The following is a 121,896-nucleotide window of genomic DNA, read 5'->3' as shown; positions in this document are numbered from 1 at the left end:
AATCATTAATAAGAGAATCATACAAATTAGCTCTTCCAAAATTATCTTCACCGACATCACGTATCATGTCCTCTAAATGGTCACTCATCTATTCTTCCACATAATCCGTTCCTCGTGACGTGGTAGGCTGGTCCAGTACTTCTCCATGCCAAGTCCAAACGGTATAAGTCCTCATTATGCTGTACATGAATAGATGGTCATGCACATGCCTAAGTCTTGCCGTATTTGATTAAGACAACAAACACAAGGACAAAAATATGTCCCGTTGACAGACTTAGCATTTTGTTCAACGTATTGCAAGAACTTCGAAACACCCTTATCATATTCTTCACTGATGCGACATTCATTCATCCAGCTTCGATCCATACTATGTTCGTAAAATCATCAGTTGAAGTTTTTTAACTCTCACAAGGTTAGGCCCTACCCATTCAAAAAATTAATTTTCATAATTTGCTAAGACACGTGCATTGAAGTCTACATCATAAAATTGATAAGATTTCGGTAGCATTTCGCATTGGTCTCCGAAATACACGAAATAAGAGTAGTCAACGATTACCACAATCAAATATGCATCCAAAGAACAACACAAATACTGAACCGAAATTTTATCAATCTTATCCATAAACTCCATCTGACATGTTATTGCAAATTATGAAAATTAATTTTCTCAAACTGTCCAATCGGACAATTCAAAATTTAACACAAACGATTAAAAGATTAATCGTTTGTGTTAAATTTCAAACGGGAACTAAGTGTCACTCAATGATTTGATACTTATATACTAACATATCACAATTATAATAACACAACTAATACATGCATATTCAAAAGCCAATAACACATGCATACCTTAGAGTAAAAAACATGCATACACAAAACCCAATAACATGCATACAAAAATTTATCAACCAACAAGCTAACCTGAAAGTAGATTCCAAATGAAAGGGAGAGAAATCGAGGAGGGAACGACCTAAAACGTAGCCCAAAAACAGTCAAAGAAGTCGCCCAGGAACACGCAAGAGACTGCACCAAAACGCACCGAAAACGATTTTTAATCGGTTTAAATCAAAGATATTTCATCACAAGGCAATGTAATTGGATTGAAAGTAAATTTAAAAGGTCCAAAAGAGAGAAAACGCACCTGGAAAAGCAATGTCGCAGAGAGAGTTCGTGGGGAAGACGATGAACAGTGAGCGGAACTGCTCGCGGGTTCGCGTTTTAGTACTAATACTATTAGACGTCTGGTACTCTGGGGCCCCGACGTCTATAATATTCTAGACGTCTAGGTCATCACTAATATGACATCTTTGGGATTTAAAATTGATATTCGCGGGGGGTTTTAGACGTCCGTGGAAGGGCTTGGACGTCTATAAACCCTAAACCCTATAATATTATAGACGTTTGGGGCCCTCCAAGATAGAGGTCTAATAGGTTGACAGGGGAGTTGAAGAGTTCATTTCTCTAGCCTTTTAAACGTCCGTTAGAAGGGTCGGACGTCTATAATATTATAGACGTCGAGACCCCTCTAGGACGAACGTCTTCACACTCACTTATTTACATTTATGCCACCGGTCAATTATTTACGTTGGGGATTTGGTGGACTGACGTCTATTGGGTGACGTTAAAGGCCAATTCTGTACTAGTGGTAACATCATCTGCTCACGTATAACGCATTATACTATCATCGCTAATAATTTTATTCACAAACACACAAACACAAACACAAACACGTATAAGGTAAGCTACCAATAAAACAATCATAACAAAAATATGCATATATATATATATACTAATTATATCCACCATAATCAAACACACAACAAGATGCATACATAATAATTATATCAACCACAATTAAACACCACATAAAAATAATAACAACAGGATCCCTAAGCCTTTAAACACAACAAATCAATCATATTTGATTGTCGTTTCTCGATACTTCATCCTCATCCTAATCCTCGATCATCACACAACTAAATCAATAGTTTATCCTTTTAGTAGCACCTATGCTAACTACACCACCTGATACCATTACTACCAACATAGTATCCCTTGATGCTCCATCATCACAATAATCATTAACATGTGTACCTCCATCAAAATTAACCCCATCATGATCACCACCACCATGAGCCTCGTTAAATACAATAACATCGTAGTGGAAAGAATCAATCACACTCTTGTACCCTACCTCACCGATTATAGTCGTTCCAATAACCCAATCTACAGCCTCCTCTACAAATATGTTCGAGAAAAGGATAAGGAAACCACTATCACCCTCACACAAGGAAGATTCAATACCCCGAACAACCAATACTTATATTCAAATAAAAACCAAGATTTACTAGGTACGACAAGTAGACCTATCCTCCACTCTCATGCTCAACAACCACATACTCAGGTACAACACTCACTCATAATCCAATCTCAACCACAAGTCAAACTTGACCCTGAACACATTGTCTGACTATCAACACATTCCACAACTCTTCAAGCTTGGTCCATGTTCATTCTTCATCATAATGCATTATTTCCAATAAAAATACTCTAGGAGGATAATCGAGTATCATAAGTAATAATCGATTATTCTTGAAACACACATGTACATAAAATTCCTGGTGATAATTGATTATCACTTAAGATAATCGATTGTCTCAATGGTTCTACCTAGCAAATCACCAGAATTCATCACGAAAGAAGGGATAATGGATCATTATCCTAGATAATCGATTTATTCCTGCAAATAATCACAGTTCTAAACCGAAACCTACGGCCCAATGCCCCATGTATCAATCCCAAATCATGTGAAAACATGCTTAAGACATCATAGATTCACACTCATATCCAAAAAATATATAAAAAGAATAATCCAAAACCCATCATCATGTAGATTTCAACCCAAACAACCCCAAAACTCTACACATGTTTATCATATCATATTTATATCATATGTTTGCATGATAAAACCCCACTATCAAACCCTACACAATATGTCATAAACCTACATTCATATGGAAAACCCAACACAATATGGAAAACCCTATCTCCATGCATACACAACCCTTTCCCAACAAGAACCATGGATAACCAAACCTATAATCTTGCACTCATGAATCAAAATCAGAATTACCCAGTCAAGATAATCAATAATTCATGATATACAACAAACATAACAAAGGTAAGTTTCCCCATACCTTAGTCAATCCTAAAGTTTTATCTACAACTCCAAAACACCACCAATCCTAAGGCACTAAGGGTTTTCTGTTGCTCTTTCTCTTTTCTCCCAAACGTCTCTCTCTTATGCTTCTCCCTTTGATTTAGAGTTTCTAGGGTTTCTAAAGACAATCTCACCCCTCTCTCTATATCTTAGTATTTATAAATCAACCCAACTTTATCTCTAATATCTCCTCACTTATAATAATATATTTTAAATATCAAATATATCTAAATCTTTAATTCTCTTCTATCTCCCTTATCTAGCCTTTTATTTTATTTTATTTTATTTAATTCAAACTCTTTTACTTCTACACCTCCTTATTTAATTTCTTCCCCAATTAAATAAAGGTAAAAGACCATTTTGAACCTAAGCAAAAAAAAAACAATTAAACCAAAGGATTCCCTTAACTCTTTTTCTCTGTAGATTTGAACCCACACTCATTCAAGCATAAATCAACCTTCCATTAACAAGCCAACACATCACATTAATAATATCACACACACAAATCACCCAATTATCACATATCAATCATGTGTTGTACTTTGTTAATAATAACATGAAATAATTAACATAACAATTAGAATTCTAAGACACACCTAAGCTTCCTACCAATTACTAGACAATAACATTCAAAACTTGTAAACCACTTAATTCCCCATTTTGTACATTTTTCTCGGGTCTTACAGTCCCTGTGTGATGGTGATCAGCCTCGAGTTGCACATTTTTTGCCAATGACTCAAGCTCCCTTGTTCAAACCAACGTACTTGAAAAGTAAAGAGTGTTCGATTGGTCCTTTTGCTTTGTTTTTCGGTTAGGGAGACTACCATGTGTTTAATGTGTTTAATCTATTAGGGTAAATCATGCATACAGTGGACAATGAATATGTATTAGTTGTAATATATCTAGTTGGGGAAACCTATAACAAAGTTGAATTTAATTTTTTTAATCACCTACTTAAAGTTATCAGCATGTCCCAACAAATTTGTTTTTGTTTTTTTCTTTCATTAAAACTAGTTTCCCTCACCAAGATTTATTTTAATATGCATGTCATACACTACAAAAAAAAGGGCATTACCGAAGGCCATAATCCCTCGGAAACAGCCAGAAACCGTCAAAAAAGAACATTTACAGACGGCTTACCGACGGTCAAAGAGCCGTCGGTAAATCCCTTGTCGCTAACATTTACCGACGGCTTTTGCCCTTCGGTAATTATCGAGGACCAAAAGCCTTTGGTAATTACAGAGGGCCAAAAGCCTTCGGTAATTACCGAGGGCCAAAAGCCTTCGGTATTTACCGAGGGCCACAAGCCTTCGGTAATTACCGAGGGCCAAAAGCCTTCGGTAATTACCTGAGATGGGTATTTACCGAGGGGCAAAAGCCTTCGGTAAGTTGCAGGAAAAAATAACAGATTATTGTATTTCTTATGAAACTAACCACGTAAGCAGACCTGCATAACAGTTTCAAGCACAAACAGACCTGCATAACAGTTTTCAAGTACATACAGATCTGCATGATGTGCATCTCAAAGATGCAATCACTAATCAATATCCATAGAACATCCATTAAGAAATAGAACATGCATTAATCCATAGAACATGTAATTTATAGTTAAAACATAAAACAATGTAACATATTGATGTTCTAACATCCAAAGTCATACAGTTGATCTAACATCGAAATCATCTAAATTCCAAATGTTTCTAATATCCAAATGTTTCTATAACAAGTAAAAACAAAATCAAACTAATAATGTACATAGTCTTCATCGAAATGATCTTCATCATCCTACTCTTCTATTGATAGCTGGACTGGTGTGGGTTGGACTGATGAGGATTGGAGTGATGAGGGTTGGATTGATGTGGGCTGCTCAGAGGCAGCGGGTGACAAGGAGGGTGGTGGCTGGGTGGGAGGGATATTGAATTCATTCTGTGAAGTTTCAGGCAACACTCTCATGACCAGGGCCTTAAAGTTTGTAAACTCTGCTCTCAGATCAGTGATTTCCTGGTCACGTTGTTGCAGCGCCTGCGTGAGGCGGAGAACGACCTCGTCAGGAGTAGTGGTGGAAGAAAAAGGTTGGTGCTTAAGAGTACCTCCTCTGGATGTTGTATAGTTTGCAGCAAGTTGTCCTGCACCGTACACTCGTCCCTTTTTCTTCCCACCAATGATGTCGACCCGGCACTGTGTCCTACGGATGTCATCTTCTGCATTACTCGCATCATCCGGTGTAGGAGCTGACTCATGTTCAGATCTAACCTGTGAAAGTCTCGTAGAAAATTCTTCTTGTTGAAACATTAAAAGCAATGTTAGGGAATGATAGAATAACTTAAATGAAAAATTAGTGATAGTAATAGTGTTAATTGCTTACATGAGTCTTCCGATATCTTTCATCAACGAATTGATTAGTGCCATTCCTTACATGAGTTTGTGCAAAGACCTCATCAACATGGACCGCCCGTCCCAAAGCTTGTGCCTGTAACAAAATTTAGAATTCGAAGTGTACATATGAAATAGAATTAGAAGTGTACATATGAAAGAAAAAGTTATGTAATGAAATTATACCATACGAATGGCATGCTCATGAATGGTGATCGACCCACCAGTATGCAGGGTGCCACCCCTTTCAGATGCTTTGTTCCTCTGAGCTTTGGCACACTTATTGCGAAACTCTATTGAATTCCAATGAGCCAGTAAAGAGTTCCAAATTTGTTCACCCAGCCAGTAAGGGCGCTGTCCTGCATTGCGAGCATCTCTAAACATCTCTGACAGTCGATGAGATGCTTTCATGTGGAAATTTTTGTGTATCTGTGTTTCATGTTCAGATTTCCACTGCACCTTCATCTGTAACATTAAAGAGAACAAACATTGATTACAGAACATACTAAAATAAGAGGGACAATTAGTGTAATGGATTGTTCACCTAAAAGCGCTCCCAGAATGGCTTTCTGTCGTCATCAGGTATTGCTCCCCAAGTAGGCCATGGACTTAAAAACTGTTGCTTAATTGAACGTGTGATGGCCTAGGAAGCAACCCTAGATGGAATAAACCTGCATAATAAAAGTCCTTTGAATTACACTAGGGTTTAAACATCAAATTATATCAAGAGATTAAAATCTTACCCTTTACCATACGGCTCAATCCATGGTCGATCAGCTAGGGGCGGGTCAAGACCTTCACCATCAGCACTTGAATCTGGATCAGCAGATGGTGTGACAGTCTCAGAGGGCGGTATACAAGATGAGGAAGGTATAGAAGTAGGGTCAGGGAGAGGAGTGGGGGTAATATCCACAGGGGAAGGAGTGGGGGTTATAATCACAGCAGGAGGAAGAGGGCCTGCTGGAAGGGTAGTAGAAGGGTATGTGATGGACAAATTTATGATCACCAAAATATGATGTCACAAACTTGTTTCACAATCGGCAAGTATGACCGAATCGTTCAAGTAATAAACTTGGTAAGACCAAGTATCGTTCTCCCAAAGGACTCATGGCCTAGTTTAGTTGTGTGGTTTGTTGATTAGCTAAGACTTGAGAACGAAATAATTGGAGTTTAATATGCAAAACAGAAAATAAACATGTATGCATGAGTTTTGATCAATGGCAAAAGCAAAAGACAAGCACTTTCAATGAAATATATGGATGAATATGTTGTTGGGGGTCAATTTCATCTTATCCACTCTCATATATTTTAGGAATTCAACATTCAAATCATCATTGTTAATGCCACTCTCTAAAGTACCTTTCAAGAAGGCTTCTCCCTAATTACGAGTTCATACAATTCCTAGCATTCCTAATAATTAGTTCATCAAGTGCAGGAGCTTAATGACAACCAATATAATATTGGGAGAGATTCCCCGGATCTAGACTTCCCCGTACGTTCCCGTATCGACAAAATCAATAATCATGCATTGAATGAGTTAAACAAAGCAAGCATTAAGCAAAGAGGAAAAACCCTAACTAATGATGAAAGAAAGCATAAATCTTAGATTAAGATGCAAGCACAAATTCCATATATGAGAGCTTCAAAAGATTACATTGATTCCCCACAAACATACAAGGTTTAGTTCACCATATTCATGGTGAACCTAGATGAACAATAATGAAAGAATGAAGGATAAAACCCTAGAAAGGTGAAGAGGTAGCCTGAGCATCCAAGATCCTCCTTCAAAGGGGTGGAAGAGAGAGTGTTTGCTTCGTCTTTGCCAAAGATACAAACCCTAGGACGTCCTAAAGCTTATATACTATTCTAAAATTACAGAAAATCTAGGCCCAAGCCCATAAGTGTGCCGCTCAGCGGTGAGTGCATGTCTCGTTTCTTCCCCTCAGCGGCCATTTTGCCCCTCAGCGGACCTCCCGTGACTTCCTGAGTGCCGCTCAGCGGTAAACTGCCGCTGAGCGGTGACTTCGGCTTCTCCTTTTGCACTCTTTGATTTCTTTTCTGATTTCATCTCTCTCCTTCTTCACTTATTTCACTAAATTCACCTTAAAACCTGCACAAAAACACTGAAATCAAGCATAAACCTATCCAGCTCTCTTATTTCTGAAAATATGGATAAAAGCATGATTTCAAGCTAGTTTCTAGGTATAAAGGTTGCTTTTAGTGTCAATTTTAAGCATGAAAATAACAGTTTTTCAACTGTTATCACAACCCAAAACTTAGAACTTTGCTTGTCCTCAAGCAAACAAGATGTAACTCAATCTTCAACGAATTCATATGATGGTTCACTCATTCAAAAATCCTCTTTTTTCAAGATAAGTAACAACTTCACTCAAACTTATGACCAAGAGTTCAATCAAGATGTGCACATGCTTTAGTGTTCACAAAGTCATTTAAATTCCAACAAATGCTATTTTTCATGAATGATCAATCAATTAAGCATGGATGTTCATGTGCTTATGGAATATTTCCTCACTAGGTAAAGTGTTTCACTCAACACACAAGTGTATAAGAGGTAAAGTGTTTCACTCATTCACTCCACTATCACAATGTCACATGAATCAACTTTGCCTTTCATTTTACCACAATCAAAAACATTCACAAGCATGCATCATCACAAGGACTTTTCAATGGCTTATAATGTGGCTGGGCTAACAAGAAAATTGGTTTTTTCTGGATCACAAAATCCTTGAGTTAAGAGAATCATAACAACACAATCATTCTTATTCATTCCCAACTTTCTTTTGCATTGAGCTTTACTTTTTCTTTTCTTTTCTTTTTCTTTTTCTTTGCATATTCATATTCTTAATTCTTAGCTCTTAGCTCAATGCTTTTCCTTTTTCATGCTTTCCCAACGACCCCAAACTTGAACATTTAACAATACCACACAAGATTTTCTACTTAACTCAAGGTAAAGCTTTTCAACAAGGGTTTTCAATTTATGTTCGAGGCTAAGGGTTCAAAGGATAGAACACAAAGTGTTCTCTTTTAGTGGGCTAACTTTATGAATTTGGCCAATAAAAAGGGTTCCAACACGGCCTTGATCATATGATGCAAAACAAGCAATTGATTCAATCATAGAAAACCTGGGCAAAATCATTCATGTTTCCAAAGTAATAGGATTCAATCAATAACAATTCTGGAGCTCAAAACCTCACATATAAGCTCATTCACATTTGACATACACATCCTGCTTAATTTCACAATCACAATCATAATATCTTGTATTTGTTCACAAAGCTTGTGAATCACCTGTATAAGCATTTTATGTGCACATCTATCTCAACATCAATCAATCACTAATCATCATCAAGCATTACTTATCACACAATCACAGTTAATAGCAAACCATCATAACAAACCAGGTTTCCAATAGAGTACATCAAACCCTAATCTAAAAACATAAAATACTTACAAGATACTGGGTTGCCTCCCAGTAAGCGCTTGTTTAACGTCACGAGCCTGACCCAAACTTTCAAGGATCAACCAACAACATCATTGTGGAAAATTGTTGCACTTCTCCCCTTAGATAGGGCTTGAGACGTTGACCATTTACCACCCAACTTCTCTGTGGATCATCAGCAGATGGATTAAATATTTCAATTGCTCCATGCGGATGCACTTCTTTTATCACAAATGGTCCTGTCCATTTTGACTTCAGCTTCCCAGGAAATATCTTCAATCTTGAATTGAACAATAGTACCTGTTGTCCTGGATTAAAAACTCTATTCACCAACTTCCTGTCATGATAAAATTTAATCTTGTCTTTGTAAGCCTTGGATGAATCATACGCATGTAACCGCATTTCTTCAAGCTCTAAAATCCGCCTTCTGCGTGTGCATTGAGTTTCATAAGGATCAAAATTCAAGAATTTCAAAGCCCATAATGCTCTATGCTCCAATTCCATTGGCCAATGGCATGCTTTCCCATAGACTAATTGAAATGATGATAATCCCATAGACGTCTTCATTGTTGTCCTGTAGGCCCAAAGAGCATCATCCAATTTGAGTGACCAATCCTTTCTTGATGAAGTCACTGTTTTCTCCAGGATCCTTTTTATTTCCCTGTTAGATACCTCAGCTTGTCCATTGGTTTGTGGATGATAAGGTGCAACTACCTTATGTTTTACTCCATAGTGTTTGAGTACTTTCTCTAGCTGATAATTGCAAAAATGAGATCCTCCATCACTGATCAACACTCTTGGAGTGCCAAAACGTGAGAATATTTGCCTCTTCAGGAATTTAATTACCGTGCTAGCATCATTTTTAGGACAAGCTAATGCTTCCACCCATTTACTCACATAATCCACTGCCACCAGAATATATTCATTGTTGAAAGATGGAGGGAAGGGTCCAACAAAGTCAATACCCCAACAATCAAAAACCTCAACCTCTAAATACCTTGTAAAGGCATCTCATGGCGTTTAGTGATTGTCCCTGCTCTTTGACATTTATCACAATTTCTAGCATGATTATGAGCATCTTTAAATAAAGTTGGCCAATAAAACCCTGATTGAAGGACTTTTGCTGCTGTTCTTTCTCCATTAAAATGTCCTTCATAAGGTGAATCATGACAATGCCAGAGAATTCCTTCTGCTTCTTCATTCGTAACACATCTCCTCAGAAGATTATCTGCTCCAATCTTGAACAAATAAGGATCATCCCAAACAAACTGCTTGGCATCATGCAAAAATTTCTTTCGTTGTTGCCAAGTTAAGTCTTCTGGCATGACCCTTGCAGCTTGGAAATTAGCCATATCAGCAAACCAGGGCCTCTGCTGAATATACATGAGTGATTCATCTGAAAAAGATTCCCAGATTTTGGACTCCTTGCTAGTGACCTCATTGTTGACTAACCGTGACAAATGATCAGCAATCAAGTTCTCACTTCCTTTCTTATCACGGATTTCTACATCAAATTCTTGCAACAGTAGTACCCATCTAATCAGATGTGGCTTAGAATCTGGTTTTGTCTACAAATATTTGATAGCTGCATGACCTGTATAGATAGTCACCTTAGACCCAATAAGATAAGGTCTAAATTTCTCTAGAGCATACACAATGGCCAGAAATTCTTTCTCTGTGGTAGCATAATTCAATTGAGCATCATTCAAAACTTTGCTAGCATAATAAATTGGGTGAAACTTTTGTTCTTTCCGCTGGCCAAGGACAACTCCTATTGCATAATCACTTGCATCACACATTAATTCAAAATTTTCATTCCAATCTGGCGCTACAATTACTGGAGCTGACACTAACTTCTTCTTCAATGTGTCAAAAGCTTTCAGACAGTCTTCATTCATCACAAAAAGAGCATCCTTCATCAAAAGATTACTCAATGGTTTAGCAATTTTTGAGAAATCTTTGATGAATCTTCTATAAAACCCAGCATGACCAAGAAAACTTCTAATCCCCTTTACATTTGTTGGTGGAGGTAGTTTCTCAATGACTTCAACTTTAGCTTTATCTACCTCAATTCCTTTAGCAGAGATTTTATGCCCCAATACAATTCCTTCAGTTACCATGAAATAACATTTCTCCCAATTAAGAACAAGGTTTGTCTGAACACATCTTTTGAGGACAGTGTTCAAATTAGCCAAACATCTTTGGAAAGAATTTCCAAAAACTGAAAAATCATCCATGAATACTTCAATGCATTTTTCTAAGAGATCTGCAAAAATTGCCTGCATACACCTCTGAAACGTAGCTAGAGCATTACATAATCCAAAAGCCATCTTTCTATATGCAAAGATACCAAAAGGACAAGTAAAAGTCGTCTTCTCCTGGTCTTTTGGATCTACCACAATTTGATTGTATCCAGAATATCCATCTAGAAAACAATAGAAAGTCTGCCCTGATAACCTTTCTAACATCTGATCCATGAAAGGAAGAGGAAAATGATCTTTCCTAGTAGCTTTATTCAGCTTCATGTAATCAATGCACATACGCCAGCCAGTAACTGTCCAAGTAGGAATAAGTTCATTCTTATCATTATAAATTACTGTCATCCCACCTTTTTTTGGAACCACCTGTACTGGACTCACCCATTCATTGTCAGAGATTGGATAGATGATACCAGCTTCTAGCAGTTTCAACACTTCTTTTCTGACCACCTCCTTCATAACAGGATTTAACCTTCTCTGTGGTTAAGCACTTGGTTTATAATCTTCTTCCATAAAAATCTTGTGCATGCAATAAGTTGGGCTAATACCTTTGAGATCTGATATTGACCACCCAATTGCTTCTTTGTTGGCTTTCAGAATTTCTATCAACTGCTCTTCTTCTTGTAGAGATAAAGAGTTATTGATGATGACTGGCTTTGTTCCATCTTCTTCTAGAAAAACATATTTCAGATGTGATGGCAATCTTTTTAATTCTGGTGTCTGTGCTTTGACTGCTTCTTCCTTATCAATTATTTCGAATATTGGATCTTCCTCCGGACTCTTTTTCAATGTTTCCAAGTCCATCAGACATTCATCAACCAATTTCTCTTCTTCTTCATCTAAATCTTCACATGCATCAATGAGAGTTTTTTCCAATGGAGAAATATTTCGCACCATCCTTTCTTGCACCATACAAACTTCATCAAGTTCATCAAATTGAAAACATGTTTTGTCATCATTTGGATATGTCATGGCCTTGGATACGTCAAAAGTGACTTCTTCATCATCAACTCTCAATTTAAGCTTACCATTCTCTACATCAATCAAAACTCTAGCAGTCTTCATAAAAGGTCTCCCAAGAATAAGAGGAACATCACTATTCCCTTCCATCTCCATCACAATAAAATCCACTGGGAATACAAATTTGTCAACCTTCACTAGAACATCTTCAACCACTCCATATGGATATTTTAGAGACCTGTCCGCCAATTGAAGAGCCATTCTGGTTGGTTTAATTTCCAACCCCTGAATTGTTCTGCACATGGATAGCGGCATTAGATTAATGCTAGCTCCCAAATCAATCAATGCTCTTCCAACTTTCACATCTCCTATGGTGCATGGAATAGTGAAGCTTCCTGGATCTTTAAGTTTAGGAGGTAGTTTCTGTATGATTGCACTGCAGTTACCCTGTACATTGATAGTTTCCTTTTCAATGTACTTGTGTTTCTTTGTGAGGAGTTCCTTCAAAAACTTTGCATATGTTGGCATCTGTTGCAATGCTTCAGAGAATGGTATAGTGATCTCCAGCTTCTTAAACAACTCCATAAATCTTTCCAACTGCTTTTCTTTCTCCTTCCTTGAATAACTCTTTGGATAAGGAAGTGACTTTTCACACTCTTTTTCTTTTTGTCTCTCCTCTCTCTTCTCTCTCTTTTTTTCTCTCCTCTCCTCTTCTTCTTTTTTCTTTTTCTCTCTCTCAACTCTTTCTTTCCACTCACATGTTTCTTTTTCACTCTCACTCTCATTTTCTTTCTCCTCTCTTTCTTTTTTTCTCTCCTCTAACACTCTGCCACTTCTGGTCACAACAATTTTACACTCCTTTCTGAGATTATCATGTTTCATCTTGTCAACTATTCTCTCAACATAGACCTCCATATTTTTAAATGCAGCATCCACATTCTGACAATAAGACGCATTTGTCTTCAAGAATCTTTGGAAAGTCTCTTCAAGTTTTGTTGTTTTCTCAACTGGAGAAGATTGTATTTGCCATTTTTGCTGTTGCACTTGAACCATTGAGACCTGTTGTATTTCTTGTGGTAATTGAGAAAGCTTCATAATTACTTCTTCCAACTGTTGAGAGATAATTCTATTTTGAATAAGCAAAGCATCATTTGATTGTAACAACTCCTTCTGACTAAGATATCGTCTTTCAATGGTGAATTCGTTATCACTAGTAGCCATATTTTCAATAATTTTTGTTGCTTCCTCTGGAGTTTTCCAGTTAATGTTTCCTCCTGCTGAGGCACTAAGCATCATCTTAGTTTGTGAACCAAGACCTCCAAGGAAAGTTAGGACTACTTCTTCTTCTTTGAAACCATGCATGGGTGTTTTTCTTAGCAAGCTTTTGTATCTGTCCCATGCATGCCCCAGTGATTCTTTCATGCCCTGCTTAAATGAAGAAATCTCTTGCTTGCCTTTTGTCACCTTATATTGTGGGAAGTACTTGTTTAAAAATTTTGTGACCACTGCTTCCCACTCTGTGAAACTTTCTTCTAGGAAAGAATTCAACCAAAGCTTAGCATTGCCTCCCAATGAGAAAGGAAACAAGCTAAGTTTAATAGCTTCGTCTGGCACCCCATTAATCTTGACTGTGTTGCAAATCTCATTAAAGGTAGTGAGGTGCTCATATGGGCTTTCATGAGATAACCCATTAAATTGGTTGCTTTTCACCAATTGAATCAGTGCTGGTTTGACCTCCATATTAGCTGCATTGACTCTAGGTCTAGCTATGCTGTTAAAGTGCTGAGGTCCAGCTATATTGGTGTAGTCAGCAAGAGTTCTTCTGACATTGTTGTTCTCCATATTTTCTGTGCTATGAACAGAACCTTGTGGTGATGATTGTAAGAGAGTTTCTGGAGAAGGTAAAAGTTCTCTAGATGTTCAGATTCTTCTCCTCCGTTTACTCTCGTCTAGACCTTCAAGAAGAAGTTCTGTTGTTTTCTTGCTCCTTGTTCTGATTGCTTCCTGCATACACAAGAAAACAAAACCCTAGAAAAGATTTGTTAGCACAAAAAGATATAGGAGAAGATATAGATTCAGAAGATAAAAGATTCAGATGATAAGATAAAATAATATAAAATAAAATATAATAAAATCTAATCTAATCAAATCAAATAAAATCTAATCTAATCAAATAAAATCAAATCAAATAAGAAAAAATAAAAACAGAAAATAAAAACAGAAATTCAAAATTAAAGTCAAAGATAATCAATAATCACGCAAATTAACCAGTTAAACCACGAGTCCCCGGCAACGGCGCCAAAAACTTGATGGACAAATTTATGATCACCAAAATATGATGTCACAAACTTGTTTCACAATCGGCAAGTATGACCGAATCGTTCAAGTAATAAACTTGGTAAGACCAAGTATCGTTCTCCCAAAGGACTCACGGCCTAGTTTAGCTGTGTGGTTTGTTGATTAGCTAAGACTTAAGAACGAAATAATTGGAGTTTAATATGCAAAACAGAAAATAAACATGTATGCATGAGTTTTGATCAATGGCAAAAGCAAAAGACAAGCACTTTAAATGAAATATATTGATGAATATGTTGTTGGGGGTCAATTTCATCTTATCCACTCTCATATATTTTAGGAATTCAACATTCAAATCATCATTGTTAATGCCACTCTCTAAAGTACCTTTCAAGAAGGCTTCTCCCTAATTACGAGTTCATACAATTCCTAGCATTCTTAATAATTAGTTCATCAAGTGCAGGAGCTTAACGACAACCAATATAATATTGGGAGAGATTCCCCGGATTTAGACTTCCCCGTACGTTCCCGTATCGGCAAAATCAATAATCATGCATTGAATGAGTTAAACAAAGCAAGCATTAAGCAAAGAGGAAAAACCCTAACTAATGATGAAAGAAAGCATAAATCTTAGATTAAGATGCAAGCACAAATTCCATATATGAGAGCTTCAAAAGATTACATTGATTCCCCAACAAACATACAAGGTTTAGTTCACCATATTCATGGTGAACCTAGATGAACAATAATGAAAGAATGAAGGATAAAACCCTAGAAAGGTGAAGAGGTAGCCTGAGCATCCAAGATCCTCCTTCAAAGGGGTGGAAGAGAGAGTGTTTGCTTCGTCTTTGCCAAAGATACAAACCCTAGGACGTCCTAAAGCTTATATACTATTCTAAAATTACAGAAAATCTAGGGCCAAGCCCATAAGTGTGCCGCTCAGCGGTAAAGTACCGCTCAGCGGTGAGTGCACGTCTCGTTTCTTCCCCTCAGCGGCCATTTTGCCCCTCAGCGGACCTCCCGTGACTTCCTGAGTGCCGCTCAGCGGTAAACTGCCGCTGAGCGGTGACTTCGACTTCTCCTTTTGCACTCTTTGATTTCTTTTCTGATTCCATCTCTCTCCTTCTTCACTTCTTTCACTAAATTCACCTTAAAACCTGCACAAAAACACTGAAATCAAGCATAAACCTATCCAGCTCTCTTATTTATGAAAATATGGATAAAAGCATGATTTCAAGCTAGTTTCTAAGTATAAAGGTTGCTTTTAGTGTCAATTTTAAGCATGAAAATAACAGTTTTTCAACTGTTATCAGTATGCTGCAGGAGTAGGAGAAGGTTGTACTGTAGGGGTAGGAGGAGGCGCCACAAATGATGTACCAGGGGCAACAATGGTAGGTAGTCTAGCAGGCACCGTAAGTACATACTTTGGTGCCTACCGTTGCCTCTTTTTAGGCCTTGCTACCCCCTTTCCTTTATCAGGACGTTCTGAACCTTGTCCTGTCATTACTGCATTGAAATTGTTACAAATAAAGGGAAAAAAAAGAAATGAATAACGAAGGATCAATGGTTTTTATAGTCAATGTATAAATAATTGCATACAACATCAAAAAGATAGTATTTTAGATAACTCTATTCAAATGATAGTTCAATTTGCTACAATAGATGTCCAACATTCAATCGTCGTCATCATGATCTTCATCTTCATCTTCTTCTTCTTCATCGACATCATGATCTTCATCTTCTTCTTCTTCTTCTTCATCATCATCTTCATCTTCTTCTCCTTCTTCTTCTTCTTCTTCGTCTTCTGCTTCTTCCTCTTGTTCTTGTTCTTCATCACCGTGTATTGTTGCTTCTAATTCATTGCCATCACCATCAGGGTCGACCAATGCGGTTATACATTCAACTTCAATAATTTCTTGTGGTTGTGACATTTGGTCAAGTTGGTAGGTAACATCTTCCTCAACCTCATTTGAGTCAATGCGACCTCTAGGCTTGGTTTGTATTGCTACAACCCAACCACGCTTGTCAATATTGCGACATGGTGGATATGGCACATAATAAACCTGTCGGACATTAGTTGGTAGAATGAAAGGATCAAACGGTTGATATCTTAATCTCTGGTTGAGTTTGACAATATTAAAGCGTGGATCAACTCTAGTACCAGCTCTAGAAGGATCAAACCATTCACAATAAAAAAGTACTACTCTGTTTGGAGAAGTAGTGCTGTTGTACTCTAGCTCATATATTTTATGAATGATGTCGTAGAAATCATCATAACAACCCTCTGTTAGGCCCTTCACATACACACCACAATTTGATGTTTTCTTTCCTTTAGACCATTCATGTGTATGGAATTTGTAACCATTGGTGAAGTAAGTGTGCCATTCTTTGACACATCTCATTGACCAATTCGAGAGATGTCTTAACTCTTGAACTGTGGGAGTTAATGCCTGATTAAAAACCTAAAAATACACTACAAAAATTATGACAGCAAGAGTCAAATTAACCGATTTCTAAACGTAGGAAAAAATACAGACCTGATTTCTAAACCAATGGGGAAACTCAGAGTGTATTCTAGCAGAAGTATTTCCTTCTGCGACTTGCTCGACGACAAGAAATGAGCTGGTACAAATGAAATTCATTAGTGTATAACAATTGTGTCGTTGGAAAGATAAGAGATGGATGATGACATATTCAAGGTACGACTTGACTTCACTGCAATTGATTAAGACATTGACATGAGCATAATTGAATTCAGCATCAGTTAACCAATGTGTGAACTCTTTCCCTGCGTGACGACCAAATTGTCGAAAAATTGATAATGCACCTTCACGTGGTTCAACTTTCCATTGCATTTCATTTCTCACATGAGTGGGGGATAACATGAAGTTTTTGAAATAATGTGAACAAAAATAAGTTGTCTCTCTATACAAGTAAGCTGCACAAATTGAACCTTCTACTCTAGCTTTATTTTTAACTGAACGTTTGGATTCACCCATAAACCTTTCAAATGGATACATCCACCTGTACTGCACCGGTCCGCCAAGCCAAGCTTCATATGCTAGATGAATTGGAATATGTTCCATTGAATCAAAGAATGCAGGAGGGAATATTCTTTCCAATTTGCAGAGAATAATCGGGATATTTTCATCCATCTTTTTAAGGGAATTCTCCTTTAGTGTCGTGCAGCACAAATCTTTAAAGAAGTTACTAATTTCTATCAGTGGATTTAACACGTTCATTGGCAAACAACTGAACGCAAGAGAGATGAAAGTCTGCATAAATACATGACAATCATGACTCTTCAACCCTTGAATAGTACCGTTCTGAACATTTGCACATCTGGACAAGTTATAAGCATATCCATCTGGCATTCTAAGCTCCTTCATCCATCCACACACTATTCTTGTCTCGTCTTTTGACATGGTGTAATTTGCTTCTGGTTTAAATAATCGGCCGTTACCTTGCGCCTTCAACTCTAAGTCTTTTCGTCCACAATACAAAGGTAAATCTTTTCTTGCTTTATCATTATCTTTTATCTTACCTTTAACATTCATAACTGTGTTGAAGACATTGTCAAAGAAATTTTTTTCTGTGTGCATGACATCGAGATTGTGTCTTAGCAAGTTGTCCTTCCAATAGGGAAGTTCCCATAATATGCTTCTTTTAGTCCAATTATGCCATTCTCCAAACCCTTCTATCCTATTCTGACCAGATTCAGTGACTTTTGGATAGTCTTTCACTCTTCTCCAGACGTGTGATGCAGTCAACTTTGGCGGGGGCATATCCGTTTCAACTTGCCCTTTGCGAAATGCCTTTTTATTTCTTCTAAAGGGGTGATCAATGGGCAAGAACCGTCGATGGCAGTCAAACCAATTACTTTTCCAGCCATGACTCAATTGGAAAGACTTTGTATGTTTCATGCAATGTGGACAAGCTAATCGACCATGTGTGCTCCAACCAGATAACATGCCGTATGCTGGGAAGTCATTAATAGTCCACATCAAGACTGCCCTCATAAGGAAATTTTGCTTCCTTGAAACGTCATATGTCCAAACACCTTTCCATAACTTCTTCAAATCATCAATCAAAGGCTCCAAATATACATCAATCAATGATTTGGGATTAGATGGACCTGATATTATACACGATAAAAACATGTAAGGCTTTGTCATACACATCTTAGGTGGTAGATTGTATAGGGTAACTATCACGGGCCAGCATGAATATGGTGATGCAGACGCCTGAATGTACGGGGTAAACCCATCAGAGCATAGACCAAGTCTGACATTACGCGGTTCACTAGCAAAGGATGGATGTTTACGATTGAAGTGCTTCCAAGCTTCACCATCAGAAGGATGATGCAAAAATCCTTCAGTTTTGTTACCATCATGCCATGTCATGTGTTCTGATGTTTGCATTGAAGTAAACATTCTTTGTAATTTTGGAATTATAGGCAAGTAGAACATGGACTTTAAGGGAATGGGTTTTTTTTGCCTCCGGCCAGCATGCATCGTATGATATCGAGGTGAGCCACAAAACTTGCATTCGTTCAACAATGCATCATTTTTTCCATTGTCATTGTCGTAGAATAACATACATGCATTAACACAACAATCAATCTTCTTCACTTCCAATCCCAACTTTGAAACACATTTTTTGGCTTGGTAATAATTCTTCGGCATAAAATTGTTTGGTGGCGTTAAATCTAACATCAATTTTGTATAAAAGTCCACTGCTTCAATGGGCACATTCCAATTAGATTTGCCAGCCATGAGTCTAATGCACACTGATAATTTTGACTCAGTTGAACCTCCAAATACAGGTAGATTTACCTCTGTCAGTAAATCGTAAAACCTCTGAGTGCTTTCATTTGGAGGCTCTACATAATGATTATTGTTTGCTTCTTGTTCAGCATGGTGACGAAGAGCATTGTCGACCATCTCTTGCATATTGGCAAATTAGTCTATCTCAGATGTATGTACAATAGTATTCGAACCTAATGCAAGCCGCTTTTCAACTGCAGTGGAGGTCGAAGGAATTTCTTCACCATGAAATGTCCAAATCGTGTAATTAGGCATGAACCCTTTTTGGTATAGGTGAAGTTTGACGACTTCGTCTTTCAAAATCCTTGTACATTCGCACTTGATGCATGGACATCGAATCCCTCCATCAACAGCATAATATTCATATCATCGGGCCGTCTTCACAAACTCTTCAACTCCGATGACAAAAGATTCCTTCAAACCTCTCCTTCCACTATAACAACGATTGTACATCCATCCACGACGGTTGAAAAAATGGGTCATGTTCTGTGACAAGCCAAACAAATAAAAACTTAGCCAAAACAACAACACTCCATGTGACATAAGTAATAAACCTATTACTACTCAAGTCAAACATGGAAGGCAATTTCAACACTATTGTCAAAGGCATTCAATAAGGGCATCCAAAGAGAAGTCCTCAGTATTGAAATGCCTTTGACATCCTAAGTGGTTGTGTGTACAATTTGGGGGAGTCAATAATCTGACATTACGAAAGTTCTCTTTTATAGAGTACGTTTACATATTTTGTACATTGTAAGTGTTTAAGGTACTGTTACCCTTCTCATTCTATTGAGAATGTTTTTAGTACCATAGGACACTAAATTACTACTTAACTTAATGAAAGAGTAGCCAAATAAATGAACATACAATATACAGGACCATACAATATATACATCAACATACAACATATAGATGAACATTCACTAGTATTCTAAATGCATGAAAAATTATGGAAAATGGAAAAAACAATAGTGAAACAGTTAGGACATGTTATTGAGGAAAAGAACAAAACAACAAATGAAACTAAGCATTTAAACATTAAAAGCATATTTAGTGCTTGCTTTGTCCATGATTAACTTAGTGGGATGAGTGTGTAGCCGTTTATGAACTCAGAGGACTATATAAAGAGTGAAAAAGAAGAAGTTTGGAGGTTGGTAAATGTCTTTCAAAAGCTTATTTTTTTGATGCTACATCACCAACATGCTCTAGGATTTGCATGTTGGTGAACTACTTTTAGAATAAAACAAAAATAACCTGATTTTCTATCCTGGTATTTTGAACTATATTCACATCTTAATTTTAAAGCACAACGTAATCATCAAAACTTGTTTGACATATATAGATAAAGAGAAATATATTTAGATTTGTAACTTTAAGAGAAATATATTTACATTTGTAACTTTAGTTTAACCTAATTTAAGCATTGTAAATAAATGTCAAATGTGCAATTGAATTTAGACTTCTAAATGTGTGTAACATGTTTTATATATTTAGAGTTGTATACAACACATTTAAAGTAAAAAAATAAATGTGATTGAATGATGATAAAAAGGTTTGTTAATAGCCCCTTTTCAAATGTTTCTTGTTGAAGCCGTAAGGTCAAACCAACCTAAGACACACACCCTTCTATCTAAGACCTTCACATTACTTCTCTTTCACTTAATCCTTCATGTTATCATCATCTCAATCTTAATTAGTCTATTACATACCTTAATCCATTCTTTCTTCATCACTTATGTCAATAGTTTGTGGATTAACAGTGTAAAGAAATTTTAGTTGGTTAATAAATTTGTTAACTTTTACAGTAATTCTTTTTAAAAGTATTGATGGTGTATAGAAAGAACTTAAGCTTTTGTTAACTTTATGATTTGAAATATAAACTTCATAATACATCATAGTAATCAAAATAGAATTTATAATCAAAATCAATCATTTTTAAATTTAGAGAAATAAAAAGTAATTAAATACCATTGACTATAGAGATAAAAAAAAATATATTTTAAATTCTAAATTTTTAAATAAGATTTAAATAACTTTTAGGCTCTAAAATTTAGCATGCATCTATTTTCAATCTCTAGACTAAAAAAGAAATAATTTAAATTTAAAAAATTAAGTATTTTTTTCGTTTTGAAATTGTTATAAAAAATTAAGTTTCCTGAACTAAATTATAGTTTTTCTTTTTTACACTTTATCAAAGTTATCGAACAAAGAGTAGTATAGTTTTGTAAAATTTGATCTGACCGTAGTAAACACATGTCATTTATTAAAGAAAATATTTTACATATATAAATAATTAGAAGCTTAACCGGCATAAAAAAAGGAAGAAATATCGAAAATCTCTGAGGAAATAGAAAGCTTATACAATGTTTGTATCTAGACTGAGCACCCACTTCAGTAGGCAACACTACAGAAACAGAGAGAAGGTGACAATACACCTAACATCTTCTGGTAGCCTTTTATGATGGGGAACACCCCACCACACTCATCACTCATTTCAACTCCCTCTCTTTCCTTCTTCCTCCAAATGTCAACTCTTCTACTTCTCTTCATTTTTCTTCTCAATCATCACTATTTATAAGGCTTAGTTTAACTGACTGTTTGCCATTATTTAAAAAATAAAATATCAATTTAAGGGTATGTTTATTTTAAATTCTATGAATTATCTTATCTTTATGTGTTACTAATGATACATATGTTTGCTTCTTCTCATACCTTCTTAATTTTTGATGTATGTGTATGTGAAGATTTTAGTCAAACAAAAAAGGTGGGGTTCATCTCTTTTCATCTTTCTTAATAAAGACAAACAAAAAATGGTTAAGAAGACAATTTGGCTTGCTTAAAACATATTTTCTTCTAACAAAACAGACCGTACAATCTATGCAACCCCACAAAGATACCATGACTTAGATCAGTGACGTACAATACCATATTACCCAATCCCCTGTACCCAACTGGGAACCGTTTTTACTAACCTGTCACTGTTTTCCGTTCTTCCTTTTCTTTCAAATTTTTGGTACTGTTTCACCCATTACATACATATATATTATGGAGCTGTGTCAGTGAAACATTGATGACAGGTTGGTGCAGCCCATTTTATTATTGGTTTATTCACTATTAAACAATGACATTTATTGGTCTATTTATATGAATTTGAAGTTGGTGCAGCCCATTTAAGATAAATTCTTTTTCTTCCCTCCCAAAATGCTGTTATTGGTCACAGGTTTGATGGTAAGAAGTTGTTGGACAGAGACACAGGAAAGAAGATAATGTTTGTGGGGGACTCCTAAGTAACAAGCAGCGCCAGTCAATCACTTCTTTGCTTCACATTATAGTCCCAAACTCAACTTACATTTCAAAAAGGTTAACATACGAACTCTTTCAAAAGGGGTGGTTCATCAAGAAATTAAACCGATATATGTAATGGTGACAGACAAATGAAAGTGATTGGTAGGGAGAAATAATTCAATTTCTTCTTTATCAATTAATTCAATTTCTTCTTTATCTATATTCACAAATTTATTTTCTATTAAAAAATATAAGGGTCTATTATATATAAAATTCCACAAATATGAGTTTCTTATTAATGATCACTAATCTGGATCTGCTCATCCTCTCACTATATTTTTTTTCACAACACACACAGAGCAAGTTCATGTGTTTTCGTTTCCCGTGCTTGTTTTTTTTCTTTTTACACAGCAAAGTTTGGAGGCTTTGTACTTCTTTCATTCACTTATAATTTGGTTCAACTTTTGCTACATTATAGGACTACATAACTTCAATCATGTGCTTGAAGAATGGGTCTTAGTGGATTTGACTATTGATAAAGCAAAAGGCAGGATTTTGAGATTGGACAGAATTAGCTCTGGGAATCAGTGGAAAGGAGTTGATGTTTTAATTTCCAATTCTTACCATTTAATATTATATTATTGCAAAAGTTAATGTGTGCTTTAAAACCATTAAATGGTGAGTTTTAATGGTTTTGAACGTTGCCACCCAACGTTCATTTTCTTTCAAATGTTAAAAATTGTTTTAATTAAATCATTTATGGGTTTTAATTTACTTTTATTTTCTTGATTCTTTCCAGCTCTATAAATAGGGAGCTCCTCCTCCATTCCAAGACACACCAAATTCAATCTTCTCATTCTTCTCTTTTCTGAATTTCATTCTTTAGCTTTTTCTCTCTTCTAAAAATATTCTGGGTTATCCTTATACTCTGTTTAGAGTTCCTTGCTAGTTCTGAGATCCTCAGACATTCTGAGAAGTTCCTGTTGTATCCTGGGGGACTTGCGCAACACACCGCGGATAAGTCCTTAAGGACAGTGACACTACACGCCTCAGGAAATACTATTTTTGTCAGCTTTTCCAACAATCTTAAGGACTTATGGCTGACATCAACAACATGCCTTCAGAGAGCCAAACCATTGCTTCCGGAACCCAGACGGTCTTCGCAAAATCTCTTCCGGACGTGTCAAAGATCGAGATTTTCTCTGGACAGAACTTCCGACGTTGGCAAGAACGCGTTTCCACCCTTTTAGACATGTATGGAGTTGTTGCTGCTCTTTCATCCCCGAAGCCCGACTCCACTATTCCTTCAAACTCAAAACTAGTTGAAGAGTGGACTTACGCGAACAAGGTATGCCGACACACTTTGCTTAGTGCACTTTCTAATGATTTGTTCGACGTGTACTGTTCCTACAAGGAAGCAAAGGACATTTGGGACTCGTTGATTCTCAAATACACTGCCGAAGATGTCGTCAGACAAAGATTCGTCATAGGAAATTACTATCGTTGGGAAATGATTGAAGACAAGGACATAAAAACTCAAATCAATGAATACCACAAGTTGCTCGAAGACATCAAAGCAGAAAACATTCTACTACCGGATGAATTTGTTTCAGAACTTCTGATCGAGAAATTGCCGCCATCCTGGACAGATTACAAACAACAGTTGAAACACAGGCACAAGCAAATGTCTCTACCAGAACTCATTACACACATAATAATTGAAGATACCAACAGGAAGGAGTCTGCTACTACAAGGGCCAAAGCTTTATCTGCGAAAGCAAATATGGTAGAAGTAAAACCTGCTCCAAAAAGGTACGAATACAAATCTGATCACAAAAAGAAAAATAATTTTCTTAAATCTCGTCCCCATGAATCTAAACCCACCTTTAAAAAGAAAGGAAATTGCTTCGTATGTGGGAAGCCAGGCCATCATGCACCACAGTGCAGGCGTAGAGCGAGAAACGACAATCCTCCTAGGGCCAATATAGCCGAAGGAGATGACATTATTGCTGCGGTCGTTTCTCAAGTGAATCTGATGACCAATGTGAGCAAGTGGGTAGTAGACTCTGGTGCTACTAGGCATATCTGTGCGAACAGAAGTGCTTTTACCTCTTACACTAGTGTAGGAGATGGAGAAGAACACGTCTACCTCGGTGATTCCAGGACCACTCCTGTTCTGGGAAAAGGAAAAGTTCTTCTCAAACTCACATCTGGAAAGACTCTGGCCTTGAGTGATGTGCTACATGTGCCATCAATCAGAGTTAATTTAATCTCTGTAGCACTATTGGGAAAGGTGGGGGTTAAAGTGTCATTTGAGTCTGACAAGATCATCATGACAAAAAATAATGTGTTCGTGGGGAAGGGATATTGTGATCAAGGACTCTTCATTCTAAATGTTTCTGAAAATATTAATGAATCAAGTTCTTCTGCTTATATTGTTGACTCGTATGATATATGGCATGCTAGATTAGGACATGTGAATTCCTCGTATGTTTTGAAATTACAACTACTAGGATTGATTAATATGCATGATAAACAAAGTAGAAAATGTGATATATGTGTAGAATCTAAATTAACAAAGAAAACCTGTTTTTCTGTAGAACGCCAAACTGAGCTATTAGGGTTAATTCATACTGATCTAGCTGATATGAAACAAACCATGTCTAGAGGAGGTAAAAATTATTTTGTGACCTTTATAGATGATTATTCTAGATATACCAAAGTTTACTTAATCAAACATAAAGATGAAGCCTTTGATGTATTTTTAACCTATAAGGCAGAAGTAGAAAATCAGTTGAATAAGAAAATTAAAAGGATTAGATCAGATAGAGGTGGTGAATATGTGTTTTTTAATGACTATTGTGTTAAAGAAGGAATTATCCATGAAGTGACCCCACCATATTCACCTGAGTCTAATGGAGTAGCTGAGAGGAAAAATAGAACCCTTAAGGAAATGATGAATGCCATGCTTATTAGTTCTGGTGCACCTGATAACCTTTGGGGAGAAGCCTTGCTTACTGCATGTTTTTTACAAAATAGAATACCCCATAAGAAAACCGGTAAAACTCCTTATGAGTTGTGGAAAGGTTACCAACCTAACCTTAAATATTTAAGGGTGTGGGGGTGCTTAGCTAAGGTGATGTTACCTGATCCTAAGAAAAGGAAAATAGGATCTAAAACCTCTGATTGTATGTTCTTAGGTTATGCTGAACATAATGCTGCCTATAGGTTTCTAGTTGTTAAAAGTAACATACTTGAGAGAAATTCTATAATGGAAACGAAAAATGCTGAATTTTTTGAACATGTGTTTCCCTTAAAGGTTAGTGAGATGTCTCAACCTGTTGAAGATAATGATAATAGTAATACCATAAATGAGGAGTTGAGAAGAAGCAAAAGGCAGAGAAAGGAAACTTCCTTTGGAGATGACTTTTATACTTATCTTGTTGATAATGATCCAATAAGCTTTATAGAAGCTACTAGTGCTCCTGATGCAAAACAGTGGGATAAGGCCATTAGGACTGAAATTGAATCAATTCAGAAAAACAAAACTTGGACTTTAGTAGATTTGCCTAAAGGAGCAAAACCCATTGGTTGTAAGTGGATCTTTAAGAAAAAGTATCACCCTGATGGATCCATAGAGAAATATAAGGCAAGATTAGTAGCAAAAGGTTTTACTCAAAAACCCAACATAGATTACTTTGATACTTTTGCTCCAGTGACTAGGATTTCCTCTATTCGAGTGTTGTTAGCCTTAGCTGCTATCCATAAACTAGTGATACATCAGATGGATGTTAAAACAGCCTTTTTGAATGGTGATTTAGAGGAGGAAATTTATATGACTCAACCTGAAGGGTGTGTTGTACCTGGTCAAGAGGATAAAGTATGCAAACTCCTAAAATCCTTATATGGGTTGAAACAAGCACCAAAACAATGGCATGAAAAACTTGATGATGTGTTGCTTTGTGATGGATTTTCACCTAATGATGCTGATAAATGTGTGTACTCTAAGTTTGAAAATGGTGATTGTGTCATTATATGCTTGTATGTGGATGACATGTTAATCTTTGGTACATGCGATGAGATTGTCGCTAGAACTAAATTGTTTCTAGGATCAAAATTTGAAATGAAAGACATGGGTGAAGCCAATGTGATTTTAGGTATTAGAATCATAAGGAAGGGAGATAGTATATTACTATCTCAAGAACAATACATTGAGAAACTTCTTAAGAAGTTTGGATTTTATGACTTAAAACCAGTGAGTACCCCTTATGATGCTAACTCTAAATTAATGAAAAATAGAGGAGAATCATTATCTCAGCCTCAGTATGCCCAGATAATTGGGAGCTTACTGCACTTGATGAGCTTTTCTAGACCTGATATTGCTTATGCAGTAGGTAGACTAAGTAGGTACACTCAGTGTCCAAATCAGGAACATTGGGATGCACTTGCTAGGCTTATGAGATACTTAAGAGGTTCAATGGATTATGCCATTGAATATAGTGGATTTCCCGCTGTACTAGAAGGGTACACTGATGCTAACTGGATCTCTGATTCAGATGAGACAAAATCCACTAGTGGTTATGTATTCACACTTGGGGGTGGTACGATTGATTACATGGAGATCAGCCAGACAAACAATTATTGCAAGATCAACAATGGAATCTGAGTTTGTCGCTCTTGAGATGGCTGGTAGTGAGGCTGAGTGGTTGAAAAACTTCTTAGCAAACATTCCACTAGGAATGAAACCAACCCCATCTGTGTCAATACACTGTGATTGCCAATCGGCAATAGCTATAGCTAAAAACAAAAATTACAATGGAAAGAATAGACATATTCAATTGAGACACAATTTAGTGAAGCAGCTGCTAAAGAGTGGAACTATTTCCATTGATTATGTGAAGTCAGAACGGAATCTAGCAGATCCTCTGACAAAACCCATGGGAAGACAAATGATATTAGAAACATCGAGGGGAATGGGACTTAAGCCGCTTGCAAACAAACAAGTGATGGTAACCCAACCTTTGTGATTGGAGATCCCATGAATGAGGTTCATATGGGTAAAAACAAGTCACTTGTTAGTTCTGATAGCACTAAATTGATTTTAATCAATTATGACCATTCCTATGGTGTGTGTGAAAGTGCTAGAGACTGCATTATTGAGAGGTTAAACTTTGTCATTAAAATTCTATACGGTGATAGAATTTTGTCTTAAACAAAGTTTTAATGATTTTCATATCCCTTATGGGTGGTGTATGATTTGCAGCATACACTTGATGAAATCACCTATATGAGTGTCAAGTGGGGCCGCTTGCATGAGATCTTGGCATGATCTCTAGAGCACTCATGAATACCGGGCAAGTGCATGGCCTAGTAAGCGCAACACAGCGATAACAGCAAGGATTGTGGGGGTGTATTGTGATTGATAAACCTCTAACACACGTCAAATGTCTTTGGTTCATATAGCTTGCTATACCAACTACATTGTGTGTTAAGTTTCTAAATCTAAGACTGGTTCATATAGCTTGCTATACCAGCTCTGATGCATTACATCCTATGAAACCCAGAATAAAAGTTTCTTATTTTTCCTTTAGTGTTTGAACTATTTGAGTCAAAGACTATTTTCTTTCAACTTCTTTTGCAATATGTGGGGGATTGTTATAATATATTAATATTATATTATTGCAAAAGTTAATGTGTGCTTTAAAACCATTAAATGGTGAGTTTTAATGGTTTTGAACGTTGCCACCCAACGTTCATTTTCTTTCAAATGTTAAAAATTGTTTTAATTAAATCATTTATGGGTTTTAATTTACTTTTATTTTCTTGATTCTTTCCAGCTCTATAAATAGGGAGCTCCTCCTCCATTCCAAGACACACCAAATTCAATCTTCTCATTCTTCTCTTTTCTGAATTTCATTCTTTAGCTTTTTCTCTCTTCTAAAAATATTCTGGGTTATCCTTATACTCTGTTTAGAGTTCCTTGCTAGTTCTGAGATCCTCAGACATTCTGAGAAGTTCCTGTTGTATCCTGGGGGACTTGCGCAACACACCGCGGATAAGTCCTTAAGGACAGCGACACTACACGCCTCAGGAAATACTATTTTTGTCAGCTTTTCCAACAGGTCTCACACAGGACACTAAGCATAATGAAAATCCTTAGATTTGAGCTGCTTTATCAGAGGACGTAACCATGTGGCTAATGGTTTCAATTTAATGATATTAAATGTGTTCCAACTACACAAAACAATCAAACCTTAGGTGGAATACTAATTCTGCACTACATATAGTCCATAGTTTTTCTAGTTTCATACTAGACCATATATAAAGTGATTTAAACACAAATGAATGTTCAAGCAACTTTGTTTCATGATTATCATTGTCTTTAAACTCTAAAATGAGTTCAAAAAACCCTACCAACATATCCATGAATGCCTTTTTAACACACTAAACACAGTCACATTTTAATTTATAACATATAAAAAAATGCTAATAAAAACATAAACATGAACTTAGATGAGAAATTACAAAAAAATAATGACTATGTACAGTACACAAGTGTGGGAGTGGATGAAAGAGTAATTTGAGAAAGATGGAGGCCAGAATTACATAACATAGATTGATGCAACCAAAGGGGGAAGTTGAAGGGGGCCACACCCATGAACTGTTTCATAAATTCACTTACAGAAGAAAAATAGACACATCCAAAATACCACCCTCTGTCAACAATGATGCTTCACGTTTCTACCACTCATAACCCACGAGGACCAAACTGTCATCAAACTCATTACTTTTCCCCTAAAAATTATTATTATCTCAACCACATCTCCTTCTTTTACCAACAAAACCAGTGCTTTAGTATACACACTACCATACACATTTCCTCATAATTATTAGGATTATTATCAATATATATAATAACGTAAAAATAAACACCAACAAATCTTCTAATTAGCTAACACTTGATTCTCAAAGAGAGGCTGTGCCACTAAAAGAACCCTCCTACAGTATAATGACAATGCTTAACACCCCTCCATCCTTTTCTTTTTTGCCCTATGCTGGAAGCTTTTTGATGATTTCACATTGCAACATTTGATTTAGTAAGTATTTACAGTAAAAAAACTGAGAATGACAGTCACATCAGGTCCTTTTAAGAGGATTCTGAAGGGAAAGCTTGTGGAATAATGGTGATGAGGAAAACTTTCTAGAAAAGTGTATGAAAATATCATGGAAGGCTTTTCATCTATATGTATGATATAATTAAAAGCTTTAAGGCTTTCGTAGTACATTCTTATATTATAAACTTGAACCAAATTTTATATTTAACATACTTTTGTAAGAAAAATATAAAGTGAATAATACCTCATTTGAATTTCAGAACCAACAACATACACCATGATACAATGAATTGGACTAATACTAATCAGAACAAGCTTTTGTGTGTTAGTAGACAGCAATGGGAGTGCAGGATAGGAGGAAAAATATTGTACTCACAAGGTGGACAAGGCAATGACTGCATTTGACTCAAAAAAACATTAGTTTATTACCGTGGCAGTGCAAGCAAAGGCACCAAAAACTATTGGATGATGCATGAGTTGACTTGCTACTAGGAGTTATAGTTTGGACCGCTACCTACTGTTATATTATCAACCATTTACAATATATAACATTATGTGTACGTTGATTGGAAGCAAATGATGGGGAGGTTACAGGTTCAAAGGTTCATAGTTGAAGTTTTGCATACTTAGAACACACACTTGCAGGCATTAGAAGCAAACACAACTGTTACAACAATTGCCACTGTTGCTCAAGCTTCACCACCTCGTTTGCTTTTATTTTCCCTAAACTACGGTTAAGGTTATTTAATCCTTTTCACTACCAACTAAATTCCTTGCCCCTCATTCCAATTAAAAACCAATCTTTCTCAATCAAACATCATACAATCAAGCCACAACAACATCAAACAATTCAACAACATTGAAACTCATAATGAATTTTTAAACGCCCAACTTACCTTAACCGAGATAGCCCTTGACGATGCAACCTTTGTACACCACCACGGCGACGCCCCACAACGGCCACTCCAACGAAGTCCGTCAACCAAGTTCCTTCAATCATATACTAACAAGTGAATGAAAAGTAGATGAAGGCAGCAATACTCTCTACGCTTCACCAATATCAACATCACAGTGTGCATGAAGTTGTGTGGAAATTACCTCTACCAAGATACCGTTTGACGAGCACGACAACGACGGAAGCCCATAATGGTCCCTCTGACAAAGTCCCTCAACCTCCACACCACCAGCCGTCAACGAACCAACCAACCTACCACGAACCCTAGCATAACACTCCCCAAACAACCACGCAGCGTCAACCAAGACTGACCAACGCACCACTCACCACCGTGACGGACCACCACCGGTGACTAACCGACAACCTCACGGAGCGTGAAGCAAGGGAGGGAAGTGTTTGCAGAAAGGGATGACACAGACACACACGACGAAGCTCAAGTCAAATGAAATTGGGGATCGAATAACCCAATTTGGGACTTAAATTAATGTGGACGTTACCGACGGCTTAAAAGCCTTCGGTAATCACCTCAATACCGAAGGCTTCAAAGCCTTCGATAAAAGGCCGTCTGTAAATCGCGCTTTTCCAGTAGTGATATATACAAACACTACTCACAAGACAAGCTTTTTAAGTCTTGTTAAATCAGACTTTTTAATTATGTTTTATGACAGACTTAGATTTAAATTTTAAGTTTGTTATTGACCAACAACTTAAATTTTAAGTTTGTTGCTCACTTACAAACTTAGATATTCGTACATTTATAAAAATAGTAGTAAATTTAAATCTATTGTGACCATAAAAAATTTAAATTTGTTTTTTAAAATTTTATTTATTTAATCACGAAACCAAAACTTGATATACAACAAATTTTCGAAATCATAATATATATTTCAAATTGTTACCCTCAATTACATAGTAAAGTTCCAAAATCAATAAATAATATAATTTGTCTAACATAAAGAGTTTAGTGTAAAAAAGAGTCTAACTTTAACTTTTAAGTTTAAAAGTAATCTAAACAAAACATGAACAGCACCTGATCAAAACCTAATTTCCATGTTGGAGAAATTAATGAGTCAAAATTCATCATAAAAAACTGAATCAATCTTCCCATATTTCAAGCTACAGCTTCTCTAGTTTTATTCATGTTTAATTTCAGGAATAAATTTCTCTCTAAGTTATGTGGCAATGGATGATAAATGAAACAAACACTACCAGATTTTGGCTTAATACCGGCGGCTTAATACCGAAGGCCTGTAGGCCTTCGGTAAAAATGTATTTCCGACGGCCAAAATGATCATTACAGACGGGCATAGTGAAATATAGTTACCGAAGGTCAAAAGAGAATTACCGAAGGGTTAGTGACCTTCGGTAAGTGGCTGGACCTCTTAAACAAAGGTCGTCCCTAATTTTGTTAGACAGAACCCATACCCTTACCTTCTCGTCTTGTTTCCCATTCTTTCCCTCTCTGTTGTAATTGAAATTTCTCGTCCCATTGTGCTTCCCATTGTCTCCCTCTCACTTCTGTTTAACGTTTGTCTCCCTCTCCCTCTCCGTATCCCTTCCGTCCGGTGGCATTGTGTTCCTAGGTTTCAGTTGTCGAACCTCCAGTGTAGTGGTGTTGGAGTGTTTCTTCCACCAGTGCGTTGGCGTTGCCGTCAGGTGGGTGGTCCGTTAAGATCACGGTGTGTGAGCGTTGCTGTGAGGAGGGTGCTTGTGTTCGTCAAGGGAGGTTGTTGGGAGACCATTGCGTCGAGGTATGTTCTCTGTGTCTGTGTAAGCCTTATGTTTATTTTTACAATTAGATTGGATGAAGCGATTCTCGTAGATGTGTAGAATAGTTTACTACTGTGAGGAATTTTGTTTTATTATGCTTATATGATGGAACCGCTATGAATAAATTGAAGTTGAAGAGGAAGATTTTACATTTCATTGTTTGTGTTTTCTGCCTTAAGTAAGCATGGATTGGAGTAATAATTTCGTAATTCTATTATAAGATAAGCATAGGTAGGGTAGTATTCTTCTAGCTGATTCCTCTTTGGCAGATGTCGATTAGAACAAAGTTTGTCTTCCAATGTAACTAGTTTTTGTGTCAATTATTGACATTGGTTGGCTGGGCTAATGGGCCGTCCTTCCTTCTGTTAATATTTATTTGAAGACTTCAAACTAACCAATGTTGGTCATCCCTCTAGTGACGATGTTGGCTTGGCTTCCATTATTCCTTATAATTTATATTTTTTTTATGATTGATCCCTGATTATAGATGGACCCAATTCAAAGTGGGCTCATGAGGTAGACAATTGTGGCCTCCTATTCTGGTTATGACGTTACATGGTTGAAGTTTGGTATAACTTTGTCCTTGGTTTTGTCTCCACTGAAACATGTCTGGTGACCTTCCTCATTTGTCACTCTTATTAGTTGGTTCAGTTGTGTGAAGGAGCCTCCTTAGTCTGTATTTTTTCAGATATTTTCATAAGGAAAACCAAGGTTTACTTCATTTATGTTTTCTTTAAAATCTTGGCCTTGTGAGCATGAATATACGTAGGAATTAGTTGGCACCAAAGACAGATTTGGTCAATAAATTGTATTCCAATTTAATAACCCCTGTATGTGTAGGGTCGTGGTTGCTATCATATGTCCTCCCTTTTAATAAGCTTTCCAGAGTACTAAGTCTTCTCTTGGTATGACTTAGATTCTGAAATGTAATTAGAAATCTTTAAATAAACAATGAAAAAATTTGTGAATAAGATCCTGTTGATTTGATGTTAAAAATTGAAAAATGGTAGACATAATGTATAAAAAATCAAATAATTAGGTGTGGTTAGACTAAATAATGAGGAAATGCAGTATAGGTTAAAGAGCAAAAGAGCAAAGGACTTAATGTTTGTGAATTGGAAGTTATATGATTAAGTAAATGATTTGTGGACAAAATATTAGAGGAAAGACCATGTTATCCTTATTTTGTTATTTCTGTTCCAGAAATTATTAAAGTGTTTTATTTAATTAAAGGATGTGATTAATTAGTTAACCATTGGACCTACTAGGAGCCAAATTGGAGTCCTTTGAAAAAGTAGCTTAACTAGTTTTATTATCATTTGAAATGGTGGAGTACAAGTCTGATTTTGCTGGTGTAGAAATCTCTGCATATGACAGTCAAGTAATATTAGCCACCGTGGTTTGAGCTATAATTTTCTGTCATCTCCCTTTGTGTCTAGCAATTAAGGTACCCTGTATTCGAAGTACTGTCCTTACTAGAGCTTATAAAAATCCCCTGCACACATGCCACAATACCAAAGTTTAGTTGTTACGTATCTTTTGTACCATAAGTGCTAGCCTATCTATTTGTAGTCCATTGGTTTTGTTCATCATTAGAACATGGAATTTTGATTTCTTAGGTTCTGATTATGTCTATTCTTGTGTGCCAACCCTGATTTGCTTTGGTTTGCCCATTTTTAGTCAATTCATTCTGATTTGAGGAATTTTATTTTTAAATTTGTCCAGTTCTGTCCAAACTGATGTTATATTACTTGTTTTGTTCTCAGTCCAAGTATTCTGCTAGTAATTCACATCATCAAAATCACCTTCCTGGTTCATCCCATAAGGTGTTATAATTTGAACCATTTAGTGACAATCCAACCGATTTCTTGACTGTGATTTTACCCATTACTTAGTTCATACCATTTAAGCTATGATTTCCTAAAGTAAAAGCTTGGTTGCACCTTCAGAAATAGCTAAAAATTCCTGGTATAGCAGTTGGGCGATGTGCATTATATTTGGTCAATCTTTAAAGTGTTAAATTTTGTGCTGTAGCATTTAGACCAGTGGTAGCCATGTATACTGTCATTGTGCTTATTTGAGCAATTTTTTAGTGGTATGTTTGAGTCAAATACCTGGTTTGCAACCTGTTTCAATTTCTGAATCAAAATTTGGATGGTTGAGTTGAATATATGAAGTAAAATTAGGTTTGGAACATTGCCTTTGTGATTAATTTGAAATCTGCATGACTTATGTTATTAAATCAGTTGTTTATCATATACCAAACTTGCTGATGTAATTTGTAATTTTAATTCTGCATCTTCTAACCTCACTGTTGTGCCTCTCTAAGTCAATGGTACCACTACTTCAGTTCAGTGAACTTCTGAAGGTGCTGATACAATATATAGTGCCATACTTAAAACTACTGAACTGCTTAATTTATGAAAGAAGTGGTTTTGTTTGAATTGTGTAAACTCTAAAATGATTTTGATAAGATTAGAAGGTAATAACTACATTGTCTAAAGTCTGAATTGGTTTTGTTGATGTCCCTCACTTACTTTGAATCTTTATTTTGGTGGTGATTGGTGATGTTTTAGTACGAGATATGATATGAGTGAGATGTCCAAAACCAAATGCAGCTGCCTTATCTCCTGTGTTAATTTCCATGCTTTGTTTTTATATGGTTGAGAGAGTTCTTTAACTTTTGATCCTAGTAAATGTCAAATGATTAAAAAGGTTCCATTTCTTGTGTTAGGGTGAGCTTTTAAAAGAGTTTGGATTGTGGCTACAAAGGGAGGAAGAGAGTCTACGGAGAAGACTTAACTAGGAAAGGAAAGCAAAGGCAAAGGTATGGGGACCTCAACTTAAATTGCATGATTGAAATTTCATGAGTTTGAACCTTAAGTTATGTTGATTGAAGTTTTATGATACTGTAAACATTGAGGTTTGTCAAAGTTTGTTGTGAATGGTTTGAAACTGATTGCCATATATGTAAGATATAGGTTTTGGTTCTTTTATATGTGCATGATGAAGTTGACAAAATAAAGCATGTACAATGGCCTCTTCCATTGTTGTAATCAGTCAGAATTAGCCACATGAGACATCTTACCATGTTTGTAAGATCATAGAATGTGTAGGTTTAAGTTACCCTTTTCAGTTTAGTAATGTCTTGTACATCAAAGCAACTTGACTATAATGAAAGGAAGTTGCCTTCAGTGTAAACTGTTTTGTCTTTTAAAATCAGAAAGGTCTGTTACCTGGTTAAAAATTGTGCACATAACAGTCTTTGTTATTGCCAAAGATATGAGGCCAAGTTAGCCACACAATGCTCCAAAAAATTAGTGTTTTCTGTCCTGTATAATGCACTCACATTAGGAAAAATGGAATTTTCAGCACTTGAAATACAGTGTAGAATTGTAAACTGTTTCAGCACTTGAAATACAGTGTAGAATTTCTTTTCGATGATATACACTAATTCTCACCATCACTCAACTGTTTGGGTTGTATCTAAAAATTTGGCTATAGGAGTTGCCAATTTTGACACTTTTGCATTATTGATAAAACACTTGAATTATAAAATTCAGGTTCCTCTCCACTTCCTAAGATGCTACCTTGGTAGGGAAGGGTTGTCCAACTTCAGTGCTCCAATTATAGTTCACAACACCCTTGAAATCAACCAAAATAATGACCAAACAAATTAGTTAACTGCACCAGAATATACAACATAAATTGGTTTTCAAATTCAGCCTGAGGAAGCCAAAGATGTTTAAAGCAATGAAAAAGGGTGTACAAATGAAGGAGGCACACAATTAGACCTTAGGAATGGTTGTAGAACAAATTAGGAAAGCAAGAAAATTGAAATGCAGATTGAAACCAAGTTCTTTCAAAACTGTTTCATGAATTGCCTCAATGAAAATCAATTTTCATGTTATCAATCTTTGATTACTCAAAAACCTTCCATTAATTATTTTGATAATTTATTTTCACATGAAAGCAAACAACCAGGTCTTGGTACAATCCATATTGCATTTGGATGACAAAATAGCAAATCAGTTTCTGTTTTTGAGTTGTGCACCAAAACAATTTACCCAAGATTGGTGGTTATAAAACTGAATTCCTGGACACTTAATTCTAAGACTCTAGTAATACATTCAACAACTTTAATTCATGAATGAAAACTTGACTATAACTGTAATCGGGTTCAAAAGCAAACTGTTTCGCATATTCACCCTTCTACTTCCCAATTTCAGTAAAAATTGAGGGTGGAATCTGCTATTTTACACATAGATGAATCCAACTTCAATTTGATTGTTCAAACAAGTTTAAAACAACATTTAGGACTTCTTTAAACTGGCAATTAGCAAAGAATAACATCAGCACGAAAATTGACAAGTCTTTGATGTCCTGCTTTCTCTCATTTCCCTATTTCTATCTTGTGTATGGCTGTTATTCCCTCTTTGTTTTCTGTTTCTTTCTCTTTCAATCAGTATCCTCATATGTGATACATAGAGCCTAGTTTTGGTGTGACTACAGCAGAACCTATATGTATGCAAACACAACTACACAAAACAACTAAGAACAAGGTTAGAATTAAAAGCTTATGTGAAATAGAACATTAAAGTACAAAGAACCTGTAATATGCTTGGATGATTCTAAGTTTAAAACAACATTAAGGAACACCTGATTAGCACCAAAGTATATCATAAACTCACCATAAATGGTTACTGAACAACACAGAATTTTATACTTCAATTTCACAACTTAGATGGCCAAAGATTGAATAGGCAATTAAGAAAAGTTTATAAACGAAGTAGGCACTGAAATATAATCTAGGAAATGCTCTAGATGCAGCGTTTGCTGTCACTAACTACCATATTATAATTGAAAATGGAAGTGCATATTATGAACAATATGGGTAATAATTGAAGTGTAGTTTGTAATGATGAATTCTCTTTCAACTTTTAGGAGTTTTGTCTGACTTTTATGTTTGGAAAGTGATAAATCCATGGTCATAATATAGCTATTATTAATTTCGAATAGCTAATAGATGAAGTAGCTAAAAGTAGTAGGTTAAACTCATAATTTGTCAACTTTGAACCTAAAACTAGTATCTAAAATACAGTAAAAGTGCAAACCTCCATGTAGACCATCAGTGATTGTTCATCTATATGTTGTATGTTGATGTATATATTGTATGTTCGTATATATTATATGTTGATTTATTAGGCTACGAATTGATTAATTTAATTAGTCATTTAAAGTCCTATGGTGTTAAAAACATTCTCAGTAGAATGAGAAGGGTAACACTACCTCAACCACTTACAATTGACAAAATATATGAAAGTACTCTATAAAAGAGAACTTTAGTAATGTCAAAATATTGACTCCCCCAAATTTTATTTACAATCACTTAGGATGTCAGGGGCATTTCAATACTGAGGACTTCTCTTTGCATGCCCTTATTGAATGCCTATGACAATAGTGTTGAAATTGCCTTCCATGTTCGACTTGAGTAGTAATAGGTTTATTACTTATGTCACATGGAGTGTTGCTGTTTTGGCTAAGTTTTTATTTGTTTGGCTTGTCACAGAACATGGCCCATTATCCCAACCATCGTGGATGGATGTACGACCGTTGTTATAGTGGAAGGAGAGGTTTGAAAGAATCTTTTGTCATCGGAGTTGAAGAGTTCGTGGAGACGGCACGACGATATCAATATTATGCCCTTGATGGAGGGATTCGATGTCCATGCATCAAGTGCGAATGTACAAGCATTCTGAAAGATGAAGTCGTCAAACTTCACCTTTACCAAAAAGGGTTCATGCCTAATTACGCGGTCTGGACATTTCATGGTGAACAAATTCCTTCGACCTCCACTGCAGCTGAAAAACGGCTTGCATCAGGTTCGAATACTGTTGTACATACATGTGAGATAGATCAATTTGCCTACATGCAAGAGATGGTCGACCACGCTCTCCGTCACCATGCTGCAGAAGCAGACGATAGTCATGATGAAGAGCCTCCAAATGAAACGACGCAGAGGTTTTACAATTTACTGACAGAGGCAAATCTACCTGTATTTGAAGGTTCATCTGAGTCAAAATTGTCAGTGTGCATTAGACTCATGGCTGGCAAATCTAATTGGAACGTTCCCATTCAAGCAGTGGACTTCTATACAAAACTGATGTTAGATTTGACACCACCAAACAATTTGATGCCGAAGAATTATTACCAAGCCAAAAAATGTGTTTCAAGGTTGGGATTGGATGTGAAGAAGATTGATTGTTGTGTTAATGGATGTATGTTATTCTATGACAATGACAGTGGCAAAAATGATGCACTGTTGGTTGAATGCAAGTTTTGTGGCTCACCTCGATATCAGACAATGCATGCTGGACGGAGGCAAAAAAAACCAATTCCATTAAAGTCCATGTTCTACTTACCTATAATTCCAAGATTACAAAGATTGTTTACTTCAATGCAAACAGCAGAACACATGACATGGCATGATGGTAACAAAACTCCGGGACTTTTGCGTCATCCTTCTGATGGTGAAGCTTGGAAGCACTTCAATCGTAAACATCCATCCTTTGCTAGTGAACCGCGTAACGTCAGACTTGGTCTATGCTCTGATGGGTTTACCCCGTACATTCAGGCGTCTGCATCACCGTATTCATGTTGGCCCGTGATAGTTACCCCATACAATCTACCACCTGAGATGTGCATGACAAAGCCTTACATGTTTTTATCGTGTATAATACCAGGTCCATCTAATCCCAAATCATTGATTGATGTTTACTTGGAGCCTTTGATTGATGATTTGAAGAAGTTATGGAATGGTGTTTGGACGTATGACGTTTCAAGGAGGCAAAATTTCCTTATGAGGGCAGCCTTGATGTGGACTATTAATGACTTCCCAGCGTACGGCATGTTATCTGGTTGGAGCACACATGGTCGATTAGCTTGTCCACATTGCATGGAACATACAAAGTCATTCCAATTGAGTCATGGCCGGAAAAGTAGTTGGTTTGACTGCCATCGACGGTTCTTGCCCATTGATCACCCCTTTAGAAGAAACAAAAAGGCATTTCGAAAAGGACAAGTTGAAACGGATATGCCCCCGCCAAAGTTGACTGGATCACACGTGTGGAGAAGAGTGAAAGACTACCCAAAAGTGACTGAATCTGGTCAGAATAGGATAGAAGGGTTTGGGGAATGGCATAATTGGACTAAAAGAAGCATATTCTGGGAACTTCCCTATTGGAAGGACAACTTGCTAAGACACAACATCGATGTCATGCACACAGAAAAAAATTTCTTTGACAATGTCTTCAACACAGTCATGGATGTTAAAGGTAAGACAAAAGATAATGAGAAAGCAAGAAAAGATTTACCTTTGTATTGTGGACGAAAAGACTTAGAGTTGAAGGCACAAGGTAACGGCCGATTATTTAAACCAAAAGCAAATTACACCATGTCAAAAGACGAGACAAGAATAGTGTGTGGATGGATCAAGGAGCTTAGAATGCCAGATGGATATGCTTCTAACTTGTCCAGATGTGCCAATGTTGAGACCGGTACTATTCAAGGGTTGAAGAGTCATGATTGTCATGTATTCATGGAGACTTTCATCCCTCTTGCGTTCAGTTGTTTGCCAACACACGTGTTACATCCACTGATAGAAATCAGTAACTTCTTTAAAGATTTGTGTTGCACGACACTAAAGGAAGATTCCCTTAAAAAGATGGATGAAAATATCCCGATTATTCTCTGCAAATTGGAAAGAATATTCCCTCCTGCATTCTTTGATTCAATGGAGCACATTCCAATTCATCTTGCATATGAAGCTTGGCTTGGGGGACCTGTGCAGTACAGGTGGATGTATCCCTTTGAAAGGTTTATGGGAGAATCCAAACGCTCAGTTAAAAATAAAGCTAGAGTGGAAGGCTCAATTTGTGCAGCTTACTTGCACAGAGAGACAACTTATTTTTGTTCACATTATTTCAAGAACTTCATGTTGTCCCCCACTCATGTCAGAAATGAAATGCAATGGCAAGTTGAACCACGTGAAGGTGCATTATCAGTTTTCCGACAAACAGGCCGTCACGCAGGGAAAGAATTCACTCACTGGTTAACTGATGTTGAATTCAACTCTGCTCATGTCCATGTCTTGATCAATTGCAGTGAAGTAAAGCCGTACCTTGAGTATGTCATCATCCATCTCTAATCTGTCAAACGGTTTAATTGTTATTTGATGAGATTGTAGACCTTGTGGTAAATCCTCTTGAGTCAAATAGACCCATTGCAGGTGATGAGGATTACTTAAAAGAAGCCCTTGAGGAGATGTATCTAAATGAAAATTATCCTCCCGAGCTTCAAGAAACACCCCAAGTCGTTGATTCCAAAAGCTATCAACAACCAAGAGGACTATCTTTGGACAACATCATTGGAGATATATCAAAAGGGGTAACTACTAGAAATAATTTAAATAATTTTCGTCTAACTGTTGCTTTTGTGTCTTGGGTAGAACCTAAAAATATAAAGGAAGCTCTTCAAGATGACAAGTGGTGCATTGCTATGCAAGAAGAGCTAAATCAATTTGAAAGGAATGAAGTTTGGGAACTTATTCCAAAACAAGAAGAATTCCAAGTCATAGGAACAAAATGGGTATTCAAGAACAAGCTTGATGAGGATGGAAACATCACAAAGAATAAAGCAAGGCTAGTTGCTAAGGGATACTGTCAAGAGGAAGGTATAGATTATGATGAAACGTATGCACCGGTAGCCAGGTTAGATGCAATTAGATTATTACTTGCATATGCATCTTTGATGAAATTTAAACTATATCAAATGGATGTAAAAAGTGCTTTCTTAAATGGTTTTATAAAAGAAGAAGTGTATGTTAGTCAACCTCCTGGCTTTGAAGATTTTAAATTTCCTGATCATGTTTACAAGTTGAAAAAGGCCCTTTATGGTCTTAAACAATCTCCTAGGTCTTGGTATGAAAGACTTAGTACCTTTTTAATTGAAAATGAATTTTCTAGAGGAAAGGTTGATTCAACCTTATTCATTAAGAAAGTAGGAAAACACATTTTAATCGTGCAAGTTTATGTAGATGATATCATTTTTGGGTCAACTGATGATTCTTTGTGTAAAGAGTTTGCAAAAATAATGCAAGGTGAATTTGAGATGTCTATGATGGGTGAGTTAAACTTTTTCTTAGGACTACAGATAAAACAAATGAATGGTGGAACATTCATCTCCCAAACTAAATACTGTAGAGAAATTCTTAGGAAATTTGGTATGGATAGCTGCAAGGAAGCTAGTACACCCATGGGTACTTCATGTTATTTAGATAAGGATGAAATTGGAAAAGGAGTGAATGAAACCATGTTTAGAGGCATGATAGGATCTTTACTATACTTAACTGCTAGTAGACCAGATATTATGCAGAGTGTTTGTGTATGTGCTAGATACCAAGCCAATCCTAAAGAATCTCATTTGACTGCAGTTAAGAGAATTCTAAAATATCTTAAGGGAACTACTTCATTTGGACTTTGGTATCCCTCTGATGCCTCACCTAGTTTAATAGGATACTCTGATGCAGATTATGGTGGCTGTAAAGTTGATAGAAAAAGTACTAGTGGAACCTGTCATTTCTTGGGATGTTCTTTAGTGTCATGGCACTCAAAGAAACAAGCATGTGTAGCTTTGTCTACCCCCGAAGCTGAATATATTGCAACTGGAAACTGTTGTGCCCAAATTTTGTGGATGAAACAATAATTGGAAGACTTTGATATCTTCCTTGACAAAATTCCTCTAAAATGTGACAATACTAGTGCGATAAATTTGACCAAGAACCCCATAATGCATTCAAGAACTAAGCATATAGAAATTAGGCACCATTTCTTAAGAGATCATATTCAAAAGGGGGATTGTCAAATTGAATATGTTGATACTTTACATCAATTAGCTGATATCTTTACCAAGGCTCTACCTAAAGATAGATTTTTTGAGCTTAGAAGAGAGTTAGGAGTGTTAGACATATCTTAGAATCAAAATCTATGCAATTTTTTGCGTTTTTCGTAAACTTAACGATTCATAATCGATTATCACTAAGTTATAATCGATTATTCATGCATAAAATTCAATTCTGGAAAATCTTGAGCAGATAATCGATTATCATTATGCATAATCGATTATCATGCAATTCTGGGCAGTAATTATTGAACTGATAATCGATTATCACGAGCCATAATCGATTATCGCGCTGACAGTTTCAAAAATAGAGTCGTTGGAGCATCCCATAACGGCTATAAACGACCATAAATGGCTAGTTTTTCCATTTTTCTTATAAATAGCCCCCATAATTGATTATTAGACACTCCTTTGCACCCAAATACTGCTGAAATCAAATCTAGAGCTCAAATCTTCATTTCTCTTCACCTTCTCAAAATCTCATTTTCCCATTCTTCCTCCATGGCTGACTCAAGAAGGCACCGTCGCAGAACAGCTGGAGCCTCCTCTTCTTCTCAACCACGTCTTGCAAACATAGATGGATGGATTTCAGATCAAGGGAAACATGCAGACTTTGTTAATTCTTGGCAAGAAAGGAAGATCATGGCGGTAAAGTTTATTCGTCTTGACTTTTTTTGCTTCTATGGCTTTCAATTTCCAAACACTTTTGCTGAGCAGGGGTTAACGCATCTGTTAGAACAAAAAGGATGCATTTATCCTGATCTTATAAGAGTCTTCTACTTCAACTTGTGCTATCGAGATGGGATAATATCTACTAAGGTCAAGGGAGTACACATCATTTTAGATGGTGATGTATGGACCAATGTTGCTCAACTTCCCATCTGGGATGATGTTGTCAAAGTCCATTTAGGACTTGAAGATTTCAACAAGATGATGACTTTTCAATCCTTTCTGCGTCATCCTGAACGGCAAACCAATAGAAGGCAATTACTGGTTGGAGGTTTTAAAGTTGAAGAAAGGATGATCCACTACTTGATTTTCTGGATTTTATGTCCTAGAGCAACCAATCATGCTCAATGCTCTTAGCAGGATTTACTTCTGTTGTATGGGATTCTAAATCACATACACATCGACTGGCCTGCTCTCATTGCTGACACAATGGTAAAAGCCAAGAAATCCCATTCATATCAATTTCCCTATGCTCTTCTTCTTTCTAGGATTTTAGAATTCAAAGGTGTACCTGTTGAAGGAGAACTCGTTCAAACTATTGAAGCTGTGGGATCAAAAATTGGAGATACTACCTTTTGTCAAATGGGATTCATTACTAGAGGCAGAGTCCTTATTCACAAAGATGATGACCATCCTGATGTAGATGAAGATGATGACATGGACACTCATATGGCTGACCCAGTAAGTGTTGCTGCTTCGTCTGATGCTGGACCATCCAACATACCCTCCTCTTCCTCAACTTCTATGGAAGAACATTTTGCAAGGTTATCTAAACAGTTGGAGGATATGAGTCTTGCACAAAAGACTCACTTTGAGGAGATTTATGAGTGGCAGCGATCTGTTGATGAGTACATGGTTGATCAATTTCTTGATCTTGATGTTTGCCTATCTAACATCGAGGGTCATCCTAATATCCCACCTCCTGAACGTTCTCCTAGTCCTGAATTCTAGGTTTTAGGCCTTTAAGTTTGATTGTTATGTTATTTTCTTTATGATATTTAGTTTCTTAATCTTTATGAATTTCATGTAATTCCTTTCTGTTCTTAATATAATGAGCTTTTATTTTTTGCATATATTCCATTTTTGAGGGGGAGCTCTTATTAAGGGGGAGGTTATTACATTATTCTTTTTGCTTATGATCAAAGAGGGGGAGAAGAAATATAAGGGGAGGATTACAAAAAAAAATAGTTTTTAATTGTACATGTACTGCTAACTCTGTGGTTGTCCATTAGTTTATATATGTTGCAGGTAAACCTGAGTTCCTTTTAAAAAGAGAGTTTTTGATCATCATCAAAAAGGGGGAGATTGTTACCAATAAGGAGTATTGGTAAAACCCGAAGATGTGTTTTGATGATGCTACAACTTATAAATTTTGGATGTAGTAGGAAAATATTTAAAAAAAGCAACTTGTAGATGTTGAATGTAGTAGGAAAATGTTAAACATTGTAATTTTTACTAGTATAATCGATTATGGTTAAGCAATAATCGATTATCACAAGTTATACTTGAATAATCGATTATCACTTCATATAATCGATTATCACCTTTTTGAAAACTCTGTAATGGACTTGAATAATCGATTATCACTTACAATAATCGATTATTCATGGCATTTGGGAGCTGACCTTTGGCATTCAGTGTACTTGGCTATATAATTTGATTTGGAGAAATCGGAAGGTAACGTTTTTTTTTAACTGAGAAAGCTTAGAACACTGTGTGTCAGAGGAATGTTCTTAGAGAGCTTTTTGTTCATTGTTCCCTTGCTTGGTCTTGTGAAAGGAGAGGCTCGCGTATCGTGTGTCGATAGTCGGAGCAGACTCTCTTCAAGTTAGCAAGGTACTCTGCTTGGTCTTGTGAAAGGAGAAGCTTGTGAATCGTTGGTCGATTGCCGAAGCGGTTCTCTTCAAGTTGGTAGAGTGGTTCTTTTCGTTTTATTCGTGTTCATTTGATTGTAATCTGTTAAACCATTTTTAGTGAAACTATGAATTACTATTTATAGTGATTAACGACTGGACATAGATTCTGTTGAATCGAACCAGTATAAAAATATTTTTGTGATTTTTCTATTCCCTACACTCATATTATTTTACGTATATCAACTGTTTGATTAATTTTCTGAAAGAAAATTATTTTTACTAAAAGGACCAAATTAATTTTAATTGTGATCGAGCACGCTTTCCGCTCTGAGTTTTAATTCTGCTGCGCTATACTCTTCGAAAAATACCCCCTCCGATACCAACATAGACTGCAACTGTGCACCTATAAGAGACATATACATGTCCCTCATTTGAAAAGGTTCTGCTTCACGTGTCTCAACAGACGCTTGACTCTGTGCTTGTCCTCTTTCTCTACGAGTTCGGTGTGGTGGAACTGGTTCAGCTGCTTCCTCACCTCCACAGTATTGTATGTAATAGGTCTCATCAATTGCTTCCTTGGCCTCTCAAATGGTGGAGCAAAAGTATCCACCCCAGCTAGCTTGCAAAGGTGTGTGATCAAAGAAGGATGTCCTAAGGGTGCTTTACTGTTTGTTGTGTTAGCACACACCCTTATCTCATCAGCTATTACTTGTCCAATATTGACATTCAAGTTCCTAATCGCACAGTAAAGGAGCAGTGCCCTGCTAAGTGTCTGATATATGAGAACATGGCTAAATGTTGGCATGAGAAAATGACATCCAGTACTTTGCAAGAGGATTCAAGTCAGTCCTCCTAATATTCACCACAGAACCAGTTCTATTCCTTTGAAATTGCCCTCCAGGTATACACAAAACTTTCTCCACATCATTAAAATTAGTGCCTTCTTCCATACAGAGAGCAAACTGACACTGCTCACTAGCCCATACAGTACCCAAGAAGTTGTTGATAGAATCAGGATCATACCTAATAGTGTGGCCTCTGACATAGCCTAGATAATTCTCAGCTGGATAATCACCAATCTTCTTGCATTGGTGTAAAATTCTTTCCCCAATCATGTCCAAGCAATTGTTCTCCAAATTGAGGAGCAAAGTTAGGTATCATTCCAACTTTCCTCTCCATAAGGAGCCTCCTATCTTGAACCACCTTAAAATGCTTCACATGTTTGCGAGATAGGAACCTACTGGAGTGGGGTTGTTCTGGTTCCTTTTCTTTCCTTTTGGATGCCATGGTATTCACTCTTTTGCTTGAAGAGGATGTCATTCCTACATCAAACACATATTATAAAACCACAAGACATGTTGTTAAGCATTAGTAAACCAAAAACAACACCTTATTTCTAAGCTAAACCACCGTTGAGGGTCAAAATCACCCCTCAACGCCACCACTGCATCAATCCAGTACACAATGCATCAAAAATCTTTGGTCTGTTAGAGTGCCGCTCAGCGACAATTTACCCCTGAGCGGTAATTCTGCAGATTTTTGAAAAATGCTCTTTTAACCTTTCCTACCTCCACCCACATGCAATTTTCAATTTTCCAGATCAAAATCACTCAGTTCAATCCGTTCAAACATCAATTATCTCATCAAATCATGCATAGAAATCAAAACTCTTAAAGATTCATGCTTCAACAATCAAATTCATGTTCAAGAACCCTAGAATAAAAAATGCTTGACTTACTTGGGTGGAGAATGCTTTCAAACTATGAAGAACAATGATGTGTTCTCCCAACCCCAAACTTAGATGGCAAACTAGTGAGAAAGTTAGTGGAAGGGAGATTTTCTCAAAGGGAAAGAAGGGCAAATGGTAAAGAACCCTAGTAAGAGTGTGTAGGAGTGTGTGAGCAAGGAAGAATATGAAAATAGAGGCCAAAGCGCGCCCTAGGGTATAAAAATACCCCAATGGGCTCGGGTTCCGTTAAGGGGCAACCTAAGCCCATTCTGCGACACTACCGCTCAGCGGCAGCTTGCCGCTCAGCGGTACTTTCGGGAAGTGCTCTTCTTCTTCCTAGCTTAACCTAGGTGCCTCCTACTCATGCCCCTCACTGGTTCCCTGCAATTAAATTCTCATATCACTTATGCAAATTCGTATCATGCAACTAAAGCAGAACAAACAAAAATATAATCAATCAACTGGGTTGCCTCCCAGGTAGCGCTTGTTTAACGTCACGGGCCTGACCCAAAATCCTCCCGCACCCTTCAATAGATGCAAATCTTTCTTACTAACACCAATCAGTAGGTGTATACAAACATAATATCCTTCAGTAGATACTCTTCCGCCTAACATCCATCAGTAGATGTAAACCCTGTAACAAACTTATAACAAAAACAAAAATACCCAAAAGTTCAAAATTACATCACCAAACCAAAAATTAAAAGTTCTTAAATCACTGGGTTGCCTCCCAGCAAGCGCTCTTTTAACGTCACTAGCTGGACCCAATAAAGCTCATGTTCCTTCTTCATGGTTGACGTTCATATCACACCAACTCATCAACTGCTTCCGGTCCACTTTTCTGACTCGTCTGGAATATGGAGAGTCTATCTCTATCACCTCATTTTCTTTGTAGTCTTTCACAACCCACAACTTGTTTTTGAATTTTACAGGTTTACCAAGTTGTAGTCGTTCTTTCATCCAGTCATCATGGACCCTTCTTCCTTTCCCATTCTTCTCTTCTACCTGTACCTGAAACAAATAACAATGTTTACCTTTAACCTTTGGTTTTTCATCTTCAGGGCTAGTCATGAGTACATCTTGATATGCAACTTTATGACTAGCTTCTTCCTCCTGCATCAGCATCTCTTCTTTGAGACATCTACAACAACTCTTTCTTCTCGGTCTTGGAGAACCACTACACCTTCATCCACATCAATGATGGCTTTGGCCGTTTTCATAAAAGGTCTTCCAAGAATAATAGGTATCTTTTCACTCTCCATCTCCATCACCACAAAGTCCACCAAGAACTGTACGTAGTTTGCCTACACAAACTATAACATCCTTTCCTATACCATAGGGAATTTTTCAGGAGCCATCTGCCATTACTAAATTAATCTTTATAGGCTTCACATCAATATCACCAATCTGCTCAAGTGAAGAATAAGGCATCAAGTTAACACTTGATCCTAAATCAAGTAAAGCCTTTTTTATCCTTTTCTTCCCTATTGTGCATGGAATGGAGAAACCTCCTGGATCTTTTGCTTTTGGAGGGAATGGTTTCCTTTTAACAGCTTTATACTCCTTTGTCTAATTCTCTCTACGTCTTTTCTTTGTAGAGCCTCCTTCATCAGGCTTTGTATAAACTGCAATATGTTGTAATATCTCATTCCAAGGTACATCATTATCCACCATCTTGAATATTTCTGTAAAATCAAATTGTTTTTCATGGTCTGTTGGAAAAGGAATAATCTCTTCCTCGTCATCTCTTTTATCTCTTCGTTCTCTTTTCTCTCTTCTTTTTCTTTTTCTTTTTCTCTCTCTTTTCTCTCTTCTTTTTCGTTCTCTCTTTCTAACTCAATTGTTTCAACATTTACTTTCTCCAACACCTTGCATTCTTCGCTGGGGTTAACCTCAGTATTAGTCCCAAAACTTTTTCAGGCCTTTCTTCCAACTGCATAATAATCTGACCCATTTGCATCTCTAAGTTCTTAATAGCAGCTTCAGTGCTCTTTAGGGTAGACTCAATTTTCTGTATGAATTGTTGAAGGGTCTCTTCCAGCCTTATTGATCTTTCATTAAGTATAGACATTTGTTTCCATAAGGTTGTGTCGCAACCGGAATCGCGACGGGATGACGATCCAAAAAGAAACGGGTTTTGAAAAGAGATTTTGGAGTCGCCACCATAGTTTATTATGGAAAACTACGGAAAAACCATAAAAGGATAAGGCATGGTCTACAAGAACCAGATTATGGGTTCGGGAAGGTATTAGCACCCTACAACGCCTGCCCTAGGGCAGTACCTTTAACTAAATACGCAAATATGATGTGGTTTTCAAAATGTTTAACTATCCCCAAAAATAAAACTCTAAAGAAACAAAATAAATTTTTTAGTTTTTTGGGCCCGACAAGGATTAACCTTGCTCCTACGTATTCTCATTCAGAATGAGAAATCAGGGTTACGTAGTTCTTTTGGAAACTGCTTGAAAATTTTGTTGATGTTTTTAGTTTTGAAGATTTTATATTTTTTTATATTTTTATAAAATAAACGGAAAAGGTATTTAGCACAAGGACGATGCGTGCGATCACACGTGTGCTCAACCTTTAAAATATTTTTGTAATTTTATTTAAGAAAGAAGAAAAGGTTTTTAGCACAAGGACGACGCAAGCGGTCACACGTGTGCTTAACCTTCAAAACATATTTTTTGTAATTTTATAAAAGAAAGGGAAAAGATTTTTAGCACGAGGACGATGCGAGCGATCACACACGTGCCTAACCCTTAAAATATATTTTTTTGTATTTTTTATAAAAGAAAGGGAAAAGGTTTTTAGCACGAGGACGATGCGAGCGATCACACAGGTGCCTAACCCTTAAAATATATTTTTTGTATTTTTTATAAAAGAAAGGGAAAAGGTTTTTAGCACGAGGACGATGCAAGCGATCACACACATGCCTAACCCTTAAAATATATTTTAAGATTGAGGATATTAAGTACTAGGTTAATGCGAACGATCGCACGAGTACTCATATCATTAGTTAATTTTTAGATTTTTTACTTAATATTTTTATTTTTATTTTACAATTTTATAATATTAAAATAATATTTTCATAACTGCTTAAAATAAAATTGTGAAAACAGTAACTATTTTTTCGTAAGGTTTAATATAAAATAAGAAGAATATTTTGCAAGTATTTGAAATGCCACAATGATATTATTTACCTAACTATTTACAAAAAAAATACAATGTTATTTACATAAGTATTTAAGATAAAATTATAAAATATAAAATAAAAGTGCTATTGCTACTGACGTGAATACGTTTAAAGAGACCTAAAATTGAAACCAATTAAATTTTATTCTAGTTACTAAAAGGGTACTAAATAATTAAGAAACACTAAAGCTATATTTTATTTTATAATCTATATAATAAAAGGCTAACAAAATCAAAATTTCATTTATTTATTTGCAACGAAGATGTTACATATATCCTAAAACGATTTTTTTTATTTTATAATTTTATCCTTTTTATATGATTCTTATTGGATATTTTCATTAGAAAAGCAAGTATGGGTGCGGTAGAATACAACAAACAAACAAGCCTAATAAAACTAAAGCACAACACAAAGGGATTGGGGTTGTCTTACAAAAGGTCCCATGCAGCAGTAACAAGAAAAACTAATAATCAAAATCACAACAGCATAAAATTAAATTCAAATAATAATCAAAACAAAAAAGCTAAGTAAAAGAAAAACCAGGGGTGTGTGGTCCAAGCCCACGAGGATAAGGGTGCAGCAATGAATTTGTAGGGTAATGTTGGTGAATGTTGGTGCCGAAGGCCCATTTTCTATTCCCAAATCAGAAAGCGCTTAGGGTTTTCTTCTTCTTCCGCGTAGAACCAAAGGAGAGGCTTAGGGGCTTCTTCCTCGTTCACGAGAACTCCATGGCTCCAGACTAGCGCTGCCGCACATCTCCTTGGCCGGCCAAAAGTCACCGTCGGTGGTGTCTCCTGCGCCGGAAACGTTGCCGCCGTTCGTGGCGGTCTAACCTTTCATTCTTCCTGTGTTTCTCTTCTCTCTGTTTCTGTGCTTTGTATTTTGGTGCTAGCAATGGAGGTGATGAAGCTTAGGGATTACTTGTTCTCTATTTTTCAGGTGAATGTTTTTTCTGTCTCTGTGTTTGGGATTTTGATAGTTGGAAGATGAAGTGGAAGTTGGGTGGGAGAATGGGATTCTATGACGTGCGTGCTGGAGGAAATGAAGCCTCGTCAGAGGTGGAATGATGGACCCCTTTTATGTGCCCAAGCCAAGAATTGATTTCAGAGTGGATGATTCTGTTGAGTGAGTCGTGGGATCGTGCCTGTACCCGATGGAGGATCCTTTTTGTTATGTCCCCTGTCCCCTGCAGAGTGCCTTCATGCGTGAAAAGTGTACCTGATTCAGGGGAGGATTTCTGAAGAGAGGTGGTTACGGGTCAGAGTAGTAGAGGGGTGGAAATCCAGGGAGCGTATGTCAGTGTGCCTGAGGGAGGAACGTTTTTCTCTCTCTTTTTTTTTTAAGTTAATAATATAGAAAATCAAATCAAATAATAAAAAAAACAAAATAAAAAAAATAAAAAATAAAAAAATAAAAAAATAAAAATAAAAACATAATTAAAATTATATAAAAAAAAACATAAAATAAAATAAGATACAATAAAAAAGAAAGACCTATATTATTTAGTCATCCGGACGAAATTTGGTGTTGACAGGTTGGTTGTTGTTGTTGCTTGTTAAATTGTCCTGCTTGTCCAGCTTGCCCACTTTGTCCTTGACCAGTGCTTGGGTGTGGTTTCCACCCTTTATTGAAATTCCCCTGACGGTATGGAAATTGATTGGTCATGAAGTTAACATCCTCTAAAGCTTCTGCTGCAAAGGCGCATTGACCATTGATATGGTCACCCCCACATAATTCACACAACTTTGGTTGAACCTGTTCAATAGTCTTTAACTCTTTTGGCAGTTGTGCAAGTATCTTTGTGATATTCTCCAATGGTTGAGTTAGTATCTTGTTCTGAGCTAGCAAGGCATCATTGGATTGCAACTGTAGAACTTCTTTTTGTTGAATAGGAGCTCCTCTTTCACTCTTCATCTCATTATCATTAGTAGCCATATTTTCAATTATTTTCGAGGCTTCCTCTGGAGTCTTCCATTTGATATTTCCTCCAACTGAGGCGTTAAGAATCATCTTGGTTTGTGAACCAAGACCTCCAAGGAAGATTAGGACTACTTCTACTTCGTCAAATCCATGCGTGGGAGTCTTCCTTAATAAGCTTTTGTATCTATCCATGCATGACCTAACGATTCCTCCATGCCTTTCTTGAAAGATGATATCTCTTGCTTTCCTTTATTTACTTTGGATGGTGGGAAATATTTGTTCAAGAACTTTGTCACCACAGCTTCCCACTCTGTAAAGCTCCCTTCTGGAAAAGAGTTCAACCAAAGCTTAACATTGCCTCCTAATGAGAATGGAAATAAGCTAAGTTTGATTGCTTCGTCAGGCACCCCATTGATCTTTACTGTATTGCAAATCTCACTAAAAGTTGTCAGGTGCTCATATGGGCTTTCGTGAGACAACCCATTGAATTGGTTACTCTTAACCAGTTGGATTACTGCTGACTTCACCTCTATATTAGCTGCATTGACCCTCGGTCTTGCTATGCTATTGAAATGCTGAGGGCCAACTACATTTGTGTAATACGCAAGAGTTCGTCTGACATTAATATTCTCCATCTCCTTAGTGCTATGGTAAGAACCTTGTGGTGATGGTTGTAAGAGATCTTCCGGAGGAGGGAAAAGTTCTGTAGATGTACGGATTCTTCTCCTCCGTATACTCTCGTCTAAGCCTTCAAAAAGAGGTTATGATGTTTTCTTGCTTCTAGTTCGAATTGCTTCCTGCATACACAAGAAAACAAGTCCCTAGAAAAAATTGTTAGCAAAAAAAGATAGAGAAGAAGATATAAAATAAGAGATAAGAAGATAGAATAAAAACAGAAAATAAAAACAGAAAAAATAAAAACAGAAAAAATACAAACAGAGAAATAAAATAAAATAAAATAATAACCGAAAAAAATAAAATAAAATAAAAACAGAAAATAAAAACAGAAATTCAAATTTCAAAATTCAAAATTCAAGTCAAAGATAATCAATAATCACACAAATAAACTAGTTAAACCACGAGTCCCTAGCAACGGCGCCAAAAACTTGATGACAAATTTATGAACACCGAAAAACGGCACCAATAACTTGTTTAACTCTCGGCAAGTGTGACCGAATCGTATCAAGTAATAAACTCGGTAAGACCAAGTATCGTTCTCCCAAAGGACTCACGGCCTAGTTAGTTATATGATTTGTTGATTATTTAAGACTTATGAATAAATTCTTGAGGTTTCAAATGCAAAAGACAATAATTAAACATGTGTGCATGAGTTTTGAACAATGGAAAATAAGAACACAAACACAAACCTTATATTCCTATGCCTAGGCAATATGCTATTGGGAGATTTTCCTCGGATCTAGATTTCCGCATACGTTCCCATATCGACAAAATCAAAAATCATGATATCAAATGAGATAAACAATGCATGCTTTGAGCAAAGAGGAAAAACCCTAACTAATGATGCAAGAAAGCATGTATCGTAAATATGATGTTTAAATACAAAATTCCATATATGAGAGCTTCAAAAGATTACATTGATTCCCCAACAACAATACAAAGTTTTCTTCACCATATTCACGGTGAAGTGATGAGTCAATATTTTCTTCACTTCACTTAGTTTATTGTGCTAGAATTAATCAGGGAATTGTACTTAAATGTCTAGTATTTTCCCATTTTTCCTAATTGTGCTCAATTTGATCAGAAATTTTTATTTTAATTAATTTGAATTATCTAGGACTAATTATTTGCATTATTAATTGTAGGGAAATTATTGGATAAAATTGAAGGATTAATTTCTTTTGGAGGTTCACACAGTAGCATGCTTATTTTACGGCCCACCTAAGTTGAATGGTTTTTGGCTTAAAACAAAATTGAGGTAGCATGTTATCACGAATGAGGGGGATTTTGAGGTCCAGCAAGTGAAGGGGTTACGAAAAGAAGAAAAGCATTGCTGGACCCATTTTGTGCTTGAACAAAAGCGGTGCTGGAATGAGAAAAGAAGGAGGAAATGTAATTTTTATTCATTTTGAAAAGCACATTCCATTTGGTGAGCTACTGTTGTCACGTCCAAGCATAGGGATGTGGTCATTGATTTTAGGTGAAGAAAAATTCATTTAATTTGGCATTTAGAATTGGAAATGCCTATTTCATTTTGAGAAAGCAATGTTACGGGAAGCAAAGAAAAAGCAGCTCCACTTTCACGGTCACAGCCCACAACGTAAAAATATGCTTCAATTGGAAGAGGGCCTGGTCCAAGTGGTGCTGCCACAGTTGCACGTCTGTCCAGCAGTGTTCTCCACATTAGAAGAAGAGGTGGCGCGGATGGAAAACACACGGACCTTGACAGCTTCCACGGTCCAGCAGCTTAGAGACCCGTGGAGGATGAGAAGGAAGTAAGCCCAGCAGCAGAGGAAAGGAATTCCACGCGGCCCAACAACGTCCAACACACGTCCAGGAGAGAAGCGGTCCAGCAGGAGAGACGTGGACAATAACATTCACCCTGATATATTTGGAGGTGTCCAGTTGCTAAGAGGAGGCACGCACATTGGAAGGAAGAGCAACTCTCGGTTGGAGGGATCGTCTTTCACTTTAGGAAGTAGCGGACAACAAAATGGAGGGTTACGGCTAGAGGATTCATCACGCTTGAAGCAACCACCACGGGAAGTAGGGGGGAGGATTCATTCACTTCATGGAGAAAGGCACGATGAGGGCTGCATACAGCAGCAAGGCTTCGTTCAGCAGTTGCCATGTCCGAAATTGAGAAGCACAATTTGTTTAAGTTTCTTAGAAGCTCTGATTCATGATACTCACGATTATTTTATTTTGCTTGCGCACATGGTGAATTTATTTTTAAAACACTGATTACATTGAATGAAGTGTGGCTTTAATTTTGCGTAGAAGCATATTTATTTTCTTTCTTTTAATGAGAAGCGCATTGGTAGTGTGGTGTGTACGGCCGAGAGTGGGATTAGGAAGAACGATGGATGGTGTTGGAGTGAACACGTGGGATGGATTTTGAGTGGTGCTGGCAATTTTTTTATTTCATCTCCTTTAGAAGAAGTAGCTGCATGTCCCCACCTACAAAGCTGAAATTAGAGAATAGGGTGTTTTTTTTTAATGAGGGAGAAAAGGTGAAGCAAGGAGTTGGTGCACTCGGTGGATTATGCTCATTTAAGTTGGTGATGGAATTTTAGTTTTTTTTTATTGGAATGTGCACATGGTTTCCTACAGAAGAGATAAAATCCAATAGGTTTTATTTTCATTGCTATTTTTATATTATATGTGATGGATGTGTCTTTCAACTTTTCATTTTTTTTAGCGTTGCATTTTAATTCGATTAAATCACTTTTCATTTTAGTGTTGTCTTGGTTGTGATATTTTAGTTATAATGTCAGTAGTGACCAATCAATTTAATTTTGCATCTGAAACCGTTTTACATTACTATTTGCATTCGTGTCATATTTAAGTTCATTTGCATTCACAAACTCAAAACCCCCCACTACGTGTTTGACCTAAGACTCGAACCATATTTGGTCCTTGAGAGACGACCTAGGAGTCACTTCCTAGTTTATACTGCATTAATTTTGCAATCAACTTTTGTGTGAGGTGCGACCCTCTCAACATGAAGCTAGATGAAAAATAATGAAAGAATGAAAGATAGAACCCTAGAAAGATGAGTAGGTAGCCTTAGCATCCAAAATCTTCCTCCAAGGGGTGGAAAAGTGAGTGTTTGTTTCGTATTTTGCCAAAAATACCAACCCTAAAACGACCTAAAGCTTATATACTATTCTAAAAATTCAGAAAATTAGGCCCAAGCCCAAAATAGTGCCGCTCAGCGACAAACTACCGCTCAACGGTAAGTGCGTGAGTTGATGCTTCCCCTCAGCGGCATTTTCACCCCTCGGCGGATCCAACGTGTGTTCCTGAGTGTCGCTCAGCGGTACTTACGGCTTCTCTTCTTTTGCACTTTTTGATGTTGTTTCTGATTCCATCTCTATCCTTCTTCACTTCTTTCACCAAATTCACTTTAAAACCTGTATAAAACACTAAAACCAAGCATAAACCTGTCCAGCTCTCTTATTTCTAAAAATATGACCAAAAGCATGATTTCAAGCTAGTTTCTAAGTGTTAAAGGTTGCTTTTAGTATCAATTTTAAGCATGAAAATAACAGTTTTTCAACTGTTATCAGCTACTAACGATAATGAGTTGAATAGTGAAAGTGGAGCTCCTAGTCAGAAGGAGTTGCTACAATCAAATGATGCCCTGCTTATTCAAAATAAGATTATTTCTCAGTAGTTGGAAGAAGTAATTATGAAACTTTCTCAATTACCACAAGAAATACAAAATGCTTCAATGGCAGCAGCAAAAATGGCAAACACAACCTACTCCATATGGGAAGACAACAAAACTTGACGAGACTTTCCAACAAGTCTTGAAGACGAATGCATCTTATTGTAAGAATGTGGAAGTTGCCATTAAAAATATGAAGATCCATAGCGAGCAAATAGTTGACAAGATGAAAAATGTAATCTAAAAAAGGAGTGTAAGACTATTGTGACTAGAAGTGGTAAGGTGTTAGAGGAGAGAAAAATATAAAGAGAGGAGAAAGAAAATAAGAGTGAAAAAGAAACATGTGAGTGGAAAGAAAGAGTTGAGAGAGAAAAAGAAAGAAGAAAAAGATGAAAAGAAAGAGAAAAAAAAGATAAAAGAGAGAGATGAGAGACAAAAAGAAAAAGAGTTTGAAAAACCACTTCCTTATCCAAAGATCTATTCAAGGAAGGAGAAAGAAAAATAGTTGGAAAGATTCATGCAGTTGTTTAAGAAGCTGGAGATTACTATACCATTCTCTGAAGCATTGCAATAGATGCCATCATATGCAAAATTTTTGAAGGAACTCCTTACAAAGGAAAACAAGTACATTGAGAAGGAAACTATCAAAGTACAGGGGAACTGTAGTGCAATCATACAAATGGTAAGCTTAAAGTGAGAGTTCATGATGAAGAAGTAAACTTTGACGTATTCAAAGCCATGACATATCCAAATGATGATAAGGCATGTTTTCAATTTGACGAACTTGATGAAGTTTGTATGGTGCAAGAAAGGATGATGCGTTATGTTTCTCCTTTAAAAAACTCTTATTGATACCTGTGAAGATATAGATGAAGGAGAAGAGAAATTAATTGAAGAATGTCTGATGGACTTGGAAACATTGAAGAAGATTCTAGTGGAGGATACAAAGTTTGAGATAATTAATAAGGAAGAAGAAGTCAAACCAAAGAAGTTAGAATTAAAAATACTACCATCACATCTGAAGTATGTTTTTCTAGAAGAAGATGGAGCAAAGCTAGTCATCATCAGTAACTCTTTGTCTCCACAAGAAGAAGAACAATTGATAGAAATTCTGAAAGCTAACAAAGAAGTGATTGGGTGGTCAATCTCAGATCTTAAAGGTATCAGCCCAACTTATTGTATGCACAAGATCTTTATGGAAGTTGATTATAGACCGAGTGCTCAACCATAGAGAAGGTTAAATCCTGTAATGAAGGAGGTGGTTAGAAAAGAAGTGTTGAAACTTTTGGAAGCTGGTATCATCTATCCAATCTCTGACAGTGAATGGGTAAGTCTAGTACAGGTGGTTTCAAAGATAGCTAGTATTTTCTTCATAAATTGGACATACAAAATGACCTTTAACACTGTTGAAGGAAAAAAATAAATAGTATCACACGTTGAAGGAAAAAAAATAAATTGGACATACAAATGACCTTTACGTAGAGAAACAAAAATAAATACCTATCACACGTTGAAGGAAAAAAATAAACTATCATAGTATATGTACACCAACACAATATATCTATCGTTATACATATATCATACGTCCATAATCGACAAACACAAACACATATATCATACGTAAGAGATATTGAAGGAAAAAAAAAACAAACTTGAAATGGTGTCACTGGAGAAGATGACGAAGTTCATTGACAACGAACAAACACAAATATCATACGTTGAAGGAAAAACAACTATCATAGTATCGTTATACATATAGATATCATACGTCCAAAATCGAAAAACACAACACAAACACGAGCACATACATCATACATAAGAGTATTTTAAGAAAAAAAAACATACTTCAAATGGTGTCACTTGAGAAGATGATGAAGTTCGTTGTCCCAGTACAAAAAACAGCCTAAAGATAAACAAAAAACAATCGGTCAACCTTAAAAGTGAGAACCAAATGACATTACAAAGACAAAAATGACTTAAAAATAACCTTATTTCTTTATTGCAATCATCCACCAAGAAGAAAGTTCAAGTAGAAATGGAACCACGAACAAACAGTGAGACTGTGTTTTGTTTTTACATTCAATAAAAAAATTTCACGTCAAATACAACAAAAATTGGAATTTATGTTTAAAAACAACGTTGAATGCCCAAAAGAGTCGACCTTTTCTCTTAAAAAAATGCGCCTTTTTTATTAATTTTTTCTTATAAATTGCAACGTCGAATTTGAAGGGGCTTAGACGTAGTATTGGAAGCCTAAAGTTAAAGTTTCTACCTTTTTAGTTCTTTTTAGTTTTTTCTTTTAAACACGAGAGCATTAATAGAACGTCGAGTTCTGTTAGAATTCAACGTTTTGTTCTTCTGCCAAAAAGTACCATACTTTCAGATCTTTTTTATTTTCTGACCTCCCATAGCACGTCGTAGGCTGCTGAGCTTGGACGTGAAGGGAATTGAAGTACTTGGCAGCATTAATTGTGTTCTTAATAGAACGACATATTCAATGGGGCTTCGATGTTTTTTCTGGCGCTCTTATGATTCTTTTTTCTTTAAAATCAGAGATGATATTTTTTTATTTAACTTCTTCCTTAATCGATTCAAGTTTGCAGTGTACTGAAATTTTCACTTTTAAACCAGTGATCGGTTTTTCATCAATATCAGAATTGCATAATCTTCTCTTGTCAACTAGATTGAGGGTTAGTCCACATACAATGCAATCAACATTCACAATTCACATATATCATTTACTAAAATAAATCTTCATTTCATTTCAAAATAAAACCGAAGCAGTACCTAAAACCAAAGGTGACTTAATGGCATGATTACAAAATATAAAAAATAAAATTCACATAAAAAAGTAGTCCCTATTCTTACGAAGAAGATTCCATTCAATCTTCATGAGTTGAATCATCATCAGAATCTTCAGTTTCAAAGCCAATGCCATTCTTGTTTCCCTTCTTCTCCCATTTGGAAAGAGTATCTTCAACTCTTTCACCCCTTTCAGACTTCTTCCTAAATTGACCAATGATGGACAAATTTGTAAGCACCAAAATATGATGTCACAAACTTGTTTCACAATAGGCAAGTATGACCGAATCGTTCAAGTAATAAAACTTGGTAAGACCAAGTATCGTTCTTCCCAAAGGACTCACGGCCTAGTTTAGTTATATGATTTGTTGATTAGCTAGGACTTACAAACAAAATATTCAAAGTTTAAGATGCAAAACAGAAAATAAACATGTATGCATGAATTTGATCAATGGCAAAGACTAAAGATAAACACTTTCAATGGAAATATATGAATGAATATGTTGTTGGGGGTCAATTTCATCTCATCCACTCTCATATATTTTAGGAATTCAACACTCAAATCATCATTGTTAATGCCACTCTCTAATGTACCATTCTAGATGGCTTCTCCCTAATCAAATAGTTCATACAATTCCTAGCATTCCTAATGATTAGTTCATGAGTGCAGGAGCTTAAAGGCAACCAATATAATGTTGTCAGTAAAATATTGGGAGAAATTCCCCGGATCTAGACTTCCCCGTACGTGTCCGTATCGACAAAATCAATAATCATGCATTAGAATGAGTTAAACAATGCAAGCATTGAGCAAAGAGGAAAAACCCTAACTATATGATGAAAGAAAGCATATGTCTTACTTAAAAGATGTACTCAACAAATCCATATATGAGAGCTTCAAGAGATTACATTGATTCCCCAACAAACATACAAGGTTTAGTTCACCATATTCATGGTGAACCTAGATGAATAACAATGAAAGAATGAAAGAATAAACCCAATAAAGGTGAAGAGGTAGCCTGAGCATCCAAGATCCTCCTTCAAAGGGGTGGAAGAGAGAGTGTTTGCCTCGTTTCTGCCAAAGATACTAATCCCAAGGACGTGCAAGCCCTTATATACTATTCTAGAGTTACAAAAGATTACAAAAGCCCAAGCCCAAAAAGTGCCGCTCAGCGGTAAATACCGCTCAGCGGTGGTTGCGCGTCCTTTTCTTCCCCTCAGCGGCCAGTTTGCCCCTCAGCATGACTCCCGCAACCTCCTGAGTGCCGCTCAGCGGTAAAATACCGCTGAGCGGTGCCTTTGTCTTCTCTTTTTGCACTCTTTCTTGTCTTTTCTAATGTCACTTCTCTCCTTCTTCACTCTTTTCACTAAATTCACCTTAAAACCTGCACAAAAACACTTAAATCAAGCATAAACCTGTCCAGCTCTCTTATTTATGAAAATATAGATAAAAGGCATGATTTCAAGCTAGTTTCTAAGTCTACAGGTTGCTTTTAGTATCAATTTTAAGCATGAAAATAACAGTTTTTCAACTGTTATCACAACCCCAAACTTAGAACTTTGCTTGTCCTCAAGCAAACAAAATGTAACTCCATCTCCAACCAATTTATATGATGGTTCACTCATTCAAAATCCTCTTTTCAAGATAAGTAACAACTTCACTCAAACTTATGACCAAGAGTTCAATCAAGATGTGCACATGCTTTAGTGTTCACAAAGTCATTTAAGTTCCAACAAATGTTATTTTTCATGAATGATCAATCAATTAAGCATGGATGTTCATGTGCTTATGGAATATTTCCTCACTAGGTAAAGTGTTTCACTCAACACACAAGTGTATAAGAGGTAAAGTGTTTCACTCATTCACTCCACTATCACAATGTTACATGAATCAACTTTGCCTTTCATTTTACCACAATCAAAAACATTCACAAGCATGCATCATCACAAGGACTTTTCAATGGCTTATAATGTGGCTGGGCTAACAAGAAAATTGGTTTTTCTGGATCACAAAATCCTTGAGTTAAGAGAATCATAACAACACAATTATTCTTATTCATTCCCAACTTGCTTTTGCCTTTGCATTTGCATTGAGCTTTACTTCTTTTTCTTTTCTTTTCTTTTTCTTTGCATATTCTTACTTTTTTAGCTCTTAGCTCAATGCTTTTCCTTTTTCATGTTTCCCTAACAACCCCAAACTTGAACATTTGTCAATACCACACAAGATCTTCTACTTAACTCAAGGTAAAGATTTTCAATCAAGGGTTCAGTGTATATTCAAGGCTATGGGTTCAAAGGATAGAACACAAAATGTTCTCTTTTAGTAGGCTAACTTTATGAATTTGGCCAATAAAAAGGGTTCCAACAAACGGCCTTGATCATATGATGCAAAACAAGCAATTGATTCAATCATAGAAAACCTGGGCAAAATCATTCATGCTTCCAAAGTAATAGCATTCAACAATAACAACTCTGGAGCTCAAAACCTCACATATAAGCTCATTCACATTTGACATACACATCCTGCTTAATTTCACAATCACAATCATGATATCATGCATTGGTTCACAAAGCTTGTGAATCACCTGTATAAGCATTTTAATGTGCACATCATCTCAACATCAATCAATCACTAAGCATCATCAAGCATTACTTATCACACAATCACAGTTAATAGAAAACCATCATAAGAAACCAGGTGTTCAATAGAGTACATCAAACCCTAATCTAAAAACAAAAACAAATAAGTTCAGAAAACTTAAACCACAAAAGCATAATCATATGATAGCATTCATCAGTAAATGCTATCTCAGCTCCTCATCAATCTGAGCTGTCCTCTGTATCTTCCTCTTCTTGGATCTTATAGTCTTGATTCTTTTTGCCCGATGAGGAGGCCATCCCTGCATCAAACATAATTCACAAAACCAAAAGATACATTGTTAAGCATTAGTAAACCATAATGAAGAAATCAGCTCCTTCAATGATGCTCTCTCCCAACCCCAAACTTAGATGGAAAACTAGTGAGCAAGTGAGTGGAAGGGAGATTTTCTAAAGAGGGATGAGGGAAAAGTTGTAGAGAACCTTTGAAAAGGTATGTAGGAGTGTGTGTGCAGAGAAGAGTCTGAAAATAAAAGCATTTGCACAGCTTAGGGTATAAAAATACCCTAATGGGCTCGGGTTCCACTAAGGGGAACTAAAGCTCATTCTGCGAGAGTACCGCTCAGCGGTAAGTTGCCGCTCAGCGGCACTTTCGTGATGTGCTCTTCTCCTTCTTTTCTTAACCTACGTGCCTCCTAGACATGCCCCTCACTGGTTCCTTGCAATTCAATGCTTAAAATAATTATGCAAACCCTAACTAAAATAAAACAAACAAAAACAATCAATCAACTGGGTTGCCTCCCAGGTAGCGCTTGTTTAACGTCACGAGCCTGACCCAAAATCCACCAACACCCATCAGTAGGTGTTTCAAACTTACCAACACCCATCAGTAGGTGTTACAGACTTACCAGCACCCATCAGTAGGTGCAAAATTTTCTCACCAACACCCATCAGTAGGTGTTACAAACTTAGTATCCTTCAGTAGATACTTAACCACCTAGCATCCTTCAGTAGATGCTGTATCCAACAAAATATTTACAAAATAATGTCCACAGATTAAAAGTTACAAAACCAAAATCAAAATCAAAAGTTTTTAAATCCACTGGGTTGCCTCCCAGCAAGCGCTCTTTTAACGTCATTAGCTTGACCCAGTAAAGCTCAAGTTCCTTCTTCTTTTTCTTCTTTCTACTGAACTTCTTCAGAAAGTTGATCAAACCAGGAACCTGTTGCAGTGTCTCAATCATAGGAACTTTAATCTCCAATTTCTTGAAGATTTCCATAAAGCACTCAAATTCCTTCTTCCTATGATACTTCTTTGGATGGGGACGAGATTTTTCATATGATTCTTTATTTTTTTCTCTCGTCCTCTTTCTCTTTTCTCTCACTTTCTTTTTTTCTTTTCTTTTTCTACTCACCTTCTCAATCTTCACACAAATTTTCTCTTCTTCTTTCTCTTCTCTCTCTTTTCTCTCTTCTTTTTCCAACTCAACTTTTTCAACATTTACACTCACTAGCTCTTGACACTCTCCCCTGGGGTTAACCTCAGTATTAGCCCCAAAATTTCTACTTGGCCTTTCTTCCATCTGTTTGATGATCTGCCCCATCTGAATCTCCAAATTTTTGATAGCAGCTTCAGTGCTCTTTTGGGAAGACTCAGTTTTCTGTATGAAATTGTTGAGAATTTCCTCCAGCCTCATGGACCTTTCATTAAGCATAGAAAACTGTTGCCATAAGGTGGGTTGCTGCTGAGCTTCCACAGGAAAAGCACATTGGCCATTGATATGATCACCCCCACATAATTCGCACAACTGGGTTTGTACCTGTGCAACAGATTTTAACTCTATGGGTAGTTGTGCAAGTATCTTTGTGAGGTTCTCCAATTGTTGAGTTAGTATATTATTCTGAGCTAGCAAGGCATCATTGGATTGCATCTGCAGAACTCCTTTTTGTTGCATAGGAGCTCCTCTCTCACTGTGTAGCTCATTATCATTAGTAGCCATGTTTTCAATTATTTCTGCGGCTTCCTCTGAAGTTTTCCATTTGATATTTCCTCCTGCTGAGGCGTCAAGCATCATCTTGGTTTGTGAACCAAGACCTTCAAGGAAGATTAGGACTACTTCCACTTCGTCAAATCCATGCGTGGGATTCTTTCTTAATAGGCTTTTATATTTGTCCCATGCATGACCTAATGATTCCTCCATGCCTTGCCTGAAAGATGAGATCTCTTGCTTTCCTTTGTTGACCTTGGAAGAATTGAGTGCCCATATAGTTAAATTCTTGACCGAATTGCATCCTGCAAACATTAGGCACAAAACTCTAGAATATATTTGTTAGCACAAAAAGATATAGAAGAAGATATATATTCAGAAGATAAAAAGATAAAAGATTCAGAAGATAAGAAGATAAGAAGATAAAAAGATAAAAGATTCAGAAGATAAGAAGATAAAAGATTTAGAAGATAGAAGATAAAATAAAATAAAATCTAATCTAAAAAGATAAAATAAAATCTAACCTAATCTAAAAGATAAAGATAAAATAAAATCTAATAAAATCTAACCTAACCAAATAAAATCAAATCTAATCTAAAAGTTAAAAGATAAAAAGATAAAATAAAATCTAATCTAAAAATAAAATCTAATCTAATCTAATAAAATAAAATAAAATCAAATAAGATACAAACTGTAAAATATAAACAGAAAAAGATAAAAACAATAAAAAATACGAAATTTAAATTAAAAATAAAAAAAATAAGTCAAAGATAATCAATAATCACACAAATTAACCAGTTAAACCACGAGTCCCCGGCAACGGCGCCAAAAACTTGATGGACAAATTTGTAAGCACCAAAATATGATGTCACAAACTTGTTTCACAATCGGCAAGTATGACCGAATCGTTCAAGTAATAAAACTTGGTAAGACCAAGTATCGTTCTTCCCAAAGGACTCACGGCCTAGTTTAGTTATATGATTTGTTGATTAGCTAGGACTTACAAACAAAATATTCAAAGTTTAAGATGCAAAACAGAAAATAAACATGTATGCATGAATTTGATCAATGGCAAAGACTAAAGATAAACACTTTCAATGGAAATATATGAATGAATATGTTGTTGGGGGTCAATTTCATCTCATCCACTCTCATATATTTTAGGAATTCAACATTCAAATCATCATTGTTAATGCCACTCTCTAATGTACCATTCTAGATGGCTTCTCCCTAATCAAATAGTTCATACAATTCCTAGCATTCCTAATGATTAGTTCATGAGTGCAGGAGCTTAAAGGCAACCAATATAATGTTGTCAGTAAAATATTGGGAGAAATTCCCCGGATCTAGACTTCCCCGTACGTGTCCGTATCGACAAAATCAATAATCATGCATTAGAATGAGTTAAACAATGCAAGCATTGAGCAAAGAGGAAAAACCCTAACTATATGATGAAAGAAAGCATATGTCTTACTTAAAAGATGTACTCAACAAATCCATATATGAGAGCTTCAAGAGATTACATTGATTCCCCAACAAACATACAAGGTTTAGTTCACCATATTCATGGTGAACCTAGATGAATAACAATGAAAGAATGAAAGAATAAACCCAATAAAGGTGAAGAGGTAGCCTGAGCATCCAAGATCCTCCTTCAAAGGGGTGGAAGAGAGAGTGTTTGCCTCGTTTCTGCCAAAGATACTAATCCCAAGGACGTGCAAGCCCTTATATACTATTCTAGAGTTACAAAAGATTACAAAAGCCCAAGCCCAAAAAGTGCCGCTCAGCGGTAAATACCGCTCAGCGGTGGTTGCGCGTCCTTTTCTTCCCCTCAGCGGCCAGTTTGCCCCTCAGCATGACTCCCGCAACCTCCTGAGTGCCGCTCAGCGGTAAAATACCGCTGAGCGGTGCCTTTGTCTTCTCTTTTTGCACTCTTTCTTGTCTTTTCTAATGTCACTTCTCTCCTTCTTCACTCTTTTCACTAAATTCACCTTAAAACCTGCACAAAAACACTTAAATCAAGCATAAACCTGTCCAGCTCTCTTATTTATGAAAATATAGATAAAAGGCATGATTTCAAGCTAGTTTCTAAGTCTACAGGTTGCTTTTAGTATCAATTTTAAGCATGAAAATAACAGTTTTTCAACTGTTATCAACCAACAATATATTTCTCAAAATCAGTTTATGGAATGAAGGTAGTATGATCTGCAGCAGGAGTAGGAGTACTTTCAACAGTTAGCTCATCTCTGAAGAACCATCCATTCATAGTCCTTTCCAGCCTAATAGAAAATAGAGTTAGTATACCAATTTCTTGTGACTTGTTTCACACAAGTCTGACTTCTTGAGATACATCTACTCCTTGGAGTATCAGCATCTAGCTGATAAATACTCCATTTGGCAATTTGTGTGCATATTTATCTCTTGCAGCGATCATGTGGTCTTTTAGTACCAACACCCAGTTGGTTGGGATTCTAGTCTTGATAGCATTCAACAAAAATACATCTTCTGTTGACATTTTGTCCTCGACAAATCTTCCAAGCACTAGTAGCCAAGTCAGGACATAAGCAATGAGTTTCTCCTCCTTGTTTAAGCCATCATGTAGGTACTGCTTATCCACCGTGTACCTTCGTGGATATCTTAAGCAATTTACATATATAGCTCTCTTTGTTAGCCATATGTTTGACTTAGAATCACGGATATGAGAATCCAAACCTTCAACTTTTAGTCCAGCAATATCTAACCGAACATTATCGTCAATAGTAATGTTAACACCTTTAACCCTTGAGTGAATGACCCCATTTACAACCCTTAGGTTTGTGTAGAAAACCTCTACCAGATCTGGATAACAATCTCAATTGAAAAAGGAACCCTTGATATGCAAATCAGTAAGCCCTTGATATGTAATCCATTCTTGAAAAAGGAACCCTTCTTTCTTGAACAATTGCTGGTCCAGATACTTGTGAGGAACTACATATTTTATAACTCTCTAGAATAAAAAATTTCCTCGGATCTCTTCATCACTTATCCATCCAGATGAGTTTGCGTTTCTTATAACCCGGGCAACCTTCTCTTTTCTTCTAGATGATGAAGAATTCATGTCTGGATAGAATTCTTGGAACCTGTTTCACAATCTAGTAGTTTTTAACTTCTCAACTTCGAAGCTTAAAATATCCAATGGTTACGTCAAATTTTACTAGGCTTTGACGTACTAATTGTCAGCCAGAAGACAAAGAGTTTGACAAAAGACAAAGGATACGTCGTATTCTACGGATATACGACACTTTCTTCTTCATCCTCGGGCCTCTTTTTTCCTTTTTAAAACCTCTCATAACCTCCCAGTACCATTATATTTTAATATAAGATTCACATTTTAGGATAACCTCCCATTAGAAATGCAACATTACGAATGTTCGAGGTTTTCTTCTTCAGCCTCCCACCCTTTTGTGTGATTTTTTCCTTTATAAACCTCCCATAACCCACCATTACCTTTATATTTTAAGATAAGATTTACAATTTTTTTATTTTTATATTATATAAATTTGTTTAAATTTATCTTGTAATATATACATATTATAAAATATAAGAACGATTTGTTGGTGAAATTTAGAGAGAATAAAATTTGATTCTTTAAAATATTAATTTTATTTCATATGGAAAATAATAATAATAATAATATTTTATTAGAATTGTGTTTTAGTTATAGATCACAATAATTTAAATCATAATAACTATTTTTATATTATTAAAAGTAATTTGAAATGAATGTTTTAGGCTATAAAGAAAGGTATGATTATACTAAAAGACTTTGATTGATTTTTAAATTATAATACTTTAAGTTTGAGAAAAAAATTAAGTTAACTGTTAAACAAAAGGTTAAGATAGAATATCGTGGACAAAAATTGAGATAGCTCAGTTAGAAAAAAAATATTTACACAAGTTAAGAACAGAGATGCATCACACCAAGTCACAAATCGAGAAGAGACAGCGTGTATGGAGAATAGCAAGACAATCTAGACCAAAAATTAAGACAGAATGGGTTGGGTCAAAGATTAAGGCAAGTTAAGTTTGACGGTGGAGACTTTGACCCAAAGTGAATATTCAGAGATTAAGACTTAAGGTCAAGACAAACTAACATAAGTTGAAGGTCGAAACTGGTTGGCCTGAGCCAAAGATAGGAATGGGCTGACCCCAAGCAAAAGGTAGGATAAAGGACTATCTCTTGATTAATAATTAGTTTATGAAATAAAATTAATTGTATTTTTCTTATCAAAGATTAACATCTTTGTGGCGAATCTTTCTTTTAGGATTTCTTAGGTGCCTTAAACATTTATACCTATACTTATATATAGGGACACCAAATACATATGTAAACATTTTGGAATTCATAAATATGCATTTGCAACGTTAACGGAGGATTCTTTTGGTTCCTTGTTTACAACTGATTCTTATCAAAGATTAACATCTTTGTGGCAAATATTTCATTCAGGGTTTCTTAGGTTGCCTTAAACATTTATACCTATTAATATGACCATAAATAATCATTAAAAACTCATTTGCATTTCTTAATTTATAACTCTTTGAATCGATTCTTTATTACTTAGAATGGATTATATTAACTTAGCAAAATTGAGAGTGGAATTATATGAATATAGAGGGGCACATCAAAGTTTTTAACTTCAAGCCCTCCAAATATCCCCTTCTTCGCGGGTGATTGAAAAGTAGACAATTTCTGGGGAGTGGGACATCATTTTATTTTTAAATGAATCAAACGAAATATAGCTTGGACATAATTACACGATGTACGTCATCAGTTCATCTATAAATATAGCTTGCATTTCACATAATCCATGCCTCCTATTTCCGTATTGAACATATTAGGATTCATGTTTTTCTATCTCCTTTGCATTTTCTTTTCCTTAGATATCTAAGCATTTTTGTTCTTCATATTGCAATTTGATAACTTGAAAGTGGTTCATTCATCGTCATTTCATATGAAGGAGCCCTTTCAAGTTCAAGTTAACCAAATGTTTTTGTAGTAGAAAAATGGTTAACATATCTTATTGAAAGGGAAGTGCCTAGAAAAAAGAAATATAGTTCATAATATGTTTAATGCTTAAACAATTTTGAGATCTAAAATAATTATATAAAATTGTTGTTCAATTTATCATTTAAAATTGTATGATTCTTTTTTAAATTATCCATAAGTTGGACTCTCTATTAGATTTCATAGCTTTCCTTTTTCTAAGAGAGGGTGCAACTTATGGACAATTTAAATTTAGAATCAATTTACACAGTTGACATCGAATGTTGAGTACCCTTGACACAAAGACCTGGATTTTCACATTCATTTTATCTGATAATCGACGTCCTATACCCCCTTAAAACACAACATCTAAATTCAAGTTAAAGATACTTATTACTTTTTCCCTGAATGATGTTTTAACGTCGGATGGGCTTGGAATTGACGTACATTTGGATCAAAATATCCATTTCGATGAAGTACGTTTCACTGGATCAAAATGTACCATAAATTTGGATATATTTTTCCCCCTCTCATAGAACTTCAAAGGCAATGGTGAAGTGACGTGAAGGGAATTGAAGTATGATGTGAGCATTAATGGGGAGGTCTTTCAAATTAAAGACGTGATGTGATAATCAACGTTTTCTTCTTCATCGTCCCGCCATCCTACTTTTCTTTTTTCCTTTATAAAACCACTCATAACCTCTCATTACCATTATATTTCAATATAATATTTACATTTTAAGATAACCTCCCCCATTAGAAATGTAACGTTACCGATATTTGGGGTTTTCTTCTTTTTTTGTGCTTTTGTCAGTGAATAAATATTATTATATTATTTAAAGTAATTTGAAATGAATGTTTTAGGCTAAATATAAGTATGATTATACTAAAAGACTTTGATTTATTTTTAAATTATAATACCTTAAGTTTGAGAAAAAATAAGTTGACTGATAAACTAAAGATTTTAATATTGAATATTTTGGACCAAAATGAAGATAGGTCAGTTAGAAAATAATGTTGTCAAAAAAATGTTATCAAAGTATAATTATCCAAAAATATTTAGACAAGTTAACAACAAAGATGCATCACACCAAGTCAAAGATCGAGAAGAGACCGCGTGTATGGTGAATAGTCAGACAGATCTAGACCAAAAATTAAGCAGAATGGTTTGGGTCAAAGATTAAGGCAGATTAAGTTTGACGGTGGAGACTGGTTGACCCAAAATGCATGTTCGGAGAATAAGACTAAAGGTGCCTTAAACATTTAGGGTTTCTTAGGGACATGGCAATGTTGAGAGAGGATTCTTTAGGTTCTTGGTTCTCTAATTCTTATCAAAGATTAATATCTTAGTGGCAAATATTTAATTTAGGGTTTGTTAGGTGTCTTAAACATTTATACCTATACTGTGGCGTTTCCATCTTTGTCTTATGAACCATAAGTAAAATTTAAAAAAGTCAAGACGAACGACCAAGGTCATTAAAGAGATTTGTCAGAATTCTTGGAACAACAAAAATTTTCTTAGGGACCAACGATATGTTAACAAAAATAAATTGTATTTTTCTTATCAAAGATTAACATCTTTGTGGCAAATCTTTCTTTTAGGGTTTCTTAGGTGCCTTGAACATTTATACCTATATATTGGGACACCAAATACATATGTAGACATTTTGGAAGTCATAAATTTGCATTTACAATGTTGAGAGAGGATTCTTTTGATTATTGGTTCTCTGATTCTTATCAAAGATTAACATCTTTGCGTCAAATATTTCTTTTAAGGTTGCTTAATTAGGTGCCTTAAACATTTATACCTATATTGTGGCGTTTCTATCTTTGTATTATGAACCATAAGTAAAATTTAAAAAAGTCGAGACGGACGAGCAAGGTCATGAAAGAGATTTGTCAGAATTCTAGGGACAACAAATTTTTTTTACGAACCAACTATATGTTACCAACTTTTTTGACAATATACTATGTCACTATTTTATTGGTCTATAAATTTGAAACGGAGTGATCACGACTACCACATAAGCATTTATAAAAAACTCGAATTTAAAAAGTCGACGGGGATCAATGAGATAAATTATTTTGAATAATTTAATAATTATAATAAGTTACTAGTATAAATGATTATGATATAAAAAATACTATGAATAACATTATTTGAATTTCTTAATTTATAATGCTTTGAATCGATTCTTTATTACTTAGAATCGATTATATTAAATTAGCAAAGTTGAGAGTGGAATCATATGAATATAGAGGGGCACATTAAACTTTTTAACTTCAAGCCCTCCAAATCTTACCTTCTTCGCGGGTGATTCAAAAGTACACAAATTTTGGGGGACGGGACGTCAATTTGTTCTCATATGAATATAACTCAAATTAGTTGTTTTTTTTTCTGAATGATGTTTGAACGTTAAAATTGGAGGGGCTTCGAAGTTCAAACAAGATAGTACGCATAATTACACGATGTACGCCATCGGTTCATCTATAAATACTGCATCCATCACGTAATCCCTTGCTTCTTGTTTCCGTATTGAACATATTAGCATTCATGTTTTTTATCTCCTTGGCATTTTCCTTTCCTTAGATTTCGAAACATGTATGTTCTTTAAATTACAATTTGCTCGGTTGAATGTCAAAGTGCCTCATTCATGTCTCAGTTCATATGAAGGTTGCCTTTGATATTCAAGTGAACAAAATGCTTTTTATAGTACAAAAATGATTAAGTTATCTTACTAAAAAAAGAAATATGGTTCACAATATGTTTAATGCTGAAACAATTTTATGATATAAAATAATTATATAAAGATGTTCAACTTCAACATTCAACTATGTATGAATCTTTTTTTAAATTGTCTTGGACTTGTCTTCTACCATTAGATTTCAGAGCTATTTGATTTCTTATGGTGGAAACAACTCCAAGACAAATTAAATTTATAAATTTGACATTGAATGACATGTCTACGTTTAGTGAGCAAGGATTTCATAAAAATCCAAAGAGATTTTTTACTTTTTTAGTGAATAATGTTGGAATGTCGAATTCAGCGTGGCTTCGACGTTCAGAAAGTTAATGTCAAATATTTGTGCTTAAGGACATCTTATATCATTATTCATCATAGAAATATTTACGTTTAGTCAGTAAGGAGTTCTTAAGAATCCAAAGAGATTTTTTACTTTTTCAGTGAATGATGTTTGGACATCGAATTGTTGTGGCCTTCGACGTTTAGGATATTAGTGTCAAATATTTGTGCTCGAGGATGTCCTATATCATTATTCATCATAGTAATGTCTATGTTTAGTCAGCAAGGAGTTCTTAAGAATCCAAAGAGATTTTTTACTTTTTCAGTGAATGATGTTTGAACGTCGAATTGTTCGCGGCTTCGACATTGAGGATATTAATCATGTGTATTGCTTTTAAAATGATTTAATTTTTCTATGCGAATCATCTAATTTTTAGTATTTTTTTCTTTTTAATTTTTAATCATTCAATGGCACGTTCGACTCTGTGGAGTAGTGGGACATTAATGATATGAATTTTCCAACGATATTTTTAACGTCTTTTGTTGGGGGCTAACATCAATTTGTTCTTATGGTGGAAGCAACTGCAATATAAATTAAATTTATACAATTGGCATCCAGTGTTGACTGCAATCGATGCAAAAGTCTGGATATTCTGTCAAATATTTGTGATCAATGACGTCGTATATCATTATTTATCATATAAATGTCTTTGTTTAGTCAGCAAGGAGATAATATCAGAATCCAAAGAGATTTTTTACATTTTCAGTGAATGATATTTGAACGTCGAATTTGGCGATGCTTCGGCGTTCATACAATATCAGAATCCAAAGAGATTTTTTACTTTATCAATGAATGATGTTTTAACGTCGAATTTGACGGGGCTTCGACGTTCATACAATGTGGCAGTTTCTAATCATAATTACACGATGTACTGTTTTTATAATGATTTAGTTTCCGTCAATGGATCATCTAATTTTAAATTTCTTTTCTTTTTAATTTTTAATCAATAGCATGTCCAACTCTGTGGAGTAGTGGGACAATGTTTCCAAGTATGCTTTTCACATCTTTTGCTGGGGGCTGGACGGTAATTAGTTCTTAGTTGAATAAAAAAAGATGTATTACTTTCCACTGAATGATGTTTGAACGTCATCATTTCATCTATAAATATAGCTTAAATTTCATCTAATCGTTGCCATCTTGTTTCTCTGTTGAACATATTAGGATTTATGGTTTTTGTATCCTTTGTGTTTTCTTTTCCTTAGATTTCGAATAATTTATGTTCCTAAAATTGCAATCTGCTCACTTGAATTTCAAAGTGCCGCATTTAGGTCTTAATTCATATGAAGGTAGCCTTTGAAATTCAAGTTACCAAAATGCTTTTTATAGTACAAAAATGATTAAGTTATCTTACTGAAAGGGAAACACTTAGGAAAAAGAATAATGGTTCACAATATGTTTAATGCTGAAACAATTTTATGATCTAAAATAGTTTTATATAGAAGATGTTCAACCTCGTCATTTAACAATGTATGAATTGTTTTTTAAGTTGTCTTGGAGTTGTCTTCTATCATTAGATTTTAGAGCTATTTGATTTCCTATGGTGGAAACAACTCCAAGACAAGTTAAATTGATAAAGTTGACGTCGAATATTGGATACATTGGACGCAAAGGCCTGGTGATTGACATCTTCTATTTGGGATCACCGACATCCTCTAACTTAGAGGATTTCAAAAGGAAATCTCCTTTTACAAAACACTTAATCCAAAATGAAGACCAAAGACGATGGAAGACATTATAAACAAAACCAAGAAGTAAAAACAAAAAAAAGACAAAGGAAAAAGTTAACATGAATTTGGTTGTGGAAGTAATGGAGGATAGGTTTTGAAAGGGTCTACTTGAAATTCATAAGTGTTAACTTTTTTGGTGTTTTCCCCCCATGCCTTCATGGTTAATAAAGAAATGTATTTGCTTAGTAAAGGAACAAAAGGAAAACATAAGAAAAAAGTTAACATGAATTTGATTACCGAAGTTATGTAGGATAGGTTTTCAAAGGGTCTACTTGAAATTCATAAGTGTTAACATTTTCCACTATTTTAGCCCTTTGCATTCATGGTTAACAAAGAAATGTCTTCGTTTAGTGAAGGAAAAAAACTAAGAGTTGAAAAAATTTAACATGAATTTGATTACCGAAGTTATGTAGAATAGGTTTTCAAAGGGTCTACTTGAAATTCATGTGTTAACATTTTCCTCTATTTTAGCCCTTTGCCTTAATGGTTAACAAAGAAATGTCTTCATTTAGTGAAGGAAAAGAACAAAAACAGTTGAAAAAAGTTAACATGAATTTGGTTACCGAAGTTATGTAGGATAGGTTTTCAAATGGTCTACTTATTTATCGACGTGAAGGGCATTGGAGTGGTTGGGACCATTAATTGTGTGGACAGAATGTTATGTCAAATTCATCTGGTATATGACGTTTTAATCTTCATACAAAAGCCAAAATTCGCTTCATTTTTTATTAATTTTTCTTTTTCCTTTTAAAGTCTCACTTTAACGTCCAAGCTTTGTGGATCTTCGATGTTTTTTTCGTCAGAATCACTAGAGATATATTTACTTTTTCACTGAATTTATTTACCGCAATGGCACCGGTTATTGTTTACGTTGCCTGTTATTTTATTTGACGTTGTACAGTAACTGGTTAAGGTTTCCTGGGAGATACACAATTGAAAGATTATATGTGCATGAGGGACTGAATAAAGAAGAAAAGATAACAACACACATTCTTGCTTGGGTGATTTTACCTACTAGACCTGTACAAGTACAAGATAGAATGACGACTGAAGATGTTTTTCTATTGTATGCCATCAAGAATGATGTTCCTACCAATTGGGTGGAAGTAATAAAAGATCATATGATTGATGCAGGAACCAAACATGCACGACATCTACCATATGCTATGTTTATCAGTAAAATCCTGACCCTTCAAGGTGTGGATCTTACTGGTGAAAAGAAATTCTCTTGTAATTGCTCAAATGTGATAAATCGAAACAACTTGACTTCCATTGGCCTTGTGAAGACCACAAAGGGATGGTGCTTCAAGGATGAAGAGAATATGGTTCAAAGTTCTGGAAGCACACCTACACTAAATGAAGACCGCACCAACTTCGTCCCTGAAACCAATTTTGAAAGATTTTTTGTTGAAAAACTCAAGAGACTCGAACAGAAGATAGACGCTCTACATGAGAAAAATAATAAAAATGATTCCCCAACTGAAGATTCAAGTTAAGAGTCTAGTGAGTAGGATTCAATGGAAATATTCTAAATTAGAATAGAGGCTTAGAGTTTTAGAGTGGAGTTGGTTTTGTGTTTCTGTTCTGTGTCGTTTTATTTCTAATCTGATTGTAATCACTATGAATATGAATGAAATTGTACTACTTGAAACGAAATCCAAATTGTTAACTTATTTCTTATGTTTTCTATAGCTCTTCCATGCGTCACACTAACTTTTGTGATGACGTAGGAAGAGCTATGAGGAAACATAAAAAATAGGATATCAGACTGACAAGTTACGACTAAATTTTATACGTGGAAGACTAGATTAAGGATCTGCAAGTGTATTTATAGTATAGTTTATAGAAATGGACTTGATCTTTGACGTCAGCTTTTACAATATGCGACGTAACATTCATTTTTTCCTATTTTTAACTTTTAAAAAGTCGACGTTTTTAAGAAATCGACGTAATAAAACTTCAAGGATTTAAAAAGAACACCCATAATAAAATTAAACAAAGGAAAAATATGAAAATATAACCATGAAAAGCACATATTAAAATTTCAAACAGAGTTCAAACATACAAAAATATACAAAAATATATTAAAATATTACATTAATTTCAGAAAATAAACTAAAATGGACTCTTGTTCCTAATCTGAGTCAGATGTCTCCATAGACTCATCTTCTGTTGTGTCGTCTTCATCATCAGATTCACTTGCTGAGGGAGTTATTAGAGCATTGTCTTCATCTGATTTCTTGTGAATCATGATCAAAGATTTTTCAACTTTTGAAATTCTTCTTGAAAGCCTTCGAAATTGATCCACAACAAATCTTTTAAACTCAGTTTGTGGAGTGAAGGTAGAAGGAGTTTCGTCACAATCCTTGTTCACCCAAGCATCTTTTGTTTTCTTTAGACCATTATGTCTCAATGCCGCTTTTCCTATTTCATTTGATTAAGTGCACCAAATTGTTTTTCACCAGTAAGATCAACTTGATGATGCTTCAATACACAACTGATAAAAACACCATTTGGCAGAATATGTCCATGACTAGTTGCAATTTCAATCATGTGCTCACTCATGTCAACAACCCAATTGGTTGGTATCCGGGTTTCTATGGCATTAACCAAAAATAAATCTGTAGTAGTTAGACGATCACATAAACATCTTCCAAGTAGTATTACCCTAGTAAGTACAGAAGCACACATTTTTTCTTCCATTTTCAAACCATCAAGGAGATACGACTTGTATACCTTTAGCCTTGTTGGACTTCTCAGATATTCCTTATAAATTTTCTTCTTGTTGGTCCATTGGTTGAGTTCATAATTTCTTTCATGAGACATGAAGCCTTCTGCTTTGAGACCAGTAAAATATAGCCATATTTGGTCATTAATTTTCATATCGACACCTTTCCCCCGAGAGCATATAACACCATCGAGAACCTTCAGAATGTGGTAGAAGACCTGTACCAGGTCAGGATAACAATCACCGGTCATTTCTACAAATTTTAGAAGACCAACATCTACAAGCTATTCTTGAAAGATAAACCCCTCCCTTCTGAATAATTCCACATCCAAGAACTTGTAGGGGACCACCTTGAAAAGTTTTCTATAACATCCAAATTTGTATCATTCTTCGTCGTCACTGATCCACCCATTTGGACTAGCATTTCGTACAAGGTGTGCAACCTTCTTTCCACGCCGTGAAGATGAAGAAGCCATTTGAGAACAGGATTTAGACATTTACAGGAAGGGTTTAAGAATTTTGTTTCTGACAATGGGACATGATAGATTTAATCAAACTATATGACTGCTTTTATATGAACGAGAAACTACATAAAAAACAATGGAGAATGTTTTTAAAATTCAGAAGTGTTTTTGAAATTCACATGTGTTAACATTTTTCCTAAGGAAAAAGTTAACATGAATTTGGTTATGGAAGCTCTGAGTGTAGGTTTTCAAAGGGTAGTTCTAAAGGATCCGAAAACTGTATTTAAAGAAAATGTTGGGAGCCACTATACGCCCAATAATAAAACGTCGAACCCTTTAGAAATTCGTCGCCCATCAAGTCAATCCTTATATTGTCAGAGTTCAATTTCAACCGCATAATAAAACGTTAAACGCTTTAGAAACTCGTCGTTGCTGAAATTATTTTAATGGGATATATAAGATTGAAAATTTTAGTTGGGCATGAAACTGATAAGATTTGATGCACAACTTTATAAATACTAGATTTGAAAACGCACTCTGTGTTTTCTAAACTGAAGAGTTACAAACCCTAGAAATGTGAAAGATGTTTCAGAATCTGATCAGAAATGGCTTCTTCATCATCATCAAGAAGAAAATGGAAGGTTGCCCGGATTGCAAGGAATGCTAATCCTACAGGTTGGATTAGTGATGAAGACATTCAACGAAAGCTTTTTAGTCTAAGGAAGATTAAAACTATGGTTTCTCACAGATATCTGACTCTGGTGAGGGTATTCTACTCCAACTTAAAGATGAGTGATGAAACATTTTGTTCCGCGGGTTGATATAAAGGTTTTGATTGGTCATCAACAAGTCGATCCTATCTCTGTATCTTGGAGTGCCAACAAAACAAATTTTACAAAAACTAAAGAAGAGGAGTGGGCTAAATGGTATGCAGTGAAAATAGATTGTATGTCAGAATCGCTAAAAAGATTCTTGGGGCTCAAGTAAATTGAAAGTTGACTGCAACAGAAGAATATGGATTTTTGTTCTTTGATTTTAATTTTGTAATCAGTGGCTTCTTAAGCCATCTTTTGTTTTGCTGGTTGTAATCATCTTTTGTATGTCAGAATCGCTAAAAAGATTCTTGGGGCTCAAGTAAATTGAAGGTTGACTGCAACAGAAGAATATGGATTTTCGTTGTTTGATTTTAATTTTGTAATCAGTGGCTTCTTAAGCCATCTTTTGTTTTGCTGGTTGTAATCATCTTTTGAATATTAATAAAATTCTCTTTTGGCAATAAGATTAGTGAATGGTGATTGAATTGTTTAAATTGATTAAATCATTTGTATGATTGTAATTGAAATTTTTAATGTTACATCATTACATTGAATATACCATTGCACTCTTTTTTTTTTATTTTTCTTTTAGAACGCCAATAGTATGTCGATTAGTAAAGCTACTCGATGTAATATTAATAGAAAAGTTATGAAACGAAGAGGTTAACGTCATTCTTCAGACTTCGATCTATTATTGTCAGCCAGATTACTCCCTTTTTATTTCTTTTTCCTTTAAACCAACAATAAACGTCCAATTTCTTGGGCATGTGACATATTATTCATTAACCAAACCTAAAGGTCGCTCCTTTTTTTTATTTATCCTTTTTAAATTCAAATAGAACGTCCAACTTTATATGGGAAAACATAGTTGGTTGGGCTTGATAAATGTTGTGTTAGAAACGAAGAGATCCACTTCAAATACTGACACCACTCGACGTTCAGGTATATGGGAAAAGACTGTTGGCAGGGCATGATAAATGCTACGTTAAAATTAAGAGATACACTTCCAATATTGACACGACATCCACATTATTTGGGAAAAATACATAGGGACGTCATTTTTCCTTCCATATTCGACGTAAAATTACTTGAAGGATTTCTAAAAGAAATCCATTATTACGTAGGTTATAAATGGAAACGAAAAAAACAAAAAAAATAATAACACTATACATAGGTAAAAAATGAAAATCAAAGCATGAAAAGATCCGAAGGGTTTTTGTGAATGAAGGTTGTAGCGTTTTGAAAGGGTGCAAAATCCAAATCTTTCAACATTTTTCTCTATTAAAATGCAGAAGGATTTTTTTGAATAGAATCTGTTTTAAATTAATAAGTGTTAACATTTTCCTTTGGTTTGCTACCATGCCTTCATCGTTAACAAAGAAATTTATTCGTTTAGTAGAGGAATCGATAACAAACCAACAGAAAAAGTTAACATGAATTTGTTTACGGAAGTTCTGTAGTTTAGTGAAGGAGGAGTAACATTTTGAGAGGATGCGAAATCCAAATCTATCAACCTTTTCCTTTGGTTTTCTATACTCCTTCAAGTTTTTTTTTGTCCTTGAAGGAAATAACAAAAAACACAAAGAAAAAAAATTAACAGATGGAGTTTATAGCAGAAACTTTATAAATGGATGTCTACAGGTTATCTAAGGCTCCGAAACTATATTTCTAGAAAAAAAGAATAATTTCCTTTGGCTTGTTGTGGGGTGACCTTTGGCTTCAATAATAAAATGCAGTCCCAAGGCAAAGGTCACTCCGTTTTATTATTTTTATCTTTTTTTTTTATTTTTCCTTTTTAACTTCCAATAATACCACTACAAGAATAATGGATATTACCGACGGTCGTAGTTCATAAGTAATGTATCAAATCCGTCGGTAATGGTCGTGTAGCGACGACTTATCGACGGTCAAAATACCATCGTTAAAAACGTTGTCGGTAACCTTTATCGACGGATATTTTAGTCGTCGATAATTACCGAAGGCTTTTGTCCTTCGATAAAGTCGTCGGTAATTATCGAAGGCTTATGGCCTTCGATAAATCCGTCGGTATTTACCACGATCTGGTTCATCTTCTTCTTCCTTCCTCGCTCTATGTCATTTTTTTTCGTTTTCATGAACTCCGCCACCAGAAAAGCATCACGCTAGTAACAAACTGATTTTCAAAGAATCAAACAACCAATTTATTTTCAATAGTTAAAATCATAGGGAATCATGGAGAGTTTCTCTACAATTCTCATATTTGTAAGAGAAATGTTCCTAATTGCAAAAATATGGTGGGAAGCAGCGGTGGTGGAGGGCAGCGGTGGTGGAGGGCAGCGGTGGTGGAGGGCAGCGGTGGTGGAGGGCAGCGACGGTGGAGGGCAGCGACGGTGAAGAGCAGCAGCGGTGGACAGCAGCAGCGGTGGAGAGCAGTGGTGGTGGAGGACAGCGGTGGTGGAGGGCAGCGGTGGTGGAGGGCAGCGGTGGTGGAGGGTAGCGGCGGTGGAGAGCAGTGATGGTGGAGAGCAGTGGTGGTGTAGAGAAATGAGAGGAGAGATGAGTGTTTGCCACATATATTGGCACTCGATGTAAAGCTAGTGTTGAAAAATTTTTGCTTTTTTACTGACGGTCAGAAGCCTTCAATAAATCTGTCAGTAATGTCGTTAAGCGAAATAATGGGCGTGAAAATTCCCGCTCTTTTTACTGACGACCAAAAGTCTTTGGTAAATCCGTCGGTAATGTGCTTGTCACTTACCGACGGCCAAAAGCCTTCGGTAAATCCATCGATAATGTTCATGTCACTTACTGACGACCTTACCGAAGGCTTTTGACCATCACTAAAAAAGATTAAACACATCGTTGGTAATTCCGTCAGAAATTCAAATATATCAACGGATATTGATCCGTCGGTAAAAATCCATCGATAATATTAATATTTCTTGTTTGAGTGAATGTTTTCTGTGAAAATTAAGTTGCTCGGATTTTAATTGATTCTATTAAGTGTTTAATCGAATATGTTATGGGCATGTGTTTCTTTGTTTTTGAGATCACTTTGTTAATCATTAAATCAACTTTGCATTTAATGAAACTTATTAATAATCTCTGTTATGGGCTTTCTTATTTTGGAAATTTGAATGGGCCTATGTATGTGTTTTTCTTTTTGCGCCTTTATAATCATCTGGTGTGATAGAATTGTATACATCGTGTTTATCTCAAAACTGTGAAACAGAAAACCCTTATTTGAATCAAGAAGTCTTTGCAAATTCTTCAATATCTGTCATGGCCACTTCATCTTCTCGTCCTGAAAAGCACCCTGCCTCTTTGGCCAGAGAAGAAAGTCCTTTTGGCTGGTTTAGTGATGACGAACTATTAAAATAGAATGGCTCAATTTCTCACACCAAGAGGGGGTGAATTGGTGAAGTATAAAATTTAAAACTTTCAAAATCTTTTTCACCAAAAGAGATGCCTTTATACTTTTCTTGAAACGCAAGTTAAAAGATTTTCAATGTAGCAGAAATTTAATCGAATGCGTGTAAAGTATAATCAATTGAATTTAACATAGTAGGGATAAGAAAGATCAAACGTTGAGTTTTTATACTAGTTCAGCCAAGCCTACATCCAGTGTCCTTCTAACCACAAGAAGCCAATGCACTATAATGATCAAGGTTTTTACAACAAGGTTTTTATAGAGACCTCACATTTAAAATATAAAACACATCTCTAAACCTCTAATAAAAATATAGGCAGTATACAAACAAACTAGCAGCAAGAATCCCCTCTCTTGCAGTCCAACCCCTTTGAGGCACCCTCAAAGTCAAGAACGCAACACGTCCTTCTTCCTGTACTCACAACAGGGAACTCAACTCAATCTTTAGTAGATTGTAGAACTTGATCTTGCAGTAGACACCAAAATGTGCAGATTGATCAAACTTTGAAAACTCGGTAATTCTTGCTCTTCAAGAAATCACAACTAGTTGATCACTACGGTCAAACTAGTGTTTTGGAGCTTTTTCTTTTTGTGTAAGCTTTACACTTTTCCGCAAAAGAATATGAAAATATGAAAATGTTAGAATCAGAAAAGTCTCTATAGAAATCAAATTCGCATCAATATATAGATGAACTCGTATTAGAAACATAATCGACTTTGCTACTAATGTAGTCAAATACACCAATTCAGTTATAATAGATAGTAGCAGTCAAAGCACTTAATTGAATTCAAAATTAATGCAGTCGAATAACATTTAATGCTTGGTCAACACATTTAAAAATATAGCTATTGTGACAGTTATATCAAGCATTAAAAGATTTCAAAACAACAAATTTATTCGAATACATATCGCATGCAATCGATTATGTAACAATTTTATGCATAGTTTTGAAAACTTTTCTCTGTGAAAAACTCTCACATCACACTTGAAAAAGTTTGTGCAAATACACGAGTTTTAATCGATTCACCCCATAATGTAATCGATTTCAAACTGTTGTTTTGCCACACATTTAAAGTTTAGCATTAGTGTTTTTCATCCAAAGATTCTGATAACATTAATATCAAACTTGAAATACAATCAGGTAAAGCCAAGAGAAAGATGACATATAAAGCCATCTATTACAGAAGAACACAAGACAATACAATTAACATAGAAAGTAAACTAAAACACACAAAACAAACTAAAATTATGATCACAGGACCCTTAATTTGTTATAGATGACTCTTCAACCTCTTCAGTTGATTCTTTTGTTGATGTGGAGCTTTCCGCATAAATCTTGATAATTTCGTCCATATTTTCATGAGTGATTCATTCATCATGCTAACTCTTTTGGAGACTTTCTCAAACTTATTTACCACAAAATTTTCAAATTCAGACTTGGGAGATAGTAATATCTGTTCATTATCAAAATCCGGTAATGCATTTTGATCATTGGCTGAATTTTGTACATCACTGAATATCCATCCTAGAGAAGTTTTCTTTAACCCAATGCATGTTAGAGTTACTTTTCCAATTTGATTATTTTTGGAGCATGTGATCTTAGTTTCACCAGTAAGAGCAATTTTACTAAGAGAAAAAAATTTTCCTATCAACACACCATAAGGGAGATTACACTTGTTGTTCTTACCAACATCAATGATATGTTTCTTGAACACAACTACCCAGTTTGTTTGTATCCTAAACAATATTGCATTTAGTAGATATATGTCAAATTATCATAATGAAACCTTCTGATAAGCTGTCGTTGAAGCTATCAAATTAATACTACTTTTCAAGGCAACTTCAGTATTGCCAAGTAGTATTCAAGAAGGTAGATAGGGCTAAAGTAAGCCTGAGTCATCTCCCAACGAACATGAAATTCCTTTTGAATATCTGACTCTTACGAATGTTATGCAATGCTTATGAATAAAAAAGATGTTCGGAGAATGTTTAAAGAACAAATAATAAACTTAAAACATTTTATGATTAAATAGGCTAATTCCATTGCTTTTCCAAGATAGATTCGTCATCGGTTATTCACGGATAATTGTTCAATTGATTATTTTTTAAGTTTCAAATTAATTAAAGTACATTCTCAATTAATTTGAGGGCGATCATGCATTTAACCAAAGTAAATTCCCCATCAAATGAAAAACCTTTCTAGATTATTCACAATAAATTTAATCAAAGTACATTCTCAATCAAATTCTATTGTGTTTAATCATGTATATTCTTAAATCTCCTAACCAAATTAAAAGCTAATCAATCAAAGTAAATTCTCAATTGATTATAGTTGAAATTATTACTAATCAACCAAAGTACATTATCAATTAATTGTAAAAACCATTTAATCATATGAAAGTTCCTAAATTAAATCAAAGTACATTCTCAATTTAAACCTAGAAACCCTAAAACTCATATAATCAATATGCATGTAGATTCAAACATATTATGATGCAAAAATCTTTGCTTTTAACAAGATAGAGAGATGAAACACATAGAGAGAGAAACACTTAAATCAATAATCAAAATAAACAATTGCATTAACTATACGTAACCTCAGAATCCGTCATGGAATTACAGCAGAATAGCCCTAGATGCTTAGCTCTTCATGAATGGAGTTGAATACAAGATGAAAGAAAAGTGAGAGGAGTACGAGAGAATGTATGAAGTGAAGTCCCCCCTGGGTCTCTTTATATAGGGCTTGATTGGGCTTGGACTCTGAATATTCAGTTGATAGAATCTTTTATCTTATATCTTCCAAATAACTAAAAGATTTAAATAATTATAACATTATTTGGAAGATATTTTCTGTTGATATTCCCAATTTAAATTAATTCAACAACCGAATTTTAATTTTTTATCTTTTCTGACTTTCTAAAATTGCACAAATGCCCTGAAATTTCCTTTATCTGCACTTTAGCCCCCTTTTTAATTACTGAAATTGCAAGAAAGACCCCTGTTTGACCACCCTTTGACCAGATTTGACCCAGCTTACACGCACCAATCACGGCTTGACACATGGCAGATCCCACTGCACCCAAAATTAGGTTTTCAGATTTGGAAAAGGGCTTCCCGTTTGCTCCTACGGCGGCTTTGCGTTTTGCAGATCCGCAGATTTGCTATTTTCTGTTTGGGTTTTTGCAGGTGTGGATGGCTGCCATGGTTCAAGGAAGAAGATGATCCATGCAGTGACTTTCGAACAGCAGCGCGATTTTGATTTCTGTTAGAGATGCGAGGAGCTTTGCATGATGAAGATGGTGACGGAGTGGTGGCCGGCGACGCGGCATCCATGGCAGAATCGCGATTGGGTTCCGAGAATTAAGAAGATGAACGGAGGTTGCGGATGATGCGGTGCAGAGCTTGCGTCAATGGAGGAGATGCGCGACATGGTGGAGTGATGGTCGCGGTGGAGGTTGGTGGCAAGGTTGGAGATGGTGGCGGCACGGATGGAGAGGCGGTTCGCGGTTTCACGGTGATGTAGCGACGTCTTGGTTGAGGCACCGTGGTGGTCCGTTGATTCGCCGGCGAGAAAGGAAGGAGATGGTGTTCTGGCTGTGGCAGCGACTTGCGGCATTGGCAGGAGTGGCGGAAGCGGAATGGCGGCTGACGGCATTGGCGACATTGGCGGCTAGGGTTTCTGTGGAGAAGGTGGAAGATGATGCTTATGGGTTAGGGCTGACGTGGCGGAACATGGTTGGCTAGATCTGTGTGGGGAGGATTTGGACACGTGGCATGATCTGGTGGAGTCTAGCTTAGGAGGGGTATGGGTAGGGAAATTTAGGAGGTGTATTTAGAATAGGGTTATTGTTTGGCTTAGTATTGGGCCTGTTTAAGAGAATAGGGGTGTATGTAAGGAAATTAGGAGGTGCAAGAGTAAAAGTTGTCTGTTTGACCCATCTGTACATTATTTTCCAAATAAAATCTGATTTGGGGCTTTGAATTGCCATTTAGACCAATAGAACTTATAATTTCAACTGCACAAACAAACGTAAGAACATCCAAGAATATTTTATGCACTAAAACTCACTTTTTACGTCTCTTTAATTCCCAAACCCAACAGTTTCAATCATCACAAATTCACTTAAAATCAATCATTTAAACACAATTATTCTATAAAAAATTTGAACTTTAACGCATAAATGTGGCCATAAATATGCAGTCATCACACCCCAGACTTATCCTTTTGCACTCCTGGGTAAAATTGATTAATTCCAAGACTTTGATCTGAATCATTTTATTTCATATTTGCATTTGGATCAAAAGAATGAGTAGCACTAAACATAGATCAATCATTTAGGCATTACTTTGTCATGGACATGCAAATGGAATCACTTTATTCTTCACACATGAGTTAACCTTTTTGAATTCCCAAGAAAATCAAATATGAAAGACAACACTCAAGTCAACATGTATCTATTTCTCTCCAATTCTCCCAAGTGTTTTTGGCTTGTGTTTACACTCAAAATACCCATGTAAGTAGACACCCTTGATATTTAGCTAGACTCTAACATTCACACACTTCAGTAAACATGTAATTATTGATCATGAGGGCTTTTTAAGGTTTTATTGAGGACAAGGCAAAAGTAGGAAATTTTCTTGGAATTTCTGGCTTTTGAAATTAATATAGAAAGAGTAATGACATTTGATTTCAAAAACAACTATATTTGTTTCTCTTTTAAGGAAGATTTTTTTTAGCTCTTTTTATTATTTTATGGGTGAGGTACTGATCACACACTTATTCATCACTTTACTTCTAACAGAATCCATTACTCCTTATTCTTTCCTAAGGTAACGAACATATGATTTTTCTTCTTTTCTCATTTGACAATGACTGGAAACAAGTAAAACAGGCTTAAGGCTCAAAAGGGGCTCTAATGGATTAATGTTAGGACAAGTTTATTTGGCCAAGTAGCTAAAACAAGAAATGCCTCAATCATATCAAATCATGCATATTCTCCTTAGTTGCACAACACAGAATCAAGCTAACTATTACAGTATCAACGAAACATGGACAAATCACACAAGAAAAGTAGGTATGGCACATGGTGGTCCATCCTTAACATTAAGTCCAAAACTCACACGGTTCAAATTTCTTTCACAAAATATTTAATCAGGAAATTCTCAAGTCAACTCAATCAACAAATCATAAAAGTAATCCACTCATATCAACATGACTCATTTTTTTTCTCTTGAATTCATGATCATTCCAGTTACTGATTCAAACTTTCAAATCCAATGCAAATATTTATTAAAAAACAAACAAAATAGAAAAACAAAATAGGGAACAAAATTAATTGTTTCCCCACACCCCCACACTTAAACTATGCATTGTCCTTAATGTATGCCTTATATATAAAATGCAAAGAAAAGGTATGAGGGAACTTACCTCCTTAATGGTGGAAGGAATGCTAGTAGGACTTCATTGGAAAAGTCATCCTGAATAGAAATGTTATCTTTTCCCTTTTCAATCCTACTAAGATGGTCAACTACTACATTATGTGACCCACCTCTGTCTTGAATAGGAGTCAACTTGTCCTTCTCGTTCTTGACCATTGTGATTCCATATTTCTCGGGAACCACATGAATAGGGTCCACCCAAGTGCTGTCAGAATTTGAATATATAAGATCTGTTTGTAGCAACTTGATGTCCTTTTTCTTTACAACCCCCATCAGTTGAGGATTTAGTCTTCCTTGAGGTTGTCTCACTGGTTTAGCATCCTCCTCCAAATGTATTCTATGCATGCAAAAAGAAGGGCTAATACCAGGAATATCTGCTAAAGTCCAGCCTATTGCTTTCTTGTGGTCTCTGATAACCTGTAATAGCTGTTTTTCCTGCTCATCAGTAAGCAATGCAGATATAATAACAGGGAGTTTCCCATCGCTCTCAAGATAAGCATATTTCAAATGGGATGGTAAAGGTTTCAACTCCAAAATGGGTGGATGCACCAAAGATGGCAAAATTTTACTGCCTAAGTGATGGACAAATTTATGATCACCAAAATATGATGTCACAAACTTGTTTCACAATCGGCAAGTATGACCGAATCGTTCAAGTAATAAACTTGGTAAGACCAAGTATCGTTCTCCCAAAGGACTCACGGCCTAGTTTAGTTGTGTGGTTTGTTGATTAGCTAAGACTTAAGAACGAAATATTTGGAGTTTAATATGCAAGACAGAAAATAAACATGTATGCATGAGTTTTTGATCAATGGCAAAAGCAAAAGATAAACACTTTCAATGAAATATATGAATGAATATGTTGTTGGGGGTCAATTTCATCTCATCCACTCTCATATATTTTAGGAATTCAACATTCAAATCATCATTGTTAATGCCACTCTCTAAAGTACCATTCTAGATGGCTTCTCCCTAATCACGAGTTCATACAATTCCTAGCATTCCTAATGATCAGTTCATAAGTGCAGGAGCTTAACGACAACCAATATAATATTGGGAGAAATTCCCCGGATCTACACTTCCCCGTATGTGCCCATATCGACAAAACCAATAATCATGCATCGAATGAGTTAAACCATGCAAGCATTAAGCAAAGAGGAAAAACCCTAACTAATGATGAAAGAAAACATAAATCTTAATTAAAAGATGCAAGCATAGATTCCATATATGAGAGCTTCAAGAGATTACATTGATTCCCCAACAAACATACAAGGTTTAGTTCACCATATTCATGGTGAACCTAGATGAACAATAATGAAAGAATGAAAGAGTAAACCCTAAAAAGGTGAAGAGGTAGCCTGAGCATCCAAGATCCTCCATCAAAGGGGTGGAAGAGAGAGTGTTTGCCTCGTTTCTGCCAAAGATACTAATTCTAGGACGTGCAAGTCCTTATATACTATTCTAGAATTACAAAAGATTACAAAAGCCCAAGCCCATAAAAGTGCCGCTCAGCGGTAAATACCGCTCAGCGGTGACTGCGCGTCCCTTTTCTTCCCCTCAGCGGCCAGTTTGCCCCTCAGCGGACCTCCCGTGACCTCCTGAGTGCCGCTCAGCGGTAAAATGCCGCTGAGCGGTGCTTTCGGCTTCTCCTTTTGCACTCTTTGATTCCTTTTCTGATTCCATCTCTCTCCTTCTTCACTTCTTTCACTAAATTCACCTTAAAACCTGCACAAAAACACTTAAATCAAGCATAAACCTGTCCAGCTCTCTTATTTCTGAAAATATGGATAAAAGCATGATTTCAAGCTAGTTTTTAAGTATAAAGGTTGCTTTTAGTATCAATTTTAAGCATGAAAATAACAGTTTTTCAACTGTTATCACAACCCCAAACTTAGAACTTTGCTTGTCCTCAAGCAAACAAAATGTAACTCAATCTCTAACCAATTTATATGATGGTTCACTCATTCAAAAATTCTCTTTTTCAAGATAAGTAACAACTTCACTCAAACTTATGACCAAGAGTTCATTCAAGATGTGCACATGCTTTAGTGTTCACTAAGTCATTTAAGTTCCAACAAATGCTATTTTTCATGAATGATCAATCAATTAAGCATAGATGTTCATGTGCTTATGGAATATTTCCTCACTAGGTAAAGTGTTTCACTCAACACACAAGTGTATAAGAGGTAAAGTGTTTCACTCATTCACTCCACTATCACAATGTCACATGAATCAACTTTGCCTTTCATTTTACCACAATCAAAAACATTCACAAGCATGCATCATCACAAGGACTTTTCAATGGCTTATAATGTGGCTGGGCTAACAAGAAAATTGGTTTTTCTGGATCACAAAATCCTTGAGTTAAGAGAATCATAACAACACAATTATTCTTATTCATTCCCAACTTTCTTTTGCCTTTGCATTTGCATTGAGCTTTGCTTCTTTTTCTTTGCTTTTCTTTTTCTTTTTCTTTGCATATTCTTACTTTTAGGTCTTAGCTCAATGCTTTTCCTTTTTCATGTTTTCCCAATAACCCCAAACTTGAACATTTAACAATACCATACAAGATCTTCTACTTAACTCAAGGTAAAGATTTTCAATCAAGGGTTTTCAGTGTATATTCAAGGCTAAGGGTTCAAAGGATAGAACAAAGTGTTCTCTTTTAGTAGGCTAACTTTATGAATTTGGCCAATAAAAAGGGTTCCAACAAACGGCCTTGATCATATGATGCAAAACAAGCAATTGATTCAATCATAGAAAACCTGGGCAAAGTCATTCAAGCTTCCAAAGCAATAGCATTCAATCAATAACAACTCTGGAGCTCAAAACCTCACATATAAGCTCATTCATATTTGACATACACATCCTGCTTAATTTCACAATCACAATCATGATATTATGCATTTGTTCACAAAGCTTGTGAATCACCTGTATAAGCATTTTAATGTGCACATCATCTCAACATCAATCAATCAATAAGCATCATCAAGCATTACTTATCACACAATCACAGTTAATAGCAAACCATCATAATAAACCAGGTGTTCAATAGAGTACATCATCCCTAATCTAAAAACAAAAACAAATAAGTTCAGAAAACTTAAACCAACAAAAGCATAATCATATGATAGCATTCATCAGTAAATGCTATCTCAGCTCCTCCTCAATCTGAGCTATCATCTGTATCCTCCTCTTCTTGGATCCTATAGTCTTGATTCCTTTTGCCCGATGAGGAGGCCATCCCTTTGAAAAGGTATGTAGGAGTGTGTGTGCAGAGAAGAGTCTAAAAATAAAAGCATTTGCACAGCTTAGGGTATAAAAATACCCTAATGGGCTCGGGTTCCACTAAGGAGAACTAAAGCTCATTCTGCGAGAGTACCGCTCAGCGGTAAGTTGCCGCTCAGCGGCACTTTCGTGATGTTCTCTTCTCCTTCTTTTCTTAACCTACGTGCCTCCTAGACATGCCCCTCACTGGTTCCCTGCAATTCAATGTTAAAAATGCTTATGCAAACCCTAACTAAAATAAACAAACAAAAAACAATCAATCAACTGGGTTGCCTCCCAGGTAGCGCTTGTTTAATGTCACGAGCCTGACCCAAAATCCACCAACACCCATCAGTAGGTGTTTCAAACTTACCAGCACCCATCAGTAGGTGCAAAATCTTCTCACCAACACCCATCAGTAGGTGTTACAAACCTAGTATCCTTCAGTAGATACTTAACCACCTAGCATCCTTCAGTAGATGCTGTATCCAACAGAATATTTACAAAATAATGTCCACAAATTAAAAGTTACAAAACCAAAATCAAAATCAAAAGTTTGTAAATCCACTGGGTTGCCTCCCAGCAAGCGCTCTTTTAACGTCATTAGCTTGACCCAGTAAAGCTCACGTTCCATCTTCTTTATAGTTGATGTTATCAGTCCACCAACTTCTCAGCTGCTTCCTTTGAACTGTTTTGATTCTTCTAGAATATGGAGACTCTATCTCTATCATCTCCTTTTCTTTAAAGCCCTTCACAACCCACAACTTGTTCTTGATTCTTACAGGTGTGCCAAGTTGGAGTCTTCTTTTCTTCCAGTTTCTAGGAATTTCTTCTCCTCTTCCAATTTCTTCTTCCTTGGGTACCTGAAACAACAAACAATGGTTACCTGAAACCTCAAGATTTTCATCTTTACCTCTAGTTATGGGTGCATCTCGAAATGCAGCTTTATAACTGGCTTCTTCCTCCTTTGCTTGTGTCTCATCTTTGAAGACATCCACCACCACTCTCTCCTCTCTATTCTGGAGCACCACTATACCTTCATTTACATCTATGATAGCCCTGGCCGTTTTCATAAACGGTCTTCCCAGTATGATAGGTATTTTCTCGGTTTCCATCTTCATCACCACAAAGTCTGCCAAAAACTGAAGTTTGCCAACACAAACTACAATGTCTTCTGCAATCCCACATGGCTCCTTTGAAGATCCATCGGCCATTACTAAATTAACCTTTACAGGTTTCATTTTAACATTGCCAACTTGCTCCAGTAAAGAATAAGGTATCAAGTTAACACTTGAACCTAAATCAAGGAGAGCTTTCTTTACCTTTTTCTTCCCTATAGTACAAGGGATAGAAAAACTACCTGGATCTGATGCTTTAGGTGGGAATGACTCTTCCTTAACAGTTATACACTTTTTTTCCTCATCATCTCTACGTCTCTTCTTTGTAGAGCTTTCTTCATTAGATTTGGTGTAAACCGTAATCTGTTGCAAAATTTGCTCCCAAGGTGCATCATTATCCACCATTTTGAATAACTCTGTGAAGTCCATTGGTTTCCCTTGATGGATTGGAAAAGGAAACGTGCTTTTGCTCTCTGTTTCACTTCTCTCCTCTGTATCTAACTCAACTTTCTCATCATCAACACTCTCTACCACTTTGCACTCTTCTCTGGGGTTAACTTCAGTATTAGCCCCAAAGTTTCTGTTTGGCCTTTCTTCCAATTGCTTGGTAATCTGACCCATTTGAATCTCCAAATTCTTTATAGCAGCTTCAGTGCTCTTTTGAGAAGATTCAGTTTTCTGTATGAATTGCTGAAGAGTTTCTTCCAACCTTGTTGATCTTTCATTAAGCATAGATAACTGTTGCCACAAGGTTGGTTGCTGCTGCTGCTTATTATATTGATTAGCTTGCCCAGTTTGTCCTTGACCAATGCTTGGATGTGGTTTCCACCCCTGATTATAATTCCCTTGACGGTATGGAAATTGATTAGCCATGAAATTAACATCCTCCACGGCTTCCACAGGAAAAGCACATTGGCCATTGATATGATCACCCCCACATAATTCGCACAACTGGGTTTGTACCTGTGCAGCAGATTTCAACTCTTTAGGTAATGAAGCAAGAGTTTTGGTCAGAGTCTCCAGCTGTTGAGTTAGAATTTTATTCTGAGCTAGCAAGGCATCATGTGTTTGTAATTGAAGAACCCCTTTTTGTTGCATAGGAGCTCCTCTTTCACTGTGCAGCTCATTATCACTAGTAGCCATGTTTTCTATAATTTCAGTTGCTTCCTCTGGAGTTTTCCATTTAATATTGCCTCCTGCTGAGGCGTCCAGCATCATCTTGGTTTGTGAACCAAGCCCTCCAAGGAAAGTTAAGACTACTTCTTGATCTTCAAAACCATGCGTGGGAGTTTTACGTAACAAGCTTTTATACCTGTCCCATGCATGCCCCAGTGATTCTTCCATGCCCTGCTTGAATGAAGAAATCTCTTGCTTTCCTTTAGTCACCTTAGATTGTGGGAAGTATTTATTTAAAAATTTTGTGACCACTGCTTCCCACTCTGTGAAACTTTCTTCTGGAAAAGAGTTCAACCAAAGCTTAGCATTGCCTCCCAATGAGAAAGGAAACAAGCTAAGTTTGATAGCTTCGTCTGGCACCCCATTAATCTTGACTGTGTTGCAAATCTCATTAAAGGTAGTGAGGTGCTCATATGGGCTTTCATGAGATAACCCATTAAATTGATTACTCTTCACCAGTTGAATCAGTGCTGGTTTGACCTCCATATTGGCTGCATTGACTCTAGGTCTAGCTATGCTGTTAAAGTGTTGAGGCCCAGCAATATTGGTGTAGTCTGCAAGAGTTCTTCTACCATTATTGTTCTCCATACTTCCTGTGCTATGAACAGAACCTTGTGGTGATGATTGTAAGAGAGTTTCTGGAGAAGGGAAAAGTTCTCTAGATGTTCTGATTCTTCTCCTCCGTCTACTCTCGTCTAGTCCTTCAAGAAGAGGTTCTGTTGTTTTCTTACTCCTAGTTCGAATTGCCTCCTGCATACACAAGAAAACAAAACCCTAGAAAATATTTGTTAGCACAAAAAGATATAAGAGAAGATATATATTCAGAAGATAAAATAAAATAAGATAGAATAAAATAAAATAAAATCAAATCAAATCTAATCTAATCTAATAAGATAAAATAAAATAAAATAAAATCTAATCTAATCAAATCAAATAAAATCAAATCAAATCTAATCTAGTCAAATCAAATAAAATCTAATCTAATCAAATAAAATAAAATAAAATCAAATCAAATAAGATACAAACTGTAAAATATAAACAGAAAAAATAAATAAAAAAAAAATTCGAAATTTAAATTAAAAATAAAAAAATAAGTCAAAGATAATCAATAATCACACAAATTAACCAGTTAAACCAGAGTCCCCGGCAACGGCACCAAAAACTTGATGGACAAATTTATGATCACCAAAATATGATGTCACAAACTTGTTTCACAATCGGCAAGTATGACCGAATCGTCCAAGTAATAAACTTGGTAAGACCAAGTATCGTTCTCCCAAAGGACTCACGGCCTAGTTTAGTTGTGTGGTTTGTTGATTAGCTAAGACTTAAGAACGAAATATTTGGAGTTTAATATGCAAGACAGAAAATAAACATGTATGCATGAGTTTTTGATCAATGGCAAAAGCAAAAGATAAACACTTTCAATGAAATATATGAATGAATATGTTGTTGGGGGTCAATTTCATCTCATCCACTCTCATATATTTTAGGAATTCAACATTCAAATCATCATTGTTAATGCCACTCTCTAAAGTACCATTCTAGATGGCTTCTCCCTAATCACGAGTTCATACAATTCCTAGCATTCCTAATGATCAGTTCATAAGTGCAGGAGCTTAACGACAACCAATATAATATTGGGAGAAATTCCCCGGATCTAGACTTCCCCGTATGTGCCCATATCTGTCGCAACCGGAATCGCGACGGGACGACGATCCGTGAGAAGTAAAACGATTTTTTGAAAAAAGAGATTTGGAGTCGCCACCATAGTTTATTCTGGAAAACTACGGAAAAACCATAAAAATGATAAGGCATGATCTGCGAAAATGAGATTCTAAGTTCGGGAGTCGGTTACGTGTAGGGAAGGTATTAGCACCCTACAACGCCTGCCCTAAGGCAGTACCTTTAACTAAATATGCGAATGTGATGTGGTTTTCAAAATGTTTAACTTCCCCCTAAAATAAGATTCTAAAGAAACAACATGTATTTTTTAGTTTTTTTTGGGCCCGACAAGGATTGACCTTGCTCCTACGTATTCTCATTAAGAATGAGAAATCAGGGTTCCGTAGTTCTTTTAGAAATTGCTTGAAAATATTGTTTGAGAAATTGTTTAGAAAATTTGTTTGGAAAATGATTATGGATAAATTTGGATTTTTGGGAAAGTGAACCTGACAAGGACTGGCCTTGCTCCTACGTATCTCCACTTTTGATGGAGAATCAAGGATCACGTAGTTCTAGCGAGCAAGACTGTTTGTTATTTGAAAATGTGAATGTTTTTAGTTTTTGAAGATTTTATATTTTTTTGGTGTTTTTATAAAAGACAATGTTTTCAGCACAAGGACGATGCGTGCGATCACACATGTGCTCAATATTTTTATAAAATGGAAAGATGTCTAGCACAAGGACGATGCGAACGATCACACATGTGCTTGACCTTTAAGACATATTTTTTTGATTTCTAATTTATCTTTTAATTTTGCGTAATGAGCACTAGGCTGATGCGTATGATCGCACGAGTACTCATACGGCTTTTTGCTTATTGTTTGCGTAATGAGCACTAGGCTGATGCGTACGATCGCACGAGCACTCACACGGCTTTTTTTGTTTTATTTTATATATATATATATTTTATGAACAAAACCGACAAAATATAAGATGCAATATACAAGAGTGGAATTATCACACAAAGGACTACATACAAGAAAAAAAACAAATAATAAAGAAATAAAAATCTAAAAACAAAACGAGAGAAATAAACCAACAAGAATAAGGGTGCAGAGATAAAAACCCGGAGTGCAGAGACTAAAATTGAAGCTCCTTTGTCTGTCAGGGGTGTAAAAATGAAAACAGAAGTGCATCCTGAAATGTGTGTTTGGCCCAATTCCTTTCTTTTTTATTATTTTACTGGCAGAAAGGCTTAAGCCCAAATGAAAGGGGGTTGCAGTGATATAATCCAGGGGTGCAAAAAAAACGTTCTCCTTTGTTTATATATATTTTTTTTATTTATTTATTTTATTAAGAAACCAAAACGGGCTCCAAGCCCAAGCTTTCTCTTTCAGGGTTTTCTCTCATCTGAGACCAAAGGAAGCAAATTCTTCTTCCTAGACTTGGCAGCCACAGCGTGGGGAGGCTCTTTCTTCCATGGCCACCGCGGTCTGGCTCGCGATGGGGAGGGATCTGGTGACGGCTGGCGAGGGGTTGGCGGAGTGGACGTGTAACATCCCAATAAATGATAATTACCATAAATCAGAAGCAAATTACATTTACAGAAATTACAGTGCAGTCTTAAGATTTACAGTAGCTGCTCAAAATTTAAAACTGAACGTGCAGCACTTTACAGTGTTCAGAAATTCATCAAAATACAAAACCAGTTCTGATTTACAATTCTGCAGAACTATATACAGAACTGTCAAAATACAGCACAAAAAAATCTAAAAGCTGCTACGGAACGAGCCTCTACTGCTCAGCTTTAACTTCAACTTCCACAAGGTTGGCATCCTCCAAATTTTCTTCTTCCAGCATAGTTTCAAGGGGTGCCTCACCATCTGCTCCCATCCACAACGGATGATCATTGCATTGACAAGACGGACATACAGAAACAGTAGACAACACAATGGAAATGCAAGGGTAAGCTTAGGTAATTTAATTCAATACAATCAACATAATTTATCATATAAAATCAGTCATACAATTCATACAGTATTAAACACATATCCACGCATACAGTAACTCATCCAAATTCTCATAATTAAAGACTGTCCGGACTGTATGATCCATGTATCTACAGGCGTTCCTGCACCCGGGTGATGTAGTAACTGGGATACCCTCAACAGCTGCCACCCGAGGTTAACCCTTATCAGCCCAAGTACTATAAGGACTAGGGCCTCCTGCCATTCCCACGCATGAACTACTCTCCTCTACATGAGGATGAGCAATCACGGAATATCAGGATGAACAGCCATCAGTAGCTTAATCCATGGTCATACTACACTACTTCTCATATTCACATCATGGAGACGTTCCTCCTTGGAACGCTCATTCACAATCCAAATCTCATAAATCCATTCAAATCATCATTCGTACATATTCACAATTTCTCTTAATCAAATTTAATTCTGTGTTTCACTCTCTTGCCTTAAAGAACGTCCACCACTCAATAGAAAAGGAAGGAACATTTCACAGTACTCATACATCCACGTTTCTGAACAAAAGAAACGAACCATTTATCCACTTGATACGTGATGACACTTAATAATTTGAAGGGATTGATCTTAGAAAATATTGATAATACTTAGAAAAATTTTAAGTATAAAGACTCCAGGTATAATCCAAAGAATAAAGACAGTAAGAAAGTATTTAGATCAACCGCCAAATATTATTGAATTCAGAAGACACACTGCCAGTCAAAGACCGAACGTTAATTAGCAATTTGGACGAACGCCATATACGTTCGCTCACGAAGCCAGGAAAGACGAGCGTTCAATTACAGAACCGAACGCTACTCAGGACGAACGCCAGGTCAATGACCAAGCACCAAATAGTACGAACGCGCATTTGAATGAACGCGCATTTGAACGAACGTTCGGTATCAGACCGAACGCTAACTAGGACGAACGCTCAATCTAAGATCGAGAGTTCATTTGGACGAACGCTCAGTATAATACTAAGCGCTGCTTATGACGAACGCTGGTAAACAAAACCGAACGCTCTAAGTACTTTTCAATTTATTTTGAATTGTTGGGCACGCTAAGCTGAGCCGAACGCTCAAACTGAATCCTTCACACAAATAACGCTCGTTCTCAACCAGAGTCCTTTCCAAATGAAAGGATCCTTATTCTAAGTAATTTTCCAGGGAAACCGAACGGTATAAGACCGTTCGATAACGAGCGTACATGATCAGTCAGGGAAGATAAGAATTTTCCAGATTTTTCAACTCACTAACTTCACAGATTTTCATATGATTCATAACTTTAAAGTTTCATTTCCATCATAAATTTCATACATTACAGAATTCATATTACTCCATCATAAATACCAAATTTTCCAGTTCCAAAAGATCATTCCAAATCATAGAAAATTCAATCATATTCAAAATCACACATCTCATTTTCTGCATACAGCTCAACCAGTAACATCATAAACATACATTTCAAAGCATTTACAGTCATATACCACCAGTACAACATACTCGTACATGCATACTCCAAAATTCATACATTTCATACAATTCAAACATCCAGTACTCTTCATTACTGTCATAATCATCAACCAAGTATTAAATTAAATTACTCAAGCTTCCCTTACCTGTTATTGAAGTGTACTTCCAATGGCTTAGAATTTCACTCTTGCACTCACGGCTTTCTATCCAGAAATTCACTCAACCAATTCTACTAAATCTAATACACCAAAAATCATAACAGATCAGATTTCTAATCATGCATGCAACCAGAATTTTGGTTCGCATGAACTAAATGGATAATTATGCAGAACGAGGACTTACCAGCTCAGTTCTCAGTTCTGTTCGGATCAAATTGATGCTCACGGTGCAGGGAAAATTTCTACTGGGTCTGAAATGAGATTAGAAGGGATTATGGTGAGTTACTTCGGAGAGGAGATGAAAGAGTTCGGAGAGAATGCAGAGATGGAGAAGGCTAGAGTTTCGTGAGAAAGAGAGTGATTGCATGCAGAGAATGGGAAGAGTTTTTCTGAAAATTCACTTCCTTCCTGCACAGAAACTAACTCCCATTCTCCACACACCACTTGTCTTCCACTAACGCCCTCAGAGTGCTATCACTGTGACACTTGGCAAACGCATGCAGTGGGAATGTGAGTGGAATTTGGACGTGGCAAAGAGCATTAAAAGTGTGATCAGAGGATGGATTAATGGGTTAATTATTCAGGTTCTCACATTCCCCCTAACTACAAAAATTTTCGTCCTCGAAAATTCTAAAGCTTACCAGGGAATAGATGCGGATACAATTCTCTCACAGCCTCTTCAACCTCCCACGTTGAGTCACCAGTCTTTGCATTCCACACCACTTTCACGAGACGAACATCCTTTCCTTTGTAAAGTCTGGTGCGGCTGTCTTCCACACAAACAGGTTGCATCTCTAGTGTCCGGTCTGGGCGAAGTTGGATGTCTTCCAACTCCAGTACATGTGATGGATCAGCTATATATTTCCGGAGTTGAGAGACATGAAAGACTGGATGAAGGTTGGACAGTTGAGGTGGTAAAGCCAATTCATACGCCACTGCTCCAATCTTCTTCAGAATTTGATAAGGTCCAACGTACTTGGGAGAAAGCTTCTTTGGACGAAGGACTCTTCCCACACCAGTGATTGGATTCAACCTCAGAAACACGTGATCTCCAGCAGTGAATTCTAAGGGTCTTCTTCTCCTATCTGCATACGATTTCTGCCTGCTTTGGGAAGTCTTCAAACGCTCTTGGATCAGCTTCACTTTCTCTGTTGTTTGCTGGATTAATTCTGGTCCAGTGACTGCAGTTTCACCTTCTTGGAACCAACACAAAGGAGTTCTACACTTTCTTCCATAAAGAGCTTCAAACGGTGCCATTCCTATGCTTGCTTGATAACTGTTATTATAGGTGAATTCAACAAGAGGCAGAACTTCATCCCATACTCCCATATGATCTATCACACAGGTTCTCAACAAGTCTTCAAGAGTCTGGATGGTTCGTTCAGATTGGCCATCCGTCTGAGGGTGATATGCAGAACTCATTTGCAGTTTGCTTCCCAATTCTCCTTGCAATGACTGCCAAAAACGAGATGTGAATCTCGTGTCCCGATCTGATATAATACTGGAAGGAACTCCATGCAATCTAACAATTTCCCTAACGTACAGCTTGGCCAAGTTTGTCATAGACATCTTCAAATTAACAGCCAGGAAGTGGGCGCTCTTAGTTAATCTATCCACAATCACCCAAATTGAGTCATGGTTTCGGACTGTACGTGGTAGATGAGTCACGAAATCCATAGAGATGCTATCCCACTTCCATTCTGGAATTTCCAAAGGCTGCAGCAGTCCTCCTGGTCTTTGGTGTTCAGCCTTTGCACGTTGACAAGTTAAACAGGATGCTACAAAACGTGCAATGTCACTCTTCATACCAGGCCACCAGAATGATAAACGAAGATCCTGATACATCTTAGTCATGCCAGGATGCATGCTAAGACGGCTGCGATGTCCCTCTTCCATTATGATTCTCTTCAACTCACTGTCATTTGGAACGCAAGTTCTTCCCATATATCGCAGCAGACCGTCCGTTCCAGCATTAAACCCCTTAGCCTGATCTGTACCAAGCACGCTCAATATTTTCACCAATTCTTCATCTTCACGTTGCTTCATCCAAATTCTGTCAAACACATCACTGGAAATTCTAAGATTACAGCATCTGATAACATCCGTTCCTACATCAAACTGTAATCTTAGATCTCTAAAGCTTTCCACCAATTTCAGCTCCTTCACCATCATTGCAGAAACTCTTACGGCCTTCCTACTCAATGCATCAGCCACCACGTTTGCTTTCCCAGGATGATACAACAGTTCAAATTCATAATCCTTCAAGAATTCAAGCCACCTCCTTTGTCTCATATTCAATTCCTTTTGATCAAAGAGGTACTTGAGACTCTTGTGATCACTAAACACTTGGAACGTTGCACCATACAGATAATGCCTCCAGATTTTTAAAGCAAACACGACTGCTGCCAGCTCCAAGTCGTGTGTGGGGTAATTCTTCTCATGAATTTTTAACTGCCTAGAAGCGTATGCCACTGCCCTTCGTTCCTGCATCAGTACACAGCCCAAACCTTGATACGACGCATCACAATATACCTCAAAAGGTTTGGCCGTGTCTGGAATGACCAACACAGGAGCACTCGTTAATTTTCTCTTCAATTCTTGGAAGCTCTCCTCACATTTATCTGTCCAAGCAAACGGCTGGTCCTTCCTGGTGAGGTAAGTCAGAGGGGCTACTATCTTAAAAAATCCCTCAATGAACCGCCTATAGTAGCCAGCGAGTCCCACAAAACTCCTAACCTCCGTGACTGAACGTGGACTCTCCCAATCCAGCACTGCCTTCACCTTGGCTGGATCCACTGCAATACCACCAGCAGACACAACGTGTCCCAAAAATTGGATCTCCTTCATCCAGAATTCACACTTTGAACGCTTGGCATACAGCTCTTTCTCCCTCAATACGCTCAAGACAGTCCTCAAATGGTCTTCATGCTCTTCAAAGCTCTTGGAATAAATGAGGATGTCATCAATAAACACCACAACAAATTTATCCAGGTACGGTCTAAAAATTCTGTTCATATAATCCATGAAGATTGCAGGTGCGTTTGTCACTCCAAAGGGCATCACCACATACTCATAATGGCCATAACGAGACCGAAATGCAGTCTTCTGAATGTCCTCCTCTTTAACTCTGATTTGATGATAGCCCGAACGTAAATCAATTTTTGAAAATACGCACGCACCATGCAATTGATCCAGCAGATCGTCTATCCTTGGCAGTGGATACTTGTTCTTGATGGTCAGCTTATTAAGTTGCCTATAATCAATACAGAGACGGGAGCTGCCATCCTTCTTCTTTACCAATAATACAGGCGCTCCCCACGGTGAAGCACTTGGACGGATGAACCTCTTGTCCATCAATTCCTCAATCTGTTTCTTAAGTTCCACTAATTCAGCTGGTGCCATTCTGTAAGGTTGAACCGAGATGGGTGCAGCAGTGGTTACCAGATCAATTGTGAATTCTACCTCACGAATGGGAGGTAGACTAGGGACTTCATCCGGAAAGACATCCGGAAATTCATCTACTACAGTTCGTCCTCTACTGTTATCAACATTGGTTGAACGCTCAACCTCATTGTCTTCATACGTCATTATTAGAAAACAGCTTGCTCCTTCCATGATGTCCTCCTTTAACTGCCCAAGAGTGATCGACAGTTCTTCATCTTCTTCCGCTGGAAATACTAATTCCTTCTTCCCACAGTCAATGAGGATCCGATTGGTAGCCAACCAATCCATCCCCAAAATTACTTCTAAGTCTTGAAGGGGTAGGCAAATGAGATTGACCTTATATCTACGCCCCTCAACTTCTATAGGACATCTTACACAAACGGTTGATGTCTTAATCCCACCAGCCGCTGGGGTTGACACCACCAGATCGAACTGTAACTCGCTCTCCACTAGCCCCAACTTCTCAACACACGCCTTCGAGATGAAGGAATGAGTTGCCCCCGAATCATACAACACATCACATGACTTTCCAAACAGTAAGCAAGTGCTGGTGATGAGTGTACCTGAACGAGCAGCCTCAGCACCAGTAATAGCATACACCCTTCCTGTTGCTTGTGCACGTCCACCTCTCCCTTGTGAAGCTCTTCCAGCATTTGGCGGTCTCATTACCGCACGTCCTCCCATATTACACTCCTGATCCGAGTGTCCATTCCTCCCACATTTGTTGCAATGCTTTACTCCAGCCAGTTGAGGACAAGCCCATCTCAAATGTGGTCCTCCACACTGATAGCACGTCAAACTCCTCTGCTGTCCAGTTTGGCCAACAGTGACCAAGGCTTGTGATCCGCCAAATGATTGAGTTGGACGAACGTATGGGGATCTTCTTACGTTCGTTGCACCTCTGGACATGACTGGCCCCCTATTTGCTTGCTGTTTCTTCTGTTGCTCGGCCTCAGCAACATTTTTCTCCAGAACTTTAGCTCTCTCAACCATAGCAGGGAAAGACCGGATGCACAGGCAGGATATCAACACTTTCAAATCACTTCTAAGCCCATTCTCAAATTTCCTGCATTGCCATTCTTCACTTGTAGCCATGGTATTAAAACGGACCAGGTGCTTGAATTTATTGGTGTATTCCGAGACGGACATACCACCTTGAACCAATTGAAGGAACTCAACCTCCTTAGCAAAGCGCACACTGTCCGGGAAATATTCTTCATAGAACTTAGCCCTGAAAACCTCCCAAGAAATTGGACTTTGGGCTTCTGTCAACAACATCTTCACACTTGACCACCAATGGCTAGCTTCTCCTGTTAACAAATATTCTGTAAATGCCAAACGGTTTTCATTTGGACATCTCTTGGCATCATAAATCCGCTCCATATCTCTAAGCCACTGATCCGCTTCATCTGGAAGTCCTTTCCCATTAAATTTTGCGGGATGGTGTTGTAGGAAGCTCTCCAAACTCCATTCTGCATGAGGTGCAGCATTTGAAGAAGAGGCTCCAGGAGTACCTCTGGTAATAGCGAGGATATTCATCAGTTGTCTTTGTGTGTCCTCAGCAGTAACACGAGAGGCTTCCAAGCCCTGCATGGCTTCTTGGTTTTGACGCATTAAAACAGTGTTCTGCTCCATTAACGTGGTATTTTGTTGCTGTAATCTCTCAATTACAGTCTCCAACAGTCTAGTGTTATTGGAAGTATCAGGCTCGTTCGGTTGAGGAGGGGGAGGCAATCTAGGTGCCATTGGTTCTCTGGATACAGATATAACGAGCGTTAGATATGTTCAAGAGTTAAAACAATCATAACTCATTAAACATATAATAAGCACACAGCAAAACACAGTGCACTCATAACCCTACAGTGTCCCTTAATAGAACAAAACTGCTCTGATACCAATAAATGTAACATCCCAATAAATGATAATTACCATAAATCAGAAGCAAATTACATTTACAGAAATTACAGTGCAGTCTTAAGATTTACAGTAGCTGCTCAAAATTTAAAACTGAACGTGCAGCACTTTACAGTGTTCAGAAATTCATCAAAATACAAAACCAGTTCTGATTTACAATTCTGCAGAACTATATACAGAACTGTCAAAATACAGCACAAAAAAATCTAAAAGCTGCTACGGAACGAGCCTCTACTGCTCAGCTTTAACTTCAACTTCCACAAGGTTGGCATCCTCCAAATTTTCTTCTTCCAGCATAGTTTCAAGGGGTGCCTCACCATCTGCTCCCATCCACAACGGATGATCATTGCATTGACAAGACGGACATACAGAAACAGTAGACAACACAATGGAAATGCAAGGGTAAGCTTAGGTAATTTAATTCAATACAATCAACATAATTTATCATATAAAATCAGTCATACAATTCATACAGTATTAAACACATATCCACGCATACAGTAACTCATCCAAATTCTCATAATTAAAGACTGTCCGGACTGTATGATCCATGTATCTACAGGCGTTCCTGCACCCGGGTGATGTAGTAACTGGGATACCCTCAACAGCTGCCACCCGAGGTTAACCCTTATCAGCCCAAGTACTATAAGGACTAGGGCCTCCTGCCATTCCCACGCATGAACTACTCTCCTCTACATGAGAATGAGCAATCACGGAATATCAGGATGAACAGCCATCAGTAGCTTAATCCATGGTCATACTACACTACTTCTCATATTCACATCATGGAGACGTTCCTCCTTGGAACGCTCATTCACAATCCAAATCTCATAAATCCATTCAAATCATCATTCGTACATATTCACAATTTCTCTTAATCAAATTTAATTATGTGTTTCACTCTCTTGCCTTAAAGAACGTCCACCACTCAATAGAAAAGGAAGGAACATTTCACAGTACTCATACATCCACGTTTCTGAACAAAAGAAACGAACCATTTATCCACTTGATACGTGATGACACTTAATAATTTGAAGGGATTGATCTTAGAAAATATTGATAATACTTAGAAAAATTTTAAGTATAAAGACTCCAGGTATAATCCAAAGAATAAAGACAGTAAGAAAGTATTTAGATCAACCGCCAAATATTATTGAATTCAGAAGACACACTGCCAGTCAAAGACCGAACGTTAATTAGCAATTTGGACGAACGCCATATACGTTCGCTCACGAAGCCAGGAAAGACGAGCGTTCAATTACAGAACCGAACGCTACTCAGGACGAACGCCAGGTCAATGACCAAGCACCAAATAGTACGAACGCGCATTTGAATGAACGCGCATTTGAACGAACGTTCGGTATCAGACCGAACGCTAACTAGGACGAACGCTCAATCTAAGATCGAGAGTTCATTTGGACGAACGCTCAGTATAATACTAAGCGCTGCTTATGACGAACGCTGGTAAACAAAACCGAACGCTCTAAGTACTTTTCAATTTATTTTGAATTGTTGGGCACGCTAAGCTGAGCCGAACGCTCAAACTGAATCCTTCACACAAATAACGCTCGTTCTCAACCAGAGTCCTTTCCAAATGAAAGGATCCTTATTCTAAGTAATTTTCCAGGGAAACCGAACGGTATAAGACCGTTCGATAACGAGCGTACATGATCAGTCAGGGAAGATAAGAATTTTCCAGATTTTTCAACTCACTAACTTCACAGATTTTCATATGATTCATAACTTTAAAGTTTCATTTCCATCATAAATTTCATACATTACAGAATTCATATTACTCCATCATAAATACCAAATTTTCCAGTTCCAAAAGATCATTCCAAATCATAGAAAATTCAATCATATTCAAAATCACACATCTCATTTTCTGCATACAGCTCAACCAGTAACATCATAAACATACATTTCAAAGCATTTACAGTCATATACCACCAGTACAACATACTCGTACATGCATACTCCAAAATTCATACATTTCATACAATTCAAACATCCAGTACTCTTCATTACTGTCATAATCATCAACCAAGTATTAAATTAAATTACTCAAGCTTCCCTTACCTGTTATTGAAGTGTACTTCCAATGGCTTAGAATTTCACTCTTGCACTCACGGCTTTCTATCCAGAAATTCACTCAACCAATTCTACTAAATCTAATACACCAAAAATCATAACAGATCAGATTTCTAATCATGCATGCAACCAGAATTTTGGTTCGCATGAACTAAATGGATAATTATGCAGAACGAGGACTTACCAGCTCAGTTCTCAGTTCTGTTCGGATCAAATTGATGCTCACGGTGCAGGGAAAATTTCTACTGGGTCTGAAATGAGATTAGAAGGGATTATGGTGAGTTACTTCGGAGAGGAGATGAAAGAGTTCGGAGAGAATGCAGAGATGGAGAAGGCTAGAGTTTCGTGAGAAAGAGAGTGATTGCATGCAGAGAATGGGAAGAGTTTTTCTGAAAATTCACTTCCTTCCTGCACAGAAACTAACTCCCATTCTCCACACACCACTTGTCTTCCACTAACGCCCTCAGAGTGCTATCACTGTGACACTTGGCAAACGCATGCAGTGGGAATGTGAGTGGAATTTGGACGTGGCAAAGAGCATTAAAAGTGTGATCAGAGGATGGATTAATGGGTTAATTATTCAGGTTCTCACAGGACGTCACGGCCGCAGGCGGGGCAAAGTGCGACGGCGTCAGCCTTGCAGGTGACGTGCGCGGTAGGGTGGCCGTGTGTGAGTGTTAAGGAAGAAGATAATGAAGCTTTTGGGTGATGGGTTCTTGTGACGTGCGTGATGGAGGGTGGTGGAAGTCAAGTTGGGATGTTACGGATGAGAGGGAGCCAGTGCCCCTATGCCGTGGTCATGAGTTGTTGGGGCTTGATGTTTGGGTGATGGAAGTCAAGTTGGGATGGTTACGGGTGGGTGATAGAGGGGTTGGAGAATGGTCTGAGAAGTGTCTGATAGATGATGGGTTCCCAGTGAGTGGTGTGTGGGGGATGTCGAGAGTGGATTATGGTTGAAGGTGGAGATGATGTGTTGAAAATGAAGGAGATAAGGGATGAAAATAATGGGCTTTTCCTAGTAATTGTGGCCGTGTATAAGGTGTAAGGATGAAGATGGTGATCGTTGGCCGTGAGGGAATAAGGAACGTGGTGAAGGTGGAAGTTACGGGTGAAGGGAGTCAAGGAGTTTGAGGTTGATAGCCATGGGTGTTCCCAGTAGCCGTGAGTGTCTTTGGGTTGTTGGGAATGGATGAAGATTGAAAGATTGGGTGATGAAGAATGGCAGTTTGAGGTTAGGCCGTGGTCAGGATAAAGATGATGGATGTTGTTGGAGGTGAGGAATTGGGCTTTGCGGGGAAGAAATGGTTGGGATGGTTACGGGTGAGCGGCTGAGGAATTTCCCCCATCCCTTCTGTGAGGTCTGCACCCATTAAATTGGCAGAAAGGATGCCATTGTCGGCAGCTTTGATTGGTGGATAATCTGTCGGCAGCTTTGATTGGTGCATTGTGGGAAACAGCTGGTGGGAATTATGGACGAACGTTCATTCGAGACGAACGACCGTTTTAAAACATTCTACCCTGGTGGACGAACGCCTCAGACCGAACGCTCCCCACGAATAGAAATAGATCATCAAAGCCGAACGTTCAATAAGGCCGAACGTTCAATACATCATCAAGTCGAACGTTCAACTGAGAATAAACTTCAAAAGGACCGAACGTTCACAAGCATTATCAAAACCGAACGTTCACATGACCGAACGCTTCAGATTGAATCCTGGACGAGCGCTAGAAGAGGGAGAACGAGCGGTAGAAGACGGGAGATATTAGGACGAGCGGTAGAAAGGGCAAGTGAGTTGGACGAGCGGTAGAAAGGGGAGGTGATGGACGAGCGGTAGACGAGTAAGAGAGTCAGGACGAGCGGTAGAAAGGGAAAATCATGGACGAGCGTTAGAAAATGGGAATGATGGACGAACGGTAGATGAGTAGAAGAGTCAGGACGAGCGGCAGAAAGGCCGGAGTGATGAGGACGAGCGGTATATGACGTGTGAGCTGGACGAACGGCTGCAAGCTAGAAGGCTTAGGACGAACGTCCTAAAGGACCAAATTGTCGAACGTTGAAGTTTGTGGACGAACGTCCTAGATGGTTGAATAGGGAAAAAGAACGAACGGTCTTATGGCTATAGTAAAAAGCCGAACGTTTTGTTTTTTTTGTTTATTTTTTATTTTTATTAATTTTTTATTATTATTATTATTTTTTTGTTATTATTTTAATTTTATTTATTTATTTATTATTATTATTTTCGTTTAATTTTATATTTATTTCTTTATTTTATTTTTTTTAATTTTAAACTCATTATGAAAATAAAATAATCTATTAATCAATCCGGACGAAATTGGGTGTTGACAGCTGCCCCTCTTTACTTAGATTTTACTAGATCATATGATAAACAATGTTTTCATATTATCAGAGTAAAAGATAAGTAAAGATAGAAATACTAATTTCGTTCGGATTTCAAGATACACAAGGAAAAGAAAACAGAGAATTTTTTTTTTTTAAATAAGGAACCAGGAATAATTATTATTATTATTTATTTTTTTTTAATTTTTTTTTTGAGTGCATAAATAAAATGAACAAGATTAAGTGAATGAGAAATTTGAATTTGATTGGGTTCGACCATTGCCTTGCAGAGGGTCGTTTGAAAAAGTAAAATTGGGCTCGACCATTGCCTTGCAGAGGGCCGAGATACCAACGACAGAAAGTAAAATTGGGCTCGACCATTGCCTTGCAGAGGGCCGAGATACCAATGGTAGAAAGTAAAAATTGGGCTCGACCATTGCCTTGCAGAGGGCCGAGATACCAATAGCAGAGGAAAATTTAAATTCGACCATTGCCATGCAGAGGGTCGTTTGACAATCTGGACTTGACCATTGCCTTGCAGAGGGCCAAGATTGCAGAGGAAAATTTAAATTCGACCATTGCCATGCAGAGGGTCGTTTGACAATCTGGACTTGACCATTACCTTGCAGAGGGCCAAGATCGCAGAGGAAAATTTAAATTCGACCATTGCCATGCAAAGGGTCGTTTAACAATCTGGACTTGACCATTGCCTTGCAGAGGGTCAAGATCGCAGGGGAAAATTAAATTTGACCATTGCCATGCAGAGGGTCGTTTGACAATCTGGACTTGACCATTGCCTTGCAGAGGGCCAAGATCGCAGAGGAAAACTTAAATTTGACCATTGCCATGCAGAGGGTCGTTTGACAATCTGGACTTGACCATTGCCTTGCAGAGGGTCAAGATCGCAGGGGAAAATTTAAATTCGACCATTGCCATGCAGAGGGTCGTTTGACAATCTGGACTTGACCATTGCCTTGCAGAGGGCCAAGATACCAATAGCAGAAATGTAAAATTGGGCTCGACCATTGTCTTACAGAGGGCCGAGATACCAATAGCAGAAATGTAAAATTGGGCTCGACCATTGCCTTGCAGAGGGCCGAGATACCAATGACAGAAAGTAAAATTGTTTGATTGTTTTGAATTTGAAATTTTTGTATTTGTTTTGAAATTTTGAGATGTTGATTTTTTTGATTTTTTTTTCTTGAGGTAGAAATGAGTGTCCATTTTATTATTTTTTTTTTTGAAATGAGAAGCATGGTTGATGTAAATTTGGAAATTGCAGGAGAAAGCTTTGATGCATGTTGATTTTTTTTGTCTTTTTGAAGGAAGAAGATTTGATAAATATTTACGAAAACAAATTCAAAGTTTTTGAAAATATGTACATGATGTTGACTCTGATGATTTTTTTTTTGAAAGTTTTGAAATCAATAAACAAAGTGTTGCATTTTTGTACAAGGATTTGAAATCTCGATATGGAAGAGAGATATGGTGGATGTAAATTTTGAAATTTGAGGAGAAAACTTTGTTGTATGTTGATGATTTTTTTTGGTCTTTTCGAAGGAAGAAGATTTGATGAAAATATGTAATTTTGAAATTGGAGGAGAAAACTTTGATGCATTTTGATTTTTTTTTTTTTTTGTCTTTTTTGAAGGAAGAAGATTTGATGAAAATATGTACATGATGTTGACTTTTGATTCGTGATGGAAGATTATGAAACTATGACACTTTTTTTTTTTTACTGAGTCAATTTGTTTTCTTTGAAGTCATCAAATCTATGAAGATTTAGACTTTCATTTTTTTTTTTTACGATGGATGTCAAATTCTAAAAGTCAAATGTTCAAACTTGTGTGCTCAACATTTTCTTTTGAAACATCAGTGTATGCATGCCCGATATCAAGGGTTGGGACAAATATGTGGAAGGATTTGGAGAGGTTTTGGCAGGTATAGGGATCACAATGTGGGCCTGTCACTCCTCAAACTAGTTGTAAATGCCAATGTGAGATCAGAGATACTCTTCAAGCTGCCCCAGTTTGAGGTCTGGGAGAAACATTTGTATGGACAAATGTATCTATGAATTATCAGGGTGTCAAATCCATATATCTCACAAAATTGCCCCTAGTTTTGGATACTAATCAATGAAGGTCAAGGCAGATTGACATCATGCAAGGCCCAAAAGGTTGCCCCCTGTTTCGGGTTCGCAACTGTTAAGATGAATAGAAATCATGGAAGGCCAAAATGGCTGCCCCTGTTTTGAGGGTGACTTTATAAATTTTGGGACCAATTAGAGTCATACAAAATTGAGACAACTGCCCCGGTTTCAATAGGATGGATAAATCAAGCTCATGAGAGGCCCAAAAGGTTGCCCAGCTGGGTGAATGGATTGATGAACGTCAGGATGAATGAGGCCCAACAGGGCTGCCCCTCGTCTGAGGATGGGTTTGGAAAGGATTGAACAAAAGGATGCCCTTAAATGACCTTTCTTTTTAGCCAGTTAGCAAGAAAATCCCCTCTTCCTAAGACATTTTATTTCTTCATTTTTATTTTCTCTTTTTTTACAACTATATTGCAAGTCATTTCAACTTATCACACAATTAATCTTTATGAAAATTAAAGAAATCATCATTCAATCAGTGTGGGCTTTTATTCGGCTTGTAATGATGTTGTGGGCTGAAGGGTATTCAAACAACGGATAAGGCCCAAACAAATGTTTTTAGGTTATTATTTTTTGAAACAAGAGTTACCATTTTGGTCCTGAATTTGCTATTTGTCAACCTCCTCAATGCTTTTCTCTTCTTAAGATCACCACTCAGTGTTTCTTCTTTCTATTTGCTCTTCTTGATGAACTTTCTTTCTTTGATCACTAAGTGTCTTTTGTTCGCATCCTGAGTCGACTTCTATTGTAATGGTAACTCTTACTCGGGTAAATTTGAAAAAGAATTATTTCTTGGCTCAAATGGGTATCAATGGATATATTTTTTTTGTTTCTTTTTGGATGAAGGAAAATGGCCACACATTATCTTGAACTCTGGTCACTTTATTTTCGAAAGATTAACTCTATGACAAATCAATTGACTTCAGCATGAGTTGTTTTTCTTTTTATTTTCTTTTTGAAACTCTTTTTTTTTTCTTTGAAGGATTCAGGGATCACCTAACTGACAAAATTATGGACAGGCACATTTGCCCCAAAATATAATTTTGTTCATCTTGGGCAATGATCGGGGTCAATCCTTTTGTACAATGAAGGCCGGAGGATGGATGTTTTCAAACAAAAGCTCAACTAAGGCTAACAGGTAGATGTTTACAAACAAAGGTTCAATTAAGGCTGAGTATGAGGGATGAATGTTTACAAACAAAGGCTGAATGAAGTCTGACGGGTAGATGTTTACAAATAAAGATTCAATGAAGGCTGATGATGGATATTACTAAGGAATGAGTATTCTCAAGCAATGCACACACTGAGGTTCAAATGGCAAATGTGACCCAATTATCTGACCCAACAAAGAATGACATCCATTTTCTTTTTATTCTTAGAATAACATAAACTTGATGACTTACCTCGAAAACAATTGACTCAATTATCTTTTTGAATTTTCAAATTTGTGTTCTCTTTTTTTTTTTTTTATGAATATAGAAATGTAATGATGAAACTAACTGAAATAAATCTTTTTGAATTTTCAAAATTGTGCATCATTCTTTCATGAAGAAATCATGCGAATCATTCAAACATATTTTTTGTATTTTTTCACTTGGGCTATCCTTCTTTTTTTTTTGAATGGAAATATGCATCATGAAACGAAAACTGATGCACTTATTGAAAGAAATATTTTTTATTTTTCACACTTATATTCCTCTTTATTTAATGAATGAAAGATATGCTAATAAGGGAAAATTATGCAATTCACTGAAAGAAATCTTTTTGTACTTTCAAACTTATGCTGCATTTTATTTTATGAATGAAAAATGTGTTAATGAGGAAAAATTATGCAGTTTATTGAAGGAAATATTTTTGTATATTTTTTTTTTATAGAGAACGAGAAATGGACTTAATGAGCTTGGAATTGGACTTTTCTTTTTGACACGGGAAAAATCCAAATCGGATTGGACCTGAAGAGAATTGACATAGAAGGAAGTTGGACTTACCAGGCACATTGACCCAATGGATCAGATGACCTGAGCCGTGAAAGCTTGACACAAAGAAAATATTTTTTCATTTTTCATATTTTATGGAACAAGCTAAAAGAAATTCATTTTTTTCATTTTTTGTTAATGAAAGGATTTCACAAGATTCAACTAAAGAAAATTTTGCAACACTACTAGACTAAATGGGCCCAACACTATTCTTTTTACAACCATGACAAAATCTTCAGACAAGGGTCTGAATTCCTCTATTTTTATTTTTTGCACAAATACTTGTTCACACAAATGGAAAGGGAAATTATGAATTGAAAACATGTATTTTTTTTATTTTTCAGAAATTCAGATGCACTGGTTCAAGAGAAACCACATATGACAACGGGGCCTAATGGGCTCAAAAACTGTTCATCTTTCATTCTCAGTTTTTGACAAAAAATTCAGAGAAAATCACACAGGATAATTGTATTGGAAAGCTACTGTTGAAAATTTGTATTTTGAGATTTGATTTTGATTTTTCAATGTTTTATTCGACCTTTATTTTACAAGACTACAGAGAAACTTGGGTCAAATTTGGACCTGAAACAAATTGAAATGAGTGCAAGGTAGTGTGACCTTAATGGGCCGAACGGACCCAACTGCCAATGCGACTCAAGAAATTGATCAAATTTTTTTAACAAATTTTATTTGAGAATAAAATCTGTCATTATGAAAATTATACAACATGATGAGGAAAATATTTTTATTTTCAATTCTGAGATAAATTTTACACTGAAAATGGGCCCAGATGGACTCAACAAATACTATTCTTACTTTCACCATGAAACTTTGTGAAAAGGAATTTGAATTCTTTTTTTTTATTATTATTATTATTATTTTTTTTTAAAATCTTAGAATGACACATTACAAACGCAAAAATGTGAAAACAACATATTTTGACATTTTTCAAAAGAAGTAGACTCGAGAAAGAAAAAAAAACAAAGGCCATTGGGCCTAATGGGCTTGAGCACTGTTTTTTTTATTTTTTATTTTTTTTTTAGATTTATTCAAAATGTAGAAGAAAAAGGAATTAAATCAAACAAATTGGTGTGATGTGAAAATTATGAACATTTCCAAAATAATTTTTCACTCAAATTTATATTTCAGAAGAATTGGGTTCAAAGAAGGCTAACATGACAATGAGGCCCAATGAACCTGAAAAATGTCCTTTATCATGCAAATGAAAAACAATTTTGAACACTTCAAATTTTACATCACTCCATTTATTATTTTTTTGAAAATTTTCTATTTATCATGTTTTTTATATTTTGTTTTATTATTTTTGTTTTTTTTTTTGGTGAAATCGGATCATCTAAGAAGTCTTGTATTGGGCCGGATTGACCCAACAAACCCTACCCGTTTTCATTTTTTTCATTTTTTCATTTTTTCATTTTTTATTTTTATTTTTATTTTTTTGAATTCAGAAAGACCGGGACTGTGACATCAGACGGTGGCAACGACCGAAACTGTGGCCACAGTGGGAAACTTTGGCTACAAATCGAGCGCTCCTCCGCGTCAGCCGACATTTCAGTCTGATCACTCTCTCTCTTGCTCTCCCTTTCTCTCTCTATCTTGAGTGTCTGGATCTGAGAGGAGCCTCTGTCCCAGTGTGCCTTCGGAGCGTCTAAGATCAGCGAGGAGCCTCTGCAAGCTCTTCTTCTCCGGGTAAGTCTTTACCGTCTTCCCTTCTCTTCTTTCTTTCATGTCTTCTTTTTCCTTTCTCCCTTTTAAGCTTTCTGTTCTTCTTTTACTCTCCCTTTTCTTGCTTTCCTTTATGATTTCTCTGCTTTCCTTCCTTTGCTTTCCGTTTGTTGCTCTTTCTGCTCTCATGTTTTTTCGTTCCCTTATGCTTTCCAGTTTTTGCTTCTTTCATTTCGTTATGCTGTTCAGCTTTTTCTTTTAAGCTTTCTGTACTTCTTTACCTCTTCCCTTTTCCTGCTTTCTTTTCCTTTCCGTATTCTTCTCTTCTTAAAATCTTTTACTTTTCTAAACTTAAAACACTTAAACCACAACTGTCTTAAAACTTAAGGGGTATATCGGCTGGAAACCAGACGTTAATCTCCCTTCGTTTGAAGGTATGGCAGAGACAATCGGGTAGAACAATGCCACGTACCCCGTAAAAACAGAAAACTTAAAAAGAGAAATTTCATTTGTATGAACCGGACATGGACAATATGGACAGAAGATTTTATTTGTGCGAACTGAACATGGACAATATGGACATAGATCCGTTTAGGAACCTTTGCGAGGACCATGAAACAGATCACAAACTGGATAACGAGACTCGAAAGACCCAATACAAAGAACAAAATTAGCTTAAAAGAAACACAATGGAAGAAGACATTAGACTATGAACATAGTATTTTTGTTATTTATGGTTTGTTTTGTTTTTGTTTTTTTTTTTTACTATTTATTTAGACAAATTATATAAGAGAAATGAATGAGAAGGGAATGGAGATGGAGAGACAGACCTGCTCAAAGTGGCGTCCGACAGACGACCAAATCAGGATAATGACCACCATTTACAATTACGGAGTCTCTCACCCAAGTCGAGCTCAGATTTTTGAGATCACTACTCGACTCAGGGCATTCGGAGAAGCGGGGGAGTACAATGTCCAGTGCTGGTTTAACAACCATGGGAATAGAGTAAGACGTTGGCAAGCGGAATTGGACCCCACCGGCACCATCTTTTCTCTACTACCCCAGTACATGTATGGTAAAACTCTAACTTCATCCTTGTCTTTTTAATTTTCTCCCTCTTTTCCTTCTTTTGACTCAATTATTTCTTTTTATTATTTTATTATTTTTTTACTTTTTTTTTTTTTTTTTTTTTTGGTTTTTTTTTTTTTTTTTTTTTTTTTTTTTGGAGAAACCGGTTGGGTAATCATGAAGGCTCCGAAGCTTCTGGACCTCTTCCCCATTCCCATCATAATCGATGGAGAAACAGATATTCCTCCGCCTCCACCCGTGACTTTTCGTGCCAGAGCTCCCTCCACGGAGCTCTCCCTTAGACCACCACAACCAGCTCGAGAATTTTTTTTCCATTGAAATTTTTTTGTTTGTTTTTGTTGGCCGAGTGTGGCCAGAATTTGAATAAGGACTGTAATATGGACACTTAATATTTTTTTTTGTTTTTTTTTTTTTTTTTTTTTTTTACGGTAGTCGAACTTGAACGAAATCTGTAATATGTATTTTTAATGTTTCCTTTATTATTACGTGTTTTTTGTTATATTTTTGTTGTTTGAGATCTAACCCCTTTTTATGCAGATTGTCATTCTACCGAACTCGAGAGGGTTGGCAGAAGACAATAACCTCAGAGATTTCCAAACGCTTTGTAATTTTTTTTAATTTTTTGTAATTTTCTTTCCTTATTATTTTTTTTTGTAATTTTGTTTTTATGTTTCGACCACATGAAGGCTTTTATTTGTAGTAATGCAAATGTATTTTTTTTTGTTTTACGTACATGTTCACAAATTAATTTACACATATTATGCAATCTGGGTTCATGGAACTCTTCTCAAAATTTTTCTCTGCTTTTACTTGGTTCGAAAGAAAAACAATTAATTTATCATTGAATTTGAAAAACATCTGAATAATCGTGTATAAAATTGTTCAAGATTTTAAGAATGATCGAACACTTTTGAGGTAAACATATATGAACACAAATTTGCCCCAATCTGGAAAAGTTTATGCGCCGAGAGACTTAATCAATATGAATCCACATTAAGGCAAAGACACGAACAATGCCCCTATTATCAAAATATTGACGTCTTTAAACAGACGTTTGATATGACCGGAATGGGTGTAAATGGAAAATCAGATTGACACTTAACGACTTGTAAACGGAAGACGCATTCGGGTTTAAACACAGAGAGGTTGATAACCAATAACGAGACATGTTAATGAATGAAGGTTTAAGGTTGGACATGACTCGGTTAGAACACGAGGTTGATGACAAACACAATGTGGACAAGGTTCATACCTAGACACGAGTGATGGGTCAGGCTCGACACGACTTGGGTTAAGACAGACAAGGTTTAAACTCATAATGGATCATGATTTGGGCTTCACACCGGGTTAGACAAGGTTGAACTGGTGAACCTAAGAAATGCCCCTTGACGATTTTACTTTTACGAACTAAAATGGGCGATGGGGATCATGGACAAATGATGATCTTGAGCAGTTTCATATCATGAAAGCCGGATGAACATTTCAAATTAATGATAAAATTGAATTGAACGATTGGACCAAAAATCTTTATTTTGCTTCAAAAGCATTTTTATTTGAAAATTTTATTTTATTTTATTTTATTTTTGAATTATTCCATGAACTCGATAACAAGATAAATGCGAAACAAATACATATGAATCAGAACATGTACATTTTTATTTGCTCTAATTTTTTTTACATTTTTTTTTATTATGGTACATTTATTTGCTGTATACAAAGAAAAGATGAAAAAGAAATGACAAAATGATCTCCCTTTCGTGTCTTAATCGAAGGATGGTACTTAAAGTTCTAAAGCCACATACATGCACTCACCAGGATGGTTTCCTAATTCTTAAATCAAGGCCACCAGAGCTATGGCTCTTTTCATTGTTTCTCCACAACAGTCAGAGTAATCAACTAGATGTGGAGACACAAATGAAGAGAACAGACTCTAGTTGGAGTTCTCACGATAGCCAGACAGGAAGTACATCCCAGAGTGACACCGCTACACAACCCCTCTAATTCTAATTTGCGCTCAGACCCGGGTATAGGGCCTCACTCATGACATGCATATCATATGTGTGTGAAGGGAGAATGCAATTGTACACCCCAAACCCTCACCTGCAAAACAACCAGAAGATTCCCAGGCAGATATAACATGTTTTCTACCCTAGGGTTCAATATAATCAAAACAAACACACATGCAATTATGCCAAATATCAGATAAAGATAAAGAAAAAGGGGAAGAAAAACACAAAGAAAAACCACATTTAATTCGCATATCTAATTAAATGGCCTGACTCTCTGGAGTCCCCAGTGGAGTCGCCATCTGTCGCAACCGGAATCGCGACGGGACGACGATCCGTGAGAAGTAAAACGATTTTTTGAAAAAAGAGATTTGGAGTCGCCACCATAGTTTATTCTGGAAAACTACGGAAAAACCATAAAAATGATAAGGCATGATCTGCGAAAATGAGATTCTAAGTTCGGGAGTCGGTTACGTGTAGGGAAGGTATTAGCACCCTACAACGCCTGCCCTAAGGCAGTACCTTTAACTAAATATGCGAATGTGATGTGGTTTTCAAAATGTTTAACTTCCCCCTAAAATAAGATTCTAAAGAAACAACATGTATTTTTTAGTTTTTTTTGGGCCCGACAAGGATTGACCTTGCTCCTACGTATTCTCATTAAGAATGAGAAATCAGGGTTCCGTAGTTCTTTTAGAAATTGCTTGAAAATATTGTTTGAGAAATTGTTTAGAAAATTTGTTTGGAAAATGATTATGGATAAATTTGGATTTTTGGGAAAGTGAACCTGACAAGGACTGGCCTTGCTCCTACGTATCTCCACTTTTGATGGAGAATCAAGGATCACGTAGTTCTAGCGAGCAAGACTGTTTGTTATTTGAAAATGTGAATGTTTTTAGTTTTTGAAGATTTTATATTTTTTTGGTGTTTTTATAAAAGACAATGTTTTCAGCACAAGGACGATGCGTGCGATCACACATGTGCTCAATATTTTTATAAAATGGAAAGATGTCTAGCACAAGGACGATGCGAACGATCACACATGTGCTTGACCTTTAAAACATATTTTTTTGATTTCTAATTTATCTTTTAATTTTGCGTAATGAGCACTAGGCTGATGCGTATGATCGCACGAGTACTCATACGGCTTTTTGCTTATTGTTTGCGTAATGAGCACTAGGCTGATGCGTACGATCGCACGAGCACTCACACGGCTTTTTTTGTTTTATTTTATATATATATATTTTTTATGAACAAAACCGACAAAATATAAGATGCAATATACAAGAGTGGAATTATCACACAAAGGACTACATACAAGAAAAAAAACAAATAATAAAGAAATAAAAATCTAAAAACAAAACGAGAGAAATAAACCAACAAGAATAAGGGTGCAGAGATAAAAACCCGGAGTGCAGAGACTAAAATTGAAGCTCCTTTGTCTGTCAGGGGTGTAAAAATGAAAACAGAAGTGCATCCTGAAATGTGTGTTTGGCCCAATTCCTTTCTTTTTTATTATTTTACTGGCAGAAAGGCTTAAGCCCAAATGAAAGGGGGTTGCAGTGATATAATCCAGGGGTGCAAAAAAAACGTTCTCCTTTGTTTATATATATTTTTTTTATTTATTTATTTTATTAAGAAACCAAAACGGGCTCCAAGCCCAAGCTTTCTCTTTCAGGGTTTTCTCTCATCTGAGACCAAAGGAAGCAAATTCTTCTTCCTAGACTTGGCAGCCACAGCGTGGGGAGGCTCTTTCTTCCATGGCCACCGCGGTCTGGCTCGCGATGGGGAGGGATCTGGTGACGGCTGGCGAGGGGTTGGCGGAGTGGACGTCACGGCCGCAGGCGGGGCAAAGTGCGACGGCGTCAGCCTTGCAGGTGACGTGCGCGGTAGGGTGGCCGTGTGTGAGTGTTACGGAAGAAGATAATGAAGCTTTTGGGTGATGGGTTCTTGTGACGTGCGTGATGGAGGGTGGTGGAAGTCAAGTTGGGATGTTACGGATGAGAGGGAGCCAGTGCCCCTATGCCGTGGTCATGAGTTGTTGGGGCTTGATGTTTGGGTGATGGAAGTCAAGTTGGGATGGTTACGGGTGGGTGATAGAGGGGTTGGAGAATGGTCTGAGAAGTGTCTGATAGATGATGGGTTCCCAGTGAGTGGTGTGTGGGGGATGTCGAGAGTGGATTATGGTTGAAGGTGGAGATGATGTGTTGAAAATGAAGGAGATAAGGGATGAAAATAATGGGCTTTTCCTAGTAATTGTGGCCGTGTATAAGGTGTAAGGATGAAGATGGTGATCGTTGGCCGTGAGGGAATAAGGAACATGGTGAAGGTGGAAGTTACGGGTGAAGGGAGTCAAGGAGTTTGAGGTTGATAGCCATGGGTGTTCCCAGTAGCCGTGAGTGTCTTTGGGTTGTTGGGAATGGATGAAGATTGAAAGATTGGGTGATGAAGAATGGCAGTTTGAGGTTAGGCCGTGGTCAGGATAAAGATGATGGATGTTGTTGGAGGTGAGGAATTGGGCTTTGCGGGGAAGAAATGGTTGGGATGGTTACGGGTGAGCGGCTGAGGAATTTCCCCCATCCCTTCTGTGAGGTCTGCACCCATTAAATTGGCAGAAAGGATGCCATTGTCGGCAGCTTTGATTGGTGGATAATCTGTCGGCAGCTTTGATTGGTGCATTGTGGGAAACAGCTGGTGGGAATTATGGACGAACGTTCATTCGAGACGAACGACCGTTTTAAAACATTCTACCCTGGTGGACGAACGCCTCAGACCGAACGCTCCCCACGAATAGAAATAGATCATCAAAGCCGAACGTTCAATAAGGCCGAACGTTCAATACATCATCAAGTCGAACGTTCAACTGAGAATAAACTTCAAAAGGACCGAACGTTCACAAGCATTATCAAAACCGAACGTTCACATGACCGAACGCTTCAGATTGAATCCTGGACGAGCGCTAGAAGAGGGAGAACGAGCGGTAGAAGACGGGAGATATTAGGACGAGCGGTAGAAAGGGCAAGTGAGTTGGACGAGCGGTAGAAAGGGGAGGTGATGGACGAGCGGTAGACGAGTAAGAGAGTCAGGACGAGCGGTAGAAAGGGAAAATCATGGACGAGCGTTAGAAAATGGGAATGATGGACGAACGGTAGATGAGTAGAAGAGTCAGGACGAGCGGCAGAAAGGCCGGAGTGATGAGGACGAGCGGTATATGACGTGTGAGCTGGACGAACGGCTGCAAGCTAGAAGGCTTAGGACGAACGTCCTAAAGGACCAAATTGTCGAACGTTGAAGTTTGTGGACGAACGTCCTAGATGGTTGAATAGGGAAAAAGAACGAACGGTCTTATGGCTATAGTAAAAAGCCGAACGTTTTGTTTTTTTTGTTTATTTTTTATTTTTATTAATTTTTTATTATTATTATTATTTTTTTGTTATTATTTTAATTTTATTTATTTATTTATTATTATTATTTTCGTTTAATTTTATATTTATTTCTTTATTTTATTTTTTTTAATTTTAAACTCATTATGAAAATAAAATAATCTATTAATCAATCCGGACGAAATTGGGTGTTGACAATATCGACAAAACCAATAATCATGCATCGAATGAGTTAAACCATGCAAGCATTAAGCAAAGAGGAAAAACCCTAACTAATGATGAAAGAAAGCATAAATCTTAATTAAAAGATGCAAGCATAGATTCCATATATGAGAGCTTCAAGAGATTACATTGATTCCCCAACAAACATACAAGGTTTAGTTCACCATATTCATGGTGAACCTAGATGAACAATAATGAAAGAATGAAAGAATAAACCCTAAAAAGGTGAAGAGGTAGCCTGAGCATCCAAGATCCTCCTTCAAAGGGGTGGAAGAGAGAGTGTTTGCCTCGTTTCTGCCAAAGATACTAATTCTAGGACGTGCAAGTCCTTATATACTATTCTAGAATTACAAAAGATTACAAAAGCCCAAGCCCATAAAAGTGCCGCTCAGCGGTAAATACCGCTCAGCGTTGACTGCGCGTCCCTTTTCTTCCCCTCAGCGGCCAGTTTGCCCCTCAGCGGACCTCCCTTGACCTCCTGAGTGCCGCTCAGCGGTAAAATGCCGCTGAGCGGTGCTTTCGGCTTCTCCTTTTGCACTCTTTGATTCCTTTTCTGATTCCATCTCTCTCCTTCTTCACTTCTTTCACTAAATTCACCTTAAAACCTGCACAAAAACACTTAAATCAAGCATAAACCTGTCCAGCTCTCTTATTTCTGAAAATATGGATAAAAGCATGATTTCAAGCTAGTTTTTAAGTATAAAGGTTGCTTTTAGTATCAATTTTAAGCATGAAAATAACAGTTTTTCAACTGTTATCACTAAGGTAATCTCAACCACCTCAACATCACACTCGGACGCCAATGAGGTATCATCTATTAATACTGCGTCCTCAATATCACCTGTTTTACAATTTCCTTTTTCGTCCAAAATTAGGGACACGACATATTTGAAAAAGAAAAATTGTTTACAACATCACTTGATAAATCAATACAAAACAAAGAATGATCTTTAATTCGGTGCTTCCCAGCTTCCAATACGTTGAACCGCACCTTCTCGTCTCCTATCTCCATTGTCAATGATCCTGCATGCACATCTATCTTGGTTTGTGCTGTCATCATGAAAGGTCTTCCCAAGATAATAGTTGTTGGACTGATTCCTTCATCATCTTTCATGTCCAAGATATAGAAATCTGTAGGAAAAATTAACTTGTCTACTCGGACAAGGACGTCCTCAAGCACACCTACAGGGTTAACTGTGTTATAGTTGGCCAGTTGAATGACCACACCAGTAGTCTTAAAGGTTCCAAAGATAGAGAAGTAAACACTGATAAAGGCATTACATTTATGGAAGCCCCTAAATCTAGCATGGCATTGTCAAACTTTGAATTTCCAATAACACGTGGAACAGAAAACATACTTGGATCCTTGCATTTTTTCCGTATTTCAATATGCTTCTTAATCAAGCTTGACACATTTCTTCCCAAATTCACAATCTCATTATCTCTAAAATGCCTTCTATTTGTGCAAATTTCTTTCAAAAACTTGGCGTATTTAGGGATTTGATTAACACCATCTGGTAAGGGAATGCTGATCTCCACCTTTTTGAAAGTATTTAAGATCTCTTGGTCTAATTCCTCCATTTTTTTGTTTTTTGGTTTCAACCGATTTAGATATGGAGGAGGTGAAGAATAAGATGAAGAAGAATTTTTAGAAAAGTTAGAGGATACTAACCTGGATTTATCGGTGGTAGTCTCAGGTGATGGTTCACTTGGTCCTCCATTGTCATCAATTTGCGCTCCTTCTTTCTCCTTATCTTCATCCTCTTGGGCTCCTTCAGGGCCTTCTACTTGCTTACTCGTTCTCAAAGTAATAACACTTACATTTTGCGGGTTGATTACTGTTTGTGCAGGTAGTTTATTTGACTCCTTAGCCCTCTAATTTTTCCACCCTCTGGGTCAACTCTACAATTGATTTCTTGATTTCTGAATTTTGCTCAAGTATTGTTTTCATGAAATCTTGCATTGATATTTCAGGCTGAGATTGCTGCCTTTGTTGAGGTGGAACATAAGGTTGTCTGTTTTGCTGATACCTATTGGAGGTTGAGTCATGATAATTCTGGTATGGTCCATTTCCTCCAATCATGTTTGCAGCAAAAGCTTGAGATGAATTTTCCACAGTGGTTTCCACCAAGCTAGGACATTCATCAGTATAATGGTCAGTTGAAATGCAAATTCCAAATTCTTAGCAATTTGTGGAGTTGAGGTTTTAAACAAGCTTGCAATCTGATCGAGTTTGCTTTCTAGCGTATTTAATCTTTCATCTATCTTTTTTCCATCAACTGCATCATTTTCAATTTCATGCACTCCCTTCAACAAAGTCACTGAATTTACTCTTGTGCCATACTGTTGATTGTCTACTACCTTTCGTTCTATTAGATCTATACCATCTTCTGG

General features: G+C 36.6%; 2 protein-coding genes across 2 annotated transcripts; one reads left to right on the top strand and one right to left on the bottom strand.

The window, feature by feature from the left end:
- Window positions 1-16,239: 16,239 nt before the first annotated feature.
- LOC148195427 (uncharacterized) lies at window positions 16,240-19,518 on the bottom strand. Its single transcript, XM_088095206.1, has 3 exons — window positions 17,261-19,518; window positions 17,104-17,188; window positions 16,240-17,028 (listed from the first exon to the last, which is right to left on the bottom strand). The coding sequence occupies exons 1-3, from the start codon at window positions 19,516-19,518 to the stop codon at window positions 16,240-16,242; spliced, it is 3,132 nt and encodes a 1,043-aa protein (XP_087951332.1).
- A 4,255-nt stretch (window positions 19,519-23,773) lies between these two features.
- LOC148195426 (uncharacterized) lies at window positions 23,774-51,048 on the top strand. The gene is made up of 3 exons (XM_088095205.1): window positions 23,774-24,776; window positions 25,878-26,175; window positions 50,961-51,048. The coding sequence occupies exons 1-3, from the start codon at window positions 23,774-23,776 to the stop codon at window positions 51,046-51,048; spliced, it is 1,389 nt and encodes a 462-aa protein (XP_087951331.1).
- Window positions 51,049-121,896: the final 70,848 nt, after the last annotated feature.

The sequence above is a fragment of the Vigna umbellata genome, chromosome 7 (genome assembly GCF_029865625.1).
Source record: "Vigna umbellata cultivar VRB3 chromosome 7, Vumbellata_1.0, whole genome shotgun sequence".
Lineage (NCBI taxonomy): Eukaryota > Viridiplantae > Streptophyta > Magnoliopsida > Fabales > Fabaceae > Vigna > Vigna umbellata.
The sequence above is the reverse complement of the archived record's forward strand: the minus strand, read 5'-3'. Positions and strand labels throughout refer to the sequence as shown.

Excerpts from the sequence above, each read along its gene's own strand:
- LOC148195427 (XM_088095206.1), bottom strand. The coding sequence starts at position 19,518 with ATGCAAGAGATGGTCGACAATGCTCTTCGTCACCATGCTGAACAAGAA. Across the intron at positions 17,189-17,260 it reads GAAGTCAAGTCGTACCTTGA|CTCATTTCTTGTCGTCGAGC; the intron begins ATATGTCATCAT and ends CATTTGTACCAG. Across the intron at positions 17,029-17,103 it reads CCCATTGGTTTAGAAATCAG|GTTTTTAATCAGGCATTAAC; the intron begins GTCTGTATTTTT and ends GTGTATTTTTAG.
- LOC148195426 (XM_088095205.1), top strand. The coding sequence starts at position 23,774 with ATGGCTGACATCAACAACATGCCTTCAGAGAGCCAAACCATTGCTTCC. Across the intron at positions 24,777-25,877 it reads GCATATCTGTGCGAACAGAA|GTTATGCTGAACATAATGCT; the intron begins GTGCTTTTACCT and ends GTATGTTCTTAG. Across the intron at positions 26,176-50,960 it reads AGTGCTCCTGATGCAAAACA|TTGGAAGATGAAGTGGAAGT; the intron begins GTGGGATAAGGC and ends GGATTTTGATAG.